This window comes from Diospyros lotus, chromosome 2 (assembly GCF_014633365.1).
Source record: "Diospyros lotus cultivar Yz01 chromosome 2, ASM1463336v1, whole genome shotgun sequence".
NCBI classification, from domain to species: domain Eukaryota; kingdom Viridiplantae; phylum Streptophyta; class Magnoliopsida; order Ericales; family Ebenaceae; genus Diospyros; species Diospyros lotus.
Window position 1 is genome coordinate 26,395,660 of NC_068339.1, and position 144,179 is coordinate 26,539,838.

General features: G+C 38.4%; 2 protein-coding genes across 4 annotated transcripts; both read left to right on the forward strand.

The window, feature by feature from the left end:
• The first annotated feature begins 23,044 nt into the window (after positions 1-23,044).
• Positions 23,045-92,728, forward strand: LOC127794437 (starch synthase 3, chloroplastic/amyloplastic). 3 transcript variants are annotated; one of them, XM_052325507.1, is made up of 16 exons: positions 23,045-23,635; positions 24,065-24,131; positions 24,229-25,737; positions 51,942-52,156; positions 52,548-52,818; positions 65,277-65,452; positions 73,798-73,905; positions 76,170-76,279; positions 77,256-77,361; positions 77,954-78,124; positions 78,319-78,447; positions 79,310-79,492; positions 79,924-80,055; positions 80,156-80,267; positions 91,559-91,682; positions 92,236-92,728. In XM_052325507.1, the coding sequence occupies exons 1-16, from the start codon at positions 23,510-23,512 to the stop codon at positions 92,363-92,365; spliced, it is 3,669 nt and encodes a 1,222-aa protein (XP_052181467.1). In that variant the 5' UTR covers positions 23,045-23,509; the 3' UTR covers positions 92,366-92,728. The 3 variants fall into 3 exon arrangements, with proteins under 3 accessions (XP_052181467.1, XP_052181468.1, XP_052181469.1); XM_052325508.1 differs by having other exon boundaries at positions 24,068-24,131; XM_052325509.1 differs by lacking the exon at positions 23,045-23,635 and having other exon boundaries at positions 24,224-25,737.
• Positions 92,729-111,950: 19,222 nt separating this feature from the next.
• Positions 111,951-113,494, forward strand: LOC127795275 (uncharacterized). Its single transcript, XM_052326851.1, has 2 exons — positions 111,951-112,539; positions 112,862-113,494. Exon 2 carries the CDS (start codon positions 112,864-112,866, stop codon positions 113,377-113,379), a length of 516 nt encoding a protein of 171 aa, XP_052182811.1. The 5' UTR covers positions 111,951-112,539; positions 112,862-112,863; the 3' UTR covers positions 113,380-113,494.
• Positions 113,495-144,179: the final 30,685 nt, after the last annotated feature.

The following is a 144,179-nucleotide window of genomic DNA, read 5'->3' on the forward strand; positions in this document are numbered from 1 at the left end:
AAGAATGGAGGAATTGGGTTATTTTAAAATTTTGATTGAACTTGAAGAACTCTTTGCTTAAAAATGAGATTTTAATGCAAATGAGGATAAATGAGGGATTGCTTGGCAAAATAAATGAAACAATGAATTAAAGCAACAGAGAGACACAATCAATTTATAGTGGTTTGATTTAAACCAAGCTTAATCCACTCCCTTAACTCCTTAATAAGGATTTTGAAGCAATCTACTAAAAATCTTCTATCATACCAAAAGGCCCTCTAGCATGAGCCGTTAGGAATAACAAGCCTTCTACTATAACAAGTAGATCCTCTGGCAACAAGTTAGGAAACACAAGCTCTTGCTTAGAAAAGCAAGCCCTTTGATGTGAATCATAAGGGAGTTAAGGCAAAGGCTGACCAAGGACATGAAATTACAAGTGATGGGCCAATTACATGTTCAAAGGCTAAGCAATTACAAAAGGAATTTGAGTTATTCATTGGAAAGAGTCCAGCCCACTTGGAGGAATTAAAGCCCAAATTAATCACTTTGCTTACTTGCTTGGGAGATCAGCCACGAAATTAATCAGAAAGGAATCTTGGAACCTTCATATCTCTTTGATGGCTTGGAGTTAAGAGGCGTGCCATATGTCATTGGAAAACTCACGATCTTAGTAGCAATTTATTGTATTCATGAACGCAATTCCGAAATTACAGCTATGATTTATGGCCGATTTAAGTTTGCTTGGCAGAACATTATGAAGAAGCGGGAATTCGAATTTATGGGGAATCAAAGCGCATTTATGGCTTTGTCTCCCACTTTGGCTTTAATCTCCCACTTAGTTTTTAATGTTTCTGTTTCCCATGCTTGGAGGGATGTTCCAAGAGTTATTTTTTTTATGTTTCCCATGCTTGGAGGGATATTCCAAGACTAGTATTTATATGGTTCCTCTTATGTACGTTTTTTGGTTAATGAACATTTTCATCTAAAATGCAGAAAGCATTTTTTTATAAATTCTTATCTAAGTTTTCTTTTGCTTAGTGGCGAATTTCCTTGGATTCTTATCACTCTTCCTTCTTCTTTCTAAGAGTGTGGCGAATCAACCCTAGTGTTCTCTTGTTGTGGCGAGTTTTCTTATCAACAGGAAGGTGCTGGGTTTTCTCTTTTTTTCTCTTTGGTATTTTGGGCACATCACCCTCTAGCAACAAGCTAGGTAACACATCCTTCTACAATTAATGTAGGCCCTCTAGCAGCAAGCTAGGCAATGCAAGGCACTTTACAGTGAATAAATTCTAAGAAGTCAGTCTCTTAGATACAAAAATCTCTCAAAGATGAATGCAAGGCTTGAAAATAAATTTTACAAAGAGAATGTAAAGCCTTGGAGAGAAAAATGAATAGAACAATGAAACACAAAATGAATGAGCACTTGAGAGCTTGTAATATGACCACTTGGTTGCCTTGAATCATCCATCTTTTCTTTATTTATAATGCTTAACGAGCTCTTTCGAAAATATAACTGTTAATGGAAGATGGAGCGTCTTGACCAAGTTGTCAAACTAACCATTAAAAGTTTCTGACACATAAACGCTTGACAAATTTAAAGAATCGATCAACATATTAGTTCAAATTTGAAAAATGGTCGACAGCCTATGAAGAATGGTTGACATTTCTGAATGTAAGCATTTTGTCGGTTAATAGTTTATACACATCTGTCGATAATTATAAGGCAAATACAAACTATCAAGAACATACATTTTGCTAATCAACGGCCATAAGGAGAACGGTCGACGACCAAAACCATAATATCCAAATTGGTCAACAGTCTCATCCAATTTGTTGATAGTTTGGACCAAATTAGCAAAATGGTCGACAAGTTTCTAGAACTAGTAGATAGATGGTTATTTTGCCTTTGAAAATTTTTGCTCCATATTTGAAAAGAATTTGATCCATTTTGTCTAATGATTGAAAACTAATTTTTGAAAATCATTTAAGTGATCAAAATACATATTGTTGTAATTCTCCATTTAAGATATATATATATATAATAGAAAATCATAGTTTATTTGATTTTTTATTTACTTCTAATTCAACAACACATTTAAAATTGATTTTTGTTGAAAAATATAAACTTGACTTAGGGAATAAAATTATTTATTTTTCGTCATCAAAACCAACACAAGAGTAAAATATAAATAAATACTATTTCTCTCTTTTTCAAATGGATGATAGAAGACTTGAAGTATCCCTTTTGGCTTCAAAAAGTGGTAGAAAGTATTCAAAAACAGCAATCTTGATCTTGATCTTCATCTCCTTTTATAATTGTTGTTTATAGAAGGATATCTGCAAATACAGTATTTTTTTTTTCTAAAATAACCATTAGAATATTCAAATATTAAGATAATTGATTGGGTTAAAATTTAGAGCATTTTTTAAGCCTTAAAGGTCCAAACTATGCATTAAAAGTACTTGCAACAGCTAGTTCAACTATTAGTTTAACAACTCTATTTTTAAGCTTCAACACAAAATTAATTGACTAACTTTTGGTCTTGCTCGAGTAATTTTTTCATTAGTTGGCTAACAAAAATTACTAACGAGTACCTTTTAGATTGCAAATCAATATTGATGAAACAAACGATATGAACAACATAGTGACGTGAACACAATGAAAAGAATTAAATTTGGATAATCAACCCTAAGTTAATACCCAAAGCTCTGATACCAAGATGATGCGAACCCTATATACCAATATGACACTCACAAATCAAATCGAAAACAAAACTCCAAGAAATATTAAAATAGATTTATAAAAGATAGAAAAAATGAACCTTAACCCAGTGATTTTGGAGAATCACTAACCAAAGGTATAGATGTCACTCTCAAGAACGAGATGAGAAGGTGGAAGATAAGTCGAATTTGATCGCCACAAGTATTACCTTGATAAGATATGAAAGTTCTTCAAAAGAACAAGATAAAAGCTCTCAAATTTATCTCCAAAATTATGCCTCCTTTTTTTTACACTATAGCCTCTTATAGGCAAACATAACTCTAAACCTAATGGGTTTTAGTTAGCCCAATCTAAATACAAGTTGAAATAATAAAACTATACTTAGCTAAAATAAATAACCAGGGCCCAAAACATGCAGCCCATATGGAAATAAAATAAATGCACATGAGTGCATGCTAGGTCCATAATAATTTAGGCCCAAAGCGTGCAAATAATGTAACATTCCAGTAATTCAGAAATAATTATTAATTATTATATTCGAAGTGATTTATTGAAGTTTTGTGAATTTGAGAAATTTAGTGAAAAATATTACATTTCTAACACTACAAGAAAAATACTATTTAGCGACAGGAAAAAATTCATCATTAATTAACGATGGGCCAGCGACGGATTTGCCGCCGCAAATTTAGCGACGGAAAGACCCGTCACTAAATATTTTTTATATTTAGCGATGGCAAAAATCCGTCGCCAACATAAAGAAAAATAAAAATTAATATACAAATCTTTTAGCGACAGATTAGTTCCATCGCTAAAAGACATTAAATTAAAATTTCATTTTAAATTTTTAGCGACGGATTAATTCCGTCGCTAAAAGATTTGAAAAAAGAATATAAATTAATATTAAAATTTAGCAACGAAAAATTCCATCGCTAAAAATGAAAACTTAAAAATTAAATAAATCCCCTTTTAGCGACCGAAGTGTTTCTTAGCTAAAATCAATTAAAATTTTCAATTAAAAATATAAATTAATATGAAAATCTTTCAGCAATAAAACAAAAAATTTAAAAATTAAATTATAAATTTTAGCGCTTTAAAACAAATAATTTTTAATAACAAAAATTTAACTAAATTTAAAATTTTTTAACGACGGAACAGTTTTGTCACTAAAATAAAAGAATATTTGAATTAAAATTAAAATCTTTTAACAATGAAATAAAATTAAATTTATTTCAAATAGCGACGAACATGAGTTCAATAGTGGAGTAGGACATTATTGAATATATATTTTTAATTATAACATCAAATTCAAAATTATATATTTAATTAGCTAACTAATTTTTTTACTATACTACACTCCAATTAATTGTATAATTGAGATGAATAATTTTTGATAATATTTTTAATTTTTTTAGTAAAGAATATAAAAGCAAGACTGCAAAATCTGTTTTATTACTATATTTTATTTATATTATTTTACTCATTTGAACAATAATATAAAATTTTATTCTTTAATCAATGAAATTATCTTGAAGTTTATCTCAAAGAGCACTTTTAAAGAGATGATTGTTCATTTTGCTTTCCTCTTAAAAGACTTGTTTGAGAATATAACTTGATATAAATCATTTTTAGCTTAAAGAATACATATAATTTAAAACTATAAATTAATTAGTAAAATAATTTATATAATTATTATTATTTATAACATAAAAACTATTGATCATTTAAAAAATAAAAGATTAATCTTTACTTCTCATTTTATAATTAAGAATAAACTTGCATACTATTAAAAAATATCGATTGTTTGTTAAATCATGTGAATTGTGTGAAAGTATGATATTCCAAATTCGAGATTTTATTTATTATTTATATATATTATTAAGTATAAAATATATTTTTCTCTCTATATATATTATTTATATTTTATGATGCTTTTAAAAAAATTTGAAATATTTTTTTTAAAAAAAATTTGAAATTTTTTAAACCCTTTCCCATTTAACGACGGGAAGATGCCTGTCGCTAAACAACGACGAGCATCTTCCCATCGCTAAACCCTCATCTTGTGCGCCCCCTTCCCCCATTTCCCGTTTAGCGTCGGGCATCTTCCCGTCACTACACAGTGACAGGAAGATGCTCGTCGCTAAACCCCCAAACTACGCACGCGCGCAGGCGCCCCCTTTGAATTTCCCTCTTCTTTTTTGATTTTCCCCTCCCCTCTATATAAATCCCTTCCCCTCCCCCTCTCTACACTCTCTATCTCCCCCTCTTTTCCCCTTTTCCTCGCCCCCTCTTCATTTTTAATGTTTTGTTTAATTTTTTTTTTTTGGTTGTAGAGTCTTCATTTAAAAGATACGAGTATCACCAAAATTTATAAGGTATTTTTTCTTCTCTGTGTATTATATTTTTAGTATTTTATTATTTTAACTTTTAGATGCATCTTTGAATATTTTTTAGATGAAAAATATCCATGTTACTTTAGATGAAAAATATCCATGTTATTCATATTTATTCCATGTATATTATTATTTATTTTACATTTATATAGTTACATATTATGTATATATATTATTGTGTATAGTGTATATATATATTATTGATGATTTAAACAAGATAAAAAAATTAGAAATAAAAAATTATTATGTCAATTTGTTTTTCAATGAAATATTAATTATACATAAAATATAAAATGAATATACAATTTATTTGTAAAAAATGTTTTAAGTAGTTATTTAATAAATATATTGTAATAATTTTAAATAAAAAGCTTAATATTTGTATTTTAATTAGTTCTCATTTATATTTTAAAATAAGAAGTACAAATATAATTGTATAAATGTTGTTGTCGAGTTAGTTATTTAGTAAATATAATTTTAAAATTAAAAATAAAAATATAATGTTATAAATATTGTTGGTAAGTTAGTTATTTTAATTAATTAATTAAAATAAATTATTAATTATTAAAAATTTATTTATATATTTATATTAAATAAATATATAAATTTACTTCAAATATTAATTTATATAATTTATATTTATTATTATTATGATTATTATTTTATTTACGTATAAAATTTTATTTTTTATTTTTTTTAATCAACGATTGGAGTTATACTTGTCATTGAATCAGCAACAAGTATAACTCCCATCGCTGATTTAGCGACAGAGCTTATAAGCGATGGGTATAATCTCCGTCGTTGATTTCGTCGTTAAATGTGTTGCTAAATTTCAGCGATATTCTTTTTAGTGACGGATAGGTGCCCGTCATTAAATTTTAGCGACGAATTTTGATATTTTAGGGACAGAATTTTTTGTTGGTAAAACGTTAATTTTTTGTAGTGTAGATGGGAATTAGATCATTGTTAAATGTTTATAGTTAGTGGGAAAAAAATATTAATATAATAATTAATGCGTAATATGTGATGTATTAAATAATAATAATAATCATAATAAAAATAAAAATAAAGTAAGGAGGTGATTTGGAATGGGGTGCCCCTGCATAATTGTATGCATATGTCTACATGATACATTATAATGATAACATATTAAATATTATATTAATATAAAAGAAGGGAATTAAGGGGCTGCAGTGCGTAGGTTCCAACATATACATAAAGGAATAATATTTACATTATGTTAACATATAATAATATAATAATAACACATAATAATATTATATTATGTTAGGATTTATGATTCAAAATGTATTTTTCATATAATTGATATATGCTGTTTGTATGCATTTTGTTATATATTTGGGTTTCATCTTATGTTCATTTAATTAACATTTAAATATATATATACATGATTGATTTGCTGATTATTTTGTGGGCCATTAGCCATTTGGGCCGAGATCAGTTTTGTGAGACAAACCCATCTTTCATGTGGCCCATGCGCTTTGCCTAAGCCCAACCAATTGCCTGTAGCTATATAAGGGCAGTTTTTTGCCCTAATTTGTCCAGACCTATTATTACTCTCTCATTTGAAACCCTAAGATCGGCACTCTTGAAGTAAGACTCTCTCTCTCGCTTGTGAATCCTTCTCTCGTTCGATTGGCTTCGATTTTGTTGGTAAGATCACACGGTAAGGTTGTATTGTTTTAATATCTGTTGTTGAATCGCTTGAGGCGTGAGAGATTTGGTGTAACTGATAGATCAGATTCTTGACACGATCTTGAGATCAGTAGAACAGATTCTATACTTGTTCTTGTATTTTGTTTCTGATTTAAGTTGATGTATTTGCAATACGTTTTTATTCTTGTTGTGATCTTGTAATCTGGTTGTAATCGAAAGCTATTAGTGGATTGACTAGAGGCGGAGCCTCTACTGTGAGTAGGATCTATTGATCCGAACACGTATATTTTTATGTTCTTTACTTTTCTCGATTATATGCTTGTTCTTGGTTGATTTGGCCGATTGTACAGATTACAATACATTAACATATTAATATATTGTTAAGGAATTGAGGGGCTGGAGGAGGCTGGTGGAAGCTTCCAGCGTTGGTCACGCAAGGAGAGGATGGAATTGGAAGGCATTGGAGGATTAATCTCTAAGGCTACTGTGTTCAATGGCTATATATATATGCGCATATATATATATATTATATTATTTATTGTATTGTTATATCAGGTTGCATGTATATTTGTTTAAAACGCAGCAGCTAGAGTCCTTTGGAAATTCTGTCAAATAAGATAGGAAGGCAACAGCTTCTTCTCCAATCTTCCATCATCTTCCGTGCGTGTGTTGCCCAATATAATAATAATATATCTATATATGTATGATATTTTGTGTCTCTACTTCCCTACGGTTCTCTCCCTTCTCCAAGTGCTGGCTATTAAACAAATATAATAGATATATTATTATGTTGTAAGTTGATGGATGGTGGAAAGGGAAGCTGGTAGAAGGCAGCGGGAGGCGGTGGAGAATTCGGGGAAAAATATAGCAGCAGGTGGTGGGCAGCAGTTGGTTGCCACGCGGCACATGCTGAGTCGTCCAACCTTTCTGCCTTTTAATTATCGAGTTTGGTGTGCATTCGGCCATAAAATCAAGCCGCAAACAGTGAGAAAATCAGGAGAGGAAAAAGACATGCACAGTGGCTGAAATGGGGTGAAAATTCAAGGATAAACTCGGTTGAATCGCAGTTTGAGGATACCGAGTAGGTGGAAAAAATATGCTAAGAATATTATACGGTTAAAATTTAATTTTGAGTGTGATTTTATTAATTTTGAAAAGTTATATCATTTTTACAGTACTAATTTAGAGATGTGTGGAGGGAAAAAAACACTGAAATTCACTATTTAAAAACAAGTTCCTTACTCCCTTTGCAGGTTTCCTTCAATTTATAGATTTCATTTTCTCTCTTAATTCGATTCAATTCCATGTGTTATTTATTTAAATTATGAATTCATTTGATGTAATTTAAATTAAATTAAATAGGAGACCTTTAGAGTCTTATTTGGTAAGTGCTTACGGGGTATTATACCACTCATATTTTCTTGGGAATGATGTCGAACCAGTTTAGGATTAGGTTCTTAGAGGATTGGCAGGATTTAGTTGTGGTTATGGTTTTCCGTAGGTGTGAGTTGTGGTAGTAAAGTGCAGAAGCTGTCGATCGGTGAGGTGATCTGTTGATCGTTTAGTGACACTAGAGCGAACCATTGACTGGGCTGAGGACAATTGTTCCTAGTCATAGATTGTCGACCGGTGCCTAGTCATTGTCGACCGACTCTATCATTATGTGACATATCACATGGCATTGCAGTGCATGGGATTGAGCTTGCATTCATTAGGGGTCATGCTTGTATATGTTAGGAGTGTAAGCATTGGCATGACGCAGTTGGCCTGTTGAGTGCTGACTTGTGTATGTAGTTGAACATATGCATTTAAAGTATTCGCTTGTGCGAATTCCTACGTGGGCGTAACATAGCCTGATACTTGGCTTATGGGGGCTTTGTCATCACATTAATGTTGCAAAAACAATTGCATTCCTTATTTATTGCATTGCATGGTTACAGTATGATGTGAATTATGGTATGGAGTTAACCCTAAATAGTTATGAGTGGAGCTGGGCTCCAAGTAGTTATGACTCGGGAACTCCGACATATGGGTATGATGAGAGCCTCAGGCTCACGTGGATTATGTTGTGAGAGTTTTGGGCTCATGTGGATTATGTTGTGAGAGTCTCGGGCTCATGTGGGTTATGTTGTGAGGGCCTCGGGCTCACGTGTCTTATGCCAACCAGTCATGGCTACGGCAGATTTGTATGCCAGGACTTGGGTGTCAAGTTGTGCATTTCTTATGTAGGCCCCAAGGACCATTACATGCATTGGTATATTTGTGTTATGCATCGGATATCTTCGTGCATGGTATGGTGTGACATTATCATTTGTGGCATTACATTGTGTGGGGCGTATTATGGGTGAGAGATTTACTCCCTGTCTTATCTTTATTCTTTGATTATGCTTGTTGAGCCTTATGGCTCACTTTTTCTTTAACATTATTCTAGGTTTGGGAGCTAATGTTATGATTGGATCATTTGGCGTCTTGGTCTTAGATGACTATGTGTATAGGGCAATCCTGACTGAAAAGATCTTTAGGGTGTGCGTTGTGATTAGGGCATCGGATATTGTAATTGTTGTATATGTTTTGCTATGTAAAGAAACACCCCTGAAATGTGTATTTCTAATTAATTTGTTTTCGCTATTGTATAATTATGAAGCGAAATTCCAGCTTATGTATTTGAGTTATTAGCAGGTTGTAAATAAAAATTGAGGAAAATCTGGGTCATCACAAATAATGCGGCCTTCTTGTGTTTTGACCACATGCCTTTAGTCTTGTTGCACTTGGACTTGAATAATATTTTTAATATTTTGGCCCAATTGCTCTTGTGATTCCTCCAAGTTGTCCAATCCAAATTACTTATGACTCTTGGCCCAAGTCTCCTTGATTACCTATGGCGCTCCGGCCCCACTACCGAGTGCCACCGTAACCCGTGATTACCTCCACAGCCTATCTCAAAGGACGGTTGTGCCCTGTCGACATAAGTTATTAAAACAATATGGGCGCCCTGGGTGGGGTCCAGGCTTTGCCGCCTTCGAGTGTTGAGAACTCGGGTGTAAAATGCATAGGCAGCGAAAATTCACCAGAGTCTCGTACCTGATTAGGCCCTTAAAAATATAAATCCAATTTCAACTAAAATAAATACCAACATGCCCAACAAAATATTTCAACAATCAAGCATATCTCATAATCCTGACCGCAACCAATCGGTTCAGACACACACTCTGAATTACTCATAGCAGGAACCTTGAAATACAGAGAGTATATGTAACGCCCCGCTTTTCTTTTCTCCAAAACACATATACAAAGATGCATGATGATACTAGTGTCTATAAGACAATCAAGGGCGTTTATGGAAGCCTTTGCTAACGGAAGCAAATGATTGAACCTGAAAGTTTTTTAAAAACCATAAGCTAGACATTTATGACTTCCACTATATGCTTTTAACACAGAACCACCTGAAAAATCATAATACAACCTGAGAATCTAGGGATCATTTAGACTCTCTTTTTATAACAATTAAAACTCACACTAAAACCACAGTACAACGCTTTTACAATTAAAACGTAAAGAAGCTAGCTATCCGAGAACCACTTCCTTTCCTTTCCTCTGGTTTGATTCTGGGGCACCTATCACGACTAACCCACCTGGAACGTTGAATGTTCCAAGGGTATGAGGCACCCAAGTTAGATAGTTATATCTAAATGAGTGCAGAAAGAAGAGAAAACATGCATATAAATGAGTTATGCAAAATGACATGAAACCCCCTGTGTGGTAGTAACGCCGAGATGTTGCAATCACCCCTACTGATCAATCACGTTCTCACATATCCATGAATTTTCACCAGTCTAACATGAGATCCTGACTTCAACTAGCCACACATACCAAGTGATGCATGACAAAGAAAGAGAAAATGTTTGGTTTAAAGGAAAGTCATGCTTATGCAAGTAATCACCCTTACCCGTGTGAAGACAAAATGTTTGGTATGTATCATAAGGATGCAAGAAGTACTCACCTTGCTGGTTTGGAAGCGTTAAGGCACTGTTCATAGGGTTCGGGAATGTTTTTCTGCAAAAATAACATACTTTCGTAACTCAAAACCTAAAATATTTTTACATAGGGTCCTGGGAATAAATTTAAGGACCAACACTACAAAATTTTAGGCCAATGGGGCCCCACACGCGCTCACACTCACTGGGGGAAGGGCCCCCACACTCTGCACTCACAGCAGGCAGGTGGCACATGAGCTACACGCGTTGCCTCTCCGTTTTAACCTCTTGATATTTTTCGGCCCATTCTCCCTCGTCCGGACTCCGATTTGACCCCATTTGAACCCACGTGACCCTTATTCAATTCTCTATCGAACTATGGAAAGAAACTAGAATTACCTTACTGTTTTGATGCTGTTTGGCTCCTTTTACGGTGGTGGCCCGATTTTTCTGGCGAAGTGTTTTTCCACTCTATTTTTGGGTAGAATTTCTCCTCTAAAACTCACTTCCTTTTCCTCTTGTTTAATGATGAGAATGTCCCTTCTAAAGGCTTAATATTTATAGGCATCCTCAATCTGGGTGTGCCATGTGTCACTTGGATAAGTTAGGTAATCATTGCTTTCGTAGGATCGCGCCACGTGTCCCTATAGATTTGTGCCATTTCATCCCCTTGTGACAAGTGTCCATTGAGATATGTGCCACCACATGCTTAATTTGATTTTCAAGATTCCCCATCATTGCTCATTATTACTTTCCTAACCATAAGTTAGCTCATTTGGTTCTCTTAACTAATTAGTTACAAGATATTTTAGGTTTCTCTCAAATAACTCCTTAGCCCAAAAATTCTTTGTACTTATGACACTTGAGCCCCAGAACCCCTTAAACCTTTCCAAAATCCCTTAAGATGATACCCCATCATGATAATTTCCATGATCTTTTGAAAAATCCCTCATTTGTTCTTCAGCGATTACGTAGGAACTTCACATGTCTCAACCGTATTCTTCGACTTCCGAGGAAATGCTTTACTTCTTGAACAACAATGCCTAAAAAAAACTTCGGGTATTATAGTATATATTATATTATATAAACAACACAGAAACACGACCCACATTCTTACTACCCGCCTTTACTGTTAACCGACGACTCTTCCACCAACATCGCTTTTCCTTTCTAAGACCCCAAGCCACTGGTTAGGTTAGTGGGGGTAAAAGAGGGTGAGTTCGGGGACTCAATAAAGGTAATATGAGATGTGGTAAATTAAAATGCATGACAATTATAAAATGATGTGAAGTGTATCATGCATGTAGGCCTATCCATCGCACCCTGGTCCGGATTTTGGTAGCCCCACCGATTCTATTTAGGACCCCATCTCGAGACTCACACGGCCCAAATCTATAGCCCCATGCCTAGACACTTCCCCCATCGTCAAATACAAGCCATGCCAAAATAAATTTACACACAAAGCATATTAAACCCTTACCGCGTATTAATTGCTTGCTTCGTGTTGGATCTGCATGCCAATTCTCTATATAATTATAAAATAATATAATATAATTAGGCACACGATTAATTTTAATTACAGAATAATATAGCTAAACATGTAATTAATTTTTAATTAACACTATTTAATAAATTTCAAATTTTTTTATACCTCGCATAACACACGGGCAGAGTTTCAACACGTCCAAATTTCACAACGTTATTGCACGCTGAAACTCTGGTATTTATAGGCAGAATGAATGGAGTACGCGTGGTGAATTGAGGCCAAGAATGGCCCTAAGGTTGCCACGTGGCAGCAAAAGATGAGGGTTGGGTGGTTGGGGCTTTTCCCCAGCAGTGCAAGGTGGCGCGCAGCCTGGCGCGGCCACATGACTGCGTGCATAGCATGCGCACGGTCTGTCGCACGGGCACCTGCGGGGCATGGGCGCCATTTGGTGCTCCCTAAAAGGCGTCGTTTGGCACCTGGGACTTGCTGGAAAGTATTCCAGCTTTTTTCCTTGCATCTCACGTGGTTTGATCTTGCATAGCTCACCTACACACGCGCACGCGTGACCGTCCGCGCTAGCTGCTCCCTCATTTAAATATTGCCCCCCTATTAAATTTAAACCAATTCTCAACCCATTTTCGGGATTTTCACTTTAGCCCCATAACTTTCAAAAATTAATACATACACCCAACACCTCATTTCTCCTTATTCCACTTATGCCCCAAATTTTCCCAAGAATCCACTAAATCAATTCAATTTATTTTTTCTTTCATTATCTCCATAAATATTCCCAACTAAAATAATTAAATGTCCTAATTGTCCATTTCCTCAAAACCATACATTAATCACCTTAAAACCCATAGATTGATTATTTCCAAAGTCAGGGATGTTACATTAGCCCATTTAAAGCTTCTTTTATTCTTTTTAGCTTTGCCCATTATCATTGATCTACCATGGATGTGTGATGCCTTGTCGTCTACCTTGCTCTTGATTAGATTAGCTATAACCACTTTACAATGGCTTTTCAATAAGCTCAACCACAACTACTTTCTTTTATAGGATTATGTTGTTTTGCTTTTGATGATATTTTAATGATAAAAAATCTATGTCTTTGGAATTTCAAAATGAAATATATTTTATATCTTTAAAAGTTAAAAATGAAAAATCCTATTGATGCCAAAAGATAAAAATCCTAATATCTTTTCAATATTATAAAATCCTCTGTGGCAAAGTTTTCATCTTTGAAAACAAAATTATGGCATCAAAGAAATGTTATTTTGAAATCAAATGAATTATTGTATGAGGTGTGTCAAATTCTTTCAAAATCATACACACATTTTAAAAGTATAAGGAAAAACTATCGACATTGTCGAGTAAACTGTTGACATTTTTGTACCTTAGTCTATGGACTATTGTATCAAGCAAAATTGTTGAAAACTTTTCTAGAAGTGTCGACAGTTTTTAGGTTTAAAAGAAAAAATAGTCGGCAGTCTTTGTAAACTGTTGATAGCGGATTTTTCCACTCTTGGTTGTTTTTGTGTAAGTTCAAAAATGTCAAAAGTCACTATATAATGTTAATTTTTTCCCAAAACTGTTAACTTCTTGTTATAAACAATTGATCGTTTGACAAAAGATGTCAACCTCTTTTTTCAAAATATTGAAAGTTTGCTAAAGCCATTAGAGATTTTCAAATATCTCAATGGAAACAGTCAACCGATTTGAAAAGCTGTGGACAATTTCTTCACTAACATTTTAAAATAGCCAGTTTTTATAGGCATTAAATGCTCCCAAAGGCTAATTAATTTATGCTCGGGAGAAACTTATAAATATAGCCCAATAATGCATTGGAGAAGGTTAATCAGTACGTATAAGTGTAATACCCCATATTGGCATAACGGTGCCATGTAAATTAGAGAAGTTTAAAATACTGAAAAGTGGGTTTTATAGTAAAATAAATCGTCAAATTAGCGATAGGGAGTATCTCGGAATTTAGATGTCTAAAGAAAAGGGTACGGTATGGACGAGCATCTCGAGGCAAAATTTATGAGGCTGAAAGAAACCAAATCCGAGACTATTTTCGGTACAATTGTGATTCAGGCTGAAAAATCGAATTATCGTAAGGGCCTTCCAAAAAGACAATGGAACCTTGAAATGAATTAAGTTTTGAATAAGGAACAACTCCGAAGAAGGTTTGGGGTGAAACGATCGAGTTTTCAATCAAGCGTAATTTTTCATAAGTTTCAGGCCCAAGTGTAATTTTTTGAATTTTGGCCGAGAAGTGGTAAAATGAAACTTGGAGAGCATAATGTGAAAGAGGAAATTCTTAGGAGCATTGTAGAATTTTTGGAAACTCAATAGGCTTCGTGGAAAGGCATTAAAGAGATTTCAAAAATTAAGGGGGTCAAAGTGTAAATAATAGAAAGAAGAAGAAGAAGGAAGCACAAACATGGTCGCCGTAGCCTACTGCCATCGTTAGCCAACCTCTGGCCGACATCCTTGGGGTTGTCTATAGGTACGAGAATGGGCCCCACCACATGGGGAGTTGATTGACATTAGGTATGGGTCGTAAATGGCCTGACATGGCCATGATGAAAATACCGAGGCATGGCCGCGGTCACTGAAAAATTGGAGAAGACATGTGCGTGTCGAATCACCGTGATTTGCGGTCATTAAATGGTTTTAATGATGATAGAGTCTTGGACAGGTATGGCTCAATTGGGCTTCAAAAATGGGTATAAATAGAAGTTCGAATGTGGTCGAATGCATTAAAGTTTTTACTTCAAATTTCTCACGTTTGGGAGTGAATCAAAGGTCGGGGATAAGGGGGTCTTATTCTCTATATGTTGAGGAGCAATTCTGGAGAATTTCGTGAAGTTTTATCAAGGTTTAAAGGTGTTTTAAAGCTCGCCAAAAAATAACACATCTCGTCGAAACTGGACTGTAAATCGATCATTTGGGCTATTTTCGACGGGTGTTTCAACCATCAGAGGGTTCCATTGTGATCGGTTGATGAGAGATTCAAGGTGGTGTCATCGGATCAGCCATCGGAGATCGTCGTCGGTCGTCATTGTCGAAGAAGATGACCAAATAAGGTATGAAAATAAAAAAAGAAAAGGAAAAAAGAAGAAAAAAATTTCCAAAGAATTCTGGAAGAATTGAAAAATTATTTTGTGTATTTTGGTGAAGGAAAATTCTGGAAAATATTGGAGTAATTATTTATTTTGTAATTTTTTAGGAAAATAAGATTTACGGAAAATAGAGAAAAAATAAGAGAAAATCTAAAAAAATTTCAAAAAATTCTAGAAAATTAGGAATATTTCTTTATGAATTATTGTGGAGAAAACTTTGAAAAAAACCTTGAGGAGGTATTTATTTTAAAATTTTCAAGGAGAAAATAGGAAGAAAATTATGAAAAATTGGGAAACATAGATATTGATACTTTTTTGAACGAATATGATGTCTAGGGATCATTGAGACTCGAGGTTGAGCATTAGTGCGATTACTTGAGGTTTTGTATGAAAATCGAGGCTGGGCACGTTATTCGAGGCATTCTGAGTTACATTCGAGGTGAGTAGTTTACTACTAAAACTTGACTTGGTTATACAAATGGTTGAATTTGTGAGTGGTTCTTACCCCAAACTTATAAGTATTCTTACTTAAAAACTTGGTTTTATTTATGGTGGTTCAACCCAATACTTGATTTGTTTTTATAAACGATTTAACCTACGATGGGTTGGTTTCATGTGGGAGGTTTGTCCCAAATTGTTTTATACATGTGCATTGAATTTCGTGTGTTATAAATTCATGCTTTGAAATGTTGAGTTTATATGATGCATGTTTTGTGTTATGACATTGGCATATTTATGTGTGGTCTATGTGGGATGTGGGTTGTCAACCTGTGTGTAGCACTTGAGTGATAGCACTCTGGATGCGTGCCAAGGATTAATTCTATGTGACCCACTTGGGACGGGGTTGAGACGGACTTTCACCCTACGATACTTAAGTGGCGGGATTGAGAGTGGACACCACCCCAGTTGTTGGCTTAAGTGGCAGGGTCTGAGAGTAGACACCATCCCAGGTGCCTTTGAGAAATAGCATTATTGCCTAGGTGGACGTTGATTCTAAGGATAGTGTTGATCATCTTGTGGCTAAGGTTGTGTTGAGATCTAGAATGCTTTTGTGTGGAAGCGTAATGCCTAACATGATATAGGGGTGATACTTGGGTTCATGCGTTGAGGTTGTCCCTCTTAAGCAGGATTGTATTATGTTAATGTGTCGATAAGGTTGTGTTGCCTTTAGAGAGATTGCATTTTTCCCGGTTAGGGTTAAATGCTATGTGAGGTTCTTTTAGGTTGGGACATGTCTATCATATGTCAGTTTGTTTTCATGGTCTTACATATATTCATGAAAATATTTTTAAACTCTCACTTAGATGATTCAACATCTAATTTAGATTACGTCCCTAGAATATTCAAACGTTCTAGGTGAAGGCAACGACCTTAAGAGAAAGGGCGTTATTGAGATGTAACTGATAGTTACGTATTATATCTTTTGTAGGTTTTATTATGTACAGGATATTCAGTTGTGGGTGTATTATTTTGATGATGTCATGTTAAACATTGATGGTATGATTTTTATATTATGAATAAAGGAATTATGGTTTTGTATTATTGAGGTTTCGATTCTGCTTCCGTTGATGTAATGTTATTACTAGTTTTAACTTATTCCTTTAAGTTGATACGCTAATTAGATTGGAATTGTCGGGGTTTAATTTATGTTGAATGATTGTTGAAAATAAAATATTCCCGAAATTTTGAGTTAACGCGCGCTTGGGAAAAACGAAGTGTTACAACAAGTGTTAAGCAATATCATTCCTTTCTCAAGTGCTTAATCATTTCAATTTTTCTCTTAAAGAAAGCTACATATATCATTTGTAAAATCTTGTTTAAGCCTTTGTTTATTTATTTGAGAGACATTATAACTAAGAGTGTAAGCACCCGCGCTCGAATATCCTAACTACCTGGACTACTCGAATATGAGCTCTTACGGAAGGAAAAAGAATGAAACACAAGACGAGAATTACCCTGGCATGCATACACAAGAAATAAAACAGCGAAAGCAAAGCTATACACATGCACACACACGAGTACCTCGCTAGTACAATGATCACATAGTACATAAATACATACAGATACCTGTGCCAATAAATAAAAAATACAAGGAATGACCCGGCAGAGTCAAAAATAAAAGAACCAAAATCCCATCAAAACATCAGAGACAACGAGGGGGAAACTGACTGTACAGCAAACCGATGCGGCTGCTTAGTACTGCGATCCTCGCCCTCGACTTTAGCTTTGCCCTCACCTGGAATGATGGAAAATAAGGTGAGTCGCAAGACTCAACAAGTTATAAGAAAAGACATGCTATAAGTTAAATAGAATGAGTAAACTCCCTACACATACACACAAGCCATGAGACGCTACAACACAATAGTATAGTATAATGAAAGCACATACTGGTCTTGGGGCTCACACAAGACATCAGCACCCAAGTCCCATACGAACTTGTCGTTGCCTTGAAAGGCAACATAAGTCTTCAACAAACTTGTGTGCACTTCCTCTGGTCGGTGCTCCCAATGCCTGAGCTTCAATATAACCGAGCCCTAAGCTCCCTCGGAACGGTACTCCCGTCTTAGACTGCTGAACATATAGTAACCATGCAATGCACATATAAAATGCAAGGCGTAGTAAGCATCAACTAGATACACTGACGCCCATACATCCAGGCATTAAGCAAATGCTTCGCCCACATAGTAAACCACACGCGATACATATGCCCGTGCTAGATGCAATCTAACAATACTAGGATGTTCGTGTCCAAGCATAAACAGAACATGAAAACCCCAACATACACCTCGTACCCATGTGCATACCAAAATCATGAAATAGCAATAGAATATATCAAATCATACAGTAAATCAAAAGAATAGTCAGCAGTGCCTGGCATCGGTCGATGATCAGTGGCTAGGAGTGTCTAGCCGTCAGCCTAAGAAAGGCCGTACAATAGGCACCCCAATGTCACCAATCAGCCGACCCTTGCCCCCACTGCTCAACAAGTCTAGCCGACTTCCAGTCATGGAATCCATAACTGTATCCAAACAACTAAAAATCTAATCCCCAAATGAGTTTAGCATCATTCCCAAAGGCGTGGGGGTGGCACAAACCCCTGTAGGTAACCAACAATTAAAATTCCCAAAGATAGCTTAATAAATTTAATTTATGCCAAAAGAGGCTCATAACTCAATAATTAATAAACGGATTGAAACAAACGAATGGAGGGTAAATAAATTCACAACAGAAGGAAATTTGTAGAGGGAGTAGGAAACTTGCCTCGTAGAAGATATCCTTGGGCTTTTTCTGTCCAAACACGGAAAAAATCATACAAATTGCAACATCGTATAATTTGTCAAAATTAATAAAATTGGGCTCTAAATGAAATTCTAACCGTACAGAATGATTATTACATATTCTTCTACTTCCTTGGCTAATTAAACCGCGATTAAAATCTTGAATTTTCCCCTCAAATTCCCTCAATCTTCGTTACTGGCACTGTTTCTTCTTCGTAAATTTTCCTTGCTGATTTGTTACTTCAGAAATGCCTGAAATGGGCTTAAAATGGTGCAAAAATGAGTGGCTGGGGAGAGGCCACGTGCCAGCAGCGGAGGTAGCTGTTGGAAGGCCTCACCGCCTCCCCAAAATGACGTCGTTTCAGGGAGGATTTTATTGAAAAATCAGTAAATCTTTCCTAGCCTCGCGCGTATGCTCCCCTCAAGGCTCAAACCCATACCAACCACCTGCACACGCGCACGCGTAGCCGCTTGCTCCAGCTGCTCTCTCATACATATAATGCGCTCGGTTATATTTAAGGGGACCCTTGGTCCCTTTCTTGGAATTTACACCACCACCCATGACTTTTGAAATTCACACACACACCCCCACTTAATATTTACACTAACACCCCGAAACTACTAAAAATCCTCCAATTTAATTTATTCTTGTGATATTTGATAATAGAATCATTCTTATACTTATTATTATTATTATGATTATTAACAACATATTAATCTTCACACCAAATTAATACATTAACTACTAATTAAATTAAACTACGATTTATGGGTCACTACAGAGAGATTCATCTCTCAGATCATCTCTTTTGCAATCATTTATTGTAACTATCCTACCAGTTTTTCTAGAGGCCCTACTTGGGTGTAAATAGGAGGTTGTAATTATCTAGCTGGTTGCTAGAGAGCTTATTTGATTTCAAGTAGGAAGTTTAATGAATTTTTGAAATCCTTAGTGATAAGCTAAGGTAGTGAACTAGGTCGGGATGAATTGAATCACTACAAATCTCTTGTGTTCATTTCGTTCTCTACTTTGATTTTTTCAAGCTTTACAAATATTGATTCATATTTACTATTCCATTCCACTAAAACCAATTTTTCAAGCAAAAAATTATTAAACTCAATTTCATTTTTAAAACACCCAATTCACCTCTCTTTGAGTGTGTGGTGACATTCTTGTGCCAATCCAATAGATTAAGCGTAACCTCAACTATTTCAAAGGCTTAATCGCAACCACTGTCTTTTACAAAATTAGTCGTAACCTCAGCTTTTTAAGGTTCAATCACAACTACTGTCTTTTACAATGATCAGTAGTAATCTTTACAACTTACAAGAAGCAAAAAAAAAAAGAGCACAAGAGAAGTTGTTACAATGAATGCCTCACAATCTAAAAATTTCTCATAAATATAGAGATTTAAAGAAAATAGGAAGATAAGGGACATTGTTTTTGTCTTTGCAGCAAATTACAAAATAAAGCGTTGAAGGAATTTGTTGGCTTAAGGTAATAATAGGAAGTATTCAACTAGCAAAAACATTTCTTTAGCCTTTTCTCTCTTTTTATAGAATGTTTTGAAGAGGAATATTTGATATATGCAAAAATAGACTTATTTTTCCTCAAAATAATCATTAGAATATTAAAAAATTATGCTCAATGTGTGTGAGAAATTTTAGAGTAATTTTAAAGGCCTAACAGTCAAAACAGTGCATTAAATGCACTTGTAACAGCTAGTTCATTAACTAGTTTAATGACTCTATTTTTAAGTTTTAGCACTCTGCCAATTGATTGATGAAATAATGGTATTCATGTGGATTTATACATTATGCGAATGATACTCTGCATTAGTCAATTGATGAGCAACATTATGCTATTGACATATAACATTATGTTATTGATAGTTTATCAACACAACTGTTCACTTGATTGGTTTGAAATAGTTGATTACTCTCATAGAAACGAAGAGCAGCTCCTGTTAGCTAGTCAAAAATTTACTCGAATGAACCTTTTTCCCACTCAAATGATGAATCGAATTTCACCTTTTTGAACATTTTATCACTCGAATGAACATATCATCATTCGACTGATTAACTTGACACTCGAAAGATGAATCAAATATAGATTTCAATACTTTCTTCAATGATTTTTCTTTCGAATGTGACACCAAACACTCGAATACATGGCTAATAAAAGCAACTCTAATTTAGATACTAATCAAATCCAATGCTCCAACTAAGAGATGATCTAACTCAAATAAAGGTATATCATTGATAACTAACATTTTTACCTTTTTATTAAAACAAGACTTGTGATCAAGCAAGGTATATCATGCTAACACTTGAGTGAACTATCCTATTAGTCGATTATTTTTCAAATACAGAGAATTAATCTTTCTTTGCATAATTCATTCAACTGAAACATAAGTTCCGATCAATAACTTGATAAGATATAGAAACTTGCAATCTAAATGTCATTTGATTGAAAGATGATACAAGGTCAACTCAAATTCAATAACAATCACTCAAACAATAAAAAAATGATAGAGGGATGGTTGAAAGCAACATACATATATTCGATTTATCTTTTCAAAATCTATTATGATACTTACTTGCACTAGGTTTAAACATTTATCCATTTAAATACTAACATATGAATATTCAAGCATTGTTATGAAAGATAATTAAAAAATATCTTTCCAAACACATTCACATGAATATTAGCAAGCTTGATAAGAGCAGACAAAAGAGATATTCTCATAACAAGGAATATTACTAAATTCTCAAAGAATAATAAGTTGAGTACAATACTTTTACTCATCTGAAAATATTTATTTCTTGGACAAAGAAAGATCATTATACTTAGAACAAAACACAACATTTTTCACATAATTATAGTTATTTGAATAACTTTATCAAATACACCCACCCACACACACACTCATGAAACACTTATAAGTTGTTGATGCAAAGCATCAACATCAGCCTACAGCCACGGATCAGCACTCGCCCTAAAAAGGATAAGAGCCCCATCGCACTTATAAGCTTAGTGATGTGGGATTGAGAACCGGTGCTACTACACCATCGCCAGCCCTCTCCTCTTAAGTATGGTGGCGCTCTTGGGCGCAAACCATCTCAGGGGTGACAGAGGATGGTTCGACCAAGGTCTAATGTCCAAGGTCTAATACTCTTAGAGTGTGTTTGATTGCACACATTTACCATAGAAAATGTGTAATTATTATATATATTTTCTATGAAAGCAATCAAACACTCTTAATTTTCTATAAAAAATATGTGTATGATATAAGCATTTAAAACTTCTTTTCATGAAATTCATTTTTCAAATGGGTGAGGTGATTTTTGTTTTCTATACAATCATTATCTAGAATTAATACAACTAAACACACCTTTAGAGTTATACTGCTGCATACTTCATGTACTTAGAATATCATGAGCATGCATTACCTTTAGAGTATCCCTAAAGAAAATCATAACAATAAATAAAGCATATTACTAGACAAATCATATACATAGATTCAACATATCCTAAATATCAAAATAACTTCAACATGTATTAATAGATATATATGGGAACACATATGAGAATATTATAACATATTACTAAATAAATATATCAAGGTTCCTTTGAGTTTATTCTCAAGACATCCTCAACATATTTTATTAGAAGAATCTTAACGTGTTCTTAAGAAATATGAAAACATGGTAATATTAGAACATTAAAGTGTTACAAAAAATAATCATCAAGAAAATATTCAAAACAAACTCAACAATCTCTCCATTTTTTATGATAATAAAATTTTAATATTTAAGAGACCATTTACCACAAATATTCCACTAAAAATGATTGGCGATGATGGGAGAGAATAGGGATTAAGTTATGGGAGAATGAAATAAAATGAGGAGAAGAATAAACCAGGAAGAAGGTGCCTGTTATTTTAAAAAATACAAGGTGAGCGGTGGTAATTTATTATTTTTAAAATAAAGAATATTAGAAGTTACTTTAAAAATAAAAAAATTAATAAAACTTCTAAAAATTTAATATTTAAATATAAAAGAATATATAAACAAATTTTTTAATCAATAATTTCTTAGATATGATAAGTCTTGTCATCTGAGGTCCCTTGTTTAATAATAAAAATAAAAATATAAAAAGAATATAAAGCTTCTAGAAATTTAATATTTAAATATAAAAGAATATATAAACAAATTTTTTAATCAATAATTTCTTAGATATGATGATAGTCTTGTGATCTGACGTCCCTTGTTTAATAATAAAAACTTAAATTAAGAGTTTAAAAATAGGGAAGGTATATCCTATCCTATAGGCGTGGGTCAAGCGGAAAGTTGGGAATTATTTATTGCTGCCCACCCCTTTCAACTCGTGTCTTCAAGTTCAGTTGGACAAATTAACGTCAGGCACACCCATTTTCCCAAGAACATCCTAGATTTTCCGCCACCGTCTTCATCCCCACTTGCCATGTCAATTCCTGATTGGGATGCCCCCGCCCCCTCCAAATTCCATACCTGAAAACCACAATTCCCGAATACCCAAAATATCTTGCAAATTACTCAACAGTAAAACTCAACCGGCCCATTCAATCAGGCCGTTCATCTCTTCATCAAATCGACACAACGTGAGCCGCTGTACACCCAATCGAGACATTTACGGCTTAGATTTTTTGAGGCTCACATGGCCTTCTGATTTTCCTTTTGTTTTTAGAGATTAGAAAATCTTATAAATTAATAGTATTCTAGAGCACATATATTAAGGGGCGGGACCAGTCGTTCACAGGAGGCATGTTTTCTGCTGTGTAGTATAGGGAAAACAATTCAAAGAGGAGACATTCTTTGAGAGAGGGTGCGGCCATGGAGGTTCCTTTGCAAACGCAGAGACCACTCTGCTGTAGTACGCTCGCCACGGATAAGACCCAGTTCAGGATCAAGCCTTTTCTTGGGTTCTTCCCTCACTGGAGGACTACCCAATCCTCACAAGTAAATCTCCTGCTCATTGGGTGCTTGTATAAATGCATATATGTCATATTGATAAGATGCGAGGGCTGTGTGGGTGTGATTTAGGGTCTTTAGTTCAATTCAAGAGTTGTGAATATGTCCATTTGGGAGCATGTTAGTTTGTGTGCTGGAAGTGAAGTTCTGTGATTTTTTGTCACGAATGCCTATTTTAGATAGTTACCGTGTTTGATTGGTTACTTCGCTTTCCTTCATCTCTGAGTTGAATGTTGAACTGATTCAAGATATGATCTTTGTTGATAAAAATAATGTTTTGCTAACTGGTTATCAAGTGACAATTTTGTTAGTATCCACCCCATTAAATCAGTTGCTACGGTGTCAGTCTAAACTAGAATAATTCTAAGCAAATTAATGCTAGAAGATCTGAATTGGTGACTTCTATCAATTTTGCAGCAGTCCTCTTCATGGCAAAAAGATTTCCGAGTGCCTGGGATTTCGCATAAAATAACTTCAAGTGCTGGTTAGTGACTTCAATTGAAGCATTCAATGTCGAAGTTCATTTTCCTTTTTGTTAATTTCTATGAATCAGTTACTTACATTTAGTGTTTATAGTGTAGATTTTTCAAGAAGAAGGAATAGAAAAATGTCAAGTCCAAGGCCTAAGGACTCGACTCCCAAGGGTTTTATGCCAAAAACACAGCTGGGAACAAGCTCTCAGAAACGGGATCAAAGGAGTAATAGAGAGAAAGAAGGTCAGGCTACACCCAAGTCCAATGAGTATGCTGCCTCCGACAGTAAAACACCTAAATTGAGAGTCAGTACTGACAAAGAACAGTTGGCTGGAGTTCATCAAGCAAACAAAATTGAAGAACAAAGTGGAGATAACATGGATGAGAATGAAGATAAGGTACCATCAACTATGAAACAAACAGATATAAACGTACAGCAAGAGGCTGAAAATGGAAGAATTGGTACAATTAATGAGGATGTGAATCCAATTGTGGAAAATGTTGAGGATGGGGAAGATACAGCTGGTTTAGGAGGAACTGTGCCCTTGGATAGTTCTCAGAGTGAAGTTGTCAAAGAAAATGAAAGCCATGATATTGATGACTTAGAGAAGACAATGGCAACTTCAGTTGGTGATGCATTGAACGGAATTTATGTAGAAGGACAGAACTTAGATGGACGTAAATGTGAAGATACCAGAGAAAATGAAAGCCTTGAGATTGTTAAGGATAACACCAGAAGTCAGTTTGTTATAGGAGAACCAGTGAAGGAAGCCAATGTGTTAGTCACCAAAGAAAAAGAGGATGAGGATTCTTCTCTCAAGTTGAAATTGGAGATAGAAGCTTTTCAAAAACAGGTGGTGGAGAGGCTTGCAGAAGAAAAAATTTCAAAAGGGATTAAAATGTTTTCTTATCCTGAGGTGGTAAAGCCGGATCAAGATATAGATGTATTCCTTAATAGGAGTCTCTCCACTCTGAATAATGAACCTGATGTTATGATCATGGGAGCTTTCAATGACTGGCGATGGAGATCTTTCACGGCAAAGTTGAACAAGTCTCATCTCAAAAGGGATTTGTGGTCTTGCAAGGTTCACATTCCCAAAGAAGCGTACAAGATGGATTTTGTGTTTTTTAATGGAAAAGATATTTATGACAATAATGATGGAAAAGATTTCTGTATAACTGTTGAAGGTGGAATGGATGTGTTTGAATTTGAAGATTTCTTGCTTGAGGAGAAACATAGAGAACTTGAGAAACTTGCCAAGGAGCAAGCTGAAAGGGAAAGGCGGGAAGAAGAACAAAGGCAAATTGAAGCAGAGAAGGCTGCAATGGAAGCTGATAGAGCACAGGCCCGAGAGGAGGTTAAAAGAAAAAGGGAAACTTTGCAGGGATCTATGAAAAAGGCTGCAAGATTTATTGACAATGTCTGGTACATAGAACCTAGTGTGTTCAAAGGCGAGGACAAGATCAAGTTATATTATAACAAGGGTGCAGGTCCCCTTCTTCATGCTAAAGAACTGTGGATTCATGGAGGGCACAACAATTGGAAGGATGGGTTGTCCATTGTTGCATGTCTTGCCAGCTCTGACAGAAAGGATGGTGACTGGTGGTATGCCGATGGTATGTGCTAGTGTAGATTTTATCTCTAATTTACATAACAATATCCAGACTACTTATAACTCTTCCATAGATAAGAAAATGTGATTTGAGTGACATCGAAATTGTAATTGACATGCATGATGATGCAGTAGGCACTGCTTGTTATGAAACAGAGGTTCCAAAAGTTGGCCTTTGTGGATATCCAAAGATTCATACAATCTGAAATTTATTGACTTCACAGAACTATGTTAATGGGTAATAATTTTCTGATTTTCTGTTTTCTGATTTTCTTTCTTCTATTATGGTGAGTTAACCTTGGTTACCTTTATACTAGTTAGGTTGCTACTTGGGTGAAATTCACTTCTTGGTGCACTGATTCCTTAATACAGCAATAAATATTGTGGCAAGGTGGGTGCTATGAGGATTAATATGTCATGATTTAGGCTAGTTTTATTTTATTTTTATTTCTGCAAAATTATATTAGTTAGTTATTTACAGATTAGAGATAAGTGTAGTGTTTAGGAGCAGTTACCTCTAGTGGAGGAGTGGAAATTGCCACAAATAAACTGTTGGTTAGCCTCCCATATAAAGCTGTAACCTCTTTGTCGATTTTATGCTTTGGATGAATTAAAAAGTTATTCCCTTCTCTTTGAAATTCTCCCTTTCTCTCTCGATTTCTCTCAAATTCTCCCTATCTCCCATCTATTCCCCCCCCTCCCCCCCCTCTCTCTATTTTCCTATCTAATTCTCCATTTCTCTCTTTGTTATTCTCCCTTATTATGTCCGATCCTTCCCTATTTCTCCCTATTTCTCCTACTCTCGATTCTATTTTCAAGATAATCATAAGTTAGGCTTGGGTTCTTGACAAATTGGTATCAGAGCACCTAGTTCTCGGCTGGACTCTGATGACCATGGTAGTTGCAATTATTGATTTTTGGAGACAATTCAAAGGTAATCAGTTCCGACATAAGATCTGCAATGGTTATTGAATTTTGGAAGCAGTTTCATCGCTACTAGAGTAAGATAGAAGAAATGGACCAAGGCAATGGTAGAGGGAACCCGCATGGAACAAACGAAAGCAACGTTGGACACCTTAGAGATGGGTTTGCGGCAGATCTAGGAAGAACTAAACCATTGTCGGGAAGAGCTCACCGCCATCAACGCTGCCACCAGAGAGGCAGTGCAGCCGCTAGAAAGGTAAGTGGCTAACATGCGCTAGAGGAAGATTTTCCTCCAAGAGTAGTGTCAGAACCAATCTTGACACGAGCATGCATTCGCCCTCATGCTTTCGTGTCACATGAAGATGAGGAATAACCAACAATAGACCAGGCCATCCATGTAAGGGGACCCTACCCAAATCACCTACACACACCCCTAGACCCAGGGGGTGGGTTAGGAGGTGTGAGAGGTTTTTCCAATATTATCATGTGGGTGAAAGTCAGATAAACCATGCAACAATCTACTTTAATGACATGGCTGGTGCATGGTTCAAAGGGTGGAACAAAGTGAGAGATGAGACAAGGATTGAAATCCACACTCCTGCTCCAATACTATAAATACTGGTTTTCAAAGGATTGAAATCGAGGTGGTGGATTTGTAGATATGAGAGATTTTTCCAGTTTTACAATATAGTAGAAGGGCTAAAAATCAATTTGGCGACAACCTATCTTAATGATACAACTGATTCATGGTATCAAGGTTGGCTTTAGACAAGGGAAGTTGAGGTTAGTTGGGCTGAATTTGCTGAAGACATGTGTGAACGTTTTGGGGAGAATTCTATGATGGATGTGATTGAAGAATTTAATAAATTGAGACAAGAATGATCAGTAGCTGACTATGAAATTCAGTTTGAGAGTTAAGGTCTTTGATGTGGAGCTCATAGTTAGAACTAATGGAGAATTATTTTGTGTCCAACTTCATTAGTGGCCTTGAGGAGGAGTTAAGGCCGATGGTCAAGATGATGCAGCCTGTAACGATGAAGCAGGTTGTTGAGAAGGCAAAGTTACAGGAGCTTGCATTGGAAGTGATTTTCAATAAGAACACGATCGCAGCAGTAACTCAGCCTATGTTCTATCAACCATTGGAGGGGAATTAAGTAAATGTGAATTCTAAAGTTTACCCAAGCCTTGATGCAACAAACTCAACTGCTATGGAGTAGAGAAGGAAATTAGGATTATGTTATAAATGTAGAGATAAATTCAGCCCCGCCCACTGATGCCAAGGACAGTTATTGAACATGGAAGGAGTAGAGAATGAATACGAAGGAGAAGAATTGGCGGGAATTGGGTGACAAAGAAGGCACAGTTGTAATAAGTTTCTTGGGGACAAGAAGCCTCTCAAGACAGGGGGAATTGTCATGACCCCAAGGGCATTAGTTGTAATTGTTTCTTGTTTGTTTTTTCCCTTAATTGTACCTTAGGTTGTGTAGCGTGTACTTGAGTTTGTTAGTTTGTAATAACTGCATGGATGCAAATAGCCTATAAATAGGCTGTTGAAATACTCCATCAATTATTCCCTTGAGAATGCCACAAATATATACACAGTGGATCCTAAGAATTTTCCTAAACTTTAGAGATTAGATTCCTATTTTGTAGGACTAGATTACAACAACCTTAAATACAAACAAATCTAATAAAAGTAAGATAAGATATAGCAGTAATATAAATCAAGATAAATCATAGAGGATAAATTAGCTGATAATGAGCTTAGTAGCTCGGCAACTTGGCCATTAGCTCGGCCTCCATCAGCTCGCCGATCGGCCTTCCATCAGCTTGCCAGATCGGCCTTCCATTAGCTCGAAAGCTCTGCCTTTCATTAGCTCGGCAGTTCGGCCTCATTAGCTCGGCAGCTCGGCCTTCCATCAGCTCGGCCTCCCAACACTCCCCCTCAAGCTGAGGAATAGATACAAGTCATTCCCAGCTTGCCAATTAGTAACTCGAACCCTGGCCTTGCAACAGTTTTTGTGAAAATATTAGCTACTTGATTACTAGTTGGAATGTAGGATAAGCTAATTCCTCCTTCTTCAATTTCCTTCTTTATAAAACTCCTATCAATTCTTACATGTTTTATTCGGTCATGCTAAACCGAATTCTTCACAATACTGATAGCAGACTTGCTATCACTATAAACTTCTATTGGTTGTGATAAGGATATCCCCAAGTCCTCCATTATGCTTTCCAGCCAAATAACTTCACATATCCCTTCAGCAATGGCATGAAATTCAGCCTCGTCACTGTTTCGAGCCACCACGGATTGCTTTTTACTTCTCCAAGTAACCACATTACCCATAGCTTGGTGCAATAACTTGAAGTTGACTTGTTATCCTCACGTGAACCAGCTCAATCAGCATCCACAAAACATTCAATTCTTCTTTCATTAGTTTTCCTGAACATCAGCCCTTTCCTAGCCATTCCCTTGAGGTATCTTAGAACATGGAACACTGTATTCATATGTTTTTGAGTAGGAGAATGCATGTATTGACTTATGACACTTACTGCATAGGCTATGTCTGGCATTGTAAGTGACAAATAAATTAATCTACCAACCAACCTTTGGTACCTTTCTTTTTCAACAGGAGTATCTTCTTTTTCTTCGACATTCCAACCCTTTTCTAGAGGTGTCCCAACCGGTCTCCATGTTAACATCCCAATTTCTTGTAACAAATCAAGTGTGTACTTCCTTTAAGAGATGAATAGCCCTTCTTTACTTTGAGCTACCTCCATTCCCAGAAAGTATCCCATGACTCCTAGGTCTTTCACTTCAAATTCAGTTTTTAATTGCTTTTTCAAATTTTCAATTTCCTGTAAGTCATCACCTGTCACAATAATGTCATCAACATAAACAATTAATATGGCCTTTTTACCTTCTACTGTAGACTTTATAAACAGGGTATGGTCAGCTTGCCCTTGCTTATATCTCAAACGATTGAGAGTCATGCTAAATTTCTTAAACCAAGTCCTTGGAGACTGCTTTAATCCATATAGGGATTTCTTTAATTTGCACACATTTCCACTGCCAATTTCCTGTTCAAATCTTGGGGGTATTTTTATATATATCTCCTCATCCAAGTCACCATTCAAAAAAGCATTTTTAATATCAAATTGAAATAGAGGACAATCAAGATTAACATAAAGAGAAATTAATACCCGAATTGAGTTGAGTTTGGCCACAGGAGCAAAAGTCTCATCATAGTCAATCCCATATGTTTGAGTAAACCCTTGTGTAACCAATCTTACCTTGTATCTTTCAACACTTCCATTTGCATTATGTTTTACTATGAAAACCCATCTACAACCAACTATCCTTTTGTTTGAAGGCAGTTTAACAATCTCCCATGTGTTATTTTTCACCAAGGCACTCATCTCTTCTATAGCTGCAAATTTCCACTTAGGATCACTTATAGCCTTTTGAATATTCTTTGGAATGACAATGCTGTCAATACTTGCAACAAATCCCTTGTATTGAGGAGATATCTTAGCATAAGTCAAGTGATTAGACATAGGATACTTAACACAAGATCTTACCCCTTTGCTTAGAGCAATAGGCACAGCCCAATCCAAATTGTCACTTCTGGTAGACTCATTCTCAATGTTGTTTTCTGATAGACCAGCATCTGGAGGTGATGATTGGTTTTGCTGTCCCTCAGGATGGGCCTTTGAACGTCTAGAATACACTTGCAGAGGATTTTTAGCAGCTGAATATGGAGTTGGAACATGAGGTTCAGCTGTAGTTTCTAGCTGAGAGGATGGCGGAGAAGATGGATTAGGAGAAATAGGAGAATAGCTTGAAGGATCTGCCCTTATGCTATCGGAACTTGAAGGCCTAACATGTGAAGAGGCTAGAAATTCTCCCCCTTGAGAGCATAAGGGCAGAGGAGCATCAAGGGAAGGAAAGGAAATAGGATTAGGATCCGGGAAGGATGGAGATGCAGCAACTGAAACTGGTGAGGGGTAAAATGATTGGTCTTCATAGAATGTGACATCGGTGGAGACTAAGAGTTGTCTTTTGAGAGGGTTATAGCATTTATAACCTTTTTGGGAGGGAGAGTACCCAATAAAGATACATTTAAGGGCCTTGGGGTCCAACTTTGTACGGTTAAGCTGATTATTGTGAACATACACCGGGCAACCGAAAATTTTTAGAGGAAGAGAATGTAAATGGCTAACAGTTGGGTAGAGAGAACAAAGGACAACAAGAGGGGTTTGAAAATTTAGGGTCTTTGAGGGAAGTCTATTGATTAAATATGCAGCTGTAAGGACTACTTCCCCCCAATAGAAATGTGGAACATGGGTGGTGAACATCATAGCACGAGCCATTTCTAGAAGATGGCGGTTTTTTCCTTCCATTACACCATTTTGCTGTGGTGTGTATGGACAAGAGTTTTGATGTAAAATGCCATGTTCGGATAAATAATTGGTAAGGTCATGAGAGAAATATTCTCGACCATTATCAGTACGAAGAATTTGGATGCAAGTTTGAAACATATTTAAGACGAGTTTGTGAAATTTCTTAAAAATGTTGCAAGCTTCAGATTTTTCCCTCATAAGGTACACCCAACATGTCTTAGAATGATCGTCAATAAAGGTTATAAACCACTTAGAACCAGAAATATTAGGGGTTTTAGATGGTCCCCAAATATCACTATGAATTAAATGGAATGGTTTAGATGGCTTATAGGATTGAATTGGATGAGAAGAACGAGACTGTTTGGCAATGGTACACTGTTCACATGAGAAAGTTTGATTTTTATTGATGAAAAAATGTGGATACAAGAATTTAAGATAAGGAAAACTTGGGTGACCCAAACGATTATGCCACAACAAAATCTTGGCATTGGTTGTGGCTGTCAAATCAACCTTATTTGTAAAAGAAAAAATCCTATCCTCTGTCAAATAATAAAGCCCATCCTTAGCTTTAGCATTGCCAATCGTCCTCCCTAATACTTGGTCCTGAAATAAGCAATATGAAGGAAAGAAGGTCACACAACAATTCATATCTCGAGTAATCTTATGGATTGACATTAAATTGCATCTTAAACTAGGAACATGTAGAACTGATTTAAGTTTTAAACTAGAAATACAAACTGTTCCATGTCCTTTGGCTGGAGACGTGGTACCATCAGCCATTGAAATGTTTATAGAGTTGTCACACGGGGTGTATTCTGTCATCGAATTGGCTAAACATGCCATATGGTCGGAAGCACCCGTATCTACTATCCATGTATTCTTAGAGAGTTTGCTGGAATTTGGAGAGTAATGGGGATTACCTTGTAAAGCAGTATCTGCCATGGGAGGACTTGGAGAGGATATACCTTGATTCAGCAGCTTATACAAGGTTTGGATCTGCTCCTCTGATAGGTTAAGGCTGGTACTGCTTCCTGCTTCTTGCTTCCTTTGGTGCATCAACCTATGTTGCACGGAAACAGAAATGGGAAACGTTTCCTATAGGAAACGGAAACGTGGAAACCAACATTCTTCTAAAAAAATAGGTATAAATAGGGTCTGAAACGGGAATAGGAAACGTTTCGGAAACGGGAAAACGGCTCTTATGAGGTGTTTCCGTGCAACATAGGCATCAACTATGTAGGCATTCCTTCCACTCTCATTTTTTCCTCTTGGCTTCTAGTTAGCTGGTTTCCCATGAATTTTCCAACATCTTTATTTGGTATGATATGGCCTCTTATAGTGGTTATACCACTGCTTCTCTCGTCATAGATTTCTTGGTTGACTCTTTTCTTGTTTAAAACTTGCTAAAGCAGAATTTTGGTGAGTTAAAGGGGACTCACCTTGCTGATTTAGCATTACCTTTCTTTGGCTTTCCTCCCTTCAAACCTCAGCAAAAACTTCTCGAAGTGAAGGCAGAGGTTTTGTACCCAAGATTCTGCCTCTTACTTCATCCAAATCATGGTTAAGGCCATGTAGGAAATCAAACACCCGATCTTTCTCGATCATCTTACTATATTTTGTACTATCTGTAAAACATTCCCAATTAATGGTGTAAAACAGATCCATCTTATGCCAAAGTTCAACCAAAACGTTAAAGTAATCCATAACATTTAGATTACCTTGTCATGTGGTCCTAATGGCAAATCTGATCTCAAAGCATTGAGATGAGTTCTCCAAATCTGAGTACATATCTTGGACCGAATCCCATATCTCCTTTGCGGTTTTATAGAATAGGTTAGTTCTTCCTATTCTAGGCTCCATCGAATTGATCAGCCATACCATTATGGTGGAATTCTCGGCTTCCTAGGTACCATATGTGGCTGCTGTGCTGGGTGGAGAAGGAGTAGAGCCTGTTAAGTAACTAGCCTTGCTTTTTCCCTTGATAACCAGCATAACTGATTGAAATCATTCCCTAAAGTTACTCCTATTCAACTTATGGTGAGTAATCTGTATAGGAAAATGATCAATTGAGTTGCTGGAAAGAGACGGATTGATCGGAGAATTTGTGGCAGAAGCCTTGGTTAGAGTGGGATTAGGTTGAGTATCAGCCATTGATGAAACAAGGTGTAGATTGATGAAGCAATGTGTGGACAGAAAAATAGAATAGAGGCTGCTTTAGGATCGAAGAGCAGGCTCTGATACCATGAAGAAATCTTCTTTTTGGGAAGAATAGTACTCCGTCAATTATTCCCTTGAGAATGCCACAAATATATACTCAGTGGATTTTAAGAATTCTCCTAAACTTTAAAGATTAGATTCCTACTTTGTAGGACTAGATTACAACAACTTTAAATACAAACAAATATAATAAAAACAAGATAAGATATAACAGTAATATAAATCAAGATAAATCATAGAGGATAAATTAGCCAATAATGAGCTTAGTAGCTCAGCAACTCGGCTATTAGCTTGGTCTTCATCAGCTCGCAGATTGGCCTTCCATCAGCTCTCCAGATCGGCCTTCCATTAGCTCGGAAGCTCGGCATTATTAGCTCGTCAGCTCGGCCTTTCATTACTCGACAGTTCAGCTTCATTAGCTTGACAGCTCGGCAGCTCGACCTCATCAGCTTGGCTTTCCATCAGCTCGACCTCCCAACAAATACAATTTTGTTTTCCCCCTCAATTCTTATCTCCCTCTTTGTTTCATTTGAACCCTCCCACTTTCTTCTCAATTTCTCTCTTTTTGTTCTGTTTCCCCTTCCATTTTGTTCTTTGTTCCTTAATTTCCTTCAAAATTCCATTCTACCCTAGAAAAACCTAGGGTTGTGACAACAGAATGTGGTGGCATGAAGTAGTGTAGAAGCTAAATTAGGGCTATTGCTCACGGGATATGTGAGGGGATGTGGATCAAAAGACTGCTAGAAGAATTGAAAATATTTGAATCCACTCCTATGAAAATATATTGTGACAACAAAGCTGCACTCGCAATTGCCTACAACCCAGTTCTTCATGATAGAACCAAGCATGTGGAACTTGACAAACATTTTATCAAAGAAAAGCTTGACAACAAAATGGTCTATATGCCTTACATTCCAACCAGTGATCAAATAACAGATATTCGGTCCCTTTTTTTGTTCAGCAAGCATCTCTCCTTGTTGACTGCTTGGGATAGACATCCCTTTTTCAAGGAGAAACACCTCTAATGAATCCTTGAATCCTAGCTCGATCCATTGATATCTCTGGGTACTGATGATGGCATTCTATGGCCTTGCTATGGATTGGATTCTCCATATAGAATATGCGGATGAGGTGAGACCCATTTGAGCCAACGTGAGTCATCAAACCTTGTTTAACATAGAATATGGATGAGGATTATTTGATAGACCATTGAATTTCTTTAGAGGAGGGCAAGTTTTAGGTGAACTTGGAGCTTGATTAGCTTTGCGGCTGAGATGGTGCCATGTTTGAGGAACCATGACCTAGGTTTGAAGCACATTTGCGCATCAAATTATGGAATAGTCCGTGGTTTACGTGCCACTTCATGGGAATGTCTGGATGGTCAACAATGCTCTTTGACTAGAGGGGAGCTACCACGTGGTAAGTTGGGAGAGGTTCCTAAAAATACTGTTGATTCATTTGGGTAAAGGGATTTCCAAATATGCTACTTCATTAATGCATACATAAATATTAGAAACTATTCCCAATAGACAGCAATGTTCAAGAGGCCAAGAAAATTATGCTAAGTTCTATTCAGTTTTCTGTTCTTATATTATACATTTTTCTATTGGTAGGTTGGGTTTTGTTAATGCTTTCTTATGAATTCTCATGTCCTGTTTCATTTTTAGGACATATCTGAATATTTTTGTAATTGGAATCTGTTCAGTTATGAAAACTCATTTACTTTTTTCTAAAGTGGATCAAGGTGTGACTTTAGGTTTTGTTTCATTTCTTTTATTGTTTTTGTTCTCTTGGTATTATTAGTAGTTGTCAATATTACTTGCTAAGGGAAACTTGCCAATATTTAGTTGTTTCAAGTTGAATAAACTTGTGAGCAAAATTTCCTTATTGTATCTTGTCAGAGTAACTACAACTATTAATGAAAATCACTCAATACCTCATGTACTATGTTGGAGAAGATAACGGAGAGAATTTAAGCTATGACAGAGAGGATAAGATGAGAAGATGCTAAAGATAAAGGTGGAGATATCTATCCGGAAGGATAAGGATATTCCTTAAAATCAGATAAGGAAATCCTGGTTTAAACTGAATCTAAAGCATGTTGTTGTAATCAATACCTAAATATTAGGAGTGTAATCTAGACCTAAATATTAGGAGTTTTCTTAGGAAACTTTGTGTATATATTGACCACCACAAATCAATGATATATTAAGAAAGTTATTCCATTCCCAATAACTTTACTTTTCGTGGTATTAGAGCCAAGGTTTCGTGGCAGGTTTTCCCACTATTTTCCTTTCCTACAGTTGGTAGATCTCTGTAAGTTCACGATATGGATGAAACTATGTCAGCGAGTGAAACTTCTACCAACCTACCTTCTACAATAAGGAATACCCAAGTCCCACAACCTTTAATCACTCTTTCTAGATCACTCAGCATAAGCTGAATGGAACCAACTTTAGAGAATGGTCCTAGTTAGTTTTGCTAGTGATCTGGGGAAAGGGCAAGGTTGGATATCTAAATGGGACAGTTTCTAAGCCAAGCACTGATTCAACAAATTATGGTGCGTGAGAGGCTGAAAACTCTATTGTAATGACATAGTTGGTCAATTCTATGGAGCTAAAAATTGGAAGAACCTATTTGTTCTACAAGACAACCCAGGAGATTTGGGAAGCTGTGCAAGAAATCTACTTGGACATGGAGAACATTGCCCAAAGCTTCCAGATTCGTTCTACTATCTAGACAACAAGGCAAGGTAATAGTTCAGTTATTGAATACTATAATACCTTAACTGAATTGTGGCGAGAGATGGATCTATTCTATGAGATTAAATGGGAGTGTGCTGAGTATGGAAAGAAGTATGCAAAGATGTTAGAAAAAGAGAGCGTGTTCAATTTTTTTGCATGGTCTAAATTCTGATCTTGATGAAGTAAGAGGGAGGTTAATTGGAACCAAACCCTTTCCATTAATTAGGGAAGTCTTTGTAGAAGTAAGAAGAGCAGAAAGCAAAAAAAAAAAAAGGTGATGTTAAATCCTTTAGAGGTGTCCAATTTTGATGTGTGAGAAGAAAATAATGTATATCTCCATTAAGTGTGTAATACAGGGAATATATATACAAGAATTTTAAGCTATTTACACTAATATCCATTACGTCTTATTTAACACTCCCCCTCAAGTTAGAGCATATATATTGAGCATGTCCAACTTGGTACAAATGTAATTCACACAAGAATCTCTAAGTGACTTGGTGAGTAAATCAACCAATTGATCGTTGGAACCCACATATGTTGTAACTACATCCCCAGAGAGCACAATTTCTCTAACAAAGTGGCAATCAATTTCAATATGCTTGGTTCTCTCATGAAACACAGGATTAGAAGCAATATTCATTGCAGGTTGATTATCTCAAATCAATTGCATAGACTTGACCTACGTAACTCCTTACTCTTCAATTAATTGTTTTAGCCACATTAGTTCGCATGTTGTTACGGCCATTGCCCTATATTCAACTTCTGTACTGGACTTGGCAACAATAGTTTGTTTCTTATTTTTTCAAGAGACTAGGTTTCCACCCACAAATGCATAGTATCTAGATGTGGATCGTCTGTCATTAGCTGATCCTGCCTAATTAGCATCCGTATATCTCACAATCTGACTGTGTCCATGATTTTGAAACAATACACCCCGACTGGGGGTAGCCTTATATATTGAAGAATATGAACCATTGCATTCCAGTGACTGTCACAAGGCGAATCCAAGAACTGACTTACCCCACTCACAGCAAATGAAATATCAGAACGTGTGATTGTGAGATAGTTAAGTTTCCCAACTAATCGACGATGGTGCCCATGGTCAGAAAGAGGCTGCCCCTGTCCCAGTAATAGTTTGATATTCGAATCCTTACGAGTATCTGTTGGTTTACATCCAAGCAACCCTGTCTACTTTAGCATATCCAAGACATACTTTCTTTGAGAAATATATATTATTTGCTTTGACCGAGCTACCTCAATATCCAAAAAATATTTTTGATGTCCAGTTGATGAAGTGGCCAGTGAAATATAGTAGCAAGGGACAAGAAAAGGCGAATAGAGGAGATCTTAGCAACAGGAGAAAAGGTATTGCCATAATCAAGGCCAAAAACTTGAGTGTATCCTTTGGCAACAAGGCGAGCCTTAAGGCAATCAATCTGGCCGGTAGAACCAACGGTGAAGGGCAGATCTGGACTGAAATAGTGAAGGACAGATCTAGACAATGAGGGACAGATTTGGATAGAAATGATGAAGAGTAGATTTGACTGATGAGGGGTAGATCTGGACGGAGAGGGGCAGATTTGGGTCACAAAAAAGAAGGATTATTTGTTGTAGATCTGGCCGATTTGTTGCAAATTTGGGCTCGGTGAGAAATTTGAAGATTTGGGCAGCAAGATCTGGGAAGGATGCTTGAAGCTACTTTAAGCTTGAATGGTGGCTAGCTACGCACAAGGAAGGTTGTGGATCTAGGCAGCTGCCACAGAGATCGCAAGTGATGATGGCGGCAGCTAAGTTTGTGGGCAGCGACAATAGCAAAGGCTGTGGACAGTGGTAACGGTGGCAGTGGTAGAGTAGGCCGCGGGTGGTGGCGGCGACAATAGCGAGGATGTAGATGTTGTAGGCGTGATGGACGGTTGTGGGCGAAAAATTTGAAGGCTGCGGCTTGATTGCTGCGACAGATGAAGGCAGATTTGGAGGTCGCTAGCTGTAAGTGGCAATGATGGACAGTTGCTCTGCAAGAGGCAGTGGCAATCCGTGTGACTAAGCAAGCGGTGGTGAAGGCAGGGAGCTTATAGGTGTTTTCGCGTGCGTTGCTGACACCGAAGCAGCAAGTGTTGAGAAGAAAGGCACTGCTGGAGGGATAATGTCACGGCCTAAGCCTGACAATCTTTCTTCTTCCTATTCGGTATGAACGGGAATATGTTTTCGAAGGAATCGAGCAATGAACTGAGGGAAGAATGAAGAAGAGAAAGAGAGATAAGAGAGAATTAAGAGATAGAGAGAGAGGGAGAGAGAGAGAGTAAGATTGAGAGCAGGGATAAAATGAATTGATATTCTCGATTGATTGCCAAGGGAATGGGTAGTAGACGATTTATACAACCTGCGAAGGAAGATTCCTTACAGCTACGTGGTTGTAACCGTCTCTACCAACTAATTCCACTTGCACTTGGATTTTCTAGGCTAACAACCTCTAACAAAATAGAAATTACAGTAGTAACAAAATAGAAATTACTGAAATGAAATTACAGTAATAACAGAAACAAAAATGCTAGAAATCGAAATCTATTTCCTAAGGTCAGATTCGTAGCGTGACATCTCTCCCCTTGTTCAAAATGTCTTGTCCTCAAGAATGTTGAGGAGATTGGCCGATCTGGGAAACTGCTTAAGTAAATCAAGAAGGTATTCTCAAGTGCTGTCCTCAGCTGTTCTATCTTGCCACTTGACTAAAACCTAGATAAGGGGTGCTTCCTGCTTGTATATGACTTGTCTGTCCACTATGGCCTCCGATTCTAGAGTCTCACGGATCTCCTTGGGCAACGTAGGTAAGGAGGGACTCACCCTTTGTGCTCCTACTGACATCTTCAAGAGGGAAACATGGAACACCGGGTGGATGTGAGAGTCCTTTGGGAGTTGCAGTCGATGGGCCACCTGCCCAATCTTAGCATTTATGGGAAAGGGCCCATAATATTTAGGATTAAGCTTAAACACCTGCCCTCGAGATATAGACTTCAAATAAGGGTACTTGAGCCACAAATACATCTCTTCTCCCACAATAAAGTTCCTCTCACTTCTTTTGTAGTCTGAAAATTGCTTCATCATGTTCTGGGCTGAGGCTAACTCCTTTTTTAGCTGTTGTAAAACCCTCATTCTTTGCTGCATATATTCCTCCACGACGGCCACTGTTGAATAATTTCCCATTGCTAGTAAAATAGGCAATTTGTATCCAAATAGGGCCTCAAATGGGGACATCTTAAGGGATGTGTGGTGGCTGGAGTTGTACCACCATTGGGCTAGGGATAACCACTCGTGCTAGCTCTTAAGATGTGGGAAACTCACACACCTTAAGTACATTTCCAAGCTTTGGTTAACCCTTTCTGTCTGGCCATCCGTTTGTAGATGATAAGCTATGGACATGTTCAACCTTGTTCCTAATGCTCTCATGAGCTCCTGCCATAGAAGGCTGGTAAAACTTTTATCTCAGTTTGAGATTATGGCCTTAGGAACCCCATGCATTTTCACCACTTGATCCAAAAAAACTCTAGCCACATCTTGGGCTATAAAAGGGTGTGTGAGTCCTATAAAATGCGCAAACTTGGTCAGCCTATCAACTACCACAAAAATGCTGTCCTTACCTTCTGATTTTGGTAGTCCCTCAATGAAATCTATAGATAACTTTCCCATGCTTGGTCCGAAATGGGCAATGGCTGCAAAAGGCCTGGGTAAGCCACAGTTTCACTCTTGCATCATTGGTAGATGTCACAAGTTGCTACAAACTTCTTCACTTCCATTTTGAGTCCTAGCCAAAAGAACAGTTGCTTCACTTTGAGGTAGGTATTTTGCACCCCTGAGTGCCCTCGTATTGCAGACTCATGTAGAAACTATATTATCTTTTTCTTGAGTTCACCATTGTTCCCTACCACCAGCCTCCCTTGGCATCTCAATAAACCTCCCACTAGGGAATATTCTCCGCGCTCATCTCTGTTGATAGCCGCCCTTTCCAACAAAGCCTTTTCCTTCTCATCCCCTTCATAACTGGCTATTATCTCTTGGCACCACTCGGGAACTAAGGTAGTAATGGTGATCAAACTTCCTTCCTCATGGCACTTACAGAGGGCATCCACAACCACATTTTGCTTTCCCTTTTTGTATTGAATGCTATAATCTAATCCCATCAGTTTAGACATCCCCTTCTTTTGAAGTTGGGTGTGTAATTTCTATTGCAAAAGAAATTTTAAATTCTCATGGTCTATCTTGATGACAAATCTACCCCCCTCCAAATAATGTCTCCATTTTTCCACAGCTATTAACATAGCCAAAAACTGTTTTTCATAAATGCTAAGTCCCATATGTCTAGGATAGGACCTAGGGCCTGGTTGAGGAAGGCCAATGGCCTACCCTCCTGCATCAAAACCGCCCCAACTCTTGTTGCATAAGCATCGGTTTCTAAGACGAAGGGCTTGTTGAAATCTGGTAGTCTGAGAATAGGTACCCCACTCATCGCTTCTTTTAGCCTTTCAAAAGCTGTTTCTGCCTCTAACCCCCAATTAAATCCCTCCAAAAGCTCAGTCAACGGTTTGCTAATAATCCCACAATTCTTAACAAATTGGCGGTAGTAACTGGTCAATCTAAGGAACCCCCTCAGTGCCTTGATTGTTTTTGGTCTTGGCCAAGCCACCATGGCTTCCACCTTCTTAGGGTCAGTACTAACTCCTTTCGAAATTAGATGTACCAAGTATTCCACCTGACTTTGATCGAAGGCACACTTAGTTCTTTTGATAAAAAGTTGATTGGATCTGAGGACTTCAAAGGTGATTCTCAAGTGGCTCAAGTGTTGATCAAAGGAAGACCTATAAATGAGGATATCGTCAAAGAATACTAGTATAAACTTCCTTAGGTAGGGCTCAAATATTCGGTTCATAAGGGATTAAAAAGTGGCTGGAGCATTGGTGAGCCCAAATGGCATCACAAAGAATTCAAAATGGTCGTGGTGTGTCCTAAAGGTTGTTTTATGGGTATCCTTGGGTCTCATTCTTATTTGATGATAACCCGAGCATAGGTTCCGTTTAGAGAAGAATTTGGCTTGATGGAGTTCATCCAAAAGGTCCTCCACCAATGGTATAAGGAACTTGTCCTTGATGGTCATGGCGCTAAGTTGGCGATAATCCACACAAAACCACCATGATCCATCATTTTTTTTTTGACTAGTAGAATAGGGGATGCAAACGGGCTTTGGCTAGGTTTAATGAAGGACTATTGCATCATTTCTCTAACCATTTTTTCTTTCAACGACTTCTGGACTGGTAGATAACGGTAGGACTAGATATTAATGGGTTCTGAATTGGGTTTGAGGTTAATGGCATGGTGGAATTCTTGGGTAGGAGGAAGGGTTTTTGGGTCCATGAATGGATCCTCAAATTCAATAAACAATTTATCAAGGAGAACTGAATCATGTACTTGGTCAAGCATGCTCTTCGGTGTGCTGACATGGAAGTGAATTTCTCCTTGGTCCTCCTTACTGTCCAAGTCCTCTTCCATTGCCACAATTGAGAATAGCTGGGTCATATGGTCCCACCTGCTTCTGAGCACATTTTTTAACCTCTTGCCAGTGATTAATTTGCAGGTTCCTGCTTCTCTTCCTCCAGTTAGAGTCAACTTCCTACCTTCCTTTTCAAATGAGACTTCCATTTTGTTGAAGTTACTCCCACTATCTATCAAAATCATGAGGTTACCCTCCTGGGCTTGCCCCTCCACCTTAATAATCTTGTTGTTGGCTACTCCCTTCAAAGCATGAAGGGATATTTCCCCATTATCTTCCTCCTCTACATCCTCACAGTCTACTTCTTTTGCCTCCCTTAGTTCCTTCTCTTCATTCCCCTCCAACAATAGAATCTGTCTTTTGCACTGATGACCGATGTGGTATTTGTCTCCACAACGGAAACAAAGGCCAGCTAACCTCCTTTGTTCCCTTAGTTGCTCCCCAAAAGGTACTGAACTCGAGCCCGATCCAATCTTACCTCCACTATTCACCTTTGTTTGTTCTTGGCCATATCCCCTTCCCCCGAAGTTGCTCTTGCCACCAACCCCTTTGTCTGCTGTCTCTGTTTTTTTAATAGAGCCTCCACCACCAACTCTTGTAGACGGGCATTTTCTGTAGCTTGTTCTACAGTCTGAGGCCTTAGCACTTTTACCATAGGTCTAAGCTCATCATTGAGCCTACTCAAATAACTAGATACAAAATAAGTTTATGATAGATGGGGGTTATGCTAGATCATGAGTGATCACAGCTCCTCAAAATGCATCTGATAGGCTTTTACACTCCCGGTCTGTTTGAGTTTATTAAACTCTTCAATAATATCTACCATGCTCCTTTCCCCAAATCTTTTATATAATTTCTCCGAGAACTCCCCCCAAGTGCCATTCCTCCTTAGCCTTAAAAACCCTTGAAACCAGGCATCAACCGCTTCATTGAAGTAAGCTGATGACAATGACACTCTCTGCCCCTCGGGAATGTTATACCAATCAAACATTCTTTCACATTTTCTTAGCCACCAGCGGGGATTGACTCCCTCAAATGTGGGAATTTCCATCCGAGGCAAGGGAAATCTCGATTGGTGAGAATTAATTGGACCATTCCTTCCCCTATCCAGTAATCCCTCCAATTCCTCTTATGGGTCAGCCTCAATCTTCGAGGTGCCTTGTCCCCTATCTCTTCTATTCCCTTGTAGGATTAGCTTTGTTCTCTCTTTAGGAGGAAAGTTGGGAGATAAACTTACCCTGTTTTGGCAAGCAAACATCACCATAAATTGCTGCATTTGGGCTCCTAGGTCCTCTCTCACTCTTGCTATGGAACCCTCTAGTCTTCGCTCTAGACCTTCTATGGAGCTCTCTACCTTGCTATCCATTACCACAATTGCTTCATGACTCCAAGTAGCTCCTAACTCCAATTGTTCAATCCGATTCTAGGTATTGGCCATAGCTGAGCCGAACTATTGCAGTTGCGACTCTAGTGCCTTCGTATGAGTACCTTTTACCATGGTTTCAGCTATTGCCGCCCAAGACCACCGCTTTGATACCAATTTGTCACGACCTAAGCTTGACAATCTTTCTTCTTCCTATTCAGTATGAATGGGAAGATGTTTTCTAAGGAACTGAGCAATGAACTGAGGGAAGAATGAAGAAGAGTAAGAGAGAATTAAGAGATAGAGAGAGAAAGATTGAGAGCAGGGATAAAATGAGCTGATATTCTCGATTGATTCCCAAGGGAATGGGTAGTAGACGATTTATACAACCTGCCAAGGAAGATTCCTTACAGTTAGGCGGTTGTAACTATCTCTGCCAGCTAATTCCACTTGCACGTGAATTCCCTAGGCTAACAACCTCTAACAAAATAGAAATTACAGAAATGAAATTACAGTAATAACAGAAACAAAAATGCAAGAAATCGAAATCTACTTCCTAAGGTCAGATTCGTAGCATGGCAGATAACATAGCGGGAAAGAATTATCTCACACTTGCCCTAATACCATGTGAGATGAAAATAATGTATATCTCCATTAAGTGTGTAATACAAGAAATATATGTGCAAGAATTTTAAGCTATTTACACTAAGCCCCATTACTTCTTATTTAACATGATGTAAACTTACAGACATCAGCATTTGTCTCCTCAAGAATAAAAACATCTAATCCATCCAAAGGAGAGTTACGAAAAGAAAAACTTTGGTGTGATCACTGTAACAAGCCATATCACACAAAGGAAACTTGTTGGAAAATCCATGGAAAACCAGCAAATTGGAAGCCTAAAAATCAGAGGAAGGGAAATCAAGCAGCCTATGGAGGAGAAGTGGAAACCGATAAATCAACCAACCTGACTCTATTTGCAGATCAGTTGGAGGTGTTACAACAACTATTGAGGCAAACCAAGGTGACCATAACCGAGACAACTATTGAGTAGTGTCTTTTGCTAAGCAAGGTATACCTATACTCTCTCTAATCTCTTTCAAATTCCTTATAGACTGTTGGATAATCAACATAGGTGCCTCAGATCACATGATTGGATCATTGAAAGTGCTATCAGCCTATGGACCTTGTGATCAAGGTTTACCAATCTCAATGGCTAATGGTACCACAACCATGGCTTAAGGGCAAGGCACAGCTAATGTGGCAGGCCTAAATCTGAAATCAGTATTGCTTGTGCCTAATCCGAAGTGCAATCTGCTGTCAGTAAGTAAGTTAACCAAAGAAGAGAAGTGTTTGGTGACATTCTTTCCTTCCTATTGTCAATTTCTGGATCTATCTTTGGCGAAGATGATTGGTAGTGTTGAGGAGAATGGAGGCCTCTACTATATTTCAAAGAATGGTCAGTCCCTTGGATCTAGGTCTCAAATCCAATCCTCCTTCGCTACTTTTTTAGATTCCGAACTTATGTTATGGCACTAGCATTTAGGACACCCTAGTTTCAATAATCCCAAAGTTTTGTATCTCTATCTTTTTATTAATAAAAAAAGTCATTCCTTTCATTGTGAGCAATGCTTCCTTGCTAAACAAACCAGAATTTCTCATCCATCTCATACATATAAACCTACAAAACCATTCTATTTGATTCATAGTGATATCTGGGGGCTAGCAATGACTTCTAATTTAACTAACACTTGGTGGCTTATCACATTTATAGATGACAACACGAGGGTTAGTTGGGTGTTCCTAATGAAAGAAAAATTTGAAGCCTATGTTATATTTAAAAGATTTCATCAAATGATCAACAATGTCTTTCAATCTTCAATCCATGTTTTACGTTCAGATAATGGTAGGAAATATTTCTTGTTATGGGTATTTCTCGGAAAGAATTAAGTGGGCTGGTCTTGACCTAGTAAGCCGGCCCAATCTCCCGAGGCTCAATAGGCCCAAGGCTGAAACCTTTAGAATGAGGTCGCACATTGCTGGACCCGAGCTCAGATCGTGGGTATCAAGCGAGCTTAGAACAACTGAATTAAGCGAGCTGGTAGCGAAGCCTCCAGCTCGGTGGACGACCATGAAGCTCGCTAAACGACTACACAGCTCGCTGACCGACCTTGCAGCTCGCTTAACAAAAGGATCGCAGGATAATCGGAGGCGGGGCCCACTTGCTTTATTCGAGGCAAATCAAATACCTGACAACGCAGGATTCACCCCCAATTTTACAGAAGAGATAAGGATATCCTGTCTCCATAATATTATCCTCTTATTTTGGATTTTTATGTAAATTGTAAAACACCCCACCTTATAAATAGGGGTTAAAACCATTGTATAAGGGAAAAGAAAAAAACCATAATAACACATTGTTACTCTGCCGGAATAACCAGAAGACAGTCGTGGAGTAGGTATTGTTCTGGCTGAACCACGTAAAAGTACCTTTGTGTGCTTCCTCTTCTTCTCTCCCATATTTATTTTCTCAGTGCGGGCAAGACGAATCACGGTCGACCAATATTCACTGTCGACATTTTGGCGCTAGAAGGAGGGCGGCCCCGCTTTGATCGCCGGCCATGGTGAGAGGAAGGAATGCATGAAGCTCTAATATAGTGGCCGATTTGCCAGAGATTTACTGCGGTCAACCGCAGGATGTTCCGTCAATCTTGAGACCCGTTGTTTTTGCAGCGGGTGCCCTTGTTTCGCCACCAATTGGGGTTACTGTCGGTGTGCCCCCATGGGCTCTTGCCCAACCTGTTGCTTCGATCCTAGGGATGGAGACGATCCATGCCTGGCAACAATGCCAGGAAGCGCTAGAAGGTACGGTCACGCAACTTGCTGACGCGGTTAGAGCATTGGCTCAAGCAGCCCAAAAGCGGGTCGAGATCGTGCCATCCAGGGGTGTCCCTCAGCTTCGGGATAAAAGACTTGTTCTAGACAGAAGAAAAGCTAAAAGAGCATCGCGACGGGCTGAATCGGTACGCTCCTCAAATTCGCTGTCTGCAAGGTCGGGAGAATGGCAACATCGCGATGTTGAACTGGTGGTGCACCTTGCAGATCGCAGGGCGAGGTCGAGTCGCTATGGAGATCGCTGTGAAAAGGTCCATGAAGGGGATCAACGACGTGAAAGTTTGCAGCGAGGAAAAATCTCGGTCAGGGTTAGCCTTGGTCATGCCACGTATCGCAGCTCGCTAGATCCCGAAGATAGGAGACGGCATGCGCCGCGAGATCGTTATTCGCCAGAGCGAGGTAGCGGATGGGTAAACCGATCTTCCACTGGGCGATCTGTGGATCAAACCACTATTGCGGAAGAATTACTGCAGAGAATCAGATAGCTGGAGGCAAGACACTGGGTTCATGATTGGAGGGAGGACCGTTGAGAGAGGACTCCATTCTCCAAGGAAATCGAGCTGGAGCCTCTCCCATGTAGATTTAAGGTCCCCAAAATCCCTCAGTACAACGGAGATGGTGATTCATATGACCATCTTGATGCTTTCAACATCTAGATGGACCTTCAGACATCGAGCTTGCTGGTAAAGTGCCGTGTCTTCCGCGCGACCTTAGGAGACATACCTCGGACCTGGCTGAGGAGTCTCCATCCTCGTAGTATCTGTAGCTGGGAGGAATGTCAGCGGAGGTTTCTCAACAAATATAGGGCGTTGAGAAGGTAGCTCGCCCCACCGTGCCACCTTGTTACAGTGTTCTAGAGAAAAAACGAGTCCTCGAAAGACTACGTTACCAGATTCAGGTGCGAGATAAGCAATGTTGAAGACCCCTCTAAGGAAAGCATCTTGACTGCGATCTCCGTCGATCTCTGCAAGGATGGGAAGCTCTATGAGAGCATTTACAGGTCCCCTATAAAAAATTTGGGGGAGTTCTATGAACGAGCTGCTAAGGAGATCTGGTGGGAGGAGGCCTTTGGCTCGAAAAAGCTTGTTGAGCATAAAGAAGAGGCTAGGAATTCCGGTTAACTTTCATAATTCTGATGAGAATTCATGAATCTTCATTCGGTAAGCTTATTGCACTTTGTTTATATTAATTCTTGATTAAATATTCGAGTGAATGTCCTAAAAAATTGGGGGTGGAGACACCATGGTTTGCGAGCTGGGGTCCATTCATCTTAGCCTCTGTGCTATGGTTTGCGGCTTATCTGAGCATTCCTCGTGGTCCTCCCCCAGGTCGTGGTTTGCGAGCTGAGACCCATTCATCTTGATTTAATATCATGGTTTGGCATCTACTGAGCAACCACTTCCATTAATTATTTCGAGCTAAGGGTTCACTAGCTGGGGTCCTTTCATCTTGACTCAAGTCATGGTCTGCGACCTACCTGGGTGTTCCTTCTCAGCTCGTTAAACTTGCAAAAAGCCATGGTATGTTAGCTGAGGTCGCAACGCGATCTACTTGGACATATATCTTGGCAGGGTTTCTGATATGATCCAGATATATTATCTCTCTATGACGCATCAGCTGAGACTCGGATCGATTTGATTATCATCTCGCAAATGGATCATCATTATCTTGCCATTACGGCTGAATTCATCTTGATTTTTATGTCCATGAATGACTAGCTATTTCAAACATGCGAGTTGGCATTTCTTTGGATTCTAAATCAGCTAAATGAAAGCCATGGTATGTTAGCTGAGATTGCAGCACGATCTACCTGGACATATATCTTGGCAAGATTTTCGATATGACTCATATATTATTTCGTCAGGTCATGTTCACTATGATCTGCCTTGATTTTCCTACGTATGGCTATTTGCCACCTATTGGACACATCTTTTATTACGTCGATCAATGACGAGCTATTGCAAATGTGCTAAGTCGCGAGCTGGGAATTTATTTGGGTCTATCTTAACTTGTATTCGGTAGAATCATTCCGAGTTTATATTCTGAAATTTTTTCCTAAGTTGTACTCTTGGGCTTATCTCGATGTGCAGAAACTTCCTGGGGCTCATTTTAAATTACATCTGAAAGATTGGTTCAAGTGCCATCTTGTCGAAATCTCACTTAAAACTCCGAGCTTGATTGGGCGAAGGTTTGACAAACGGATTGGCAGCTCGTGAAGCCTGCTTCAAATGGCTTGTATCAGCTCCTAGTTCGAAGATCGCACTACGAGCTGGGGGGCTTATGTTATGGGTATTTCCCATAAAGAGCTAAGCGGGCTGGTCTCGACCCAGCATACCAGCCCAATCTCTTGAGGCTCAACAGGCTCAAGGCTGAAACCTTCAGAATGAGGTCGCACGTCGCTGGACCTGAGCTTAGATCGTGGGTATCAAGCGAGCTTAGAACAACTGAATCAAGCGAGCTGGTAGCGAAGCCTCCAGCTCGGTGGACGACCATGAAGCTCGCTGAACGACTACACAGCTCGCTGATCGACCCTGCAGCTCGCTTAACAAAAGGACCACAAGATAATCGGAGGCGGGGCCCACTTGTTTTATTCAAGGCAAATCAAATACCTGACAATGCAGGATTCACCTCAGATTTTACGAAAGAGATAAGGATATCTTGTCTCTATAATATTATCCTCTTATTTTGGATTTTTATGTAAATTGCAAAACACCCCACCCTATAAATAAGGGTTAAAACCATTGTATAAGGGAAAAGAAAAACAACTATAATAACACGCTATTACTCTACCGGAATAACCAGAGGACAGTCGTGGAGTAGGCATCGTTTTGGCTGAACCACGTAAAAATACCTTTGTGTGCTTCCTCTTATTCTCTCCCATATTTATTTTCTCAATGCGGGCAAGACGAATCACGGTCGACCAATTTTCACCGTCGACATTTCTCAAATGAATTCAATCATTATCTAATTAAATATGAGATCATTCATCAAAGTTTATGCCCTTACAATCCCCAACAAAATGGGGTGGCAAAAAGGAAAAACCGCCACCGTCTTGAGACTGTAGGGGCAATTTTGTTCACTAACTCAGTCCCTAATACCTTTTGGGGAGAAGTAGTTCTTACTTCTTCTTACCTTATTAACTGGCTTCTTTCCAAAGTACTTTCATTTAGAATCCCTTTGAGTGTTCTACTTGATTCCTATCCTCATTACAATCAGGTTCTAAATTTCTTATCCCTAAAAGTCTTTGGGTGCACTATGTTTGTTCATAAACATGAACCCTCTCAATCTAAACTTGAACCCTCTCAATCTAAACTTGAACCTAAAGCCGTTAAATGCATATTTGTTGGGTATTCTCCCACTCAACAAGGCTACAAGTGCTACCACCTTTCTACAAGACGTTCCATCGTATCATGTGATGCGTCCTTCTTTGAACATCAACCATTTTTTCATACCACTCCTCTGCAAGGACAAATGTCTAGTGTAGAGGAACAATGGGACTCTATCTTGCCTCTACCCATGATCCAAGATCCTGAACCTCCTACTGCCATTGAAATAGTCCTTGGACCTCCTATTCCCACTTAAATTTCAGTGTCTAATTTAGGGGGACATCAAGGAGACCAGATTCAAGAAAATCCATCCTTGGATAAACTATTTTTATTATATTCTAGAAGGCCTTGTGATCCTCAGCCAAACCCAATGTCTAATCCAGAGATAGGTAGTGGTAGCATGGAAAAGGCTACAACTAATAGGTTTGATGATCTTGATATCCCTATAGTTCTAAGGAAAGGGGTAAGATTGTGTACAAAACATCCTATTTCAAATTATGTGGGATATTCAAAGCTATCTCCACTGTTCAAGGCCTTCATAGTTAGCATTGATGATGTAGTGATTCCTATGGGTATACATCATGCATTGCAAGATGAGAAGTGGAAGGAAGTAGTAATGAATGAGATGCAAGCCCTAGAAGCTAATGGCACTTGGGATATTATCAAACTACCAGATGGAAAGAAAGTTCTTGGCAATAAATGGGTTTTTACAGTCAAGTACAAGTCCAATGGAAGCATTGACAAGTATAACACAAGATTAGTAGCCCGAGAGTTACCTAAACCCAAGGACTCGATTATGATGAGACTTTTGCTTCGATGGCTAAACTTAATTCTATCTAAGTGTTGTTTTCAGTGGCTGTTAATCTAGATTAGAAGTTGCATTAGTTGGACATTAAGAATGCATTCTTGAATGGGGAACTAGAAGAGTAAATTTATATGAGGGTCCCTCCGGGTTTTGAGATAGAAAACACAAGAGGAAAGGTATGCAAGTTAAATAAGTCAATATATAATGTAAAGCAGTCTCTAAGGGTTTGGTTCAAATGATTTAGTGACATCATTATTCAGTTAGGATACAAATAAGGGTAGGCAGGCAGACCATACCCTCTTTACAAAAATTGAAGCAGATTGCAGGAAGACAATTCTTATTATTTATGTGAATGACATTATCATCACAATAGACAATACACTGGAAATTGCACATCTAAAAGAAAAGCTAAGGGCTGCATTTGAAGTAAAAGATTTGAGAGAATTAAAATATTTTTTGGGGATAGAAGTTGCCAGAAGTAAGGAAGGGATCCGTGTATCTCCAAGGAAATACACAATTGATTTGTTTAAAGAAACGGGTAAGCTTGGATGCAAACCTGCTAGTACCCCCTTAGAACCTAATTGGAAGAATAAAGAAGATAGCAAACAGGAGTACCAAGTGGACAAAGGAAGATATCAACGATTAGTGGGAAAGTTGATTTATTTATCACTCACAAGACCTGACATTACATATGTTGTATGCATAGTAAGTCAATTCATGCATTCACTTACTTGAAGACATCTTGAGGTAGCCTATTTTATTCTCAGGTATCTGAAAGAAGAAACACTCGGGAAGGGACTCTTGGTTAAAAAGAGTCAAGATAGAGGAATAAGTGCATTTGTGGATGGCGACTGGGTTGGATCTATTGAAGACAATAGATCTACATCTGGTTTTTGTACAAAACTATGGGGGAATTTTGTAACCTGGAGAAGCAAGAAGCAATCAGTGGTGCCAAGAAGTAGTGCAGAAGCAGAGTTTAGAGCTATTGCACAAGGGATATGTGAGGTTATTTGGGTGGAGAAAATGATGGAAAACTTGCAACTTTCAGTGTCCTCACCAAAAGTAGTTTATTGTGACAGCAAGTCATCCATTAGCATTTGTGAATAATCCGATACAACATGACCGGATGAAACACGTAAGAATTAACCTGCATTTTGTCAAGCAAGAAATGAAAAGAGGAGATATAAGTCTCACCTATATCCCTACCGAGTTTTAAGAGGTAGACATCCTTATTAAAGCAATGTAGAAGCAAGGATTTGAATCTATTTGAGGCAAGCTGGGAATGATAAATATCTATTCACCAACTTGAGGGGGAGTGTTGGAGAAGATAAATGAGAGAATTTAAGCTATGATCGAGAGGAAAAGAAGAGAAGATGTTAAAGATAAAGATGAAGGAGATATCCATCCGAAAGGATAAGGATATTCCTTAAAATCAGATAAGGAAATCCTGGTTTAAAACTGATCTTAATCTAAAGCATGTTGTTATGATCTATACCTAAATATTAGGAGTGTAATCTAGTCCTAAATATTAGGAGTTTTCTTAGGAAACTTTGTGTATATATTGACCACCATGGATCAATGATATTTTATGGAAGTTATTCCATTCATTAAACTTCCAATAAGTTTACTTTTCATACTACATAGAAAAATCTTGAGTACATTCAATTTGCTGAATGGGATAACATTATTTTAAACTAAATGAAAGAACAAAGAATGGTCTCATTTAGCCCCTTCTTTCTTTTTAGTTTGTGATATCAATTTTTATCTGATATCACTGTTCTGAACCTGTATCCATAACTGTGCCTCTTTGATATTGCTTGATTATATGCTTTTTTCTTTAATTTTTTTTTTAACAGGATTGACATCTCATGTGGAATGATTTTGTTACAAAATCTGTGGTAGATTATCCACTTGTAATAATTCACTCTTGTCCATTAAATCTATTTTGAGTAGGACAAGGACATTCATTTGCGCAACTTGATTTTATGTAGTTATTGTTCCTGATTGCGCGCTTCTTTTGGATTGGGTTTTTGCTGATGGTCCACCTCAGAATGCCACTATTTATGATAACAATCATCGTCAAGATTTTCATGCTATTGTCCCCAAAGGCATTCCTGAAGAACTTTATTGGGTTGAAGAGGAACATCAGATATACAAGAAACTTCAGGAGGAAAGGAGGTTAAAAGAAGAAGCAATGCGCGCCAAGGTCAGTTACTTCATCAAATTATACAAGTGTATTTAGAAAATTAGGCTGCCTTTACTGTGAATTTGAGCATCAGGCTTATAGCTCAGTGCTCAAAAAGCATACTTCCTGCTGTTCTTTAGTGTCAGCCCACATTTTTGAGGGACCTGCAATTATCTCTAGTTTGTTCAGTGGGTAACTGGTGGGTTTTACTCACTGTTCTTGAGCTGCCAAAACTCTTTATATATTTCAAAATTGGTGCCTGAGATATGCTTTCCTTTTCTTTTTGTGGTCAAACCACTTTCCTGTTGAAATATTAATATGCTATTTGCCCTCCCCTCCCCCCCACACCTATTGTGACTGGTGATTTCTCTGTTACCCTTCCCATCTTGTCTTTGTTCTTCCTTGTTCACAGGCTGAAAGGACAGCAAGCATGAAAGCTGAAATGAAAGAAAGGACTCTGAAAATGTTTCTGTTGTCTCAAAAGCATATTGTGTACACTGAACCCCTTGATGTTCGAGCTGGAAGTACCATAACAGTTTTCTACAATCCTGCAAATACAGTTCTGAATGGAAAATCTGAAATTTGGTTCAGGTGCTCATTTAACCGTTGGACCCACCGCATGGGCTTATTGCCACCACAAAAAATGTCTCCTGCAGAGAGTGGTTCTCATGTCAAAGCCACTGGTAAGTAATGAGATTTCTGTCGTTTAATGTTACCCTTTTGATTTGATACAGTTTTTTTAATAAGAAAAAGAAATTTCATGCCTTTCAAGTGGGCTCAAATGTTTTTGGCTTTGAAGCTCCACCCTTTCCACAACCCCCCCCCCGGCGCGGGGGGTGGGAAAAAAGTGGATGCTCTTCATTGGTTTGGGTTTTAGGTCCCCACCCACCTCCTGATTGTTGTTGCACTATCTCAGTTCAGAAACAGTGCTATTTTGTTGTGTGGGTGGCTTATCATCCTTACATGAGCTTTTGCATTAATCATTTCTTAAAGTGCATATGCAGAAGACAGTACTTCATGGTCCTAAACAGTGATTAATATAACTGTTACCTGGTTATTTTTGTCAACCCAGAGTCATTGCACACAGAGAGTTAATGTTTTTTCCCCATCACTGGGTGATGATCTCGATTTTGTTTTCAATGAGCTGGTATCAACCTAGGTTGCACGGAAACGGAATGGAGAAATGGCATTTTTTTCCAAAAAAGTAAAAAATGGAAATGGGGTAAAGTGTAAATTTAAAAAAATATAGGGTTTTTTTCGTAAATATAAATTTTAATATATAAAATTATAAAAAATAGTTATTTAGGAGATTTTAAGTAAAAATACAGCATGTTAAAGTTAATGTATAATTTTATTTTGGTAATACATGTTCAACTAATATTATGAGAAATGTTCTCACTGTGTAATTAATTCTTGTATAATATTTTGTGTATAATTGTTATATATGTATTATGTTATAAGGATTAATTAATTAATTGCAATGGAGCTTTGAAAATTGTCAATCAAATTGAAAGGAAGAAAAAACAATAGAGGAGATGGGCTGTTTGTGCCTGCAAGGAAGAAATTGGATAAAAGGGAATTGTTCCCCCCTTGGCTGTCGAGATTTGCATGTAAATATATATTATATATATTATAATATATTATTAATATATTTTATATTAAGGAAAAAGGCAGCAGCCCCAGCACCCTTAATCTCCTTTCTCGGATCCTCCAATTTTGTGTCTTCTTCCATTTTTCTCTGTCAGTTTAGCAATGCAGCACCCTTCTTCCTCGATTAATCTCTCTCTCACTCGGCCTCCTTCCCACACACATATATATTTATACGAGCATAAAGAAACAACGACGATCGAAAGCGAGGGAACAACGAAGGAGCAGCAAGCTTTGATGCACGACAAGGAACTTTGGGATTCAGAAACGTAAAGAACTAAAAGAAGATGAAGAATGAACACTGCATCTTATCGGTTGCTGGAAACGTGTTTCTGACAATTTTCTATAATTTGAAAAATGCCCTCGAAATGTTTCACAAATTACAAAAATGGCCCAAAAAACGTTTTGGGTCATCTTTGCCGTTTTCGAAATGGGAAATGGTTCAAAAACGCTGAAACGGCGTCTCTGAACTATTTTCGTGCTTTAGAGGTATCAATCGTGAGTGAATTTTGACCAACATTTTGGTTGAAAGCTATTGGCTTTGTTTTAATTATACAGTTACTTGGTTTAGATGTACATTACGAGGATTGACACACTGGCAATTGTCATGATGTTTCATGGTTGATGGATATGTCCACCATTCTATATTGAAACCAGGTCCTCTAAGCCATAGTTATATTATTGAGGCATCCATATGGGTTAACCATGTGAACAGAAGAATTAATCAATAATTTGTTGGTAAGTCTATTTTGAACAGATTTTGTTCTAAGGTATAACACCCAAGAACTTCAACTAAGTTTGTGGAAATCAAACTTGTTAATTGATTCAATGAACAGAAACTAGTTATACAATTTCTAGGCCATCTAATTCTAATATTTAGGAGATAAGGTGCAGTAAGAAGATAAACTACAACAAAATTTAAGCAATAAATGATAAAAGATAACAATCACATCTACTCCTATTATTTCTCCTGATTTCTAGGAGCTTTAATCTTCAAACTTTCTGCTTATCTTGTCAACTCCTTTAGCTATCTTCTTTATCTCTTTAATCTCAGAGACACTCCCATTTCACTTAGGACTCTCTAACACCCCCTCTTAAGATAAGGAATATATATCTCTCATTCCTAGCTTGTTGATGAGAGTCTCAAAACCTGATCTTGTCATGGATTTGGTTAGCCCATCTGCTATCTGTTCTGCTGTAGGAATATATGTCTGTGTTGGCAATTAGATTTTATCAATTGATTTATTTCATTCATGTTTTTATTAGTTGATTTGTTTTATTAATGTTTGAGTTGTTGTAATCTAGTAGGGGTCCTAATTTATAGTAGAGTAATCAACTCCTATACAATAGGAGAATTGTTAGGAGATTGAATAGTCTTAGAATTCTTCAAGGATTAGGAGTGTGTGTTATAAGTAAGATTGTATTCATTAGTTTTGATATATGAAAAAGATTAACTCTTGTTTCTTCACATGGTATCAGAGCCAATTGATTAGGATTCTACAGCCTTCATTGCTGCTATCCTCAGTAGTGCCTCTAGGGTTTGTTTTTCTCCTCTGGCCTTTCATCATCGGCACTCTCCAACTGGGTTCTTCAGCTGCCCAGCCATAAGTCGTCTCTTCCCTGTCTTCCTTTCTCCATTAACTGCCGTCATCGGACCTACCTCCTGTGAGCGGATCAGTCGCTGCATGCCGCCCAGTGCTGTCGCATCTCCTGCCGCCTTCTTCTCATCTCTTTGTTTCCGCTGCAGTCACGCGGTTCTTTCCGCTACCACCAGATCGGAAGCAGCAATTGCTGCCTCCAACCCCCCTATCTTCAGCCTTGATTGCTACTCCCTTGTTCATCCGCTCAGCCTTAATTGCCGCCCCTACCTTCAACCTTGATTGCTGCAAGTTGTCTCTAACAAAGGAATGGCAGAAAACTCAGATTCTAGCAGGAACACTGGAGAAGTAGCCACTGAAAATTATGTAACAGGTGTTAGTTCAAGAGTTGGTATCGGTTTTGGGGCAGGAGTAAGTGAGCTTCCCAGAATGCTACTACCCTATCGATTGGATGGTAAAAACTACCTCCAATGGGCATAGCTGGTTCAAACTTTCCTCAAAGGTCGAGGAAAACTCAGCCATCTTACTTCTCTTCCTCTGGCAGCGACTAATCCCAATTTCCAGTTATGGGATATAGAGGATTCTCTTATTATGTCATGGCTATGGAATGCCATGCAACCTGATGTAAGTAGGAATTATATGTTTCTAAGTACTGCTAGGGAAATCTGGGAAGTAGCTAAGCAAACCTACTCTAAAGTGCAAGATGTATCTATTATATATGAAGTTAAAACCAAGATAAGTAGTACTGAACAAGGGGGGATGACTGTTACGGAGTACTACAATAGCATGAATGGCTTGTGGTTAGAATTGGATCAATACCAAAAAATTAAGATGGTGTGCAGTGCTGATGCTGCAACCTTTAATAAGATCATGGAAAGGGATAGAATTGTTGAATTTTTGGCTGGCCTTAATTTGGTTTTTGATCAAGGGTGCAGATTCTTGGCTGAGAGAAATTGCCCTCACTTAATGAGGTATTTGCAATGGTAAGAAGTGAGGAAAACAAGCGAGCAGTGATGCTGCAGGGGGTATTCACTGATGGATCAGCTTTAGTGTCAAACAAAAGAGAAGGATCAAGGTAGAGAGGTGGAAAATCAGGGGCACAAGGGCGGCCTAACAACAAAGAGGGACTTTGGTGTACATATTGCAAGAAACCTCGGCATACCCGAGATAATTGCTTCAAGCTCCACGGAAAGGAAGCAGTCCTAAGCAAAATGGGAGGATTCCCAAGCACAGCTACTCGGCCTAGCACTCAGTCCTATCTATCACAAAAGGGACAAGAAGGGGATGGAACTATGGAAAAGTTGGAGGAAAATTTTTCAGATCTCACTCTTCTCAACAATGAGGAAATCAACAAACTGAAATCTTTTTTGAAGACCATACAAGATGATGGCAGCTGCTCCTTGGCTCATCGAGACCCTTTTGGTAAGCCCTTGGGTAAGTTTACTTATTCTGTAATTTTTCCGGCATCAAACACTGATAGGAATGATACTTGGATCTTGGATTTCGGAGCTACAGACCATATGACACCTAACTCCCATGTGTTTACTACCTATCAACCCCTTAAGACCATGAAACAAATCTGCATTGCTAATGGAAAAACAGTCCCTATAATCGGATGTGGCAGTGTTTATCTAAGCCCAAACATAACCCTTAACCATGTTCTTCATGTGCCCCAATTATCAGCCAACCTCCTCTCTATTTCTCAACTCACAAGAAACCTACACTGCCATGCTGTTTTTTCTACTAATGCGTGTGAGTTTCAGGCAATGAAAATTGGAAGGAGGATTGGGGCTGCTAGGGAAACAAATGGGCTGTATTGCTTGACAAGGAAAGTAGCAAAGAACCAGCAACCAGTGGCTTGCTCCTCTCAAATTACAGCCAACCATCACCAAATATGGCTGCATCACTACCGGTTGGGTCACCCACCATTTTCTTTATTGAAATCTATGTTTCCTACTTTATTTCGTTCTTTAGATCCTAGTACTCTTCATTGTGATGTATGTGTTATATCCAAACAACATCGTGTGTCTTACCCAATTAGCAATAAACTCCATTCTATTCCATTTGCATTAATTCATTTTGATGTATGGGGTCCTTGCAAAATTTCTACCTATTTTGGGGCACATTGGTTTATCTCATTTATCGATGATTGTACTCGGATGACATGGGTTTTTTTACTAAAAGACAAAGCCGCCATTCAAATAGTCTTACCAAGTTTCTGTAAAATGATAATGACTCAATTTGGAACTCCCATAAAGAAATTTTGAACCGACAATGCTCGAGATTATTTTAACTCTTATATAAACCACTTTTTCCTACAAGAAGGGATTGTCCATGAATCTTCCTGTGTGGATACTCCACAACAAAATAGAGTAGCTGAAAGGAAGATGAGACATCTCCTTAATGTAGCTCGAGCATTGCTTCACCATCATACTGTTCCTAAAATCTTTTGGGGAGAGGCTGTCCTTACAGCCACATTTCTTATTAACCGCATGCCTACCAAAGTTCTAAACTAACAAAGTCCTTTCTCTTGCCTCACTACTCATTTTCCTGACTCTAATTTCCACACCGCTCTTCCTCTTCGAGTATTTCGGTGTGTTTCCTTTGTTCATATTTCCAAATCCTCTCGTGATAAGCTTGAACCAAGAGCTGTGAAGTGTGTCTTTCTTGGGTATTCCCCCACACAAAAAGGATATAAATGCTATCATCCTCCCACTCGCAAGCTCTGTGTCTCTAAGGATGTCACATTTGTCGAGACTACTCCATTCTTTGGCTCTACCCAAGCTAGTCACCAGGGGGAGACTTCCTATGGTGACATGAGTGACATCTTCTTTCCTCTACCATCTTCCCAGTCCACTCTTCAGCTTAATGCTGATCCCTCCAATCAGCCTAGTCATGCCTCTAATCCTGACCCTACAGCCAGTCCGTCTCCTCACCACTCAAACAGCCTTAACCATGGTGATGATCAGGCCAAATTTGATGAGCAAGAAACCTGCCAACAGCTGCAAGGAAGATACAAGGGGTCTCCCTATGTATATAAACGAAAACAGCCAAACCTAGAAGACCAGCAAGCTCCAAACTCCTCTCCCATTCAAAGTTAGGATCACATGCAAACAATACCTCCAGCCTCTATTGGCCAAATCCTTGATGATATTGACTTTCCCATTGCTCTTAGAAAGGGAGTTAGAAGTTGCACCACCCAACACCCAATGGCCAATTACCTATCCTATCATCTCCTCTCCCGAAACCATAAAAGCTTCCTAACATCTCTAGATTCAATTATCATTCCAAAATCAGTAACCGAGGCTTTGAAAAATCAGAATTGGAAGCTTGCTATGCTTGAGGAAATGAGGGCTTTAAAAAGGAACCATACATGGGATATTGTGGACAGACCTAAAGGAGTTAATCTAGTGGGATGTAGATGGGTTTTTAATATCAAGTATAAGGCTGATGGGACACTTGAGAGGTATAAGGCAAGGCTGGTAGCTAAAGGTTACACTCAATCATATGGGATTGACTACCTAGAGACATTTGCACCAGTGGCAAAGATGACCACAGTTCGTATTCCCCTATCATTGGCAGTCTCATTTGGGTGGAATCTACAACAACTAGATGTTAAAAATGCGTTTCTCCATGGAGATTTAGAAGAGGAAGTGTTTATGGATTTATCACTAGGATTTCATGGGGGACTCAATGGGAAGGTATGTCGGCTAAATAAGGCCTTATATGGGCTTAAACAATCCCCTAGGACTTGGTTTGGGCGGTTATCTAAAGCCATGCTTACTATTGGTTACAGTCAGAGCAGGGGGGACCATACCTTATTCATCAAACACTCAACAGGAGGAAAGGTTACTGTGCTACTAGTATATGTGGATGACATGATAGTAACTGGCAATGATGAAGGAGAACAAGCAAAGTTTAAAGAAAGGCTGGCTAAGGAATTTGAAATCAAAGACCTAGGTGTGCTCAAGTATTTTTTGGGAATTGAAGTAGCTTATTCTAAGGAAGGTATTTTTCTCTCTCAAAGGAAATATGTGTTTGATTTATTGACTGAAATATGATTGATTGGAGGAAAAGGGGCAAAAATTCCTATTGAACCTAACTGCAAGCTGTGGAACAACCCTACTAGCAAGTCTATAGACAAAGGAAGGTATCGGCGACTAGTTGGAAGATTGATATATCTCTCTCATACAAGACCAGATATTGCCTTTCCTGTTAGCTTGGTAAGTCAATTCATGCACAACCCAATTGAGGAGCATATGCTAGCGGTTAGAAAAATCTTGTGTTATCTCAAGGCTACTCCAGGTAAAGGGATCCTATTTAAAGCAGGAAATAAATTGAACATTCAAGATTTTTCAGATGTAGATTATGCAGGGTCCATGACTGATAGAAGATTTACAAGTGGCTGCTGTGTATTCCTAGGAGGGAATTTGTTGTCTTGGAGAAGTAAGAAGCAAAGTGTTGTGGCAAGATCAAGTGTAGAGGTAGAATTTAGGGCTATGGACCTTGCTCTATGTGAAATTCTATGGCTACGAATTGTTCTTGATGATCTAAGAATTTCAGTCCAAGACACAGTTAAGTTGTGGTGTGATAACCAGTCAACAATCAGTATAGCACATAATCCAATCCAACATGATCGGACTAAGCATGTTGAGATAGATAGGCACTTCATAAAAGAGAAGTTGGAAGCCAGACTCATTCACCTGCCATATGTTCCATCAAAGGAACAAGTTGCTGATATATTGACAAAAGGGTTACCAGTAAAAAGATTTGAAGATCTAGTAAGCAAGCTAGGAATGTGGGACATCCATTCTCCAACTTGAGGGGGAGTGTTGGCAATTAGATTTTATCAATTGATTTATTTCATTCATGTTTTTATTAGTTGATTTGTTTTATTAATGTTTGAGTTGTTGTAATCTAGTAGGGGTCCTAATTTATAGGAGAGTAATCAACTCTTATACAATAGGAGAATTGTTAAGAGATTGAATAGTCTTAGAATTCTTCAAGGATTAGGAGTGTGTGTTATAAGTAAGATTGTATTCATTAGTTTTGATATATGAAAAAGATTAACTTTTGTTTCTTCACAGTTAGTTTGATGTCTCCTTCTTCAATCTCCCGTTGAATGAAACTCTGGTCGATCCTGACATGTTTCATTCTATCATGTTGTACTGGATTGCTAACAATACATATAGCTGATTTACTATCACTATAAAGCTTTGTTGGCTTTGTTAGTGGTAGTTATAGATCTTCCATTAATCTTACCAGCCAAATTAGCTCACAAATACCTTGGGCAATGGCCCTGAATTCTGCCTCAACACTGCTTCTTGCCACTACAGATTGCTTTTTGCTTCTCCATGTGACTAGGTTGCCTCACAATTTTGTGCAAAAACCTGATGTAGATCGGTTGTCCATCACTGATTCTGCCCAATCTGCATCAGAATATCCTTCAGCCCCCCTTTCATTACTCTTTTGAAACAATAATTCCTTACCTGGTGTTCCTTTCAAGTACCTCAAAATATGGTATACAACTGCCATATGTTGTTGTGTTGGAGCATGCATAAATTGGATTATGATACTCACATAATAGGCTATGTCTGGACGAGTTAAAGATAAATAGATTAGCCTTCCAACTAGCTGTTGATACCTTTCCTTATCCACCTAAGGATTATTATCTCTCTTCACATATTTCCAATTTTTTTCTAGAGGGGTGTATCTTGGTTTGCATCCAATCATTCCTGTTTCTCTTAGAAGATCAAGAGTATATTTTATTTGAGGTATTATCATACCTTCTTTACTCCTTGCAATTTCCATCCCCAAAAAATACTTCATTGTCCCCAAGTCCTTTAGCACAAATTCTACCTTTAGCTTTTGTTTTAGGGCTGCAATTTCTTGAACATCATCCCCTGTAACAATTATATCATCTACATACACAATCAAAATGCATCTTTTTCCATTGGTATGTTTGATAAATAAAGTGTGGTCGGCCTTTCCTTGTGTGTACCCAAATTGTGTCAAAGTAGAGCTGAATTTCTTAAACCATTCTCTAGGAGATTGCTTTAAACCATAAAGAGATTTATGAAGCTTACATACCTTACCATTCCTCTCTTCTTTCTCAAACCCAGGTGGAATCTTTATATATACTTCTTCTTCTAATTCTCCATTCAAGAATGCATTCTTGATATCAAATTGGAATAACTCCCAATCCAAATTCACAGCAATAGACAATAATACTCTAATAGAGTTTAATTTAGCAACCGGAGCAAAGGTTTCTTCATAATCTATTCCATAGGTTTGAGAGTAACCTTGGGCAACAAGCTTAGCCTTATATTTGTCCACGCTTCCATCTGAGTTGTATTTAACTGTAAACACCCATTAGCAGCCAATGATCTTCCTATTTTTCGGAATATCAACAACTTCTCATGTGTGATTTCCTTTGAGTGCCCTTATTTCTTCCATCATTGCCTCCTTCCATTTAGAATCAGCTAGGGCTTCTTGGATGTTTCGAGGTATATTCACTCCATCCAAAGTAGTAATTGGAGATTAGATGTTTCACACATGATCTTATGCCCTTTCTTATAGCAATAGTAAGATCTAACTCACTGTTAGCAGCTGTATTTTCTCCCTCAGTTGTTGGACCTTCTCTCGATTCTAACAATTGGTTGAGATGAGGAGCTAGATTTTTACCTCGCTTTGAATAGACTTTCATTGGTTTTTCCATGCCCAAGTCTTCTCTTATATTAGTTTCCATAGGTCCAGCTGGGTTTAGAGATTCATAAGAGGGAGGAAGACTCGAACAGTGAGGCTCAAACGAGGCTGACTGAGGATGATCAACTGCAGCTGTTGAGTTTGAATCATAATTAGGAATTGGTTGAAGAATTGGGAATAGAATGGGCTTAGGAATAGTGGGATCCCAATGGTTGTCCTTCATTTGAGATGTACTATGTGAGTAGTATAACTCATTCTCCACAAAGGTTACATCACATGAGATAAGAACTTTTTGTGATGTAGGACAAAAGCACTTATAACCCTTTTGAGTAGGAGGATATCCAATGAATATACACTTTAAGGCTCTTGGTTCAAGTTTATGACGATTTGGACTGGTTTGGTAGACATATACTACACATCCAAATACTTTGAGAGGAAGATTGTTTAGAATCCGAACATGAGGAAAAATAGATGTAAGGTTGTGCAAGGGGGTTTGGTATTTTAGGACTTTGGAAGGCAGCCTATTGATGAGATAAGCGACTGTTAAAACTGCCTCCCCCTAATATCTATTTGGAATAGAACTAGTGAACATAAGGGATCTAGCCACTTTAAGTAAGTGTTGATTTTTTCTTTTAGTTATTCCATTTTGCTGAGGGGTGTAAGGACAAGTACTTTGGTGAAAAATCCCATTGGTAGTTAGATATTGGGTGAATGGATAAGAAAAGAATTCTTGGCCATTGTCAGTTCTAAGAATGCAAATAGAGGACTGAAAAACATTCAAAATGAGTTTATGGAAAATCTGAAAAATGGCACATGCCTCGGATTTTTCTTTCATTAGGTATACCCAGCATACTCTTGTATGGTCATCAATGAATGTTATGAACCATCTTGCACCATTTAGGTTTGGAACTCTAGCTGGGCCCCATATATCACTATGAATCAAATGGAATGGTTTAGATGGAGTATATGGGTTCGGTTGATAAGTGCTATGAGTTTGCTTGGCAAGAATACAATGATCACACTTGAGTACTAACTTTTCTTTATTGATAAATAAATTGGGGTACAAGCGTTTCAAATATGGAAAACTAGGATGACCAAGACGTCTATGCCATAATAAAATTTTAGAATCTAAGCTAGCTGTAAGAGAAAACCTATGTGGAACTTGACTAAGAGAATTCTTGTTATCGGAAAGCCAATAAAGTCCATCCCTCTCCTCAGCACTGCCAATCGTCTTTCCCGAGAATCGGTCCTGAAAAACACAATATGAAGGAAAAAATGTCACAATGCAATCCAAGTCTTTTGTTAACTTGCTCACTGATAACAAACTATATTTCAGGTTTGGTACATATAACACTGATTTAAGCAATAAATCAGCCACATAAACACTTCCCTTTCCTTTTACCAATGATTGTGTTCCATCGGCCATCAAAATATTTAGCTCCTTTTCTTCCATCTGAAAAATATCAAGTGTGGCAGTAGATCCGGTCATATGATCGGATGCTCAGGTATCTACCACCCAAGAGTCCTTATTCATCTTCCTAGTGGTCAAAGACAAAGGCTGATTACCTTTTTGTGCCATAGATGCTGAGTGACCTGGTGTTACACCCTCCGATTCCCTTGTAACATGAGAGTTTTGTAACAGCTTTTGTAGAAACTCAATCTGATCATGAGTTAAACTCATACCTATTCCGTTCTCACTAGTAGGGGCACTTGTTGCTGCATAGGCTGATCTCTCTTTCTCCTTCTTAGGCCTAGGTTTCCAGTTTGGGGGTTTTCCATGCAACTTCCAGCAGGTACTCTTGGTGTGATAGGGTCGGTTGCAATGCTCACATCATTGCTTTTCCTTAGAATTATCTTCTCTTTTTGTAGTAGTGAGGGCTGATCCTGAGTTATGTTCCGTTGTAGGTGGCAACATAACTCTTTTCCTGCTCTCCTCCTGCCTTACCTCTGCAAACACTTCTCGAAGAGATGGTAATGGCTTAGTGCCTAGAAGTCTGCCTCTTACCTCATCCAAATTTGGATTGAGCCCTTGGAGAAAGTAAAAAATTCTCGCATTTTCCAGCATCTTGCTATGCTTCTGGCTGTCTTCTGCACACTTCCAGTTAGGATTATAAAACAGATCCATCTCTTGCCATAACTCCATTAGATTGTTATAGTATTCTGTCACACCGAGACTGCCTTGCTTGGTAGTCCGAATTGTAGCTCTAATCTCGAAGCATTGAGTTGTATTTTCAAGATCGGAGTAGATCTCTTGAACGGCCTCCCAAATTTCTTTTGCTGTTTTATAGAACAGATAGGGTCAACCTATCTTTGGCTCCATAGAGTTGATGATCCAAGCCATCAAGATTGAATTTTCTACCTCCCCATCTTTGATAGTCTCCTGAATCTTCTGGTGGTGTTGGAATTGCCTCGGTTAGGTAGCCATATTTCCCTTTTCCTTTTATCACCAAGGTTACGGATTGAAACCATTCTCTAAAGTTTCTTCCATTTAACCTGTGCTGGGTGATTTGCAAGGTGTTGCTGTCCAATGACAGGGTGTTGTGAGACACCACAGTCGTTGGAATTGAGGATTGTTGAAGGGCCGAACTGTCGGATGACTCCGCTGCAGTTGGAGCTGCATTCCCATAGCATTGTGGATCCATTTGTCTTGGATCTTTAGGCTAGACAGAGCCGAGCTTTGATACCATGAACAGATTTTGTTCTAAGGGTGTAACACCCGAGAACTTCAACTAAGTTTGTGGAAATCAAACTTGTTAATTGATTCAATGAACAGAAAACTACTTATACAATTTCTTGGCTATCTAATTCTAATATTTAGGAGATAAGGTGCAGCAAGAAGATAAACTACAACAGAATTTAAGCAATAAATAATAAAAGATAACAATCACATCTACTCCTATTATTTCTCATGATTTCTAGGAGCCTTAATCTTCAAACTTTCTGCTTATCTTTTCAACTCCTTTAGCAGTCTTCTTTATCTCTTTAATCTCAGAGACACTCCCATTTCACTTAGGACTCTCTAACATATTTCTACGGAGCTATACACTTATCACATGTAAAAATATTGCTTTTTGAACCACATGGGTATAAGTTCTCTTCTTATGAAGAAAATAACCTTGGTTGTTTCATATATTAGTCTTTTTCATTTTCTCTGATAATAATTTATCCATATTGTAAAATTTGTTTTGCAGTTAAGGTACCATTGGATGCATATATGATGGACTTTGTATTCTCCGAGAGGGAAGATGGTGGAGTTTTTGATAACAAAAATGGCATGGACTATCATATACCAGTGTTTGGAGGAGTTGTGAAGGAGCCGCCAATGAACATTGTGCATATTTCTGTTGAAATGGCACCAATTGCGAAGGTAATCTTTGTTGATTAATGTGGTCATCAAGCGAAAAAACTTTCTTCCAAGTCTGGTTTTCTGATTTTTTGTAATTTGTCTTGTTCAAATGACTATTTTTGTGTACATTTCAAATTAGGCAAGGAGTTCGGAACCTTTTGCAATGCCTTATCTGAATTGTGCAAGTGAGGAACACTTGTGTACCTTTTACTTTTAACAGTTTTACATATTTAGCTAGATTTATGTACTCAAGTCTAATTGTTGAGATTGTTCTCTCTATTACATTTGGAACTATTTAATCCAAATATGGAATTACATGGTGCAGTTTGGTATTTGGTTGATTTTCTTCTGTGGCTTTCCTAAAAATAGGGCCCTACTCGTTCGCCGGGGGGGGTGGGGTGGGGGTCATTTTCATACTAGTCTTACCCTTGCTTTCATGTTTAAAAAAAAAAAAAATTAAGGCAGCTGATACAGCTTTAAATATTTTTAATTTCAAAGGTGTTTAGATTCATTGATGTTTAGAAGTAGTATTTCTTGTTTATTTGGTAAAATCTTGATAAGCAAAGGCACTTTCGGTCAAGTATGTTAATCATTTTGTTTGGTGGACAAAGGAAAATAGATTTTAAGTTAACCTCTGATAAAAGTTGGATCAAGAATATACTTGGACTAAGTTACAAGACTGTCTTTACTTGCGGCATCTTATTGTGGCCATGAGTGGTCTGTGGCAGTGATGTACATCTACAACTTTTTGTTTTGGGGAGGCATATTGAGATTCCAATCTTATGATGTTCTATGAATTATTACTTGTTTAATGTAATATTAATTGAAGAAGAGGTGTATATTGGGTTTCCACAAGTCATTGATAAATGCTGCCTGTTTTTTCTGTCTTTGGCTTGTCCTTATTTTCTTTCACCTTCTTATCATTTTTGAGGTGTCATCTGGTTGATGGATAGGGGGTGCCTTGTTAGTAGTGTTAAGGTTGATCGTTTCGGATTAGACATGGTCATGGGTTTGAGCTTCAAAAATAACCTCTTTGCAAAAAGCATGGGTAAGTGTTGAATAAAGAAAAGATGAAGATTTGACAGTAAAGAAATTACAACCCACTCAAATAATCTGCCAGCTCATTCCAATAGCTGACAGATTTACTCGATTAGGTTGATTGAATATAAAAAATTCTGCCGCAGCTCCTTGATTCCAATTTCTTATTGCAAAAACATTCATTGTACAGATAATGTTTTTCTTTTGGTCAGTTTCCTTTTTTGTATAGTTTCCTTAGAAGCTTGTTGACTTTGTAGTTAATCTCCTTATAGAGGTTTGGGGATTAACCTTAAAATCCCATTGTAAAGTTATTCTGAAGTTGAGAAAGAAAGAATTAGAAATGTCCTACATGGAATCAGAGCTAGGTTTCGTTCAACCTCTTGTCAAGCCTCAAGAATTGGGCTTAGACAATTATGGAATTCTGGAATAGAACAAAATAGGAAGAGAGAGAGAGAGAGAGAGAGAGAGAGAGAGAGAGAGAGAGAAAAGAATAATTCTGTTATTTAATGCCCTTCTCCTTCCACCTTTGGTTACATATATAATCTCCTCTTAATAGTTACTTAACTGTTTATAACTACCAACTATAATTTATTGATATTCCTTTCCTACCCCTGGGATCATGACAATTTTCCCTCATCTTCAAACAATTATTGTCCCCAAGAATTAGAGTAGACCCAAAACCTTGGGAAATTGCTTCAACAAGTCAGGCAGATTTTCCCGAGTGGTGTGCTCCAGATGGAGGTGGGATCACCGTACCAAGACCTGAGTTAAGGGCTGTGCTCCAGATGGAGATGGGATCACTGTACCATACCTCCTTGGTAGTTGATAAGAACATGCAGTTGTGGCTGATTTCAGGCTGTGTGGAATTCCACAGCCACGACAAGATTGCAGAGTCCTGCTCATCCCATGCTGCAAATCTGGGATCATCTTGTTGGGGACTCGTTCCATCAAGATGACTGAGTTTTCCTTTTCCTTTCAAGAATGTTCTCACCACTTGAGACCACTGCAAATAATTTCTTCCATCTAACCTGTAGGATGGGTTCAGGTTTTGGAGATCACGTGTTGTACTGCTGTTAGTTGCTCCAAACCGTATACCAGTGTTAGGATTAGCCGAAGTGGTACTAGGGTTGCTGGTTGCTGAAACCGAAGATGTATCTTGTCAAGACAAGAGATGAATAGAAGTGCTGGGAAGTCTTTTGGTAATGAAGGCTGGGAAAGGAACTGGAAGGATGGAAAAATGCTGGCGATAAAAGCCTGACAGTGACACAGATGAAGAACCGTGGAATGAAGGCAGAACCATGCATTGCAGAATCACAGCAAGGGAAAAATTGCAATGAAGGCAGGATTGTGGAATGTAGCGGTGGTGATTAAGGTCTTAAAGATAAAACAAGAAGCTCGAGGAAAGAGGCTCTAATACCTTGTAGAGACTGATAATTTCTCTTACATTTACAGTAGGGTCAATCACTCTTTATATATAATAGAAGATTTACAAAACAGGAAAAAATACAAAAGGAAACTATGAAATAGGAAGTATAACAACTGGAATCAAATCAAATATGTACAAAAAAGTCAAACCACAATTATGGGAATAATCCCACAATCATAGGGACTAATCCAGTTGATTGATTGATATGGATCTCCAACATAATCATAGGAACCAAACCAGTTGATTGGTTGATATGGATCTCCAAAAGTGGTACATGGGAAATAGTTAACTTGCCCAAAGATAAGAAATAGTAGGGTACAAGTGGGTTTTTACTGTTAAATGTAGGGCTGATGAGAGTGTTGAACGTTACAAAGCAAGATTTGTGACAAAAGGCTTTACACACCTATGGGATAGATTATCAAGAGACTTTTGCTCATGTGACAAAAATAAATTCTATCTAGATATTGTTGTCTGGAGCTGTAAACTTCAGTTAGCCCTTGCACTAGTTAGATGTCAAGAATGCATTTTTAAATGGGCATTTGGAGGAAGAAGTCTTTATGGATCTTCCCCCCAGGTTTTAAGGGCAAACATGGCAAAGAAAAGGTTTGTAAGTTGAAAAAGTCATTATATGGTCTTAAACAGTCCACTAGAGCCTGGTTTGAACATTTTGAGAGAGCAGTAAAGAGCCACGGATATATCCAAAATCAGGCTGACCATACACTATTTTATAAGCACTCAAAGGAAGGTAAATATTTTAATTGTCTATGTTGATGATATAAACATAACAGGTGATGACACTGCAGAAATGGAAAAATTGAAAAGAAAACTTGCTGAAGACTTTGAAATCAAGGATCTCGGAGTATTGAAGTATTTCCTTGGAATGGAATTTGCTAGGTCCGAAGGAGGTATCTTTGTTAATCAACGTAAGTATGTGTTGGACTTACTTGATGAAATCGAGATGTTGAGATGCAAGGCAGCTGAAACTCCAATTGAACATAATTTGAAGCTTCAACCTGCTGTTGCTGAACAGGTGAAAGATAGGGAAATATATCAAAGATTAGTGGGTTGACTGATATACCTATCGCACATTAGACCTGACATAGCATTTGTTGTAAGCTTGGTAAATTAATTTTGCATTCTCCTGGTCAAGATCATTTTGAAGTTGTGTATAGAATCCTGAGATACTTGAAGGGAACTCTGTGTAAAGGACCATATTTCAAGAAAAGAGACCAGTTGCAAATAGAAGCATATACTGATTCAGATTGGACAGGAAGTGTTGTAAACAGAAGACCCACATTAGGCTACTACACATTTGTTGGAGGTAATTTGGTTACTTGGAGAAGTAAAAAACTAAGTCTGGTTGTTAGGAGTAGTGCAGAAAAGCTGTATTTAGATCAGTTGCACTGGGAATATGTGAAATGATGTGGATTAAATGACTTTTGGAAGAATTAAAGGTCTCAACCTCATCTCCAATGGAGCTCTACTTTGATAATAAGGCTGCTATTGTAATTGCTCATAATCTAGTTCTCCATAATAGAACAAAGCATGTAGAAGTGGATAAATATTTCATTAAGGAGAAAATTGAAACAGGCCTTATTTGCATGTCATATGTTCTTACCTCCAGCAAGTGGCAGATATTTTGACCAAAGGATTACACAAGACAATTTGATAATTTAGTAGGCAAGCTGTTAATGGAAAACATATTCATGCCAGTTTGGGAGGAGTCTTGAAATAAAGAAAAACTGAAGTTTTGACAGTAAAGAAATTACAACCCACTCAAATAATCTGCCAGGTCATTCCAATAGTTGGCAGATGTACTCGATTAGGTTGACTAAATATATAAAATTCTGCAGCAGCTCCTTGATTCCAATTTCCTATTGCAGAAACATTCATTGTGAAGATAATGAATGTTTCGTTTTTGTCAGTTTCCTTTTTTTGTATAGTTTCCTTAGAAGGGTACTTAATTTCCTTATAGAGGTTCTTGGATTAACCTTAAAATCCCGTTGTAAAGTTATTCTGAAGTTGAGAAAGAAAGAATCAGAAATTTCCTACAGTAAGGCTATGTACAAAACAACCTTCCACAATTCTTGTGAGGTAGTGAGTCCTATGCACTAGAGATGCTTTTATGGAAGATGGATATCTTTTCTGAGATCGTATGTGTCATGAACCTAGGGTTTAGCCTAGGGTTGGATTGGAAATTGAAAGAATAAAGGGAGAATTTAGAAGAAGAATAGGGACGAACAGAAAGTGAGGGAGGGAAAAATCGAGAGAGAGAGAGAGTTTAGAGGAAGGAAATCAGACTATTCAATTCTCAATTCAAAACATAATTCTCTCCTCTTACAATTGGCCTTTTTATAGGCATAACTAGTTGCTTAACTAATTTCTAATAGAACCCATGCGCTCCTAACAAATTGCCAAATATCCCTAACAAACTATTATACCCTATTACAATAATACCCTTTTATTGCTCTTAGGGTTATGACAATTTCCCCCTTCTTGAGAGAGTTCTTGTCCCCAAGAATTTGCAGTAAGTAGCTATTACTTCATCCAATTCCCGCCTTCTCTATCTGATTTACCTTTCTTTATTTCTTTCTCTTTCTAGGCCTCTTCTTCTTCCTCATTCTTAAGTGTCTAAGATCAATCTCAATTGTAATTTGGCCTAGAACTTCAATAGGAGCAACCTGATTGAGTTTTAAGTTCACTACACTCACCTTCTATAATAACTATCCAACCAAGATTGGTCTCCACTTTAAGAACACAATTAGCCATTGGTTCATTCCACCCTACAGTAGACAACCACTTGAATTTTCCAGTGGAAGTAAGAAACAACATAGTAGCGGAAGTTTTGTTCCTTTCGGCAAAACCTTCGGCTTCTTCCGCTATATCCCTTAACTTTCCTCCAGCTAGTGTTGTCTTCACCTTCTCGTTGCCTATTTTATCCCAAGTTAAGGATAGTTCAGCCTACTTCAGAACGAAAATCCCATCGGAAGAATGCTTTTTCTCAACCTCTAGCTTCTTCCTTATTGTTGGTCCAAGTTCATCAGCCTTAGGGTCAGTTTCTGTAGAGCCAATATGAGATTGTTCAGGTCTTTCAATCGGATTTGCTTGATCCCATGTTGTTCCATCATCATCTCTATCTCTCAGTTTCTTCTTTAGTGCTTCCAATGTTAATTCTTGGAGCCTGACACTATCAGCATCATGCTCGAGAGTCTTGGGCTGAAGCACCGTTACCATTGGCCTCAACTCTTCGTTCAAGCCAATTAAGAAGCTTGAAACGAAACATGACTTTGTTAAACAGGGGTTATGATTAAGCATCAAGGCCATCAGCTCTTCAAACCTCAATTGGTACTCCATCACTGACCCTACCTGCCTGATTTTGTTGAACTCCTCCACCACATTAGACAAGCCCCGATCTCCAAATCTCTAATTAGGCTGCCCCATTTTAAGAGACTCCTCTCGGTTAGAACTTCCGCGATAATCATCAAAGAATTCCGTGGGAAAGTTGTAATGATACTTCTTAATTAGTATCATCACAAACTCCTGTAATTGCTCGTGTATCATACGACCGAATTCCTTGTTCGTATCATGTATCATACTGCTTGTATCCTTGCGCCTTTGATTGAATTGATTATCCAACTTCTTTTCCCATGCATAAGGCTTCTGGCTACATTGCTCCTTATCCTTGTTGCTGTCAACTGAAAATGCAGCCTTCTTTGGCTGCCATTGAGGCTCCATTCCAACTGAAAATGAGGCATTCTTCTGCTGCAATTGATGCTCCAATGGTCCCCTACGTGCACTGCTCCCCTTAGTCGATTTTTCACAATCAACATACTTTTAAGACCAAGGAGCTATATACATACTGCTCTTCTTTGCCTCTCCAATTCAAACAAAGTTAACCAGAATTCAAAGTCAAAATTACCCTTTGTTTACCTTACTAGTAGTCTAGAATTTGATTGGAATTACCACCTGCAGAATTCCTCTTCACTGATTCGCTGCTCAATCCCTTCACCGGAGCCACGGACAAGTCGCCTTAATCCTTCTCAATCTGGGCCAGAACTGTTTGTCCACCTCCTACCACCCAATCGATCTTGCAATCTTGGACTTTAGCCTCTTATAATTTGGCTAAGACCCCATAGAATTTAGCGGCAGTAAGAGGAATCGGAAGCTGGGTAGTGGCTGAGATTTGTTGCTAAGGAGCAACATCCAAGATCGCCTGGGTTTGCTTGCCTCTATCACGCACACACAACGACTTGGATCTAGTCGGTGCCACTCGGCACGTTGCACGACTCTAATGCAACTCACGCTTCTTGAATTTCGCGACCGAGAGTCACGGCGGATTCGTCTTCAATACTCGAACTCAAATCTACTGAAATCACGAAGGGTGAGAATTAATCCTCCACCGAGAGCCCACCCAGATTCACTGGAATGTTGGAACTCGCTAATTCTGTCGAAATCGCTGCTCGATCAATCCAAGTCCAATTCCTCCTTGCACCGGTCGCCACCCAATCACCTTCCAATTTAGAATCGCCCAGCGGAATCTGTCTTCTATGCTGATCGACTCTGATGCAATCGATACAATTTGTTGGATTCAAGCTAGAAATCGCTTGACCCGCTTCGCACGTCAATTACAAGCAAGAATTACCGAGTTTTGCAGCCGAGAGTCAACCTCCCACTTCGCTTCCAAGTTCGCACCGAAAGTTATGGAAATTGCCTTTCTAAATCGCACTCGTTGTCTAGATCGCTAGTAGTCACTTGGCTCGCTCTCAATTCCAATTGAGATTGCCTTACTCATAGCTTCCAAAGTCACTCGAACTTTGACATTGAAACCACTTCTATACACCGCCTACTATAGTCGCGATCTACCAGCTTTGCTTCACCTTCCTTGACGGACTATACAACTCAAAGAACAACAGCGAATCAACCTGCTGCTCCGCCTTCACCAGTCGAACCTTGTACTTTTCCTCTACAATTCCAACCAAGAGATCGGTGTTGGGAATTAACCACGTCAGGAAGCAATAGCCTATAACCGATCGGAATTTGCTTGGCTAGACCACTGTCAAATTCCGCCTTCCGAACTCCAAACCTAAGTGCTACGACAATCGTAAATCACCTTCATGCATTGGGATCACTTTCTAAAAATCAATCGTCTCCTGTACTACTGCAAGCTACTTCGGAATTTAAGTGACTGTGCCTGAATTCATTTCTGGAAGTCATTGGAAACATCGTTGGAACCACCTATGAACCACAACTGAAGAACGATGACTCTAATACCATTTTGTCATGAAACTAGGGTTTAGCCTAGGGTTGGATTGGAAATTGGAAGAATGAAGGGAGAATTTAGAAGAAGAATAGGGAAGAATAGAAAGTGAGGGAGGGAAAGATTGAGAGAGAGAGAGAGAGGGAGAGAGTTTAGAGGAAGGAAATCATACTATTCAATTCTCAGTTCAAAACATAATTCTCTCCTCTTACAATTGGCCTTTTTATAGGCATAGCTAGCTGCTTAACTAATTTCTAACAGCACCCATGTGCTCCTAACAAATTGCCAAATATCCCTAACAAACTATTATACCCTATTACAATCATACCCCTTTATTGCTCCTAGGGTCATGACAGTATGGTTGACTGTTCATAGCAAACTAGGTTGTCTTCCAAGATTAGCCAATGGTATTTGTTATATGTTTGGGAAAGAGTCCCAAATTTTCTTTATGAAGCATTTTTTTAAGCTGCTCTTGTGATATATGAATTGTTACAAAATGATACTTATGAATTGTTGCACTTGTGAAGCATTTGCCAAATCTATTCATGATCTACTCATGCTATTTATTCATCCTTTCTTGTTCGATTAAATCCCCTTCTTCACTGTTCTTTCTTTCTTCTCATGTTATGTCCAATTATTTTGCAGGTTGGAGGCCTTGGTGATGTTGTCACTAGTCTTTCTCGTGCTGTTCAAGATTTGAACCATAATGTTGACATCATCCTTCCAAAGTATGATTGTTTAAACCTTAGCAATGTAAGTTTGCTGTTGCTGTAGTCTTCATCTGTTATTTCTTGTGTATGTTGACATAGAGATGCAATCTTCATTGGTAATATGTGGTTGTATAGACATCTCTTCTCAAGACTATCTCCTTGTTACTTATTCATGGAGTTTACTTTCAAAACATGCTATGCGATATATGTAATACTCTAGATTAGCTCCACTCCCTCCACTGGAAGCCTTTCTGAAGCATCAGCGACTCACAAATTTACTGATACTCCATTCAATCAATGAAATGGGCTTCAATTGCGAGTTTTAATACAATGTCCAAGGTCTTTGCCAGTTATGCCGGTTGGCCCTCAAGTTGATTTGATTGTGAGTTTTCCTGTTTTCCTCTTTAGACTCTGGTATTTTAGGAAGACATGTAATCCCAATAAAAAAATATTTGACTTCAATAGGATATACATATATAACGAAAAGATTGAATTAGGACATTCGTTGCACTTTTTTGTTGGATGTGTTATAACATGTTCTGAAACTCCTTTTTTAATCATTATCTTCTAATTCATGTCAGCTAGAGTTCATTAACAGACATAGGATTAAGGCATGATATGTTGTTATTGTTACCTTCTGACTCATTCATGGATTATCATGTTGTGGTCTCAACTTGTACCCCATGCTTCTCTGGAATTGGTAAGAGTTTACCATTGGAACTAATAGCTGATGGTTAAAATTGTAAGCATTTGTTGTCACTGCTACCTTACATGCACTGATTTTATGACACAGGATTAGGATTCCTAGAAAAGATCAGTAGATAATTTGGATAAATTATAATCTAAAGGTAGATTATTGAGGATGTTACTCATAGAACTAAGTCATGATGGTTAAAGGTGGAGAAGTGCATCCAAGATTTTATGTGATAATAAAATTCTTTTAAGGCCGCTATAACATCATTTTCTGTATGGCACGATATGTTGGCAATTAAGCTTGCCAACATGAGCAAAATGAGCATGATTGAGATGAGAATGTTAGGGTGGATGTGCAACCATATAAGAAAAAAAAATTAGAAATCAAATTCTTTGTATTAAGATTGGAGTGGTGCTAGTGAAGATAAGATGCATAAGACATCATTAAGATGGTTTAGACATGTGAGAAGAAGATTAATGGACACATAATGAGATAAGTGGAATGAAATAAAAGACATTTGGTAGGAAACTCTTTGGCAAGACATGGAATAAAATGGATTTACAAGAGATATGGCCATGGATAAAGATGATTGGAGAACTAGAATTCATATTAGCTGACCCCACCTAGTGGGATTAAGGCTTGTGATGATGATGATTATGTTTTGGTTTTGATTTTTTATGTTTTAGAAATTTCAGTATATAGCATGGTGCTTTGCAATATATTAACATAGTGCTGGATGTAAAGATGACTAGTTGATTATTGGTTGGTTCCTCAACTGGGGGAAATTGAAATTTTTCATACAGCATTAGGTTTTATGCCTTCTAAGATTGTCCCAATAGGGTTAAATATGCTATTTGGCTTACTAAGGCCTTGAGGATCATTTATAATAGTATTAACTATTAAGTGTCATCATGATTTTCTAGGCTTCTTGCCTCTATTATTGGTTTCTATTGTTTTCTTTTGGCTGAGGGATGAAGTATAATCCAAAAAGTGCTGAAACTGCTATACACAAGAGGTATGCATTCATATAGGGCACCTGATTTCTTTCTAGTTTGACACCCCCCCCCCCCCCCCCACCACCACCAAAAAAAAACCCACCCAAGCAACCCAAAAATAAAAAATAAAAAAAGGGAAGAAGAACAAGCAGAAAATCTCCCTCTGCAGGGTTACTAATAACTTGATGTGGAGGCACTGTCTTTGTTCTATGTTACTGTCTCTGGCTTCTTTCTTTTCTTATTTTCTATATTCTCTCATAAAATTTAAATAGAAAAGAAAAGCTGAACCATTCATTTAGAACTGCAGAAAATTTGAATAGAAAAGGAAGTCTTGTCTAATTTCTCATTTTCCTACCCCAAAGTTGATAAATACAGAAATAATTAGAAAAATATGTTGTAAATATGTGGAAATGTTATAAAGAAGAAGAAAGATAGATTTGTTAGTTGATCTCTGGGTACTTGGATTCTTATTAACATACTCCTGGAATGGTGTTTACTGTTTATTATTTTGTCCTTGCATGTTTTGTTATTCTTCTTCCCTTTTTTTTTTTACATTTTAATTGAACTTTTCTACAAGTTATATGTCTGTTGTTACATAATATACATGTTTTGGGACAGGTGAGAGACTTCCAGTTTTTGAAAAGCTTTTCCTGGGGTGGGACTGAAATAAAAGTCTGGACTGGGAATGTGGAGGGCCTTCCCGTATACTTTTTGGAGCCTCAAAATAGGTAGGTCCTTAATCTCTGTCCCAATGGATAATTTCCTGGTACTGTCTGACTGTATTCTTTATTTTATATTATTTTCGGTTATGGGTGTTCATATATGATTCTTTGCAATGAGGAGGATATGGTAGATTTTCTGATGCCTTTATGACCCTACAAATAATTATTTATTAAAACTGCTATTGTAATAGATGGGCTAAAATGCAAATTGCAGATCATGCAGCTTATTTTAGATGAGAGTTCAGCTACACAACAGTGCCCAACTGTTCCAGATGTGATATAAAAAAAATTTAATGACTAAGACAATAAACACCTTAGTACCAGGTGGTGGAATTTGAAAGGGATGCAAATAGGTGAAATATTTGAAGAATTAACATATGCTTCTGCTTTCATGATTCGGCATTTTTTCTTCCTTTTATTTATTTATTTATTTCTTACTACAGTTAAAAAGAATGACCTCCATATCAGTTTCTATGTTGGAACGTAGTGGCCCTGAACATCTCCTTGTAACTCAACCAAGACACTTGATTTTCAGCAAAAGAAAAAAAAAAAAAAAGACACCTGATTAATTAATCTCCCAGACAACCTCTCTACCTGATTGTTTGGCAGCTTATCTCAGAATTTCAGTTGCAGCATTCTATTTGCTGAGAGTAAAAATTATATTATAAAAGATAACTTACAGTTTAGATGAGATGGTGGTTAATAATTCAACATGATATCAGAGTAGGCAAAAGATCCTAAGTTCGAACCTCATGGTTGACTTGATATTTAAATTGTTGCACGTCTTTGCACTAGTTATGCAATAAAAACTAGCCACACATGAGAGGGCATATTGTGAGTAAAAATGATAATGTAAAAAATAGAATTAACCCTCCATCTACAAGCTTATTCTTTTAGAGGAGATGGTAGTTAACAATTCAACACTGTTTAAACTATGGAAAAAGTTATAACTGAGATTTTATTAATTTCTTTTCTCCTGTAGATTTTTTTGGACAGGTTGTATATATGGTTGTCGAAATGATGCAGAGAGATTTGGTTTCTTTTGCCATGCTGCTCTTGAATTTCTTCTCCAAAGTGGATTTCATCCTGTAAGTTTTATGATTTTACTTTTATTGAATTAGTTTTGGAAAAATTTGGTTGCCTATTTGTTGACATAAGTACTAAGCTTAGAAGGCAAGTAGCTAAATTTCCATCATCCCTATTTGTTGAAATCAGGGAAAATATTCAATACAAAACTCAGATGCCATGTTTCCTCTATTACTGTTTATATTTCTGTTGATATCTTAGGTTTTAATAAGCAGTGCATGCTTTCATGTGTATTTTCTTATACATATTCTGTGAATATGAAATTTTTAAATGCAGAATGGAAGTATCCAAATAGGTTTTCCTTAGAAAACAAATTATATTTTAAGTTATAGGTTTTGTTGGTATTACCATGCATTCTTCTAGTCTTTCTTTCTTTTTTCCTTTTTTGTTTCTCTCTCTCTTTTCTTCTGTCGCTGATAGAATCAAGCACTTTCTTCTTTGACATTGGGTAAGAACCACCGTTCTTTAGTAACATATTTTGAGAGGCATGCACAGATTAATGTATGGAGTGTTTTCTGTAACATCTTGTCCTGTTGCCTTTTTTGCTTTCTAAATCCTGTTTTAACTGCTTTCTTTGTTTCTTAACTTTGGCAGGATATCATTCATTGTCATGATTGGTCTAGTGCTCCAGTTGCATGGTTGTTTAAAGATCATTATATGCACTATGGTCTTAGTAAAGCTCGAGTTGTCTTTACAATTCATAACCTTGAATTTGGAGCATCCTTCATCAGCAAAGCAATGGCATACTCAGACAAGGCTACAACTGTTAGTACTTTTTTAATTTCTTAAATGATGTTTCTGTTATGTTATAGGCAGCAGTTCTCTACTTTTCTGTATTGTTTATCATGCTGTTAAGAAGTTAGTAGCATGAACAAAATGGCAAGACTTCATTCCTTGTGATGCTGGGTTACTTTATTTTGATGGATTGTTGATTTGTTCGTATTCATGTACATGTGCAGGTCTCAAATACTTACTCAAAGGAGGTTTCTGGAAACCCTGCAATTGCTCCTCACTTGTACAAGTTCCATGGTATATTAAATGGAATTGACCCTGATTTATGGGACCCATATAATGATAAATTTATTCCAGTAAGTGCTATAGTAGTCTTAATTTCTTCTCTCTTCTTCAGATGCTTTTGCCTACTCTCTTCTCTCTGTTTCTGTCCATTTTGATCCACTTTAATTTGCATTTCCAATTTAGGGAGAAAGTTACCATGTTAATTTACTATTTAATTAATTTAACTAATTAGGACTAGCCATGAACAACTATTAGGAGCATCTGGGCTTTGCCTAGTTCTCATGTCTAAAGACACAGGCTCTTGTATAAATTTTAAACTTTTGAATTATATTCTTTTATCTGTTTAATGTGGCATGGTGTTTGCAAACTAGCTTACAACTTTTATGCATAGAATACATCTTTTGTTAGTCAGGACACTTGATATATATTTGTTGAATCCCTTTCATAATAAATTGAGCTTTTGGAACTAATGTTAACATCAGGTTAGAGCTCCACTTGTAGGAGGTCTTGAGACTTGTTTACATGTTTGTTTCTCATTTTGTATCTTGTTCCATGTGTGTTAAGTGTGGGTTTAATTTGTGCACATGCAGTCACATGCTTGCATTTTGAGCTGGAGTTTTTAAAGAGTTTGATATGTATTGTTGGGTTCCTTTCCTAATATTTGTGGAGATCATATTCATCTAATCATATGAAACATATATCTCATATATTGTCCCAGATGCCAAGTCATCACTTACATGGGTACTTGACCAATTTATATAAGAGGCTGTAATATTAGGCTAATCTATACTTTTTGAATATAAGTTTGGAATTGGTGCTCAAAATCTTTTCTTTGTTTCACTTCCCAAGGTATTGCATTTTTTAGATTAACTATCGCACAATTTTTTCCACTTCCCATACATTGTGGATAATTCTTGTGATATTTTGTTGCAGATATCTTACACTGCAGAAAATGTTGTTGAAGGGAAAAGGGCTGCCAAGCAAGCCTTGCAGCAAAAACTTGGTTTGAAAAGGGATGATCTGCCTCTAGTAGGGGTTATTACTCGCTTAACTCATCAAAAAGGGATCCACCTCATCAAGCATGCTATTAGGCGTACTCTTGAGCGCAATGGTCAGGTAATCAATGATCTTTCTGTTCTTTCAATTGAAAACAATAAATAAGGTAATATTTTATCTAGAGACAAAATTGGTACTTCGATATAGATCCATTCTCCATAAACTTGGAAATTTTGAACTTCGTGACTTCTGTATGTATTTGCTCTCTCTCTCTCTCTCTCTCTCTCGCACACGCACGCACTCAGGCACTTATGCACACACATGTGCACACTCACTCTCTTTCTCATTCATGCATTGCCATGTAGACATAATGCCACCTCTCTCTATCATTTTCTCATGTCATAGTTCTCTCATGTGACTTTTTTCACCTGCATTTGAAGATCAAGACACATTATGCCATATATAGATATAAAATGATGAATCCATTTTAATTAAGAAGCAAAGGCTGTACCAGCAATCATTATCCATGCTGATGGAACATAACATTGCAGGTTGTATTGCTGGGTTCTGCTCCAGATCCTCGCATTCAGAATGATTTTGTTGATTTGGCAAATCAGTTGCATTCTTCACATGCTGACCGGGCACGCCTTTGTTTGACTTATGATGAGCCTCTTTCTCATCTGGTATTCTTTTATGGATTTTATGTTGACATTTATAAATTTCAATTCACCTCTCAAATTGTGATATGATTCCATGCCACTGACTTTTTGTTGATATTATTAGATATATGCTGGTGCTGATTTCATCTTAGTCCCTTCAATATTTGAGCCATGTGGACTAACTCAATTGATAGCAATGAGATATGGTTCAATACCTGTTGTCCGAAAAACTGGAGGTTGGTAGGCCTTTTATGTTCATTTTGGGATTACTTTCTTTGTTAATAAATTGTTTAAGCAATATTGTTGTATTCAGGACTTAAGTTTAGTTTGAATGATCTTGTGAAAATATAGAGAGATATTTGAGGAATTTCTCTTATTATCAACTAAAAGAGTGTACACTTATATATGCACATATCATGACATAAACCATGACATAATACTAACTTATGACATAAGTCATGACATAATAACAATTCTATGTACAACTCTACACTCCCCCTCAAGCTGGAGCATTGATATCATATGCACCAAGCTTGTTACAGATATATTCTATCTGATGACCCTTTAGAGACTTGGTGAAAACATTTGCAAGTTGATCATTGGACTTAACAAACTCTGTAATGACAATACCTTCAACCAACTTCTCTCTAATAAAGTGATAGTGGATTTCAATATATTTGGTCCGTTCATTGAACATTGGATTGGAAGCAATGTACAAGGTAGCTTGATTACCACAAACAAGCTTCATAGGAGACACCTCACAAAACTTAAGTTCTTGCAGGAGTTTCTTAAGCCAGACAAGCTCCAAGTTGCATTAGCTATAGCCTGATACTTTGCCTCTGCACTGGATCTAGTTACTGCATTTTGTTTCTTACTTTTTCGAGAAACTAGATTTTCTCCCATAAGAACACAATACCCAGAGGTTAACCTACGATCAGAAGGTGATTCTGCTTAATCTGCATCTGCATAACAACAAATATCTATGTGTCCCTTATCCTCATAGAGTAACCCTTCACCTGGTGCTCTTTTGATGTATCTCAGAATCCGGATAACAACATCCCAATGAAAAGCACATGGAGAACTGAGAAATTGACTAGTTACACTCTCAGCAAAAGCAATGTTAAGATGAGTGACTGTGAGATAGTTCAACTTGCCTACCAGTCTTAGATACCTTCCAGGATCTGAAAGGAGCTCCCCCTGTCCCGACAAAAGTTTGACATTTGGGTCCATTGGATTATCAACCGGTTTGCAGTTTACCATACCAGTTTCTTCTAAGATGTCAAGTGCATACTTCCTTTAAGAAATTGAGATACCATCTCTTGATTGTGCAACCTCAATACCTAAGAAATACCAGAGTTTACCTAGGTCTTTGGTTTAAAAGTGCTAATGTAGATGTTTCTTCAGCTTCTGTTTGCTAATCTAATCACTCCCTGTGATAACAATGCCATCCACATAAACAAGAAGGTAGATGCATAAAGAAGAGGAGTGTCGATAGAAAACCGAATGATCAGCTTCACTCTCGATGAGACCAAAGGCTTGAACCACAGTACTAAACTTGTCGAACCACGTTCTTCAAGATTGTTTTAAATCATAGAGAGACTTCTTGAGTTTGCAGACTACATTGGACTCTCATTGAGCAACAAAATCAGGTGATTGCTCTATATAAACCTCTTCCTGTAAATCACCATGGAGAAAAGCATTTTTAATGTCTAGCTAATAGAGCGGCCAATGACGCATAGCAGCCGTAGAGAGAAAAAGGCGAACAGAGGCCATTTTAACAACAAGAGAGAATGTATCATTGTAATCCAGCCCATAGAGTTGTGTAACGCCTTTGGAAATCAAACGGGCCCCACTTTCGGACAACCAACGAAATTCTTTCTTGGTAGTAAAAGCACCAAATCCCAAGTACCATTTGAATGTAAGGCTTCAATCTCATCAAACATACCTTGACGCCAACCAGGATGCGACATGGCTTCACCTGTGATTTTAGGACTAGAAACAGAGGAAAGACTCGAAACAAAGACACTATAAATAGGTGACAAACGGTTATAGCACAAAAAGTTATAAAGAGGGTGTGGATTACAAGTAGACCTTGTACCTTCACGGAGAGCAACAAGAAGGCTATTTGGCTTAGGATCTGTGGCAGGAGAAACTACTAATGGAGAGAGTGAGTCAGGAGAGTCCTGTTTTGAGGGAATGTTGGCGCCGGTAACGAGCTAAGGACGACGATGATATGTAAGAAGTGACGAATTCGTGGAATGTGAACTTGAAGATAGTAGTGGGGGGTCCATAGAGGAGACAAACGGACTCAAATAAGGTAGTGGAAGAGAAGAAAAAGTAATAGGCAATACTTGGTCAAGACTCTGTGAATCGCGCTAAGCAACCGAGAAGAAAGACTGTTGTTCAAAGAAGATGACATGAACAAACATAAGATAGCGGTTTAACTCAGGAGAGTAATACTTATAGTCTTTCTACAACCGGGAGTAGTCGAGAAAAATACACTTGAGAGAGATTTAGCAGTAAGTTTATCCTGTCCAGGTGAAAAGAGTGCACAAAATAGGTATATCCAAATACACGAAGGGGAACAGAATACAGTGGTTGTATAGGGAACAAAAGAGAATGACAAATTTTGTCCTGTAACACTGAAAATGGCATGCGATTTATCAAATGACATGTAGTAAGAACATCTCCCTAAAATTTGGTGGGAAAATTGGTATGTAAAAGTAGTGTCCGTGTGGTTTCAATGAGATGGTGATTTTTATGCTCAGTAATACCATTTTGTTGAAGTATGTAAGGACATGAAGATTGATGTAAGATGCCATTAGCAGTCATGAAAGCAGTAAATTGAGAGAAAAGTACTCAAGGGCATTATCACTACAGAAAGCACGTATAGAAACTCCAAATTGTGTTTTTATTTCAGTAGTAAATGTTTGGAAGACAAAAAACAATTCAGACTACCTCTTCATGAGAAACAACTAAGTGCAATGAAAAAAGTCATCAATAAAAGTAACGAAATATGAAAAATCCAAAGTAGAGGTGACTTGACTGGGCCCCTATACATTAGAGTGCACAAGGGAAAATGAAGCCTCTACCCTATTATGGACGTGACTAGGAAAATAACTACAAGCGTGTTTACCACGCTAACATGACTCACAATTAAAAGTGGATAATGGTGACAAACTAGGAAGTAACTTCTTTAGTTTAGAGAGGTTGGGATGACCAAGACGAGAGTGGAAAAGGTCTGGGGAAGTTGCATTGGTGCAGGCTACCGGCAAACTAGGCACAACAAGATGATAATGTCCCTGTGACTCACGCCCGACGCCAATTGTCATCCTTGTACTGTGGTCCTGTACACAAATAGAAGTGGAAGTAAAGGTTACTGAACAGTCTAGTTCTCTAGTAAGCTGACTAACATAAAACAGATTAAAAGGAGTATGTGAGACATAAATGACAAAATTTAAAGAGAAAGCGAAGGTAGGAGAGGTCTTCCCTATCCTTTTTAACTGGCGTTGTGGTGCCATCTATAAGGGTGATTGTGGGTAAATGTTTAGAGAAGGTAAGGGTAGAGAAAAGATCTTTATTACTACACATGTGATTGGTGGTACCAGAGTTCAAAATCCAAGACCCAATAAAAGGGCTTTAAGTAACACAAGCCATGGGATTACTAGGAGATTGCTGAGACGCTTCACGCTTGGAATCTCAAGAAAGCCTCATAGTTGGTAGCAGGTAGGGTTATCGTCGGAGGGCCCGATGTTGGATTAGGGGCACTCTGTGCAATGTTGGCTGCCCGGGATGTCCGAGATGCAAGAGGAGTAGTTGGTCGATAATGCTTCTTCCAACAAATTTCCTTAAGATGACCCATTTTTTGACAAAAGGTACACTATGGGCGTGGGCAATGATTATTACGTCCTCTGTTTCCTCTTAAGTTGGGAGCTTGAGACACAAGAGCTAAAGATTCGGCTGGATGAACAACAATAAAGACTTTGTTTCCTCCTAAGTTGGAAGCCTAATATACAAGAGTAGAAGAGCCGGCAATAATAGAGGAAGAGGACATACCATACGCACTTGACATGTTCAACAACATTTTGAAAAAGTCCTTCATGGTAGGATTAGTGGAGCTAGTCAATATTTGATGCCTGATGGTGTCAAATTCTGGTTTCAATTTGGAGAGAGCAATAACCATGAAAAATTTCTCTCTTTGAGAAATCTGTTCGATGTGGGTTGTAGTAACAGGAAGAAGAGTATCAAATTTTTGCATGAGTGCACAAACTTGCCCCGGATAAGATTCCATTGATGTCTCTTGCTTGAGATTCTTGATATTGGAGACCACAGTATACAAGTGTTGGATATCATTTGTGTTATGTGAATAAAATAATCTATATATTTCTCTAAGTGTACAATACAAGAGTATATACATGCATACAAGTATTTAGAATAATTACACTAATACCCCTTACTTATCTTATATAACACTCTCCCTCAAGCTGGAGCTTATATATTGAGTATGCCTAGTTTGGTACAAATATAATTCACACGAGGACCTCTAAACGACTTGGTGAGTAAATTGACAAATTGATCGTTGTAACCTACATATGTTGTAACTATATCCCTAGAGAGCCTAGAGAGTACATTTTCTCTAACAAAGTGACAATCAATTTCAATATGTTTGGTTTTCTCGTGAAACATAGGATTAGAAGCAATATGCATTGCAACTTGGTTGTCACAAACCAATTGCATAGATTTAATCTGCGTAACTCATTAACTCCTCAATTAATTGTTTCAACCACACTAGCTCACATGTTTTTGCGGCCATTGCCCTATATTCAGCTTCTGCACTGGATCTGGCGACAATAGTTTGCTTCTTACTTTTCCAAGAGACTAGATTTCCACCCACAAATACACAATATCCAGATGTGGATCGCCTGTCACTAGGTGATCCTGCCCAGTCAGCATCCACATATCTCACAATCTGACTGTGCCCATGATTTTGATACAATACACCCCGACTAGGGGCAGTCTTAATATACCGAAGAATACAAATCACTGCATCCCAGTGGCTATCACAAGGTGAATCCAAGAACTGACTTACTATACTCATAGCAAATGAAATATCATGATGAGTGACTAGGAGGTATTAAGTTTTCCACCTAGTCGACAGTAGCGCCTAGGATAAGAGAAAAGCTCCCCCATCTTGGTAACAGCCTAATATTTAGATCCATAGGGGTATCTATGGGCTTGCATCCAAGCAATCCTATCTCTAGCATATCCAAGGCATACTTCCTTTGAGAAATATAGATGCCTTGCTTTGACAAAGTTACCTCAATGCCCAAAAAATATTTCAAAGGACCCAGATCCTTAGTTTGAAACTATTGGTGAAGATGTGCTTTCAATTCAGTGATACCAACATCATCATCCCCTGTAAGTACTATATCATCAACATATACCATTAGAAGAATGTGATGGTTAGACTGAGAGCGATAAAAAATAGAATGATCAACTTCACTCCGAATTAACCCAAACTCAAGAACAACTGAACTGAATCGATCAAACCAAGCTCGAGAAGACTATTTTAAACCATATAAAGATTTTCGAAGGCGACACACTAGCTTAGATTCCCCCTGAGCAACAAAGCCAGAAGGTTGCTCCATATACACCTCCTTCCTGTAAATCGCTATGAAGGAAGGCATTTTTATGTTCAATTAATGAAGGGGCCAATGAAACATAGCAGCAAGGGACAAGAAAAGGCGAACAGAGGAGATCTTAGCAACAAGAGAAAATGTACTGCCTTAATCAAGACCAAAAACCTAAGTGTAACCTTTGGCAACAAACCGAGCCTTAAGACGATCAATTGGGTCGTTAGGGCCAACTTCAATTGCGTAAACCTAGCAACAACCAACAATAGACTTACCCTTGGGAAGAGATACCAAGTCCCAAGTCCTGTTGGAATGTAAGGCAAACATTTCTTCAACCATAGCAGCCCGCTACCCTAGATGGGAAAGAGCTTCGGGAATAGATTTAGGAAGAAAAATAGAAGATAAGACAAAACTAAAACAGAATATCCAAGGGACAAAGAATCATAGCTAGCAAAATGTGAAATGGGATGGAAAGTGGTGCAATGACGAGTACCTTTACGAAGAGCAATAGGTAAGTCAAGATCAGAAGCTAGAGGCGACAGACCAGAGGAGGAAGAACTAATCGGCATAGAGGATGAGTCAGGAGACGGCTCCCTCGGACTAGCGACGACAGGCGGTGCTGGTTGGGCCACAGCTTGTGGATGCCATTGATAGACCTGAAGATCGGGGCGATCAAGGCGAGAGGTAAAGGGCAATGGAGATGGAGATGGTGAAAGGTCAAGAAAAGAAACAGACAAAAGTAATCCAGCAAACACAAACTTAGAGACCTCAGATGAAGAGGGAAAATAAGGAGATGACTCAAAGAAGGTAACATCCGCTAAAACAAAATATCAAGTTAATCGAGGAGAGTAGCAACGATACCCCTTCTGAAGGCGAGAATAACCTAGAAAGACACATTTGACGGAACAAGCGGATAGCTTATCACGACCTAGGGCAAGATGGTGAACAAAGCAAGTACTCCCAATGATATGAGGGGGAAGAAAATATAAGTCAATCCGAGGAAAAAGAACAGAATGAGGAATCTGGTCATTAAGGACAGAAGATGGCATTCGGTTAATTAAGTAACATGCAGTTAAGACAATATCACCCCAATATTGAATCGGAATATGCATATGAAGGAGGAGTGTGCGGTCTGTCTCAATTAAATGACGATTCTTACATTCAGCCACCCTATTTTGTTGTGGGGTTCTAGGACACAAAGTTTGGTGAAGGATCCCATTGGATACCATATAAGATTTAAATGGGAGAAAGAAATATTCAAGAGCATTATCACTACGAAGAACACGAATAGGCAAATTAAATTGAGTTCTAATTTCAGCACAAAATGTAGTGAATACTGAAAATAATTCTGAATGCGTTTTCATTAAATATAGCCATGTAGTGCAAGAGAAATCATCAATAAATGTTACAAAATACCCAAAATCATCTGTTGAACTGAACACAACTGGGACCCCATACATCTGAATAGACTATTAAAAAAGGAGAACTAACACGTTTGTTGACTGTACTTGGAAAAGAACTACGACTATGTTTCCCAAGTTGACAAAACTCACACTCTAAGGATAAAATACGAGAGAGACTGGGAACCATCTTCTTAAGATTGGGAAAAGATGGGTGCCCCAACCGACAATGGACCTGTAGTAGGGAAGTAGTTGTCGTGCATGCCAGTGACGAAGTAGGGGAAGATAGATAGTAAAGGCCATGAGACTGAAGCCCCGTGCCAATCGTCCGTCCAGTCCTCCGATCCTGCACAAGAACAGAATCAGACAAAAAAGTTATAGAGCAATTAAGATTACGAGTGAGTTGACTAATAGAGAACAAATTAAATGAACATTGTGGTAAGTGGAAAACAAATGACAATGGTAAAGTAGGGAGAGGTGATGCTATGCCAATACCCGTGACTGAGGCTTGAGAGCCATCAGCCAATGTAATAGGAGGTAGAGACTGCAAAGTTTGAATATGAGATAGGAGAGAACGATTACTAGACATGTGATTAATGGCACCGGAGTCGAAGATCCATGGACCAAGAGAAGATAAGGACTTAGTAAAGCAGGCGGTAGAGTTACCGGTGTCAACAAGGGACGTGACTAGTGAAGTAGCCTGTTGTGCTACTCAGAACTGAAGGAACTGAGCATACTCTCCCTCGGAGATAGTCACTGGTGAGGAATCACTAGGTGTGATAGATGCCTGGCCCTTCGAAATACCAACAACCATATTAGCAGTACTGGCTGCTTGAGGTGGACGACCATGTAGGTGATAACAAGTCTCTCTAGTGTGACCAAGACAATTACAATAGGAGCACTGGGACCGAGGGCGACCACCACCCTGACGACGACCACAATTAGTCGAGGTCGTAACAAGGGCAGAGTGATCTCCAGGTACAGACACGCCACAATCAGTAGTAACAGAAGAGGCTTTAAGTAGCCTGGCAAATACCTCTGTCAAATGAGGGAGAGAAGCACTGCCGAGAATCTGTGTCTTAATGGGTTCGAGCTCCGGTCGAATTCCATGAAGATAGAGGACAGTAAACATTTGATCACGTTGTTGCTGTTGTTTCTTGATATCTATATCAAATGGCATCAACTCGTTAAAATCAGTAATAGAAGCTTGGAGCTTACCCAAATACATGGTCATATCCAAATCAGCCTGTTATAGATTGAACAAAGCATCAATCATATCATAAATACGAGTGATGTCACTCGTATACAGCTCACGAGCCCGAGTCCATAGGGCACCACTCCTGAAGAGGTCAAAATATCGATATCAAGGTCGGCTCAATAGTTTGCCACACTAAACTCAGTAACTGTGCATCCACCTTCTGCCAAAGAGGTTGATCTCCCTCAGGAACAGTTCAAATAGTCTTTGATAAATGATCCTCAAGGCCATGTTTAAGAAACCAAATTTCAACTACAGATAACCAAGCAGAATATTTCTGTCCACTCAACTTCTCCGTGGTAATAACTGGTGTGCTCGAAAAATGGGGAATGGTTATAGGTGTGGACATGGTGGAGCAGCTTGCGGATGAAAAGTGTGCTGGAGATGAAGACATGATGCGGGAAGAACAACAGATTTGGAGCAGGTCGAGTCGCATGATCGAAGAGAAGGAAGAACAGATCTGGAACAACAGTGGCTGGATCTAGGTGGGAGCGGCCTGATCTGAAGACCGACGGTCAAATCTGGGGTTGGCTAGGAAGAGGATGGCCAGATCTGACCGGCAAGGCGACAGTTATCGAAGCCGTCGCGAGAGCTGGGGGTGGCCGGAAGAAGAAAAGAGGTCATGAGATCTGGGTCGTGTGTGGCGGATCTGGACGCGATTTGGGCCGTGCGAGCTGGGCAACGACGAATCTGAGTGGTGGCCTTGTGATTTGGGTGACGGCGGATCTGGGCAGCGGCTGTGTGATTTGGGTGACAGCGGATCTGGGCAGCATGATCTGGGTGGCGCGAGATCTGGCTACACGATCTAAGAGACGGTCGTGCGATCACTAGCGGCGGTAGTAGCGTCAGTTGGTAGCGACAGTGGCGTCAATTGGCGGTGGCTATAGGGTTGGGCTAGGGTTTATGGCTCTAATACCATGTTATGTGAATAAAATAATCTATATATTTCTCCAAGTGTACAATACAAGAGTATATATATATATATATGCATACATGTATTTAGAGTTAATTACACTAATACCCCTTATCTTATTTAACAATTTGTATAGCACTATTCGGCTTCCTTCCATATGTCCACACAAGTTTCATAGGGGCGGAAGAGCTGCAAGATGGATGGATCAATAGACTGCCATAGGATGCTGCATAATTGGGCATCAACTTGTTCCCATCTAGCTCGGTTGGCTGTCGGTACATTTTCAGTGTTTTGGAAAGATGATCAACTTGGTCTTGTCATTTGAACCACATTTTAAGAAGGCTTCCCAGGAAAGATAGTTGGCAAACCCTATTAATTTGACGGTGGTGATGTTAGTTGTCCCGAGATTGGAGACAATAAAGGGTTGATAGGTAACATAGGCATCAAATGTATCAGATGTTGAAACGGACTCACCACAGGTAGGGATGGTGTTACTAAGGTCAGACATGGCGAGAGCTGCAAATTAGATTTGAAATTAGATGGAAGGAGCAACGAGCAACAGCTTGCTGGAGCACCGACAAAGATAGACGGGAACTGGAGTGGATTTGGCCAAGTGGGTTTGGACAAATTTGATGGGTCGAATTTGGTCTGATGGGTCAAATCTAGGCTGAACAGATCTGAAGTGGATCAATGGGTCAGATCTGGGCTAAACAGATCTGATGGATCGGGGCAGCACGCGATGATGGCAACAAGATTTGGGCGGCGTGCGGTGATGGCGGTAGTGGTGGCTAGTGGTGGGTCGATCTAAGCAGTGGCTGGATGGATGTGAGCAACGATTCAGATCTACGGGAGATCTAAGCTGTTGTGGTCAAATCTGAGCGTTGGCATCTGGATCTGAGTGATGGTGGTCGGATCTGGATGCAACGACTAGAGGCGCTAGAGGTGGCAATGGATCTAAAGGTAGCAGATCTTGAGGCGGCAGTGACGTCGAGACAACAATGGTACCATGATTCGGTGGCAATGGGTTGGAGGCGTCAACGGGAGATAGATCTAAGGTTTTGATACCATTGGAGAAGAATACACAGCGGTGGCTTAGGGTTTTCTCATTGGTGACGCTGATACCATGTGACATAATTTGAAGAATCTCTCTTATTATCAACTAAAAGAGTGTACATCAATATATACACATATCATGACATAAGCCGTGACAGCCATGACATAATAACAATTCTATATACAACTCTACAAATCTCTTCATAACTTCCTGCTGATTCCCACATTGAAGCTGTTATGGAATGACTCCCTGAGTTCTTGAGTTTTCCTTTTCTTGCCCCCTTGGGTATGAAACCTCAATGATTAGGAACTAATCTCTTCTTGTCCTGTCATCCTTTTCTCTCCAATTTATGACATTGAAAGGAAACTGCCTTAGAACTCACCCTACACTAAAGATGGGGAAACGAAACCTGAAGATCTATCTACAATAAAAAAGAAAGCATCTATATATTGCATGGCAAAGCAAGGCTAATGTGGAAATCCTCTCTTAACCGCAAAAAGATGGAAATGAGAGGGTCCTTTTAAGCAATGAATTGAATTTTCTGAACCATTGAAGTCTCTTCTGTATCTATCACTTCCCATTTTCCTGATTCAATGTTAGTTATTTGCACCAGAAGAGCACAATGCTGGCAATTTTAGATTCTAAATTGAGTTGACCCCTGATTCTTTGTTAAATTGCGCATCCATGTGCTTGCATATGATGCTGGCTTGTTTCCATTCCTGCCCTCTTCCAACCTGACCAATAACACATTAAAAAAAAATGAAATAGTTCACTGTATGAATCGATACTGGAAAATGTTCTCCTCACTGATTATTCTCGTACTCATACATCCTTGAGTCTGCTACTGCAAGGTGCACACTCTTCTGAGGTGCTTGCCTCTACTTGATAGGCATGATAAATGATTTTTGACATTTTGTTTCTATGATTCTAGGGAAACTGGCATTAACAAGTGAAACTTATGCTGAATTGGAGTGCTTCAGCAGCATTCTCAACCAGGCAATCCCCCACCCCCCCGCCCCCCAAAAAATATATATATATATATAGATATCATATATATATATATATAGATATATGGAAAGGCTATGAACTTTTTTGTTGCACTCTGGCTAGAAGCTAGCTAAAAGTTGGAAGGCTATCGCCAAGGACAAAGGAATTGCATTCTGATGATATAGACTTTTGTTTTCTGCAACTGTTGATTGCTGGAGTACCTACTTTGGGTTTTGACCACATAGCTCTGCTATTTAAGAGTTAAACTCTTGGTTCTTCTTGTAGGTCTTTACGATACTGTATTTGATGTTGACCATGATAAAGAGAGAGCAGAATCACAAGGTCTTCAACCAAATGGTTTCAGTTTTGATGTGGCTGATGCAGCTGGTGTTGATTATGCTCTTAACCGGTCAGTTGCTTGTATTTTTGTTGGATACATCACGCAGATTTGCTTTTTGTCTTTTTTTATAGTCTCAATTTTGTAGTTCAATTGTCTTTTGGTTTTAAACTTTGCAGTTCGTAGAAAGAATTAAAATTTGACCATTGGAGTTGACAATATCATATAAGATGATCCTACATGATTAAGCCACAAGTGTGGTTGAAAGACAAGCAAATGATTATATACTTTCAACCCATGCACTCATGAGGGAATATCATTCTGAATATCTCATGTTCATATCTATCCTTTTAAATTGTCAAATTGGAAATTGAAGAGCCGAGCCAAGAAGATTGATGTTACGGTTACCCATTCATAAAATTCGTCTTGTCCACTTTATTATACTCTTCGTGCTCAACTATGATGCTCTCTCTTGCACTATCATTGTAAAATCATCATGCACATTTACTGTACATTTGACCATGTTTTTTTTTTGTTTTGCCTGTATGTCTTTCTCTTCTCTCTAGTATGTTTATTTACTTATCTATGTATATATATGTTTGTTATCTTTGGGTGTCTGTTTCAGGGCAATCTCTGCATGGTACGATGGCCGGGATTGGTTTAACACATTATGCAAACGGGTGATGGAGCAAGATTGGTCATGGAACCGACCAGCTCTTGATTACTTGGAGCTGTACCATGCTGCTTGCAAGTGAAAACAGTGGACCGCGAAACAGTTGGCTTGTAGGAAGATTGATCTTTGATCCTCTGCTGCATTTTGTACAGGTCTAGTTTAGTTGGCTATGAATTTTGCCCCTTTGTTTTTGCGATGAAGAAGCACAAGTAAGTAGCTACATAGGAAAAATCCACTGTAATTCAAATAATGCTATTCATTGGCAGTAGCAGTGATGACATGGTTCATTTATTATAAATTTTCTTGTGCAGACTGCAGAAAGCATAGCTAGCATCACGAAGTGTTGAATAAATAGTTTGGGAGTTTAGGTTCGTTTTGACTGAGATTGAAGAATCTCCTAATATTGCTTTAGTTTGGAAATGAAATAAAGTATGTTGGAGGAGAAGTTATGGCTGTTCGTGTGAATTCCTTGCCATTGCTCTCTCTCTCTCTCGTTAACTTTTTTTTTTTTTTCTAGATAATCCCTCAACTTGGGTTTAACTACAGCGTTTAAGGCTTTTTTTTTTTAATCCAAAGGGGCATCAACAAAAAAAAAATGAAATTGCAAAATATTTTCTGACGTGAAAATAACAATAAACACTCTTTTATTAAGATTCTCCTTATATTAAAAAAATAAAAAATAACCCATGTGAGAGTTCATTTTGATGTTGGTGCCAACAATGAAGAGATTGATAAATCTAGATTTAAGTTCATCGTTAGGGCGTGAACTCATAAAGAGTGTAAATGAGTGGAACATTTCATCTTAAATTTAGATTTTGGTTTGAGATGAATAATGAACTTGTTATATATATTTCTCGCACCACTATTTATGGGGTAGATTCAGTTCAGTAGGCCACCCTAATCGCTCGGAGTCCAAAATGTCCAAGCGATCTCGTCAAAGAAAGTTCATACACCGTTGAAATTTGAGCTCATATCGTGGATTCGTGCGAGCTCCTAACGCGGGCAAGATCTCTGGCGAGCTCCCTGAGATCTATTCAACGAGTTTCCAATAAAGCTCCTAGTCCGCTGGTCCAATCGTTCAGCTCGCTGGCTTAAATCTTTCAGCTCGCATAGGCAACAAAACTGCTAAACAGCCTGAAGCGGGGACCCACTCACTTTATCCAAAAGCAAATCATACTCCTCGTAATAAGGACTCTACTCCTGGTTTTATGCAAAAGATAAGGATTGTTTGTCCCCCATTATATCATCTTTTTATTTTTATATCTTATGCAAATTGTAAATGCCTTTCATTATAAATAGGAGTTAGAAATATCATCAAGGGGACGACAAGAAGAATAATCAGATACTGCCACTCTGAAAAAATAATCAGAGTGCGGTCGTGGAGTAGGCATCGTTTTGGCCGAATCACGTGAAAATTCTGTGTTCTTCCCATCTTGTTTTTCCTCCTTGCATCTTGGACTCATTCACTGTGGCCCAGATGAATCACGGTCGGCTAAAATTGAACGTCGACATTTTGGTGCTAGAGGAAGGGGCCGTTCTGATCAATAGCCATGGCAAGAGGAAGGAATACTCGAAGTTCCGACGCAGCAGTTGACCCACCAGAAAATCACCTCGATCAACTGCGAGATTTTCCACCAAATGGAAGGCCCATTGTTTCGGCAGCAGATATCCCTTTGTCACCACCAACCGGAAACACTGTCGGCATGCCACCGCGGGCTACTGTCTAACCTATTGTTCAAACCACCGGGATAGAAGTGATCCAGAACTAGTAGCAACGTTAGGATTCATTAGAAAACATCGTAATGCAACTCGCTGACGTGGTCAGAGTCCTAGCCCAAGCCTAAGCACGGGATGTCCATGATCCACCAACTTCGCCTCAGAGGGTTCGCTAACAGCGGGAAAAGAGACCTCCGCTGGCAGAGGAGGATATCGGAGATAATTATCCGCCCACAAATCATCTTTCTCCAAAATGGGAAATAAGTGGACGATCGCAAGCCCAACGATCTGCAAATCCGGACTCGACTATGGAGGGGTTGTATCAAAGAGTTCGACAATTGAAGGCACAGCAAGTGAGTCATGGCTAGAATAACGGCCGTGGGGACAAAACGCCATTCACAAGAGAGGTTGAGCTTGAACCTCTCCCCCAAATATTCGAAGTCCCAAGTATGCCGTAATATAACAGGGACAGCGATCCCTATGATTACCTAGACGCATTCAATGTTCAAATGGATCTGCAGACAACCAGCTCGCTGGTCAAATGTCGTGTTTTTCCTGCCACCTTGGGTGATATTCCTCGAGCTTGGTTTAGAAGCTTTTTGCCTCACAGTATTGGCAACTGGGAGGAATGCCAACGGAGATTTCTTAATCAATACAGGGCACTGAAAAGGCAGCTCGCCCCTCTATGTCACCTCGCCACAGTGTTCCAAAGAGCAAATGAATCTTTGAAAGATTACATCACCAGGTTCAGGCGCGAGGTGAGCAATGTTGAAGACCCCTTTGAGGAAAGTATCCTGACTGCGATCTCCACAAGCTTCCGCAAAGATGGGAAGCTCTATGAGAGCATCTATAGAACTCCAGTTAGAGAATTGGGGGAATTCTACGAGCTGGAAATGAGGTCCGATGGGAAAAAGCCTTTGGTTCAAAGAAGCCCACTAGACCAAAGGAAGAAGCCGGGTGCTCCAACCAGAATAAGAAAAAAAATAATGGAGACATCAGAAGGGAAGCTCGGGGAGAACACTTGAACAATGAGGTCTCCAAACAAGCTCGCAAGGTGGAGAAGGAAGAGCGACCTATGCGGTCACGACGTTTCGACAGCTACTATGTCCTGTCTGATCTCCAAGAGAGGATCTTCGCCATGGAGAGAAACAGAGAGAAGTTCGGGAAGCCTAACCCGCTAAGGACCCCCGGTAAATTCAGAAATAGGGAAAAATTCTACGCATACGATAATGAGGCAGGCCATAACACCTCTAAATGCTGGGCCTTGAGGGATACCATTAAGGACCTGATCAGAAGAGGTCGACTGAAGAATTATGTGGTGCGACCAACCAATCAGCCGAACCAACAATCGGCACAGCAACTGCCTTCTTCCGATGATGAACGCTCGCCGGCAGTATGAACAATCTACACAATTCATGGTGGGCCTCACCTTGCTGGAACTTCCCACAAGTCCCATGACAGGTATGTGCGCGAAGCCAACCATGTCTTGTTAGCACGATCGAACGAGTAGTTTTCCCCCCGCGAAGCGAGCTAGGGGTGATACGCCAATCGAAATGATCATTTTCTCAAAAGAAGAGGCCAGAAATGTCCACTGGCTACATAATGACGCACTCATTATACGAGCCCAGATCAATAATTTTGAAGTGCGGAGGATAATGGTGGACACAAGCAATTTAGTAAATGTAATGTACAAGGCATGTTTCGACCAAATGGGACTGGGACCAAAATAGTTGAACTCATTCCCAAAGCCACTCTATGGGTTCACAGGTGATGCAGTGGTCCCTGTCGGGCGGATTAGCCTTATTTTTACTATTGGAGATGCGGATCGTCAAGCCACCGCATTGGCAGAGTTCCTAGTTATAGACTGCCCTTCGGCATACAACATCGTGCTCGAGAGGCCAGCAATGAATGACCTGGATCTGGTCACCTTAACTAGGTCCCTAACAGTCAAATTCTCGACCCCTGCAAGAATATGATGCGTATGAGGTGAGCAACATCTCGTGAGGTGTTGCTATGAAGATGCACTAAAAATGAGAGCTAAATGGAAAAAAGTGAATGTCATTGTAAGGAATGATCCACGACCTGCCAGCTGAAAGAGTGTTAGCCATGATCTGGACCCTCGCGAGGTGGATTGTGATAGGTCCATCGCCCCGGTGGAAGAGCTTGAAAATATCCCAGTCAGCAAGGCGAACGATGAAATGTGCCTCAAGCTAGGAAAAAATTTAGCCCTCGAGGTAAAGTCCTGACTTACCAATTTCCTTAAAGCTAACCTGGATGTATTCGCATGGAACCATGAGGTTATGGTAGGAATAGCCCCAGGGGTTATGTCACACAGGCTTAATGTAGATCCCAGCTACAAGCTAGTACGCTAGAAAATGAGGCCAATGACTCCTTAGCGCTATGCCGCTCTTAAGGAAGAAGTGGACAAGCTCTTGGAAAACGAGTTCATTAGAGAGGCCCACTACCCGGTCTGGATGGCTAACCCAGTCTTGGTGAAAAAGAAAAATGGGAAGTGGAGGACCTGTGTCGACTTTACTGACCTGAACAAGACTTGCCCTAAGGACAGCTTTCCTCTCCCAAGAATCGATCAGCTTGTGGATGCAACAGTTGGTCACCAGCTCCTCAACTTCACGGATGCCTATTCGGGCTACAATCAGATCCCTATGAACCCCAACGACGAGGAGCACACCCTGTTCATTACCAACCAGGGGCTTCATTGTTATAAGGTCATGCCTTTTGGGTTGAAGAATGCTGGCGCAACCTACCAAAGGCTAGTCAATACGATGTTCGAAACACTGATCGGCAAAACCATGGAAGTATACGTTGACGACATGCTAGTAAAGTTAGAACGAGTATCGGATCATGTTTCTGATATGAGAGAAATGTTTAAAGTCCTCAGAAGCTATCAGATGAAGCTTAATCCGCTCAAGTGTACCTTTGGGGTAGCCTCTGGAAAATTTCTAAGGTTTATTGTAAATAATAGAGGCATCAAGGCCAATCCGGACAAAATAAGGGCTTTGCTCGACATGAGCTCGCCTGTAAGGAAAAAAAAGGTGCAAAGCCTCAATGGTCAGGTCGCAACCCTAAGTCGGTTCATTTCCAAGGCAACTGATAAATGTGCCTCAGTTTTTGAGCTTCTAAAAAAGGCGCAAGACTTCAAGTGGACAGAAGAATGCGAGTCCGCATTCCAACAGCTGAAGGAATACATGGGACGAGCCCCACTGCTCGCCAAGCCCAAAGATGGAGAAAAGTTGACCTTATATTTGGGAGTGTCCCAACATGCTCTCAGTGCGAGCCTCGTTCGGGGGGATGAAGAGGTGCAGCACCCCATGTATTATGTCTCCAAGAGCTTGATTGATGCAGAGATAAGGTACACACAAATTGAAAAACTGGCTTACTATTTGATAATGGCATCTAAAAAGTTGCGACCTTATTTCCAAACTCATGAGATTGAAGTCCTGACCAAGTACCCGCTGACACAAATCTTGCAAAAGCCATACACCTCGGGTTGCTTACTAAAGTGGTCTATCGAGCTCACGCAGTTCGATATAAAGTATAAACCAAGGACGGCGATAAAGGGGCAAGCATTGACGTATTTTGTTGCTGAGTTCACTGTTCAATTGATGAGGAAATGGAGAACTCGGAAGGGCCATCTTGGGACTTATACGTGGACAGGTCATCAAGTGAGCAAGGAGCAGGAGTTGGGGTTATGTTAATGAGCCTCGAGGGTCATAGAATCCTCTGCGCCCTGAGATTCGAATTTTCGGCCACCAATAATGAAGCTGAGTACGAGGCCCTATTGGCAGGACTTCGTCTGGAAAAAGAGGTACAAGCTGAGGCCCTAATAATCCTCAGTGACTCTCAGCTGGTAGTCAATTAAATACGGGGAGAATACTAGGCCAGAGATGCAAAAATGGTGGCATACTTACAAAAGGTATGTGAACTCTTGGCCACTTTCAAAAAATATGAAATGCGTGAGATTCCCCACTCCCAAATCTCTCATGCTGATGCATTAGCTAGCCTAGCAACTGCTTGGGATGCGGAGTTCTTGGGGGCCATACCCGTGGAGTTCTTAGCCACCCCGAGCACAGAACAAGCTAAAATAATGGCGATTGAGATGTCCCGAAGCTCGTGGATGAATCCCATTATGGGTTATCTGCAAAACGGGAAACTACCGGATGATAAATTGGAGGCACGTCAGCTGCGAGCTCGAGCAGCTCGATATTGCGTCTATGATAATAGACTGTACATGAAGGGGTTCTTAACCCCGCTTCTGAGGTGCGTTGATGGCACTGATTATCAGACCATGCTGAAAGAGGTTCACGCGGGCCACTATGGTAATCATGCCGAGACACTTTTGCTGGCACAAAAGGTACTCCGATAGGGGTTTTATTAGCCTACCATAAAGCAAGATGCTGTAGAGCTAGTCAAGAAGTGTGACAAGTGCTAGAGATTTGCTAAAATTCTGCGAGCTCCACTATCTTACCTACAGTAGATGAGCAGCCCATGGCCTTTTGCTATTTGGGGTATGGATCTAATCGGGCCACTTCCAATAGCCCGCGGAGGGTACAAGTATGCTACAGTGGCAGTTGACTACTACACCAAATGGGCAGAAGCCAAAGAGCTCGCGCAAATCACCAGCTCAAAGGTACATATATTTGCATGAGATAACATCATCTGCAGGTTCGGGGTTCCACGACAAATAGTGACGAACAACAAAACCTAATTCACCAGCGAGCAATTCATCCAATTCTGTGAATCGATGGGGATCCAGAAAAGCTTCACCGCTGTGGACCACCCCCAAGCCAATGGACAAGTTGAGGCTGTCAACAAAATAATCAAGCAGATCCTGAAGACGAAGCTTGAGGCTAGAAAGAGGGCTTAGGCAGATGAACTGCAAATAGTGCTCTGGGCTTATTGAACAACAACTCAGAGTAGCATTAGAGAAACCCCATTTTTGATGGTATATGGGTTCGAGGCAATGATCCCAGTAGAAAACGAGATGGCCAGCCACCGGAGGGCCACCTTCAATTTAAATGACAATGACGAACTGCTGGCAACGAACCTTGACCTACTCGAGGAAGCGAGAGATACAACTCATATGAGGGTCGTCATTTATCAACAAAGAGTGGCACAATACTACAATCGAAAGGTCTGAATCCGACACTACAATCTCGGAGATCTAGTATTATAACTGATACTAGGCCCAAACTGGGAAGGTTCTTTTATCGTCAAGGAGAATTTGGACAACAGAGTGTATCATCTAGCAGATATGGATGGGGCTATTCTCCCGCGAGCATGGAATGCAGAGCACATCCATCCCTACTTCAATGAATGTAACTATTTTGACTTATGCTTCGAACTCCTATTGCAATTTACATACATAACTTTGATTGAAATCTTTGGATCTTTACGCATCACGCTTTGTTGGAATGAATGTCACAAAAATAAAGGATCGACAAACCATGGTTTGCGAGCTAGGGCCCATGCAACTTAGCTACTGCGCTATGGTTTGTGGCTTGACTGATCATTCATCTTGGAAGCCCCTCAGGTCGTGGTTTGTGAGTTGAGAGCCATTCCTCTTGACTTAATGTCATGGTTTGGGATCTACTAGGCAACCACTTCTGTTAAATAAATTAGAGTCAAATGCTCATTAGCTGGGGTCCTTTCATCTTGACGCATGTCATGGTCTGCGGCCTACCTAGGTGTTCCGCCTCGACTAAATTGTTTTTATTGATGTTCGATTGAATATCTTTAAAGTTACGAGCTGAGAAACATTCCTCTTGACTTAAAGTCATAGTTTGGGATCTATTGATCAACCACTTCCATTATTTAAGTTGAAGGTTCATTAGTTGGGGTTTTTTCATCTTGACTCAAGTTAATGCCCGCGACCTTCCTGGATGTTCCCTCTTAGCTTCTTAAACTTGTAACAAGCCATGATATATCAGTTGAGGTCGCAAGACGATCAACCTAAACATATATCTTGGCAAGCTTTTTATTATGACTTATATGGTAATTCGTTGGGACGTGTTAGCTGAGGTTTGCCTTAATTTGCCTAAGAATGGCTATTCACAACCTATCAGACACGCATCTTGATTATTATGTTTATTGATCACAAGCTATTCGGCCATGGCATATTAACTGAGATCGCAAGACGATCTACCTGGATGTACATCTCGATAAGGTTTTCAAAAATGATCTCGTTAAAGACGTGTTATCTAAGGGTTGTCTTGATTTTCCTAAAGACTTATCATTTTCAAGTAATATTCTTGACGACTTTTCTAAAGATTATACTCTTGAGCTTATCACGGTATACATAAGCCTCCCAGAGCTCATCTTAAGTTATATCTTAAAGATTGGTTCAAGTTGTGTCTCTTCGAGTTTCACTTAAACTTCAAGTTTGATTGGCTTGAGTTCGTGGAAAAATTTAAAGCAAAAGGCACATGTTCAGAAAATGTTGAATTTCATTAAACAAGTACTTCTATTACAAAATACGAAAAAGGTACTTGTGCTATAAAATACAAAAAAGGCCTAGCTAGGAGGGGTGGTAGCTTCGACGGGCTAGACCTCAACCGGCTGGACCTTGGTAGCCTTGGTAGGCTAAACCTCAGCAGTTCCCGCAGGTTGGGTCTTGGCGGCTTCAGCAGGCTGAACCTCGACAACTCCAGGTGGCTTGACCTCATCATGAACACCTGGCGTCCCAACCTTTGACGAATCAAGCGAGGTGGCAGCTTTGGCATCCTCAGCAGCTTCGGTCGCGTACCGTTTCACCTCCTCGACGACCTGCACACCAAAGAAGGAGAAATCCATCTCGGGATGGTTCAACCAATGGGTGTACAGGAATGCCGAGCAGGTGTCGAACTTGGTTTCCATGCGTACTGAGTCCATCCGAGCTCCCACCTCTGCCCTGATATCATTAATGGTCCTTTTTGCGAGCTGCTCACACCAGTCAGCTTGATCATCGGCCTACTTCCGCTCGTCCTTAACCGTCTTCAGCTCTGCCTCGGTTGATTTTAGTTGATTTTGGACCCTCCGCAACTCCTTATTGGCTTTATTCAACTCGCCAGTGAGCCCAGAGTTAGCGAACTCCCACATATTTTTCAACCGACGAAGCTCCTCATCAAGGTCTTTATTTCTTTGTATCGCCTCCCTCAGACGCATCTCAGAGCCCTCCACCTCTTGTTGGGCAACGAGGAGCTCGGCCTATAAAGCCTTCTTCCCGTCCTTGAGCTTCATTATTTCTCCCTAAAAGGACATGTTCACTGCATCAAGCTGTGCCTCGAAATATAGGTTTTGCTGTTTGAGCTTCATGGAAGCAAGTGAAAGCTGTGACAGAAGAAAAGTTAGCTCGAGGAAAGGCAAAATCAAGAAATTAAGGTACGAAAGGTGTAACTTACCACCAAACTGTGATGAGCCATGAAGTTGTAGAGGGGGACCCTTTCATCGCCGTATTGTCCAGAGGCTTCGCACTCGCACCCAAAAGAGTGGGGATGGAGTCCAGGAGGGGACCAACATAGGCCCCTCCCAGCAAGGCCTCCAAGGTTGGCTCCTATTTGGGGACCCTAGCCCGTTTGCTCCTGTTATCCTCCCGCTGCTGCGGCTGATCGGGCCTTCTTTTTGAGCTTGCAATGAGGGCATTCTGAGCCTCCCTCACGACCTTCTTCCCATGAGCTCCGCTCTAGCCATGATCATGAGAGGCAGAAACTCGCTGCCCTGGTTGCTATTGGGGGTGATTCTGTTGTTGAGATTGCTACGATTGGGCTCGTGGTCGTTGCTCTTGTTACTGATGGTAATGCTTTGGCTGCTGAGGTGGTTGTTGTTGAGGACGCGACCGTGGTTGCGACTGCTCTGACCTCTCACCCCGCGAGCTTGAGCTCGGGGTTGCAGACGAAGTAGCACCTGATCTGGCCCTAGATTTCTTCGGTTCAATGAGGTCGAGGTCCACCATATCTTTGGCTTGACTGTCTTCCCTTCTTTTGCTGCTCGACTCAGCAACATGGAAGGCAGACGGGAGGACCTTTGCACCTAGGACACCGATGTGATTCCCCTTGATAATCTGGGCGTTAAGAGGAGGCGCGAGCTCATGATCCCTGAGTAGCTCGTCAGTGACTTCAAATTCTTCCAAGCCCGACCCCGCGCAACAAGCTTGTCAAGAATCTCAATCTCTTTGGCCGATAAGCTCGATTTTCCTCCTCCGAAGTCTGCGTGTCCAAGAGAAAATGTTAAAAGCATAGGGCAAAATAAAGCGATCTATGCGCACAAGCATGCCTTTACTTGGAGTGAGCGCAAAGTTGGAGTTCTTGAGTGACAAAAGCGAGGGGCAGGAGACAAAGAACCAAGTGGACTTGTAATCGCCCACGTTGGACTTCCCCTTTGCCCTACCCTAAGGAAGGGTGGCTTTGTATTGCGAAGGACGAGCTGCCAAGTAGTACAGCCCGTCCTTGGCATTCTTAAAGGAAAAGAGAAATCTAATCAATTTTGGTGAAGGAGGGGGGAGTTTATTCCTAAGAAGTAAGATGGTTAGGAAAGTAAGTTGGGTATACGAGTTTGGTGTCAATTGAAAAGGTGCGAGTTTGACATTGTTCAAAAGGTTGAGAAGGTATGGAGTTACAAGGAACCTAAAACCAGACTCGAGGTGCTGGGGGCTAATGGCTATATAGCCAGATGGCAAATAGGTTGCGTAAGAGCTCGGGGTGGGGATGTATACTTGGCAGTTCACCAGGAAATGAAACTCCCGAGTACAGGTCCCCACCTCTGGAAACTTGGCTTTGGAGGGGAAATCTTTCAAAAACCTCATGTCCCATCCTTCCTTCAGCGACCTGCTCTTGGACCTCCAGGTCGGCTTCAGAAGAAGTCATATCAATGACCTCCTTAGATCGCGAGCTCATCCCCTCAAAGTTTTGCCCCTCCATCATAAGGCAATCTTCAAAGTTCGAGGTATGGTTTTCTCCTACGATATGATTGCAGCGCTTTTGACCTGAATTCTCTCGGATAGGGTCGGACATCTACAAAGAGAAAGAAAGAACAGTCAGGTCGCAAGTCGCGAAACAGACCTCAAAGAACTAGAAAAGCCCTAAAAATACCCCCTATTTTCATAGGTCACACGCTTTGCAACAGGGTGCCGCCTAAGGTGGAGGGGCTGCAACTGCAAGCTTGGTATTCCATCGAAGACTAACCCTAAGGTCATTGAGCCTGAAGGCTCGGCAAAACACCTAATCAACCTATTCAAGTTGATCCCCCAAAAAATGGAAGCGACACCGACAGAATCGGGAAGACCAGAAGGACCATCAACGGCTAACCGACGATGGACGACCTTATGAAAGAAAGAAAAGAAGGTCATGGCAAACTTACCAATCACTAAGCTTGTCGTCGGTATGAGAGCTTGAAGCAAGTCCCAAACAGAGATGGTCGACGCCTGAACGATTGCGGATGAGAGAGCCTAGTAGCAATGGAAGTCTCGAGAGAAGAAGGCAAAAGCAAGAAAAGATTTCAAAATAGCGTGAATGAGGGAAAAAGGTAACACCCTATACTATTTATACCTTCAGCCCGTTCAATCCCACAAGCATAGTCATGTGCAGTAATGGGGGAACATGCGCACTAAATGTGCCACAGACAAGACGTGCTGTGTGAAACGACGAGATTTGAAGTGATTGGGCAGAAGTCTGAAAGGTGGACTAACAGCTGGCACACGTCAACTCCTAGTCCGAAGATTGCACTGCGAGCTGAGGGGGCTTGTGTTATATGTATTTTCTGCATCACTCCTTATGGGCTAGACTTAGTCCAGTGGCCCGGGCCTAATCGCCTGGAGCCCAGATTGTCCAAGCGACCTCGTCAAAGAAAGCTCATACACCGCTAAAATTCGAGCTCATATTGTGGATCCGTGCGAGCTGTAACACCCCACTTCTCTGGAGTGATACGTAACGTAAGATTTCGGGGATATATTTTTTTCCAATCAACAACAGAAACCCAACATAAACCGTACCCCGAAGATCCCGTTACACCTTCTTAGTAATCAATTATGAACCATCAATAAACTAAGACAAGTTCACCAACTCAAATGCGGAAGCTAAATTGAAACCTTAACAGGTCATAACTGAAACCACTTTATTTATATTATAAAGTCAAACCAACGCTTACATGAAGTCATCAAAGGTAAATAACATAACTGAAATGACATAATATAAATATTCTTTAATCGCCGTCACTTCTCGGCAATTTCGTTTCCCTTTGCACCGCTGCCTTCACCTGGAATGTTTGAATATTCCAGAGACATAGTCCATATTAGATGATGAATCATCTAAGTAAGAGTTCAAAAACATATTTTTCATGAATGAATGAAAGACATGAAATAAACCAATACACCTGGCAAGCCCTACCCCAAGAGAATCCCAAGCACTTAACCCTACCCCAGGAAAAGAGCAATCTCTCTAAAAGCTATGCCACCATACCGACTCGACGACATGACGCGATTCTAGCTTAAGAGAGGCAAGCCAACGCATATCACCAAATTACGCTTCCACTCTAAGCATCTAGGAACCACCACACAATCCCAACTCCAAAATTTCACATGGACCACCTAGTCATCCTAGTGCAACTTTCCTGGCCAAACGGCCTGGCACGGAAACCAAGGCGACTATCCCAGCATACACACCAGCACAAGATACCCCTATTATTCCATCACGTCTTTGGAGAATTATGGCTACACTATCCAGACAACATCCTAGGCTGACATCCCATATGAATAACACAATATGAACCACCTAGTCATCCTAGTGCAACTTCCATGGCCAAACGACCTGGCATGGAAACCAAGGCGGCTATCCTGACATGCACACCAGTATTAGATACCTTTACTATTCCGTCACGCCCTTAGAGAATTACGGCTACACTATCCAGACAACATCTTAGACTGACATTCCATATGAACACACAAAACGCAAGATAATGCCACATTTCACAATTCAATGCATCATATAAACAACAGTTTTATAAAATGCAATGCATAAGTTCGAAACATTTAGGGACGAACCTCCCTCATAAAACCAACTGTCACTAGTTACCGTTTCAATGCACAAAACCATTTGCATGAGCAAGTCAAATTTGATAGTGAATAACTCACAATCAGTCAAGTTTTTCAGTTAAAACACTCACCTCAACGTATTCGGATCGTCTCGATCCTCGTGCACAACCTCGTTTTGCATGTCAAATCACAAACACTTGAATTTATTCTCAACCTCAAGCTAAGATACACCCTAAACACCATATTTAATTAAGGAATCATCAAAATCCATTTTCCTCAATTTTTCCATATTTTTCTCTATTTTTCTCCCAATTTTCACCTCGATAATTCCAAAATAATTATTTCCTCAAACATTTTCCCAAATATTTCAACACGATAAATTCTCAAATAAATCAATAAAAATACTGGAAAAGGAAATACCGAATTTGCCCCTGTAACGCGCGTTCACGCGCTTGGCGCGTGGGTGTGAGTGAAGGCTGACACGTGCAGCCATGAGCCACCGTCTTACTCGTTGATCTGGTCGCCAGCGGTTACTCCGATGGCCGTGAAAAGGGTACCGCCTTGAATCCCTTCTTCAATCGATCACAACCCCACCGATTTTAGGCCGAACCACCACCGGAAAGGCCACCAAACGGCTTGTTGCAGGTCACGGTAGGCGGACCACCTCCAGCTTTCCGGCGACGTACGAACAACCACCAAACGCACTCCAAAACGCTTTAAAATGTTCCCAATCTCTTCTCCTTGATGCAAGGATCAAAAGCCCCTTATCCAAGCTCCCAAAAACACGACTGATTTGTTGCCAAAATCATCAAAACCCTCGGCCCATTTTATTCCTGAAAATCGGCCATCTCACGGCCAATCAACGGCTATGGCTTGGTCCCCAAGCTAGCCCACGCCGTATACAACCTTCCCCAAGCCACCCTCGGCTATCCCATCACCGAAAACGGAGGCCGTGTGAGGTGGCGGTGCGGCGTGTAACACCCGAGAATAATTTGAGGATAAAAATGATATTGATAAAGGGCATAAATGGAATTGTGGAAAAAATAAGACTATAGGGTACACTAATATAGCTTTAGACGACCAAATTAGTCGGAGGGAGTACCCCGAACCCTAGATGACCAAGGAAAATTGTATAGAAACGACAAGTGATTTAAATTATGATTTTTAGTGATAAAAGAAATGAGACCGGGAACAGCTTTCGGTACAACGAAAATACAGCTGCCAATTAGGTCGTATTACCAAATTGTTGTAAACGATGTCCAAAAAGTCAACGGAGAGTGTCAAGAACTAGTATTCGATGTATAAAACAACCCTTAAGTAGTTTCAAGTTGAATCGAGTAGATTTAAGGTCAAATAAATCAATCGGGCCTAAGTGTAATTTTTCAAAAATACCCGAGAGAGGTCAAAATGGTAATTGTTTGAAAGTTTCAAGGGAGAAATGAGGAGTACTAATCTTGAGGGTCTTAGTGAGGGTGTTAGAAAGATCAGGGGCTTGAGGATAAGGGCCAAAATGCAAAAGAGAAATCCCAAGGGGCCAAAATGCAATTTTCAGAAAGTTGTACAAGCATGGCCGATCTGGCCGAGATTTTGGCCAGAAAATCCGGCCATTTGGCAGCCTAGGATCGTCAGGGAGTGGCCTAAGGAGGTCTATGAGGCGTGGGAAAGAAGTTTTGGCCAGAGATCGGCCACGTGGAGGGTTATTTTTGCCTATAAATACCGAGGGCTTTTGGCCGAGTTTGAAGCACAAATCGATCTCGATTTCGAATGATTTTTGAAGCTTGGATAGAGGGCTTTTGATCTCTAGGAGTCAAGGATCATTTTGGGATCGTTTTGAGGTATTTTGGAGTGGGTTTGGTGGCCGATCGAGCTCGACCGAGGGTTAGAGGCGGACCGCCTTCCGCCGCCTGCAACTGGCCATTTGGGCCGTTTTCCGGTGGCCTTTCGGCCTGATTTTTGTGGCATCGTGATCAACTATTCGAGGGCTTTCGGAGGGTACCGGTTTCATGGCCATCGGAGCAACTGCCGGCGGCCGACTAGAAGTTGAAGACAGTGGCGCGTGACTGCCACGCGCCAGTACAAATTGTCCAGCCACTCGCCCGCGCGTGAGGGCGCGTGAGGGCTCAAGTAATTTTGAAATTTTTTTATTATTTTAAGAAAAATAAATTAGGAATTATGGTGGAAGAAAATTTTGAAAAATGTTGGAGAAAATGGTCATTATGTAATTTTCAAAGTAAATAAGGCTTATGAAAAAATAGGAGGAGGTATTGGAAAATTTTTAGAAAATTCTGGAAGTTAGGAAATATTTATTTATGAATTGTTATAAAGAGAAATCGAGGAAAAATCTTGAGTAGGCATTTATTAGAATTTTTGAGGAAAATATAGAGGAAATAGGAAGAAATTATGAAAAAATTGGAAAAATAGATATTGATATGAATTTGAACAAATGTAATGTCTAGGGTATCGTTGAAGCTCGAGGTTAAATTATAAGAGCGTCGGGCACGAGAATCGAGGTCAGGCACCCAAATCAAGGCGACTCGCGCTCTTCAAGAAAAAGTTGAGTTGCAAGGTGAGTGGTTCTACCCGAAAAGACTTTAAGTGACATATGAATGGTTTACTGTGAGTGTTCATCCCTATGACTTGGTTTATTGTGATGGATTGTCCAAACGGTTATTTACACATGCATTAAATTTCGTACGGTAAATTGCATACATCGAAATGTTGATTTTAAGCTATGCATGTTATGATTTTCGATATTGGCTTGTTTTGTGTCGTCCATGTGGGACGTGGGTTGGTAACCTGTGACGTAGTCCAGAGTGACAGCACTCAGGATGCATACCTAGGATTAATGCTAGGTGACCCACTTGGGACGGGGCTGAGACGGACTTCACCCTACGGGACCCAAGTGGCGGGGCTGAGAGTGGACACCACCCCGGTTGTTGGCTCAAGTGGCGGGCCTGCGAGTGGACACCACCCCAGGATCCTTTGAGCAAAAGCATTAATACCGAGGTGACGTCGATTCCGAGGATAGTGCTGATGCGACACTCTTGGGGCTAGGGTTGCGTTGGGTTTTGGAATGCTTTTGAGTAGGAGCGTAAAGCCTCACAATGACAATGGGGTGATTCCCTAGTTCAGATGTCGAGGTTGTCCCTCTTAAGCAGGATTGGTTACCAATGGTCGGTGTGGTCGTGTCGCCTTTAGAGAGATTGCAGTTTCCCCGGTTAGGGTTAAGTGCTATGTGGGATTCTCTTAGGCTGGTGCATGTCGAGACTTATCGGTTTTATATATGATTTTGCATATATTCATGAAAATATTTTTGAACTCTCACTTAGATGATTCAGCATCTAATTTGGACTATGTCCCTGGAATATTCAAACGTTCCAGGTGAATGCAGCGGCGCCAAGGGAAAGAATGTCATCGAGATGTAGCTGCTATGTTTAGTTTTCGTAGGTTTTGTCTATGATTACGATGTTCAGAGGTTATGTAAATATTTGATATTTTCATGTGAAACATCGATTTGCTTATTGTAAAGGAATTGTCGGTTATATATCATTGAGATTTCGATCTTGCTTCCGCTGATGTGATTGTTAATACCTGTCTTAGTTTATTTATTATTAAATTTTGATATGCTAAGAAGGTACGATCGGGATTGACGGGAAACGATTATGATGAAGGTATGTGTATCGAGAGACTTATGTTGTGTGCTTGATGTTGAAAATATATATATATATATTCCCAAAATCTCGAGGTAATGCACGTTCTGGGAAAACGGGGCGTTACACGGCGGCCGTTTTTGGCTTTGTGTTCACACTGCAACTTTTGTTTTATTGCATTTTCACCCCCTCTGATTTCACCAAATCTCATTTTGGCCCCTTCCATGACACCCCTAATATTTCCAACACCATCACACTAAGGCCCATAAGTTTAGTACTTCTCATTTCACCTTCGAAACTTTTAAAAAATTACCGTTTTGACCTCTCTTGGGCATATTTAGAAAATTACACTTAAGCCAGGTTGATTGTTTTGACCTTAAATCCATTCGTTTCAACCCGAAATCACTTAAGAGTTTTTCTATACATAAAATATTGGTCCTTAACATGCTCCATTGACTTTCCGGATGATCCCTACGTCGATTCGATTTTCTCAGCCCGGTCGACAATTATACCGAAAACTGTTCTCAATCCAATTTCTTTCAACACTAAAAATCATAACTCGAACCACTCGTTGATACTATACCATTTTCCTTGGCTATCTAGGGTCCGGGGTACTCCCTTCGTCTAATTCAGTCTCTTAAAATTGCGATAGTGTACCCTATAGTCTTATTTTTTTGAAAATTCTATTTATGCCCTTCATTAAATACCATTTGTAACTTCAAGAAATTCTGGGGTATTACACGAGCTCCTAACGCGCCCCAGGCAAGACCTCTGGTGAGCTCCCTGAGATCTATTCAACGAGCTTCCAATAAAGCTCCTAGTCCGTTGGCCCAACCGTTCAGCTCGCTGGCCTAAATCCTTCAGCTCGCATAGGCAACAAAGTTGTTGAATAGCTTGAGGCAGGGACCTACTTACTTTATCCAAAAGCAAATCATACTCCTCGTAATGAAGACTCTACTCTTGGTTTTATGCAGAAGATAAGGACTGTTTGTCCCCCATTATATCATCTTTTTATTTTTATATCTTATGCAAATTGTAAATGCCCCTCATTATAAATAGGGGTCAGAAATATCATCAGGGGGGCAACAAGAAGAATAATCAGATACTATCACTAAGGAAGAATAATCAAGGTATGGTCGTAGAGTAGGCATCGTTTTGGCCGAATCACGTGAAAATTTTTTGTGTTCTTCCTCCTTGTATCTTGGACTCACTCACTGCGGCCCAGACGAATCACGGTCAACTAAAATTGAACGTCAACAGAATTTAAAGAAAAGAGAGGAGATGAAAAAAGAAGAAATTAGAGAGAGAGAATGAAATATCTTATCTCAAATCCAAATTTGAGTTTGAGATGAATAATGAATTTAAATTTTGGTTCAAAGAAAAAGATAAAGTAAAATTATTTATCTTAAACTCAAATTTGGGTAAAAATTCACATTTATGTTTAAAGAAGAAAAAGAAGAAGAAAAATATAAAGTAGATGTCTATTGTGATTATCGTTACTGTGAACAACGTATCTATTGCTGCCCATATGACTAGATGCCTTCACCATCACAGGCATACTTGTCTTAACCAACCTCTACTTTACAGCTTGAGAGCAAGAGAAAAAAAATAGAAAAAAGAAAGAGAGAGAGAGAGAGAGAGAGAGAGAGAGAGAAGATGAATGACCATAATCATTGTGATTCGTTGATCATCTTTGATCGCAAGGGTGGATCCAACCAGGTGGGTTGGGTTGGGCAAAATTGAAGGTGGGATAAACTAAATTTGGGCTGGGTAATTACTAAAAAATTAAAAAATTTACATTATAAATATAGATTTTGTTGTGGGTTGCCATGGGCTTTAACCGAGGGCAACTCACTACTAAATCTGCTCATGTTTGATCAAATAAAGAGAAATAGAGAAATAGTATGAGAATAGAAAGAAAGAAAAATGAAAAAAAAGAAAAGAGACGAATGGCTTTAAACATTAGAATATTTTAGTAATTTTATAAAATTTTAATTAACTAATAGTAAGGGAAAAATTGCAACGTAACATTAAATTTTAAGATATATTTTACAATTATCCTCATAAACCCCAAGATATAGGGTAGAGTTTTATTGGAAAAAAAAAAAAGAGAATTATATGAATCTCTAGAGATATTTTAAATTACAAGGGATTTTTTTATAAATATCTCAAAATTCAAGTATTCTAAGTGTAATTTACCTTAGGCATATTTTAAGAATTAAATTCTTTAATTCATGTGATGATGGTATTTTATAAATTATTTTGATATATATTTCTTTGATGTGTTGCTGCAGACATAGACATAGTTTTGTATAAGAAAAAAACATAAAGAAATTATACGATAATATATGATATTTGGGTATAATATTTTGATACTCACAAAATTATAAACACTTTTTTAACGAAATAACAACACTTGATCTAAATTTTTTTTAAAAAAAAATTATAAACAGTTTTTTAAGGTGTTTACAATTTTTAAAAAATAATTATTAATTTTATGAAAAAATTATTAATTCTTTAAGAAGTATCTATATCTCTATGAATGTTAAAATACATATTTAAATAGCATTACCGTTATTGAAAATTTGTGTTTATCATTGAGTACCATTGGCCAAATATTTTTAATAACAGTAAATTAAGGTAATCTCCATGATAACAAAAAATTTGGCAAAGGCAAAAACATTAACTCATAATCGGAAGTGTGTGCGTGTGAGGCAGCAACAAGAGTGAAGATTGTTTCGTACTTTTTGGGCATATTTGGTGGATGAGTGGCACTCTCAATCAGATGCCACTCTGAGACAACAATGAGCAGTCTCCCTTGGCTCTCTTTGGTCCGTTGAAAGCTCATGGAAATGCTCCGTTAGTGGCTCACTTTTCAGAATCATCACTGAAGAACCACTGCAGATTTTGTACCCATCAACAACGACAGATTCATTATTGCAACAGCGAAAGATAAAATAAAAACTGTTTTTATGTTTTTTGGGTAAATGGGATTATTTTATGTTTTCAATGTCAAATCATTTATCCCAGCAAAATTTTGTATCAGATGACGTGGCTCGTCTATTACTGCATAATATTGGAATCACTAAAATGGTATTTATATATACATATGATGGTTTTCATATGTATAAAAATTATATTATTATTACGATGTACTTTTATTATTTTTTCCAAAAGTTGGGCCCAACATCGAGAAATTTAATAATACCAAGATGAGTTAGTCTCATTGGTACAAAAATATTGTACCCAAAGAGGGAGCTTATGAGGTTGACGGAATTGAAATCGAGGCATCGAGTTCAGTAGCTGAACACTATATCAAACACTAAGAGTGCCACCCGTAGACGTATTGAAATTGGTTTTTATGATGGATAAGTGTTGATAAGTCGTGAGTTTCCAACGTGGGCTGCTGCAAGAAAGTGATGTTTGGGATTTCTATGTTCTCTTTGTTTATGGTAAAGCAACTTTCTGTGGGCGTTGGCAACCATTTACCATTTTCAGGGACCAGTATGGAAGAAGACAGCCCAGCAGGATGAGAAACTTGAGATTCTCGTGAAATCCCACCATTTTCTTGGCCTTTTTTCTCTCTTCCGTTTCCAGTTTTCATGGCCAAGAAAGTATTAAGCTTGTGCCGTGGATCGATGTCTCTGAAGTTGCAGCTCTCCTTTCTCATCAAGTCGATCCCTTGATATCTGCTCCACATATATATATATATATATGTCCTCTTAGTTTGCAGCTGGTTTTCGTATTTGTAAATTGTGTCTCCTCCTCTTGGTTGGATTTCATGTGGAGATCAGTGCTTCACTACACCATTTGAGAAAGCTTTCAAGTCCAACAAAACCAAAAAGAAAAAACAGGCAAGGTAGATTCAAGGTAATGAATGTCCTCTTTCTTCTCCATTTTCCTTTTTGATCCAAGATCAGGGAAGCATTTTGATTTTTATCTTAGCGAGTAGTTTTGGTAATAATGATAAATTTGCTCTCTCTTAATTAGTGGGGGGTACAAATATGATCTCATCTTGATCCTCGTAATTCGAAGAGTCTCGTGAGCAGGGATGCCTTTTTTATTTTTAATTGTTGTTCTCAATTGCTACACATATAGAATATAATTTAGAAGATGGATTATAGCTCTTCAAGTTATTGACATAAATATATATATATATATATATATCCAATTTTTGTGTTGGGTTGAGAAGCAATGGCAGATGGGTATTCAAATACAACCGGCAGAAATGGAGATCTTCAAGAAGAAGATGTCTGGGCAGTGGTGAAGGAAAGCTCAAGGGTTGAAAAAGCCATCATTTATTCATCAACTGGGTCTGGTTCAACAGCAGCAGCATCAGCATCAGCATGGAGATTAGCATCTGCTCCAAAAGTAATCTCCATGCCCAAAACCCATGATCCAGGGGTGATCAATCAAACACAATCATCAACTGCAATGAGCATCCCTGAGTGGTCAAAGATATACAGAAAGAACCCAAAGAAATTCGGGTTGGAAAAAGACGAAAATGAAGATGATGATGATGATGATGATGATGATTTAGATGATGATGATAATGAAACGATGCCTCCCCATGAATACGTTGCCAGGAAGATGGCAAGAACTCGGATCTCTTCCTTCTCCATGTGTGAAGGCATTGGAAGGACTCTCAAGGGAAGAGACCTCAGCAAAGTAAGGAATGCCATCTTAACCAGAACTGGTTTCCTGGAGTAATTGATCTCTTCCATATATGGCTTTCGTCCAACCCTACAATGTAATATACATATGCAATTCATCGTGAGGCTGGCTATATACATTAATAAATATCGAAATTACTATTATACAAAAATCTATATTAATAAGTTCACAAGTATCATGAGGTTTTCTTTATCTCCTCCTTAATTAGAAAGGAAAGATGAGAAAATTATGCAATGCATCTTGATATTTTACTTATTGACTTTCTAATATGAAAACTAATTTATAGTTAAGTCTGTATTGGAAGTGGAATTAGCTTTACTTCACCTGCTTTTATGTTTGTTAGGCGGCTGACATATTTAATATTATCTCCTTAAATGGCACCCTACTTTCTTCCCATTTGTTCGATTTCTTTAAGAATATTCTCCAAGACTATGAGCTAGCATGCATATGTTATGTCGCAAAGAAAAATTATTGATTTTCTCTAAGGGGTCCGGAAGATTTCACTAATTCGTGACACTTGCTGGAGCTTATTTTAAAATAGGATACATTTCCACACCCCCCTCCCCCCCCCCCCCCCCCCCCCAATCTTTTTTGGATTTGATTATATTTTATTAATCTTTTTTATATTTTTAAAAATAGTACGTACTTTTGTTGAGTTTTATAAATGTAGATCATTATCTCTTATCATTAATAAACTTTACTTAATTTTTACTAAATTTTCAAAATGTCCCTCTCTTAAAAACAAAAATTAAGAGTAAATTTTACAAGACTAGGCCAGAGGTTTGACTAAATTTCACCAACTACTTATGTGTTTTTGTAAATAGCATGCCTTTTTTTGACTTTTATAAATGCCCTTCATAGAAACAAAAGAATTAAATAAAGGGTATACTTGGCCAACTATATATGGTATTGTAGGTGACCATCATCGCCGACCACCTCGGTTCGTTTGCTACTAAGGTTTGTGGGTTCGTCTTCAAATCGATGTTAGTGCCTATTCATGGGTTGGATTCGATGTTAGTACTTACAACTTAGGTTCATCTTCAATGTTAGTGCCTGTTTGTGGGTTCAATTCAAAAACAAACCCATGAACCCATCTTATTCAAACCCAACTTCGAGGAGAGAGAGAGCGGCGCGGGCCGCGGGGGGGGGGGGGGTGGGGGGGGGGGGGGGGGGGGGGGCACAGTGTATGTTGAAAAATTAATTAAAATATTTATGTACGTATAATTAAATGTGTAATATATTATTATCTATTCTTCTATTCTATTATTTAAGCAAACATTTAATTTCGTTTATTGAAATCCATCAAAAATAGGCAATTGGGTTTCAACATTAGTCTTCCCCCAAATCCAATTCCCAATCCTCTTTCAAAATCCCAACAATATACATAGGGTATGTAATCGATTATAATCGAACTGAACCGTCCAAAAATTTCTAAATGAACCGAGCTGACCAGCCTATAATAATCGAATCGAATCGACCAACCCCACTAACCGAACTAACCGAAAACTAAAATATGATAACCGAACCGAACTGAAAATCGAACTAACCTAGCATACCGAAGAGACTGAATATCTGTCGTCACCGGCCAATGATTCCAATGATTGGAACTGATCATTAGATTCCCTCAACCACAATGATTCATATATCTAAAAACAAGTTTGATCGGATGGTTGATTTTTTATAGATCTAAAAATCTATAGTTAAAAAACTCTCATGTTTCTAGAAAAATAAAAATTGCAGAACAAAAAACTTATCAAATGCCGAGCATAGTAGTGCAAATCGGAGGAGAGAGAGATGCACCCATAGGCGTTGAAGTTGGCGTTGTTGTGTCGAGGTCCAAGTCGGCGTTGATGTTAGAGTGGAAGCATCGGAGTTAGTTGCTTCGACGGAAACAATAGTGTATGTGAAGTTTTAACAATGTATTCGATCTTCATATGCACGCTTTTGTCTTCGTCTTCGCCATCATCAGATCTGTGAAGACTCGATCTAGAAGGGGAATGAGCCTTCGTCTTCGCCATCGCCAGATCTATGAAGACTCGATCGAAGTAGACTGGAAAAGGGATACAAGCGAGGGGAAGAGAAGACAAAATGGCGAGACACGAGAGAAAGAGAGATAGAGAGAGAGAAAGAGAGATAGAGAGAGCGACAGAGAAGAACGAAGACAAGTACAGAGGCCCATGGGGTGTCGCGCCCGCGTGGGAGGGGGGAGTTCGATTCGCGTGGGGGGGGGGCTGTGGCCGGTTTGGTTGGGCATTTGCTGCTCATCTATTTTAGTTCGGTTTTTTGAGTATTTTCATTAAAATAACCGAACCGAACCGAATCAAATAATTGATTTTTGAAAAAAAATATAACTAAATCGAATTGTTTTTTTTAAAAAATCAAATCGAACCCACCAAATTTTTGGTTCGATTTAATTAATTCGATTTAACCAAATTTTTGCTCACCCCAATATATACCTGCACAGATTTTTATGTGTGTGGCTACATCTGGGCGATGATTCAACAAAGAAGGGCGGGCGGGATGAGTGACGGACATGGCGACAATTGACGAAGGCGACACGGGACGCGAGACAATGACGGTGAGGGCAATTCTCGATTGTCCAATGCCACCACTTTGATGTTGAATCCTGACAGTCTAGTGATGGCTAGGGCGATTCTCTATTTGATTGCGCTAAGAAGGGGATTCTTCAAAGGGACACATTGAGTCTAAGCTGTGGCGATTGCGCGCGCGCGTGCGTCCGTGTGTTAGCTTGATTTGTGGCATCCCTTTTTCATCAACCAATTAGCTTGATTTTTGGAGTCATTTAGTAAATTCGAAAAGACTAATTAGATTGTGCACATTCTTAATTTGTACAAAAATAGTGAATTAATGTATACCAGAAAAAATTGCTTAAAATACGTACAAAAATATTGCCTAAACAATATGTAATCAATCTCTACAAACTTGATAAATGACTCTACTTACAAGTCAAGCTACAAATCAAGTTAATTGATTCTAATAACTAAGTTGTGAAATAGATGCCACAAATCAAGCTAACACTAAATAACCCACCCATTGGTTATCTAGGTGGTTCTTGTCTGGCTGGACATCATATATAATAGACGATGGGTTCTTAATTGCTCGTAATATATAGCTCTGTTTTAATTTGTTATTTCAATTAAATAACTTAAATTTTAAGTTAGTTGTGATTTAATTAATAGTGTTAGTAATCTTGAGAGTGTTACAAAACCAAATTAAGCTAGATGGATCTCTAAAATTGGACCGTACCGGTCCAATCTTGGCCTTTGATCCACGGCCCAATCTCGACTCATGGCCTAGCCTTAGCCCACAACCCAATTTCAGCTCATGGCCCAAATCTCGGCCAAAGCTCAATCTTGGCTCTACGTCAGCCTGTAATAAACATCATAACAGTCACATATTGGGTATTCCCATGTCCGCTCAAGATTTCATTATCATTAATGGAGGATCTCATCCACATTAATGAGGATTTTCTAGGCACCATGCCACCCTCAAAAAATCCTGACAGCACCGGATATCTAATCTTATTATCTTGTAAACGCACGACGCATGCATATAAGAGGATTATTCATTCCCCTATATAAATTAACTCGCTTCAGAACTACGGTATGTTCTCTTTCTAACCTACTCATGCTCTGCTACTTTTATTCCATGTTTCATTTAAGCGTCGGAGTGCTTGCAGGTGCCAACCGCCTATTGACGAATCGATCGTCAGAGCCCGTCCTTTACTGTTGCAGGTCCGCTTTCGACCATTCCTTTGATCAAGAAGGAACACAAAATATTTTTAAATTATAAAAAGTATCTATGTAAATGGTACACCCCACAAAAATCTAGGTATAATTTATTAAAAAAAAGACCCAAAAAAATATGGCACACAAGTGTTTGGTTTAATTTTCATGTGACAAGATGCAGGCTTGATTTTCACGTCGTATTCTCAATCACAGCCACTGAATTATAGAATTCAAATATATATATATATATATAATATATTAATTTATCAATGTTTAAAAAATAGATTGTGGTGTTGAATCAGAGAGAAGTTTACGATCTATTGGTGGAATCAACATGTATTTTTATGAAATAAATAAATATTAATTTTAATTAAAATTATGATATATTTAAACTCCTTAAAAAATTATCACAAAATACTTAATAGATTTAAATGTGTATTAAGTAATATAACATTATGGTACTATTAGAAAATTAAAATATTTTTGATAAAAATAAGATAAAACTCAAAATTAAATATTTAAATTACAAATTTAAAAACTAAATAAGATTATTCATGAATGATATATGGTTTTCAAATATTAGACATCAACTCTTTCTGTATCTCTCAAATTACTATTATATTTGGTGAAATTTAAAAATGACATAAAACTAATAATTTAAAAAAAAAAAAAAAAACAAACCTTGATCAGTTCAAACTAGCACACTTCAACTAGTTTATCGATTTGGTTACGGTTCTTGCAAAAAGCAACTTGGTTCTTTTCATGAACCAAATTGATCAGTTGTTAGAATATTGATATTTATAAAGTTTTTAAACAAAATAAAGTAGTTCATATTAATCATACTAATTTTTATTGAAATTATTACATTAGACTATGAACCCATAAAGGGCAAATGCATTAAGATTTTCTGAGCAACCCAATATAATGGGTGACAATTAGACAAGAAAAAGAATACCAAATTAATCTAAATACAAACAGCTTGTTCAATGGGTCAGGTAAAAAACAAGCACAAAACAAAGGAGGGTCAAACATAAAGGTGTAACAAAAAGCCTCCATCCAAAAACATAAAAGAAAAACTCTAATATACTTGCCATTGTTGTCATTTTTGAAGAGGAACAACAACATTTAATGTATCAATATAAGGGTTTAATATTTTTAAAACTTTTTTAAAAATGCATACAATATACGTAACGAAAATAAAAGTGAGTTCACCTTGCAAGACTCGATATTATGGACCATATGCAATACAAATCGAAACTATACCATAGGGGGTTTAGTGATATTGATATACCTCATTGGCGGTTCTGATTCATTGTAAAGTCTGAAAATCCTCCCGGACAACAACGGTTGCTCCCCGAACAGCTCCTGAACAGCTTTTCCGAATAGTCCAACTATTCAATGTGATTTATCGATTGACCAAACTGACCCCCGAAAGCACGAGGGCCCTAGTAGATCCACGCTCTGAATAGTGACTGAGACCTATAAGAGAGCTTATGTGCTAGCCAAGCCTCTTGTAGGTGATTAAGTTGGAAATAGATTCAAATCAAAAGGTTCCAAATCCAGAGTCTCACTATTGGATTGGAATTGATACAATAGTAATGAAGAACAATGAGGAGGTTGAAGCTAAGGAAAGAAAGGATTCAAAGCTCTGGGAATGAAACAAAACGCATTGGCAAAGAGAGGGAGGATGCAACAATTGCAAAGGCTAAAGAACTTCAAATGTTCTTCTCTTATTTCCCTTATATATGAGCACCCAAAACCCTAAATGCCCCAAATTCGGGAAAACGACTAAGAGAGAGAGAGAGAGAGAGAGAAAGGAGACAAGGATGGAGGGGGAGACGCATGCCCCAAGCATGCTTTCCTTCTGTTGTCCTTCTCATTCACGCTTCCTAAGGAATCCATTGCAAAAACAACAAAGAAATCGTGCCAAATCGCAACCCTCGTTGGAAACTATCGATAGTTTGGGGTAACTAGTCAATCGATTTGCTATGAATCAGTAAGGACCGATTGACCAGTTCTCAGCATGTCGACTGATTTGGCATGATCTAGTCTATCGCCTCTAAGGTCGATTAATTGGTTTTGTTTATTCATTCCCAATTTTCACAAATTGTATCTAGGCCCGCCATTAACTCTTAATGGCCTTTTCATTATCTCATAATGAAATCGAGACCCTCGTTAACTCTTAACGGCATACTTGTCAACTCTTGACAATTGCTCTAATTAATTTAAACTCGATCCGTTAACTCTTAACGGTACCATCAATAACTTTTAATGATGATTACAGTTTTCATCCCTTAGTCAACCACCTTACTTAGATATGCGTGTGACCTTCTAGGTTCACCACTAATTAGCAATCATGATACACTAAACACTTTGGTCTACAACAAGGATTTCTCCATCTCCCTGATGTACCCCAAAAATTATGAGTGACAACTAGCATTATATCAGGATAATCCTAACAGTAATGAATTCATACTTCAAAAAGAACCTATTTGGGATTTTGATTCCTGTATACTATAATCCCTCCATAGACTACCTTCCTGATCGAGTGAGAATCATGAACTGATCAAACTCACTAACTCGATAATTATGCCAAGATCTAGCATGGTGTGATCGAGATGACATATCGAGACTCCTTCTGACATTGGAAACACCTTTTCAATCATGTACACCCTGACTAAGGGTTTATATAACCATAACTACCACTGATTGCATAGGATGTTCACCTCAGACCGAAGGTTAATGGATTCCATAAGCAATCACATGCCTCTATACGTTACTGCACAAAGACCACACAGTGCATCTCCCACCTGGTAACGGGACAGTTCTTAGCAAAGGAAAATCTCAGGCACCAACATACAAGACAACTATATTGCTTCTGGTCTAAGAACCAATAACACAATTGAACCTATAGTGGCAAATCATAGATACTCTCAGTCATGTGATATATCACTTGTGTTACATTCAGTAGATGTTCAACTAACATTTACCCACATGTCTACTATATCCATCTCATGGATTATGGCATGCGACTCATAATTCTTTATCATTAGTATACTAATCAAAGGTAGTAACCCATGTGCCAGTCCATAATTGTCAGGGCCCGCTCCCAGATCACCTGCTAGCATAGGAAATCCGTGAGAAGGTCCATTCAAGATGGATACAGATACAAGCATCATTTAACATTTTGCAAGAAAAATGTTTTTCATTTCCATAATTGCTCACTATCAATAGGAGCCAAAAACTTTATACAACATTTCTTACATCATAAACTTGGGTTTACACCCCATACATTTTAAAATTAAAGGCATCAGGGCTTTAAATACAAAACGAAACCTTCTCATCATGCCCTCAACTACACCCATGGATCTTCGAGGCTGGGACATTTCTGTACACATCTAACCAAGACTTGCCCCAACTATTTATCTTCCACTTACCTGGAATGACAAAAAAAGAAAGGGTGAGCCACAAGGCTCAGCAAGCATATAGCAAAAAGGGAGACATCAATAGGATAATATATGAAGGCATGGGCAACACAGAGCCAAGGAAAAATCACAATCCCGACAACTAAACCTCACTTAAATCCATGCCTTCTACGCTTGACAACATCATCTCCCAAGATTATAATTCATTACATCCCATAAAAATCCATTTTCCAAAATGAGTCCTACGGCTCGATGAGCGAATAAACCAACGAAAACTGGATGTGACCAGACTTCCCTAAACATCATTCACATCATGCCACATATGGGCACACACTAGCCCCAGAAGCATAGATGACACACAATCAATGCCATATGGTTATATCACATGTTATACAATCATAACATCAATGCATGGATGCACACATAATGCACACATATGGTGCTTGGGCCCACATAAGAAAATGCATATAATGGTGCCCAAGACCCCGTATACAAACCTGTTGTAGCCAATGACAGGCTACCAAAATAAGAACGTGAGCCCGAGACTCTCATCTCACACCCATCACCATCATCTTCATAATCTCATCAAGGTCACAAGCTGCTGTGGGCCTCCACCCATAGTCTTACGCATCACAAGATCCAACTACTGTGAGCCTCCACCTACAATCTTACGCACCATCAACACAAGCCAATTTCCATCACCAACACCCCTGCGCACAAAGAAACCATGCAATGCAACATATAAAGAATGCCATAGATTTTATGCATATGTTTGCCTAACAAACACGAGTCAACACTCATAGGCCAATCGTATCCTGCTGAGGCTCATGCTCCCATCATATACAAAGCATGAGCAATAAAGAAACATAATACCATACAACACAACTACTAACAATACTATAATTAATGGCATTCATACATCCTCATTTGATTTCCCATTAGAGCTCTTGGCTCTTCCACACATTTCATATTGATTAAGGGCAATTATTTATATAACGGTAGCCATGCATCAAGCATGAGTTACTTGGACATGCCAACCAAGATCACTTCTTATTAACTTCCCAAAGGATTATCATCATGCTTCCTCATGTAACTCAATTACATTCTTATCTTATGAACCCCATAAATATACATATGGGAGCTTTCAACCATATTTTATCATTATAGGGAATTGAGGGATATCAAAGGAAGCATTTTAAAAAATTTTACATTAGCTATTTTACTTGAGTTGGATTAAGAAGAGTCTTAACCCATTCAAATCATAACCAAAATATATGATATTGCATATCAAATCTAATCCCTAGAAGTCTAGATTATAAAACTTCAAACGGATAGCAAATCCGAGTTCTACATCAAAAGTTATGGCCGAAACAACGAGACATGCGCAAAGTTGTCAAAGCTGCGACCGAGTCGACTCGGCAGAAATCCGAGTCGACTTAGCTCGGTCGATTCGCCCAAAACCGAGTCGACTTGGCCCAAGTCGACTTGACCACCTGGGCAAGTCGACTTGGCCGAGAACGCCCGAAAAAAAGCCTAAAATCCCCCAAAAACACTCAAAATACACACCAAACTCTCCAAAACTTCCATTCTAGCTTCTTAACCCATCAAAGTCATTCCTTGAAGGAAAAATGGGGTGATCAAACCCCAATGAAACCATCAACAAGACCCAACAAAGAGTCGACACAACTCGAGATTTGAATGAAAAATGAAGATAATATCTTCCCTCAATACGAAAAACCATTTTAACATCAAAGGATGCAAAAATACCATAGAGTTACACATGAAGACATAGCCATGCATTAAAAGGTAGAAGAAGAGAAGAGGGATGCTTGCCTTGTTGAAGAAAATCGAAGAGAAGAAGATCCTTTTGATGAAGCCACTCTCCCCACTTCTTGAAGCTCCAACCATGGAGATAAATGGAAGAAGCAAAAGGAGAATAGAAAAAGAAGAAGGAAGAAGAAGAAGATGATGATGAAAATGGAAGGAGAATCCACCAGTAGAAGGAGAAAATGAAGAAGGAGAATGAAGCCAACCACTCCCCCCTACAAAATTACCAAAACACCCTCATATACACACACAAAACATAAAATATCTCATGCCCCTTATGGACATTTTACATTTTTCTTATTTCTTTCTCAATTTCTTTATCAAACCAATTTTTCAAATCTCCATTTGGTCACTTTGCATTTTACATTTTCTTTCTTCTTTTCTTTTAATCCACATATTACACAAAATACATATATATATATATTTCCATTTACTTTAAAACACAATTTTTGCCATTGGGCTCAAGCCCAACCCATCAACCCATTTATTTAATTGGCCCATCTCATTAATACATAACATTTCATACACATGGGCCCAAAGCCCATTTCTCTAACCCAACACTTTCATTGGACTTAAACACATGGCCCAAGCCCACTTTCATTTACTTTAAACACATCACAAAACATGAGGCTTAGGCTCAATCAAATCCGTCCAATTTAATTAAAATATAGCTCACTAATACATGGGCTTAGGCCCAATTAGGCAATCCAAACCCACTAATTTAACACATAATTTAATTACATATTCTTTACCGCCTATAAATATTTCACACATTAATTTAATAGGGCAAAATTTCCAGATTTCCATAATTAAAATATTAATAAACTTCTAGACCCATTAGCGGGTCGTTACAATAATTGATTAATCATAGCCATCTTCTGAAAATCTAAGAACTGAGAATTATTTTAGGAAATCCTTAATCGGAAAGTTTCTATCACATATTTTTAACACTTAAGAATAAGAATTTCATCAAGAAATCTAAGGGATCATTCATATATATAGATTGGAGAGGTATGAATGAAGATACGACCTTAAAATATGAAAATATATTTTAATATATTTGCAAGATTTACATCATTAGTCCCATAATACAACTGCTAGATGTCATCTAAATCCAACATTAAGGGCTTTAACACTAACAATCTCATACTTGCACTAATGTTGATTTACAAATTACAAGTACATATTCTAGATTTTCTTGGTATCTAACACCCATCCTTTCCAGGCGATGATCACATTAAGTATGCGATAGTGCTTTGGTTAGTGAGTCTACAACATTCTCCAATGACGCAATCTTTTGCAGCTGCACACTCCATATACCACGATCTCTCAGATCACATGGAAGCATTGCTCTATGTGTTTGGATTTCTGGTGAGACCTGGGTTCCCTGGCCTTTGCAATAGCCTTATTGTTGTCACAATATAGAGATATTAGCAACTCAATGGACAAAAAGACATCTAGTTCACCAGGAACTTCCGCAGGGCTGCAACATATTCGACTTTCGCAGTGCAATCCACAATTATTTCTTGCTTGGAATTCTTCTAGCTAACTGCCCCTCCATTATAGACAAACACAAACCTGGATGTAGACTTTCTATCATCCATATTAGATTGAAAATATGAATATGTGAACCCGTTAACACGAAGATTAACTTCTCCATACACCAATAATAAATCCTTAATCATTCTCAAGTACTTAAGGATACACTTTACTACTGTCCAGTGTTCCAAACCTAGATTGGATTGATATCTGCTCGTGACACTCATAGCATATGTGATATCAGGTCTAGTATATAACATAGCATACATTAAACTCCCAATAGCCGAGGCATAAGGAATCTTCTCCATATGTTGTCTCTCTTTGGGAGTCTTGGGAGACATGCCCTTAGAGAGGTGAACTCTATGCCTAAAAGGTATAAAACCCTTCTTGGAATTCTCTATGTTAAACCTCTTTAGCTTTATTTTTATGTACAAACTTTGGGAGAGACTTATTAATCTCCTCACTCTATCTCTGTAAACGTAAATTCCCAAGATATAAGTCATACCTTTTAGATCCTTTATGGAGAATTTATTGGATAACCAAAGTTTTATTGACATCAACATGCCAACATCATTCCTCATTAAGAGGATGTCATCCACATACAAGATCAGGAAAGCTTGCTCGCTCCCACTGACTTTTTTGTATATACAAGGTTCATCCAGATTTCTACTGAAACCAAACTCTTTGATCTTACTATCAAAACGAATGTTCCAAGATCTCAAGACTTGCTTAAGATCATAAATGGATCTCTTAAGATTGCACACTTGATTGGCATTGGAAGACTCAAAATCACACAGTTGTTCCATGAATATATCTTCCTCAAGATAACCATTAAAGAATGTCGTTTTAACATCTATTTTCCATATCTCGTAATCATAGTGTGCACAATAGCTAGCATAATTCTAATGGACTTAAGCATAATTATCAGTAAAAACATCTCCTCATTGTTAATACTATGTTTCTAATGATATCCTTTATCCAGTAGTTATACTTTAAAGGTTTGCCCCTTCCCATCAAGACCAATCTTCCTCTTGTAAAACCATTTACACCCAATAAGAACTATTCCTTTAGGCGGATCCACTAGAGTCCAAACTTGGTTAGAATACAAGGATTTCATTTCTAAGTACATAGCCTCTTACCATTTCTTAGAGTCAATGTCTAACATCGCCTCTTCATAGTTAGTAGGATCAACATCTTGATCACTGTCTCCATACCGGAACGCTTCTTGTATCTCCTCCATAATAAAACCATACCGTTCTAGAGGATGAGATACTCTACTAGATCTACAAGCCTCTTGTAGAATGACACTACTCGAACCTACTAGCTTTTGATTGGCTTCATAACTGTGCATGATTTGAGGCTTAGAAAACACCTCTTCTAGCTCTACTTTCTTTTCGATGCTTTCCTCCTGAGGGAACTTTTTCTCCAATAATATAGTGTCCCTGTTAACCAATGCTTTTTGATTACTGGGAAACTAGAAGTAGTATCCCTTCCAATAAAGAGGATACCCTATGTATCTACCTTTGTTAGACCTGGATTGATATGCGCTCCGGAACTCTGACAGCAACTGATGTGAACCCGCGATGGAACGAAACCAAAGGAACCCACAAAAGATTGAAACAAACCCCAGAAAAGCCAAAATCGGATATAAGGCAAATAATTCTCGACCCGTTGATTCACAAACTAAAAACCTAGATTATGTTAAAATCTAGACCCGTTGATATGCGAAAATGAGAACAAAAAATTGTGTTGTTGAACACTACAAAGATTGCCCAGATCTTTGATAAGTTCAGGATTTGAACGCCACAAAGAAATCACTCCTTTGATAAGTTCAAAGCTATGTTCATTGAAGAACAAGATAGAAAAGAGAAATCTCTCAAATTCAATTCATAATCTTCTCTTCCTTTTTCACAATGGAAAAGCCTTTAAATAGGCAAAAATAATTAAATCCTAATTCTACTTCAAAACTAATAAAAATCCAAATCCTAGTCATAAACTAAATCCTAAATCTAATAGTTTTAGTTAGCCTACTCCAAATAGAAGTAGGAATAACAATAGTAACCCAATCCCAACTACAAGTTGGACTAATAAAACTAAGCTAATCCAAATCCAACTATAAGTTGGAATAATAAAACTAACTCAATCCTAAACTATATAGAAAATAAGTAAATAACTTGCGAAACAAGAATCCTAGTCAAAAAGGAATTAATATTCATCCAATTCCGACACGGTTGACTAATCCGATTGCATTATTGTTATTTGGCCCTCCATGATTCTCATCATGGACTCTAACTTATCTATCTTGAGTTTCTTAATGAAAGCGGAACAACCCCAGATCTTAACATGCTTAAGACTAGACAGTCTCCCATACCATGTCTCATATGGTGTACTCTCGATAGTTTTGCTTGGAGCCTTATTAAGGAGATAAATGGCAGTGGATAATGCATAACCCCACAGTGATATTGGTAAATCAGAAAAGGCGATCATTGAAAGTACCATGTCCAATAGGGTATGGTTTCTTCTCTTAGAAACAACATTGAACTGTGGAGGAGAAGACAACTAGGATATAATACCACTAGCCTTGAGGTAGTCATTGAACTCCATACTTAAGTATTCCCCACCTCAAACCAATCAAAGTATTTTAATACTCTTTTCGGTTTGGTTCTCTACTTCAGCTTTAAACTCTTTGAACTTTTCAAAGGTTTTAGACTTGTACTTCATCAAGTACACAACCATACCATGATAAGTCATCAGTAAATGTTATGAAGTAGTTATAATCATCTTTTTCCATTATAGAGAACGACCCACAGACATCTGTGTGGATTAACCCTAACAATTCACTGGCTCTCCCGTTTTATCCCATAAAGGGTAACTTGGCTATTTTACCGAGAAGGCAAAATTCACAAGTTGGCCTTGATTCAGAACCTACTGGATCAATTAATCATCTTTTAGCCAATTTGTTTATCCTTCTCTTATTTATATAGCTAAGTCTAAGATGCCATAATTGTTTGAGGTCAACATAGTCACTGCGAAAATGCTTCCTGCTACTAGTGGATGCAACATTTACATCTCTCTATTTGATATTTTCATGCAACTCTAATATGTAAAGACCATTTACAATAATGCCTTGCCAATTACCTCATTACCATAATGAATTTGACATGTATTGCTAGAAAAGAAAAGTTCATAACCATCCTTTACAAGCCTTGGAATGGGCATTACATTCTAAAATACATTAGGTAAATAAAATCAGTCTTTAAGTGTTAACACATGCCCAGAATGAAGAGTGAAAAAAGTTATCCCTATAGCTAATGGTTCTACAATAGCACTATTTGCCACTCTAAGGATAATTTCCTGCTTCTCAAGTGGATTACTCCCCTCTAGATTCCGCGTGTAGACATATATATGAGAGCTTGCACTTGAATCAAGTATCCATGAGATGGGAGAATAACTAATCGTATTGATCATCTTTAGACAAGAAAAAAGATACACCTACCTGTTGGTTCTCAGCCTACTTGACTTTCAAGCTGTGAAGATACATTGGACAATTCTTCTTCTAATGTCCATCTCCTTGGCAATGGAAACACTTTCCCCTTGTTCCCTTCTCCTTCTACTTCTGCTTGGAAATGTCTTTCTTTGACCTGAGCTTTTTCTTCTTATTGGAAGAACTCTTCTTCCTCTTAGAAATCTTAGATGATGAAGCAATTGCAAGAACTCCTTCTTGCCTTTTCCCTTTGATTTGGGCTCAGGCCGTTGTTAACATATTTAACAACTCAGGGAGCGTGCACTCTATTTTGTTCATATTAAAATCGATAATTAATGGGGAAAAAGATTTTAGAAGCAATTGGAGGAAAAGGTCAACCTGCAGTTCAACATCCACGTAGAATTCCAGTATGTCTAGCTAACCAATCAAATTGATCATTTTTAGTATGTGGTCTCCCACATCAGTTCCCTCTTCAATCTTGGCCTTAAATAATTACTTAGATATCTCTTATCTAATTGTTCGACTATATTCCTCATAATGCTCTCGCGGATTCCTAATCATGTTGGTTGCATCAGTCATGTGCTTATGTTGACACTAGAGCTCATTAGACATAGATGCCAAAATAGAAGTCCTTACCCTCAAGTCTTGTTCCCTCATCTCTTCCCAGGTGATAAACTCCTTCTCACTGAAGCCCTCTAAAATTGTAGCGGGGACATGTCTATCCACAATATTTGGAATTTTCTCCAAAATTAAAATTAGTTTTAAATTTTGAAACCAATCCTTAAAGTTTAGTCTAGTTAAAACATTTATGTCCAATGTGAGCGAGATTGGGTTTGAAAAGTTTGCCATTTTTGAAAATTGCTACAATAAATAAATAAACAATTTTTATTTTGATTTAATCTTGCGTAATCATTTAGTTTTAGTCTCAAACCAAATGGTACCTCCCACTCAATTTTTTGAATCCCACACTTGCTATGTAGAAAATGCGAATCCCTAAGGGGACTTATGGCAGGTGATCGAGTTCTCTCCTTCATGAATACCCTACAACACTATGGTGGTTTCTAAGGATACGCATGTATTCGAGTAGGCAACTCTTTCCTTTCACATCTCATGTGAGATTTGATCTTTTGTCCCCATGCCACCCATCCGCAACACCATGGTGGTTTCTAAGACGATGACATGGTTAGATTTGACCCATCGCCTCAACCAATTATCCACTTGAACGTCTATGACCGCAACACTATGGTGGTTTCTAGGCCATATCCGTGTGGGAACACCAACAACATCTCATGCTTAGATAGGCATCGATCATTTCTCATGAAATGCGCCCTCCCACCTTTGGGCAACTAGAGTACACCCATTTGAGTTGATGATCACCTACCACGATGAAGGGCCACAATAAATCATATTTACCGTTTTAATCTAATATTAATGTGCACAATTTGGGAAGATTTCGGTCTTTATTTTACAGGTCTCACTTTGCACATGCATTTAAGTTTTTCATTTTGTATCTCATACATAACAAACTCATGCATTCGAAATAAATCTAAATTTATTTTGGAGATTTTACTTTGCACATGCATTAAGTTTTCCATCATGTATCTTAAACATAACAAACTCATGCATACATATTGGATTATCATAGATTTTATGCTTATTAATTAAATTTGAGCCTCTGGATTTAATTAATACCATTCATTGAGACATACATACAACTCTCATCTTATGAGTACAAATACTCTCTTAGCCTTCTTGCTTCTTAGAGTCATCAACTCTTGATGCCTTTATCTTCATTTTACATAGAGAAATATACTATACATTTTTCTAAGACAAAAATGAAAATAACAAGGAGACTTATGTCTCATTACAGTCCCAAACAAAATGAGAAAAAATATATTTACAGACCATGAATACCTATAACATTCATCCATACAATCATATCGTACAAAGTCCATGATCACCCATCCATTCAATCTCATTGAATAATATAGCGCATTATAAAAAATCCATGTTAATGTAACATGCATCATTTTTGAACTATTGATATCTCATAACATGAGCATTAGTTGACTCTGTCTTATAGCAATCTCATTACACCAAAATAGAACCTGAAAAACCTGTCAGTGCTAAAAATGGTCTACCATTTTTGGGTTTCATAAGGGCCAATCGATTGTTTACAAGAACAGGTCGTAAGCCTCCCACTGCAATGTCAAAATGGTCGACATTCTCTTGGACATTGATTAACTGGTTTTAGGCTGCTTAAATTGTTCGATTATTTCCTCAAAAATGTTGATCAACTCCCTATTACTGTTCGACCGATTTACCTTCAGTCGACAGCTTTACAAGACCAAAGGTTGAAAGCTGTCAATTCATGGTCGAACATAGTCGACTGTTTCTACATGAACCTACAAAACAGAGAGCATTTCTTGCCCTAAACACATACATATCACAATAACATCATGCATAGGCCATAAATACGAAATCGAGGCTCTGATACCACTAAAGAGGAATGCCAACATTTGGTGTATCAATGCAAGGGTTTTACCATTTTCAAAACTTTTTCAAAAACATACAATACACGCAGTGAAAATAAAAGCGAGATCATCTTGCAAGACTAGGCATTATGAACCATATGCAATACAAATCGAAACCATACTATACGGGGTTTAGTGATATACCTCACTAACGATTTTAATTCATTGTAAAGTTTGAAAATCCTCTTGAATAGCAACAATTGCATCCGGATAGCTCCCAAACAACTCCTCCGAATAGTCCAACTATTTTATGTGATTTATCGATAGACCAAATCGACCTTTAAAAGCACAAAAGCCCTAGTAGGACCACTGTAACGCCCCACTTTTCCAAATATACAATAATGTGAAATACAAGCAGACATCACCTAGGGTGTTATGGAAACCCTTGCCAACGGAAGCATTGGATTGAACCTGAAATCTTAACCAAAGCAAAATAAATGGGGTTTCCACTCACTTTTCCTTTACATGTACAAGAAACGCATACAACTTTCAATAAACCCAAAAGACACAATTCACTACTTGGAATTATAACTGCAACACATGCTCAAGGTAAAGACTATTCATCTCAGAGAGGTCTGCGGAAAATTCTGGGAAAACGTCAACGCCTGCTAGCTTATTTGTCAAAAAAAAAATAGAGTACGTTATAAAGAATTAATTAGTCAGTTGAATATTCGAGAGACAAAAACTCGTTAATTTGAAAAGTCATTTTGAATTATTCACTTAAATTTTGATGAACCTCCTTTTGCTTTCAGAAATTCATGGAAGAATGAATCGGAAAAAATTTTATGATTGCATCAGCTACAAGAAAAGACCTCATGATAGTCATAACCACCACAACCACCACAACATTTAAAGTGCGTCATAACCCCCACAACAGTACCACATACCCTGTATACCCACTAATCTATGGTATTACAAAGGTACATCTTATTGTACATATACATGAGAGCAACCGTAGGAAACCCACACACACCTCTTACAACCTTGAGTATCCTAGCTGCTATTATAATACATCACTTGGTTATAAGGGTACACAATGAAATAAAACCCAAAACTAGCCAATCACCACCTCTTTTCCCTTGCACGAACTAGAACCTGGAACACCTGGCACTTCTGATAAACTTGGGACGTTGAATGTCCCAGGGGCATGAAACACCCGAGTTAGATAATAACATCTAAGTGAGTGAATCAAAAAAGGAAAGGTATGTGCGTGCAAATGTAATAATGCTGTTATGAAATCCACCCCTGTGGTAGCAATGTCAGGGTGTTGCAATCACCCCCGCGATTATCATAGTCACCGCTGGCTCACCGTAAGAGCACGAGATCTTCCATGATGGCCCAACAACTAGCCACAGTCATCAACACGAACATGATATATGACAAAATAGAAGGAATATATATAAACAAGGGAAAATATAACATGTAAGCCACAAACACATGATATGCAAGCCAACATCCACACACAAGTGAAGCAACAAATGCTCAAAGTGTCACAAAACATGCAGGAATCACTCATCTTAACCGATTACCTTAAGAAGCATGATTTACAATGAGCAAGAACGGTTTTATAGTAGTTTTTCTTACTGCTTGGCACGAACTTCGAGAAAGACCCGAAAACTCCTTCAAGACTTATTCTCCCTCGACTTTCTCCCTTCTTTTTGACAGTGTTTCCTCTCTCAAACTCCCTTCATTTTCCTCCTTGCTTGGTGAGTAATGGTTAATTTTATAAAATTTTGTTATAAGTATAACCCTTGTTTTGATTTTAAATTGGTTTAATTGAATAGTTATTTACAATATATACAAATATATATAATATATATCTATAATATATAATATATGATATATAAATTGAATGCCATACGTTAAGCATATATATGTAACATATAACATATATATAATATATAATAACATTAGAATTACAGGCATGCGTGAACCATTAAATTGGAGGCTCAAATCATTAAAGTTCAAGGAAGGCCGACATTTAATTGCAAGTTGGAATGAAGAAATGGCCTGGCGCATTCCCATTAAATTGAAGGCCTAAGGCCCAGCGCATGTTTAAGGCCCAACTTGAGCAGCCCATGGAAGACATCATTTGGAGAAGGTGCAAGCATTTTTAATCCTAATGAAGACAAAAGACCCAATTATAAAAATCTATTTTTATTTTTTTAATATTTGTTTTATGAGTGCTTTATTAGGTGTGTCTTTTAGCTAAAATTCATTTAACTTTAGGTGTGTATTTTAGCTAAAATCCATTTAACTTTAACTGTGTAAGTGCCCATTAGATATAATTATGTCTAGTTGAATAATTGAAATTGTGTGATTTGTATTGCATCTTGTGGGCTATAAATAACTCACTTGGTTGCACTTATAAGGGGGATTATTATTCTTGAATCAAAACTTAGTTGTTTTCTTAAAATTCTCTCTTTGAGAATTGCTTTTGTTCTCTCTTCTTTTCTCTATTGTTTTCTCTTGTGATCTTACTTTCTTTCTTTATTCTCTTGAATTCTTATGTCATTTATTGTTATTTTATTATTCACCGCCTAAATGGCTGGTTAATTTATGTCTTTAAATTTTTGCAACTTTAATTCACGTCTTTTTATTATTGACTGCCTAAATGGCCAGTTAATTTCTGCTATTTTAATTCCTATCATTTAAATTTTGTTTTTTAAATTACGCCATTTAAATTTCTTTCAATTAACTTTCAAATGGAGATGAGTAACTAAATCTAATCTTTGGTTAAGGCAAGGACGGTGTCCAACGCCAATAATTTCCAAAGAAAGCTGCGCTTTAAATGAGTGACATTAAGTTAAATTTCAGTATGAGTGTATTAATTATTGAGAAATCACTAGGTTTGGATTGGAGCGTAAGTCTAACTTAGAGCTTTCATGCCATGCATGAGAGTTACTAGAACTGAAAACGCTATCATACCCAAACGCAGATGATTAATTTAGTTATTTTGTGTATTAATTGCAATTGGATTTATGGTAGTTGCTTAAATTAGAATCTCGCATATCATGTATGGGGATTGCTTAAACTAGAACTATCATAATCTCTAATTGCATTTAATAACAAACTCTCATATCTGAAATTAAATTAATGTTGCTAATCTTTTTCGCTAAAAATTGGGGATCAACGGGTTGGTGTTGAACTTGTCTTAACTCAAGTGCTATCCAATTTTATATTCTTACATTCAGCGTTTATTTCAATTTTTGCCTTGCTTTATTTCTTAGTATCTGTTATCTAAAAATTCATAAAAAATCTTGTTGCCAATTCATCCAAATGCGCGTGGGTGGGTGTGACATTTTTTTTCTTTCACCATAAATAAATCTTTTAGTGGACGACCTGGACTCATCCAGAAAATACAAATTTAAATTTGGACTACAACTGCACTCGTACACTGATGAGTATAAACCTCTCACCAAAATAAAGAAAAAAATATAAAAATTTTATTGTGTTTTTTTTTTTTTTTTGTGTGTGTTTAATTGCAGGGTGAGAGTGCAGCCAAATTTTGGCACCATTGCCGGGGAGATTGAGGCAAAAATAAAAAGAAAAAAAATAAGAATAAGCATCTCCTAATAAATTCGTCTAAATAAAATTTTTGCATACGAGTTCATGCATTAAAAACCGCCAGGTATGCCTATCTTCTATCCTTTTACTGTCGATTGAGGACAATGCGCAATTCAAGTTGGGGGGTAAGGTGTACTTAAGAATTGATTTATTGGTGTTTAAAATTGATCCATTGTGCAAATAATTTTGTTTGACTTGATAATATTGTCTTGTGTGGTATATATGATTTTATTGGGCCCTTAAAAATTTAACCAAAATAATAATAATAATAATAATAATAATAATAATAATAATAATAATAATAATAATAATAATAATAATAATAATAAAAATTAAAAAAATTAAAAAAAAATTGAGGGAGACAAAATTGACGTTGGTGGTAGCCACTTTTCTTGATCAGTGTAATCACACTGCCTTATAAAGAAAGAGGCACACTGCCAAATATTGAAAAATGAGACGCTAGACGATACCAAGCCTAACGGGTGCAATTATGGCATGTCTCGAGCCGAGTGTAGAATAGTGATACACGTTGCTCTAAAAGAGACTCCATATCTGTATGAGGAAACCCACACTTCTTGAGCTCAGTCCTCTCTCCTTTGTGTTATTCTTCGATTAGATACTCTCATCCCTTTTGTAAGGTTCATAATTCTTTACTTTGTTCTTATTATAGTTGTCTTTAAAAAAAAAAAAAATGGATCTTCATCTCTCAAAATTCGCAAGTATTATCCATCTCTCCCATAAAATGATTTGAAAAAAAATTATGCTGCTATGTGTGAAAGACTTAGGCTGTTGATGCGTAATAACATCCCCGAAGATATTCGTTGGCTGATCGAAGCAAAAGTTCGATTAGCTGGCGAAACTTCACCTAGTTTTAAGCACTTTCCAGGCTTAGGGAAGAGTAGTTTTGCGAAGAAATGAAGACCGAAAAGAGTGAATGGTTGTCACAAATGTGCTCGATGGACCTGTAACACACGATGCAAATTTGTGGGGTTTACGTCTGTAAAACGAGAAGATAAAATTAGTTTTATAAATGATGGATTGAGTAAAGAGTCTTTGGATGATATCCGATTGACTCTTGAGACGCATCCATGTGGAATAGTGAAAAGAGAACTTCTTGCTTTATGGGCCCAATTGATAAGTGACAACCAACGCTATAGTCTTAGGAATTTGACTAAAAACGACCCTGTTTGCCAATCTATAAGAAAATTGGATGGGAAGCCTATCCCCACTTCATAGAAAGTGTTTAAGCCATTTTTGGACGTAAAACCAAAGGAAGATGTGAGCCACAATCACAACTACTTATACATACGCATGATTTTTGTTTGTATTTATTTCTTGTTGAATTTTTGTATAGTTACTTTTGATCGCCAAACCTTTTTCTAGGGCATACATAAGGAACAAACGTAAATGGAATGCTAGTTAGTTCATTGAATCAATACCATATGTGTACTTTGTGGCTTTTAACTTGGGAGCAATAGTTTTTACGCACTTGCAGCAAACGAATTTGGCCAAAAATTAAGAGAGAAAAAAATTAATTTGGTATATGAAGGGGGAAGTCGTGGATTGAATGGTTATGTTTCACAAGCTGCACATCTTGGAAAATCACATGTGGTAGGTGTAATGCCAATCCCTTTGACTGAACCACATATTTCTGGGATTACACGCGGTCAACTTATAGAAACGACTTCTATGTCTGAGCACATGGCTTGTAAAATTTATCAGTCAGACGCCTTCATTGCTTTACCAAGAGGTTTTGGAATACTTGAAGAAATCTTTTGTATAATCTCTTGGGCCAAGAGTAATCTCCATACCAAACCCATTGGACTTTTAAATGTTAACCATTTTTTCGATAGGTTGCTCTCTTTTCTTGATCAGGTTGTGGACCAAAAGTTCATTTCTCTGTTAGCAAGAAAGATTCTTATTTTCGCATCCACCATTGAAGAGCTGCTAGAGAAATTACACGCTTATGTTCCATAGCACTATCCTCATGAGCCTTGGATAAATTGGTCTAAGACAATCAGTAACAAGCGCCAAAGGGGTCCGATTAATTTAGATTTATCACTGTAAGGAGTGCTCTTTGTTAAGATGGCTGAGTAAGATGTACTTTTTGTACTCTTAAGACGCATCTAATTATTGTACAACTTGTAGGATTTTTCTTGGTTGTGTTTTTAAAAAAAAAAAAAAAAAAACTGTGGAACGTTGTTATGTAAGTCTATGATAAGATGGTTGAGTAAGGAGTACTTTTTGTACTCTTGAGACACATTTTGTTTATCTTATGATTTGCATGAAATTTTTATTTTGGTGTGAAAATATAAATATATATATATATGGTATGCTCATTTTTTTGTTTGAGTTTTAACAGTTCACAGTAAATCTATAAACTTGTAGAGTTACAGGTATTCCTAACGATCCTATTTTATTACTACAATTCAGGTTGGGGGGTGTAAGTTATGAATTATCTAGTTCATGTTTAACTGTGAGTTTGTTATTACTTGCTTGTAGTCTTGTGTGAATTGATTATCTTTATCTGCTCTTATTAAAAAAAAATTGTATTTTAAATAATGCTATTCCTAAAGCTTTGGAGTTTTGCATTGATAGCCGGTTAAGTTTGCAATACGAAACATAAATACATTGATTTCTTATTTGAAAACGTATATGCATTAGAATAAGTAAATTTGCATTTATCGGGTATTCAAAATTTAAAAATTGGTTATCGGTCATAAAGTCAAAGGTAACAGTAATTAGCTGATTAGTACACTGTATGATCCCTCAACAGAAGTGGAGACTATTACCCAAGTGAGTGTTTGAGCCTAATAACCGTTAATTCTGAGTGAAATAACACTTATTCTAAATATACTTTATTGTTTATCTCATCTTTTCAATAGCTTTCAAAACATGAATTCGCTTTGAATGTCTAGAATGATAGCGGATGAATTTGACTGGTTTCAAACTCTGAATTAGATGATTGAGTAACATCGTTTTGTAGAAGCATGATAGGGGGATCAATTTCTTTCATTTTAGGCATATTAACATTTTTCTTTCTTTACATTAACCTCCCTTGTTAGCTCATTTGAGCCATTTGTAGTACAATTTCTTTCGTTACCCTCGTTAAACACATAACCATATGAATTGTATTCAACTTGATGTGTTTTTGGGAATTAGTCTATCTAGCTATTTTCATATTTAAACAAAAGGAAAAAAAAAGAGAAAAAAAAAAGAAAACAAAAGTGAAAAAAAAGGGAAGAAAAATTCTCTTAGCTATTCAGCACAATTGTTTCAAAATAAATGCTAGAAAAAAAAAAATTCCCGACAAACCTTTTGCACACTCTACCTTTTCTTTGACAATCCGTATTAACCTCATAACCCCATTACAACCAGGTCTGGTCCCTCTTGATGCTATAAATCACGTGATCTCAGAATTCGAGTTTGGAGTAGGGAATTATGTTTAAATTCAGAAGTTATTTATTTAAAGCATTATTCCAGTCATGAAGCTATGTTATTTTCCGTGTTCTTTCATGAAAATACGTTCCTTGTATTTGGGATGACACTGAGTTTTGAACTTGTTCTGCGTTTACTCTTATAATGGTACATCCCCTTGTGTGTACACCTGAAGAATCATTTTTATTGGAGGGAAAATTCATAGTAAGGTTTAAAGTCAAAACTTCGAGGAAGTAAGTTTGTGTGTTGGTTATCCTAATTGCCATTCCTGAGATTGTATGATCTTTAACTAAAAATCTAATTTAGAATGCTAAATTACGTATTTGATTTTATACATTTAGGTTTCGAATTTGAAATTTTTACATTCATACAATTATTGTGAATAAATCTTAGCAGGTGTATAGTCTGATTGCTAAGGGACTAGCAATGTTTAAGTTGAGGGGTATGATTAGTGGTTAATGTTGTAAAATTTTGTTATAAGTATAACCCCTGTTTTGATTTTAAATTGATTTAATTGAATAGTTATTTACAATATATAAAATATATATATAATATATCTATAATATATAATATATAAATTGAATGCTATGCGTGAAGCATATATATGTAACATATAACATATATATATAATATATAATAACATTTGAATTACAAGCATGCGTGAACCATTAAATTGGAGGCTCAAATCATTAAAGTTCAAGGAAGGCCCACATTTAACTACAAGTTGGAATGAAGAAATGGCCTAACGCATGCCCATTAAATTGAAGGCTCAAGGCCCATCGCATGTTTAAAGCCCAACTTGAGCAGCCCATGGAAGACATCATTTGGAGAAGACCCAAGCATTTTTAATCTTAATAAAGACAAAAGACCCAGTTATAAAAATCTATTTTTATTTTTTTAATATTTGTTTTATGAGTGCTTTATTAGGTGTGGCTCTTAGCTAAAATCCATTTAACTTTAAGTGTGTGAGTGCCCATTATATATAATTATGTCTAGTTGAATAATTAAAATTTTGTGATTTGTATTGCATCTTGTGGGCTATAAATAGCTCACTTGGTTGCATTTGTAAGGGAAATTATTATTCTTGAATCAAAACTTAATTGTTTTCTTAGAATTCTCTCTTTGAGAATTGCTCTTGTTCTCTCTTCTCTTTTCTATTGTTTTCTCTTGTGATCTTACTTTCTTTATTTATTCTATTGAATTCTTATGTCATTTATTGTTACTTTATTATCCACCGTCTAAATGGCTGGTTAATTTTTGCCTTTAAATTTTTATAATTTTAATTCACGTCTTTTTATTATCCACCGCCTAAATGGCCGATTAATTTCTGCTATTTTAATTCCTATCATTTAAATTCTGTTATTTAAATTACGCCATTTAAATTTTTGTCAATTAATTTTCAAATAGAGATGAGTAGCTAAATCCAATCTTGAGTTAAGGCAAGGACAGTGTCCAACGCCAATAATTCCCAAAGAAAGCTACACTTTAAATGAGTGACATTAAGTTAAATTTCAGTATGAGTGTGTATTAATTATTGAGAAATCATTAGATTTGGATTAGAGTGTAAGCCTAACTTAGAGCTTTCATGCCATGCATGAAAGTTACTAGAACTGGAAACACTATCATACCCAAATCCGGATGATTAATTTAGTTATTTTGTGTATTAATTGTAATTGGATTTATGGTAATTGCTTAAATTAGAATCTTGCATATCATGTATGAAGATTGCTTAAATTGGAACTATCATCATCATCTCTAATTGCATTTAATAACAAACCCTCATATCTGAAATTAAATTAATGTTGCTAATCTTTTCCACTAAAAATTGGGGATCAACGAGTTGGTGCTGAACTTGTCTTAACTCAAGTGCTATCCAATTTCATATTCTTACATTCAGCGTTTATTTCAATTTCTACCTTACTTTAATTCCTAGTATCTGTTATCAAAAAATTCATAAAAAATCTTGTTGCCAATTTGTCCAAATGTATGTACGTGTGTGTGACATTCTTTTTCTTTCGCTATAAATAAATCTCTCAGTGGACGACTGGCTGCACTCTCACCCTGCAATTAAAACACAATAAAAACACATTAAAACTTTTATATTTTTTTTCTTTATTTTGGTGAGAGGTTTATACTCTTCAATGTACGAGTGCAGTTGTAGTCCAAATTTAAATTTAAATTTGGACTACGACTGCACTCGTACACTGATGAGTATAAACCTCTCACCAAAATAAAGAAAAAAAATATAAAAGTTTTATTGTGTTTAATTGCAGGGTGAAAGTACAGTCACTTGGTGCCCAAAATGAATAACCCCAAAGCCTTTATTTATAGGAAACTTCGACGAACCAAATTGCACTATGTATCGCGTCATCATGAGACTTCAAATCCTATCTCCTAAGTGGCCAATGAATGCTTGCTACATGTCCTTAGGGATAAGGTTTGGAGACTTTTGCAAACTTGGAGACTAAGTAAGCTTTTCCTTGGCCAATCATGCGATGCCACCTCAAGGGGTCATGATGAGCTATCATGTGACCTTATCTTATCTTCCAAGTGGCCAATGGTTGATTTACCATGTGTCCTTGAGGATAAGGCTTCATCATTTCTCCCATGTGCATCCAACCCAAATGCACCACTTGTCTCTTAATTGAATTTAATAGAGTTTGGAATCCAAAACTCCATTTGATTTGAGTTTGAAATCCATGATATTTTGAAAAGATATTTTTAAGGTTTCAAGAAATGACGCTTTGGCCCAAACTTTTCACGTAATTGCACTTAGACTCTTACAATTTGGTTCCCGGGCCATTTTTAATTAAACTTTTTTGTCCCTGAAAAATAGATAAATTACACTTAACACCCCAAGATTTTAGGTAAATTACACTTTTACACGAACTTTTAGTATTTACGATTTTGCCACTAGTTCAAAAACTAAACCTTTGTCTCAAGGCTTCTATAAACCCTTGAAATAACCTATTTCCTCAAGTATTAGAACCTAATAATCTCAGGTATTGCATCATATTTGAGTTTTAAAATCTAGGATGTTACATTCTCCCCCTTAAAAATAAATTTCGTCCTCGAAATTCCACCTCATTCTTCAAGATTATGGCATGCACGAAACACCTTCCTCAAGAGATATCATCCCACAACAGTACCAACTATTTCGAAGAATCTCTTATCGAATCTTTGATAACAAATTGTCAATCTCAAAAGGCTTTCAACCATTTACAGACGGTTTAAGGATCTTATCATAGTGCTCCGGTCCCTTGGAACTCGGATTCTAGTCCAAACATAACAGCCACGGTGCTACCCAAACTTCAGCATCTGGCCGTCTCCGTAGTTCACTATATAGCTTTGACTCATGGGTCTCACACCCTTATTGCGAGCCAGCCCGCAAGCCGCATCGGTAATCAATCACAAGCCCATCACTTGTCCTTTACCTTAGTCCTTAGGCTCAGATCCGCTGTTATAGGCCACACACCCATGGTGCTATTGTTAAGCTAGAGTCTCTAGTCCCATCTCCGAGAGTTGTAATTGACCCAACTCCTGTCACTTCTGATACTTCTCTCAATACCAGCCCAAATCTCCAAATCATGGGTGATATAATGTTACTCACAACTTCCTCTTTGCCGAAACCCATACTTATAAGTTTACCAGAGTGTACCTACTACTGCACCATCAGTTATGGGCAAGATTCGGGACAACCAGACCAAAGCCAACCGCTCATAACTATTGGGATGTACAATTGTCTGCATACTAAACTGAAGGTCAGGTCTGTAACTAGAGTAAAATTTCCTTTCCCCAAAGGTCAAATATGGGAACCACAATTCCATTTCTTGCTATTACAGAAAAACACATTTCCTAAGCAAGCTCACAACACACCACATGCCTACATCGGGGAAAATATTTCCACTCACAGTTATGACTTACCCTAACCCATGTATGCAACCATAGTTTCATCACCCTCCTCACGCACGAACTTTCGAATCTCCAAGCCCACACAACATACCACACAGTAGTCACTCTCCTGGTACCTAAGTCTTTTCCCTCAAATCATTGACTTAGCCCCATGATCCCAAGCTTTCTTACATTTTCTCTCATAAAGGAAAATACTTAACTTTTAAATGTTCTTTAAATCGTATCCATTCTGTATTCGACGTATCTTTCCCTTCAAGATTCGAAAAATTCTTATCATATCTTTCCACTAATAGCCATCTTCGTCCAAAGCGTAAAGTGGAACAAATGATATTTTCCTTTTTGCTCGGTCACCGCTTTCAATCTTGTATTACCTCTATCCTTGAAGGACTGACGTCTAACTTGTTTCTAATAACTTAGAAAAATTACCTGCAGCGCCCTATAGGACAATCCTCAAGTATTACTCAATTTCTCTACAGGCTAAGTAATTCAAAATATACTCAACCAATACAATCATAAACCAATCCAAGTATGGTTTGAACACCTATTCATCAAACCCATATAGGCTACAGGTGTATAGGTTAAGGGAGTTTGCCGCTAGGATGCTCACCGCAAGGATTCGCCACTAGCTCTTGTCATAAGATCTTGCCACTAGCTCTCGCCACAAGCTCTTGCCACATGCTATTGCCACAAGGTTTTGCCACTAACTCTTGCCACAACCTCTTGCCATAAGGTTTGGGCTTCACCGCTAGGTCTGGCCGCAAGCTTTTACCTTTGCACGAGGTCTCACCGTAAGGTTTTTCCTTTGTCGCTAGATCTCGCCACAAGCTTTTACCTTCACCGCGAGGTCTCACCGCAAGGATATGCCTTCGCCACAAGGATTTTCCTTCATTTCTAGGCTCGCCACAAGGATTTGACCCTATTGATGCTCAGAAAATGGGTTAGAAGGCTCGCGGGAATCTTCCCCCGTGAAGACCTTCCGATGCCAAAGTCAGTCTTGAATCCCAATGACTATTCACAAAAATAGTAAAGGTGCATTCAAAGTGTCTAGATTTTACCAAAATTGACCGTCCTCATCAATGTCTTGTAGCTGGGTATTTATAGGGCACGATTTTCAAGAGTAGCTGGTGTCGACACGTGGTGGTTGCTGAATGGGTCAAATTTAATAAAAGAAGGGGGAGGTTGCCACGAAAATTATCGCGAGGCAGCTCGCACCAGGTTACCGCGGGGCTGGCATTCGGGCCAACTATGGCTCGTGACAGGCTGCTGCGAGCTGGCCCTTGCGGCCAGCTTGGCTGCGAGGTTAGCCCTTGTAGCTAGCCTTGGCTCGCGGCAGGTTGCAGCGAGCCTGCCTTAGATACTAGCTTGGCCAAGAGGCTGGCCCTTGCGGCGAGCTTACCGCGAGTTCTTGCTAGCCGGGAGGCTGGCCCTTGCGGTCAGCTCAAGGCTAGCTTGCCTCGAGCACCCGCTAGTGGGGCTGGCCCTTATGGCCATCCTTCTTTTTCAGAAAAATATTTTTCTTTTTCACAATTTTTCGTGGCACAATAATTGCTTTTGTTTTATCTTCAGACAAAATTGAAGAGTAGAATATCGGTTGAGGAGTCGAGTCTAACACCTAGGCTTAATAAAGGACTCTAGCAAACCCGAGGATCTTACGTCTACCGTGGGCCAGGGTACCAATTTATCTCTAGGCAACCATGCTCTCAAGAGATAGGTTATGCTGTAGAACTCTAGCTGGATGTCCGAGCTTGTTGGGAGCCCTAGGCGCAGGATCAGCCAAGGAGTCAGGTCTAGCTTGGGAGCATAGCACCAGACTCAGTCAAGGGATCCCGACGAGCCTACGAGCATAGTCTCCAAAGTGTCCGGTGATCCCATGATGGATCATAGTGCTCTGGCTATTGTGTTCTCCGTGTCCGTCTTTTGGGGTTAGCCTGCTTCAGGGAATCTGGGTTTGGCCAGTGGTTCGGCGCGAGATTCCTGCCAAACATCCAAGTTTGCTGGGAGACCTAGGCGCTAGATCTACCAAGGAGTTGGGTCTAGCTAAAAAGGCATAGCACCCAACTCAAGCGAGGGATCTGGGTGAGTCTGCGGGCATAGGTATTGGATATTCTGGTGATCCCGGGCCACTCAGGGGATCTGGGTTTGGCCAATGGTCCGGCGCGGGATTCCTACCAAGCATCCGAGTTTACCTGGAGACGTAGGTGCCAGATCAACCAAGGAATTGGGTCTAGCCAAAAAGGAATAGCACCAAACTCAAACAAGGGATCCGGGTGAGTCTGCGGGCATAGGCATCAGATCCTCCGGTGATCCCAGGCCATCTCGTGGTCATCGGCACTAGATTGCCACCAGGCGACTTGACCTTCGGGAGCGGTCTTGTGCTAGAGCTATCAGGTGATCACTTCACTTCTTTTTCGTTTTCCTAGGGTTAGTCTACCTTAGGTAATCTGGGCTTGGCTAGTGGTTCGGTGGGAGATTCTTCCCAGACATCTAAGTTTGTCGGGAGACCTAGGTACTAGATCAACCTTGGAGTTGGGTCTAGCCAAAAAGGCACAACATCGAACTCAAGCCAGGGATCCGGGTGAGTCTGCGAGCATAGGCATCGGATGTTCTGATAATCCCGGGCCAACCAATGGTCATCAACACTAGATTGCCGCTAGGCGACTTGACTATTAGAAGCAAGCTGTGCTTAAGCCGCCATACCTGCATGACACATACAAATAATCTAGACTCGTGGAGATTTTACGTGGTTCAGCTTATAGTTTTTCCAACTCCACGGGAATATAGGGGGTATATTCTTTTATTTATCAGGGGATGTTATTACAATAGAAAATTAAAGATAATTCTGGCCTTTAGCCGGGTCAAGTAACGCTTCTGATGAGAGGCCTGACTATACGTCTTGTGCTTCGTCCCTTCCCCTGGGGTTAAAGCTAGGAAGTACCTCTCGAGGTGCACGGTGCTCCAAACTTTTCCCATCGCCACGCCTTGTGGTGTCGGTAGTGTGCACATGTTGGGGCCTAACATCTTCTGGATTTTGTAAGGTCCTTTGCACTTCAGGCTGGGTTTCCCTTCCTCTTCTATTACCTTCCCCCGCATCCAAAATTTTTATTTGGATGATAAACTGTTCTGCTTGGTCGAACGACTCAATCACATAATTTGGCTCAGAGAAGGCTAAGGATCTTCTAAGTGAGGCGTATGTAGTTTCGTTTAGCAGGGCTGACGCTGCCAATCTGACTGGGAGATCCTTTACTTCCTGTGTCGTAGCCCTAAACCACTCGATGTATTGCTTTAGGGATTCATCCAACTTTTGCTGTAAACTCATTAGATATATTGCACTCTTCTTCTTTGGGAGATAGACAGAGAATAC

Coding starts and splice junctions, on each gene's coding strand:
- LOC127794437 (XM_052325507.1), top strand. CDS start 23,510: ATGGAGGTTCCTTTGCAAACGCAGAGACCACTCTGCTGTAGTACGCTC. Junction 78,448..79,309: donor ATAATGATAAATTTATTCCA/GTAAGTGCTATA, acceptor ATTTTGTTGCAG/ATATCTTACACTGCAGAAAA. Junction 80,056..80,155: donor ATGAGCCTCTTTCTCATCTG/GTATTCTTTTAT, acceptor TGATATTATTAG/ATATATGCTGGTGCTGATTT.
- LOC127795275 (XM_052326851.1), top strand. CDS start 112,864: ATGGCAGATGGGTATTCAAATACAACCGGCAGAAATGGAGATCTTCAA.